This window comes from Anabrus simplex, chromosome 1 (assembly GCF_040414725.1).
Source record: "Anabrus simplex isolate iqAnaSimp1 chromosome 1, ASM4041472v1, whole genome shotgun sequence".
Taxonomy (NCBI): Eukaryota; Metazoa; Arthropoda; class Insecta; order Orthoptera; family Tettigoniidae; genus Anabrus; species Anabrus simplex.
In genome coordinates this window covers 1587293942-1587438120 of record NC_090265.1, presented here as the reverse complement: position 1 = coordinate 1587438120, position 144179 = coordinate 1587293942, and positions in this window count along the sequence as shown.

The following is a 144179-nucleotide window of genomic DNA, read 5'->3' as shown; positions in this document are numbered from 1 at the left end:
CTGCTTCTCAGTCCATGTACTGAACATGAATTTTCCATAACTAACACGTAGTTTCGCCTACCTAATTGCTTCAGGACCACATGGATGCACCCTTGCTCTAAGCATTGGCACATCCTTGTTTATATCATCACTCATCACTGTGATAAGAAGGATGTCACATTTTCAAACCCTGTCCAGGCAGAAGTTTGGTACATCTTAACTTCTGGATGGTCCCACTGCTATGAATTTCCACAACGTGATCTCTGACATGCAGGCAAATGCTCCAGTCAACATAAAAAACGTAGAGCATGAATTCGGATACATTGCAGAAAGTAATCACAAAATCAGCTGAGAAAACATTGGTTTTAAGAAAAAGTTAAGACAAGACTGGTTTGTTGACAACAACAAAGAAATTTCATGTGTCGTCATACTAAACAAGAAGTCTATCTATCTCTTTTTCCAGATTCATCTTCAGATGCAAAGAAAGCACACTTTCTTGAACTCAAGCGTAAATGTCAGAGGCAAATAAGAGAGATAGAGAACAACTGGTGGGAGCATGAAATCATAAAACATGTAAAACAGAGTATTAGTAGTGATGAAGTGAATGCTTTGGCATTTGCAGATGATGTGGTGATTTAGGGAAGGGGAGAAAAGGAAGTACAAAGGAGACTGGACATTCGGAATGAAAATCTAAAGGAGTTTGGAATGGCAATTAGGAAAATGAAAACTGTAGTTATACACAGTGGAAAAGATAAAAAGAGAAGCCAAGTGAAAATAGATGGAGAATGATTAGAGAATGTAGAACAGTTTACATATCTGGGTAGCATTATTAATGAAATGGCGTATGGCTTTTAGTGCCGGGAGTGTCCGAGGACAAGTTTGGCTCACCAGATGCAGGTCTTTTGATTTGATGCTCATAGGCGACCTGCATGTCATGATGAGGATGAAATGATGATGAAGACGACACATACATCCAGCCCCCATGCAGGCGAAATTAACAAATTAAGGTTAAAATTCCCAACCCTGCCGGGAATCGAACCTGGGACCCCTGTGGCCAAAGGCCAACATGCTAACCATTTAGCCATGGAGCCGGACAGCATTATTAATGGAAGTAATGAAATCAACCCTGAAATTAATACCAGGCTAAGTAAAGGTACAACATTTTATCATCAAGTCTGAGAGCTTTTATGGGATGACAAAGTATCCAAGAAAACAAAATTAGCATTATATAAACTGTATTTCATACCAATTGTAACATACGGATTAGAAACGCTGGTAACTAATAAGAGACAAGAAAGTAAGATCCAAGCAGCAGAAATGAAATTTTTAAGAACATCAGTTAAAAAGACAAAAAAAGAAAGAATCCAAAATATTAAAATCAGAGAAGAGCTAAATATAGAACTGTTAGTACAGAAGATACAGAAAGCAAGACTGACATGGTTCGGACATGTAAAAAGAATGGGAAAGGAATGGGTAGCAAGAAGGGAATTGGAAAGAGAAGTAAGGGAAAGAAACCAGTTGGAAGACTGAGAAGAAGGTGGATGGATCAGATTTGGAAGGACATTAGAGAAGTTTTATTGGATGTGGCAGAAGTAATAGCGCAGGAGGAGGCTTGTTAACCACACCTGGGCGACTGGAGTGGGACATTGATGATGATGATGATGATGATGATGATGATGATGATGATATTATGGTATAAGAAACACAAATATTAAACTGCTGTATACTCGACATATTCCCCTGTGGGTGGGGGCCATAGAATAACACCCATGGTATCCCCTGTCTGTAGTAAGAGGCAACTAAAAGGGGCCCCAGAGGCTCTTAACTTGGGAGCATGGTTTGGCGATCATGAGGTCGTTAGCCAAGTCCTGGCATTGCTTCCACTTGCTTGTGCCAGGCTCCTCACTTTCATCTATCCTATCTGACCTCCCTTGGTCAAGTCTTTTTCTTTTCTACCCCGATGGCATTAAAGCATTTAGGGACTAGTGAGTCTTTTATTTTCACACCCTTCATGGCCCTTGTCTTCTTTGGCCGTTACCTTCATTGTTTGAAGTATTGGACCCCTTCTATTTCTTCCTTCTTATTAATGTTAATAGAGGATGGTTGCCTAGTTGTACTTCCTCTTAAAACAATAATCACCACCACCTGCACTTGACATAGATCATTACAAGGACAGCAGTATTCTTGTCGGAACACAATATTAAGCAAAAGAAATGTCTTGGTTAAAAGCAATGCTATCATATGAAATACTTCATCAAATGAAAAAAGGCACTGTGGCATTCTAACAATGGCAAGTTCCTGAGTTGGACTGACCCAGCCACAGACGACAGGGGTGGGGGATGACACCGCTCTGGTGTTTTCCGTTAAGTGCGCACACTTCTCCTATCAGTGCCTCATAGCAGGGATCAAATTGCTGGAATACTATGATAAACCAGTGTATCACATACTAGTAGTTATCAGAACACGTATGAACCAGACAAATGGTATTCTATCATCTATCAGAGAGGAGTAGCATCAGAAGAGACAAAGCACATCACAACAAACAGTAATCAATGTACTCGAATTGTTATTATTGATCAATTTTATAGGCTAACGATATTGCAGGTCCTCACATTTAATTTTCTTCCAACTTTAATATAAGGTTATCCAATATAAAGGGAGCCCTTCCTCCTTCCATGACTCCCTCTTGTCTTAACGTGCCTTACATTTTTTTTCTCATTTTGATAATCATCTACACAATTTTCCTCGTTGATATGGGCTGTTGATCACATGGTTTTTCACTTTAAGACAGTCACGACATAAACCACTACCATTACGAGTTAACACGATTGAGCTATATTTCCATGTTAGCCTTGATATGGACTAAGCAACAAAAGTCTAAATTCATGAATATCTCTTATGAATCTATATATATAAAATAACTTGTCCTGACTGACTGATTGACTGACTGACTCATCATCGCCGAGCCAAAACTACTGGACATAAAGAATGAAATTTTGGGGATACATTCATATTAAGATTAGGTGCTCGCTAAGAGAGGATTTTTGGATATTCCATCGCTAAGGAGGTGAAATTTTAAAATGAGTGTATCTGTATCTCAAAACTTTAAAAGTTTACAGATGTACAAATTGGTATTTAGAATATTCTTTAAAAATAAGGAAACACGCATTTTTTTGTTTTCAGAAAATCCCAGTAGGAGGGCTGACAAAGGGTGAAAAGGGGGTTTAATGGCTTTAATCAGGATACCGGTACTTATATCTCATAAACTGAAGATATTACAGACCTGAAAATTGGTACTTTTGATCTCTTTTAAAAATTAAGAAACATGTATTTTTTTGTTTTTGGAAAATCCAATTATGGGAGGGTGAAAAGGGGGGTTAATTTTTAAAATGAGTGTATCTATATCTCAAAACTTTGAAAGTTTATAGATGTAAACCTTAGTATTTAGAATCTTCATTAAAAATAAATGTGTATTATTTTTTGTTTTGGAAAATCCCAATAGGAAGGATGGAAAAGGGTGAAAATGTGTTGAATGCCTTTAATGAGGCTACTTATATTTCAGAACCTGAAGATATTCCAGACCTGAAAATTGGTATTTGGGATCTACTTTAAAAATAAAGAAACAGATATTTTCTCATTTTTGTAAAATCCAAATAATGGGGTGTGAAAAGGGGGGTGAATATTTAAAATGAGTCTATCTACATCTTAAAACTTTAAAAGTTTACAGATGTAAAAATTGGTATTTAGAATCTCCTTTAAAAATAAAGAAACATGTATTTTTTGTTTCCGGAAAATCCGAATAGGAGGGGTGAAACAGGGGTTGAATGCCTTTAATGAGGATACTTAAATCTCAGAAATTGAAGATATTACAGACCTGAAAATTGGTATTTGGGATCTCCTTTAAAAATAAAGAAACTTTTTTTTTTTTTTTCTTTTGGAAAATCCAAATAGTGGGGTGGATTATTAAAATGAGTGTATCTATATCTCAAAACTTTAAAAATTTGCACATGTAAAAATTGATATTTAGAATCTCCTTTAAAATAAAGGAACACATAAAGGGTGAATAATGGGTTGATGGCCTTTAATGAGGATACATATTTCTCATAAACTGAAGATATTACACAACTGAAAATTTGTATATGGAATCACCTTTAAAAATAAAGAAACAAATACTTTTTTGTTTTTGGAAAATCCAATTAATGGCGGTTAAACAGGAGTGACAAATTGGGGTGAATTTTTTGAAAGACTATATGTACAGAATATCTGAGAAACATAGAACGTTACAGACGTAAAAAGTGGTATTTGGATTCTCCTGTAAAGAAACATAGGTGATTTGTTTTGGAAACTCCTCTTAAGGGGAACTAAAAAGGGGGTGAAATTTTAAAATGAGAATTTATACAGTATATCTCAAAAAACTTAACATGTTACAGAAGTGAAAAAAATGGTATTTTTATCTCTATTAAAAATAAAGAAATGTGTATTTTTCGTTTTCGGAAATACCACTTGAGTGGAGAAGGGGACGGGGGGTAAAAGTGACTGAAAATGGCGTTGAATTATTTTAATTAGGCTACTGTTGTCTCAAAAATGAAGATGTTACAGACGTGAAATTTGATATTTGGAATCTGCTTTAAAAGTAAAGAAACGCGTATTCTCGGAAAATCCAATGAATGGGGGGGGGGGGGGGGGGAAGGTGAAAGAATTTAAAATTAATTGACTTCATTGTATGAAAATACTTACATATAATAAAAACTAAAGATGTTAGGGCCTAAAGACGTGAAAATTGGTATTTGGATCTCCTTTAAAAACAAAGAAAAACCCGTTTTGGGGGTGGGAATCATCTTGGGGGGCGGGAGTGAAAAGGAGTTGAATTCCTTTCATAAGGACACATAAATCAAAAACTGAAGAAGTTAGAGTCATGATAACTGATATTTAGAAGATCCTTTACTAATAAAGAAACAAGTATTTTTTGCCGGAAAATTCATTTAGTGGAGGGGGAGGGGGGAGGAGTGTGAAAGTGAAGAAAAGTAATTATTTTTATCCCAAAACTGAAGGTAATAGACGTGAATATTGGTGTTTGGAATCTCCTTTAAACATAAAGAAACACACCTTCTTTTAGGGTTTTTTTTGGGGGGAGGGGATAAACTTAACGGCGGTGGGGTGTAAAAGGAGGTGAGACCAATTGATTTTACTGTTCATAATATATTTATAAGAAGCCTCCGTTGCTCAGGTGGCAGCGCGCCGGCCTCTCACAGCTGGGTTCCGTGGTTCAAATCCCAGTCTCTCCATGTGACATTCGTGCTGGACAAAACGGAGGCGGGACAGGTTTTTCTCCGGATACACCGGTTTTCCCTGTCATCATTCATTCCAGCAACACTGTCCAATATAGTTTCATTTCATTTGTCATTCATTAATCATTGCCCTAGAGGAGTGCGACAGGTTTCGGCAGCCGGCACAATTCCTATTGTCGTCGCTAGATGGGGGCTTTATTCATTCCATTCCTGACCCTGTCGAATGACTGGAAACAGGCTGTAGATTTTTCATGTACTTATTCTGATCATAAACCGATCATTTTTAATCTTTCCTGGGTTCGTTTTCAAGAGCCATCTTTTCCTTCGGAGAACGTTCTTAGATTAACAGTAGATTCTCCTGGCATATAAATAAAAATTTAAACACATTTGAAATAAACGATAGGTATGAGATTGACCTCCAATTGTTCACCTCTATAATAAGGTCAATAATGCACGGAAGTATGTCATTCGTATTGCCAGAAATCCCGCACACTTGCCTACGCGCGACAATGGTGCTGGTCACATTCTCAACAATGACAATGGCAGCAGATGTAATTTACCACCAAGTAGCGGTCTTGCATCTTGCTGTGGGGTCAAGAACATATAATAATAATAATAATAATAATAATAATAATAATAATAATAATAATAATAATAATAATAATAATGTTCTGGACCATCGTCAAATGTGCGGACCGGGCTGAAAACGGGTCCTGGACGGGTAATGACTAAGAATGCAGTCCGACCGCGGGTTCAGTACCGCCAAGGCACCCAAGACGACACCACCCTGGATCTCCTGAAGGATTTGATCTATATTAAAAATGCTTATAGGAAAAGATAGCAAAGATTTAGGGACCCAACTGACCGGGTGGAATACCTGGACTTAGCCCGGGAAGTACGAAATCGATTGCTGGAAAGAAAGATTGAAAAATGGAAGGAAACTTGCCGTAATCTATTAGAAAACGAGTCAGATCGCGAATTTCGGCGGATTATATATAAAAAAATAAGCATTCAATCTTAAATTTCACTATAATACCGTAGCGAAGCACGGGTATCTTGCTAGTTAATGAATAAAGGACTCTTCTCTCCCAGTCACGGATGACCACTAACTGGGGAGAGAGTATTCATTTATTGTAATCGTAATTAATACATACAGTTAGTTCTTTTTACAATACATAATATTAAAGTTTTTTTGCTAGTTGCTTTACGTTACACCAACACAGATATGTCTTATGGCGATGATGGTATAGGAAAGGCCCAGTAGTTGGAAGGAAGTGACCGTGGCCTTAAGGTACAGCTCCAACATTTGCCTGGTGTGAAAGTGGGAAACCACGGAAAACCATCTTCAAGGCTGCCAACAATGGGATTCGAACCCACTATCTCCCGGATGCAAGCTCACAGCCGCATGCCTCTAACCGCAAGGCCAACTTGCCCGATATATTAAAGATAATCCAACTAAGAAAAATGCACTTCCCATAAATAGTACTTGTACATATCTTTAATGAATTATTATAGAAACTTAGCATTTGAGATACTTCGTAATTTTAACTACGTCATAGAATCTAGAATACCTCCACATACATATCCTTACTACTAGCTACATGCATCTTCTCTGATTTTATCCTCTTTAAATTTCTTATCCCACATTGCTCTTATAATAATATACAGGCATAGTTTTTCTGTTTTCCCTGGTGTCTTTCATTCTCTGTTTAATAACTTAAGAATAGCATGAAGTTGAAGTTCATTTTCAATTTTACCCATCTCCTTCCCATCTGTATATTTATCTGCTGTCTTTCTTGTTTCCTAAGTACAATCTTTTAGTAGGTGCATCAATTTTCTTAATGTTTTTATCTTATAGTTTTACTATTATATACTCCCATTAGCCAGCAAATTATTCCTCTCATTTCCTTTTTTTTTGTTAACATTTCAGTCCTTACTGACACCCCCCCTGTGGGTGGGGGCGGTAGAATAACACAAACAGTATCCCTTGCCTGTCGTAAGAGGCGAGGCGACTGAAAGAGGCCTCAGGGGCTCTGAACTTTGGAGCGTGGGTTGGCGACCACGGGGCTCTCAGCTGAGTCCTGGCATTGCTTCACTTACTTGTGCCAGACTTCTCACTTTCATCTATCCTATCCGACCTCCCTTGTCAACTCTTGTTTTGTTTTTTTCAGACCCCAAAAGTATTACGTATGAAGGCCTAGGGAATCTTTCATTTTCATGCCCTTCGTGGCCCTTTTCTTCCTTTGACCGATACCTTCATTTTTCGAAGTGTCGGACCCCTTCCATTTTTTCTCTCTGATTAGTGTTATGTAGAGGATGGTTGCCTAGTTGTACTTCCTCTTAAACAATAATCACCACCACCACCACCACCACCACCACCACCACCACCACCACCTTACTGACATATTTTTACTTATTTTACAAAATTCAATAAGTGTTCTTTTGCTGTAACATTCATTATTGTTTGTTTCTCAATGTCTTTTACTCTTTGGGCCACCTTATTACACAATCCCATATCATCCCTTGATAAATTTATTTCCCAATGCTATCCCATTCCTAATAGAGGATGGTTGCCTAGTTGTACTTCCTCTTAAAACAATGGTCACCACCACCACCACCACCACCACCACCACCCCATTCCTATGCCATCCTTCTTCATCCAATCCACCCAGTAACACTCATTTTGATGTTTTCTTTTGGTGCTGGTATGCTATCCTTAGAATTTTGCCCTCCTGTTCCCTTGTTTAGCCTCAATCAATATTTAATTATGTGTTTAACAATATCTACCCATATACTCAACCCTTCATATATCATTCTCACTCCATTGTTCGTAGTACAGCTTGGCAATTCCATTATATGTTGGAAAATTTACTACTCCCCTAATTTCTGCTCCATACAATAACTACCGAATTAAATACATTCGATGTTCAGCATCTTTCTATCCAATATTTTTTGTACTAGGTGCTGCCTGGCCAAGGCAGTAAAGGTGTGCTCGGTTCACCCAGAACAACATGGATTCAATTCCCCATCAGGAAGCTGAAAAATTTAAGAAACAAGATTCCCATATCCAGAGCTGCACATGGCCATGAGGTTCACTCAGCCTATACCAAAAATGAGTACCAGGTTAATTCTTGGAGGCAAAGTCGTAGTCGTAGAGCTAACCACTCTACCACACCAAGTGCCAAAGTTACGTATAGTGGAAGCCTTTAACTTTCACCCCTTCCAGGACCTTCATGGCCTGTACGGAGATGAGTTCGCTTTTTTTTAATACTACTACTCTCTTCATTTTTGCTCTTTTTATTTGTACTGTCCATCTGCCATTGCCGCTTATGATCGTCCCTAGGTGTTCAATTTTCTTAACAACTTCTAATTTTGTCTTACCCATCCACCACTATTCACTCTTTGAGAGTTTGTCACCCTTTTTTTTTACACACCATAACTCTGTTCTTCTGAGGATTAATTTTTAGATTCCACACTTTACAATAATTTTCTATTCCATTAATACTATTTTGCATTTTTACAAGTGTTAATGTGAGTAGAAGGATATCATCTGTGAAGCTCAGACTAGAATATCTTGGTTCTTGAGAGGTGAAGAGGTTTCTTTCTCAAAGCCTTCTGATTGGAAAAAATTTTTAATAAATAATAATAATGGTGATAATTTGCAACCCCATTTGAGACCCAGTTTTGAAAATATCTCTTCCAGTACTACCCCATATTTCACTATGATAGAACATTTAAATTCCTCATTATGTATTTTCAATTACTCTTATCATCTTTTATCTGTACTGTCCATCTGCCATTGCTGCTTATGATCATCCTTACATATTCAATTTTCTTAATAACTTCTAATTTTGCCTTTCTCATCCACCACTGAATCAACTTATATACCACAGCCCGTTTACTCACCGAATAAAAAGCTTTCTCTAAATCAATTACTGTGATATACAATTTGCCTCTGTTTGTCTTCATGTATTTATCCATTATTGTTTTAACAACCATTATGTTGACATGATATGGGCTTTTGGGCATATGCCGTGTCAAGAAAACAAGGCGCACTCTTCACGTTTCACAGAGATTTTTGCTCCACATCTTCAGAAGTAAAACTTGACTGTTCACGGGGAAGACTTCTACAAAAATGAGGTTTTGAATTTAAGATTGTTTTACCGTTGGAGCTGTACTATGATCATCTGATGAGAGTAAGCATGGCATGCGCCAATCTCACGTCTCCCTGTGAACTAAGGTGCTGCTGTGAAGTTTCAAATTAGAAGTGCAATTGTGCTTTAGTTACATATTGACTGCAACTACTGTATAATGAAGAGTTTAATAATGAGCACACATCTCTTTCAGAGAACTCACACTGTTGATCATGACTAATGTTTGTAGCTTAGTGTAGTATGTGTTACTCGTGCCGTAGCTACAAGCTCGTGAGATGCAGATAGTAGTGGTACGTTTGTTCGTCACCAGGTAGCTCGCTGTATGCTGGCAGAGCAATCCAAGCGGGAGCTGACGACAACATTAAGCTCCTATTAAGATGTTTATCACACTGTGAGAAGTAACAGAAAGGACATTAGATGAATCAGGGATGAATATCGTAGAAGAAATAAATAAAAACGAATAAAATAAAATGCAATAAAAGATACCAGAATAGAATAGAATAGAACAGAGCTGAAGAATGAAAAGAAAGTATAACATACTTTCATAACGTGTATATACCGGTTCTGCCCCCCACCTTACACAGTCTCAAATCATTCTCATCATCTGGCTTTCTCCACACACCATCTACTATCTGCACACTTTTTAGTGATAGATTTACACCCTAGTGCTGAAGCGGTCGACCTCGGCAATCTTCGAGATTCGTACTGGCAATCTTTGAAACACAAACTATGAATCGCTTAAGTTTTGCTGTGCAACGTCTGGCGTACACTTTACGTACTAGTACTGTTGTTATTTACACAGCAAAGCCAAACTATAGAATTCACTCTAGGAATAAGATTCGCATCGAGAAATGTTATACAATGTTATATAATGTGTGTGTGACACAGTTGTTGGCTTAAAATAACAAAGGTTTAGAAAATTCATATTGATCGATCATATTATCAATTCAATTCAGATTTCATTTCCATTCAGTTGGCAGTACTAACGGAACCGGAAGTGCTCCCTTCTTACTCCTCAAACCAGTATACAAATCTATCACTAAAAAGTGCGCAGATAGTACATGGACTTCATATCCTAATGCAATCCAACTCTCAACAAAGGTAATAATGTCCAGTTTGCAGTTTGGCCAATAATTGTTTCACCTCTTTGTTTCCTATCTTGTTCAAAAATCCCTCTATATTCTCACATCCTAGTCTCCACTCTAGTTTTTATTTTTACTCTCTGTCAGATCAGTAGCCTTACTTCTTGTTGCCCTCACTTTCTCTACTTCTAAAGTACTGTCTTCTGGTGAACGAATTTCTTTGTTCATATTGTCATCATGTGACACCCTTTTTGGATCAGTAGTCCTTTAAACTTAAACTTTTACCTCTAGCCACTATTTCGCTCCTCCTCTTTTCTGTCCCTCTGTTCACTTCCTTTCGTCAACCTTGCCGTGCACTGAATCTCTCTATCATCTATTGTTCCACAAGTTGCTGTATGAGTACTACCCTTACTCTCATCTGTCGTACGCACCTTACTTTGCTGTTGCTACTGCTGATCCATTTCCTTTAGCCATACCGGTGTCCACGGTGTCCACGGTGTCCACGGTCACCACCAGTTACCATCAACTATCAAGCACTGTCCTAGTACGTACACCTCGAATCCTGAATTCCTTGCTCTTCCTAAATGTAAACGCAGAATTCTCTGCTCCATGATGGTATCTTTGTCATTGTACCTTCTCACCCATATTTTTTCCCCTTTTAAATTCCTGGTGTTCCCTAAAACTTTACTTGCAATCAAAGTTGAAAATATCTTGACTTCAATTGGCCTCTTTCCCTTCACTCTCCACACTCCGTGAACATCATCTATGTCTATTTCATTTTCACCCTCAGGTACAGTGTAGATAAAAGTTTTCTTACCTTTGGCTTCCTGGTTGACCATATTTTCTTGCCATTTTACATGTCTGAACTCCTCCTCTGAACCCTTACTCTGGCCTTCAGTATCTCTAATTCACCAATATTCTGCACAACCTTCTCTGTTATTATTCTCAGTTCCTTTTTTACACACTCTTTTATCTCCTTTGTTTCGTTATATTGTTCCAGGTTAAGATCTCTAGTTTGTTCTGGCTGACAAACCTCTTTGACTATTTCTTTGATCTTCTTCATCTCTCCCCAGCCAACTGATTCCACTGGTCTGGAACAAGGATTCATCTCGACACCTCCTATTACAAGTAGTATTGCCACCACTGCTGCCGACATCAAAGATGCCTGCAAGTCAGTTACTCTTTGCACAAGCAACAAGCCTTCACACATCTGTGTCATCTAACTATGGTCACCCGATACTGTTATTAATTATTTAAAGGTCCGCCTTGTCAATACAATTCAAAATCTAGTATATTTACTAATACATCAATTATAACATAAATACCTATGTACAGTTCAACCTGAAGAGAAAAAACTACGTGTAACTCAGAATTACTTAGAAATCAGACTTACACAATACATCACATATTTACTGAAAAACCAGTGGAATAGACCTACATGTGTAAATCCTTGAAAATAATAAATACATTAAGACAGAAAATATTATTTTGAACTTGGTCCAGCCTTAAAGAAATCAGATAGTTTGGCTTGTTTCACTTTTCTTGCATTAAGAGTATAAACTTCCTTTTGCAAACTTAATAATGAATTCAAAGAATTTTCAATACAACTTTTCGCACTGATGTAACGCTTACACACACCGATCACACTTAACACTTCACTCAGTTCCGGTGTTTCAAGATTCAAGTCATTATCTCCATCTCCATCACTGTCACTATCACTTGTAGCTGGTCCATCACCACTGCATTGTTGGCATACATCAGCAATACTTTCTTCATCTGGTAGTTCTCCACATTCAGCCAGATTATCATCGAAATGCACAAAAGTATTGAAATCTACACCTTTCGGTAGTGTTAGCTCATTGCCAGACAAAACTTCGTCCCCACAATCATCGTTAGAGGCAGCCTCTTCTAGTAAGACACCAGCTTTGCGGAAACAGTTGTTGATTGTGGAGGATGACACCTGCTTCCAGGCAGCCGAAATAAAGTCCATGGCTTGTAGCAAATTAATGGAGAGAGGTTAATTTCTTGCATCACTCAGTGTTATTAAATGTTGAACAGCATTTTTCTATAATGCACTTTGAAATTTGCAATGATGCCCAAATCAAGCGGTTGTAGTTAGGAGGGAAGAATTCCACCTGGAATGTGCTGCACATCTATCCATAAGAAGGATTTTCTTCTGTTTCCTTTTCATTTTAATGTCCAGTTTTTTCAACCATTGTTCCATTAGAAGCATTGTCATCCAAGAATTTCTGTTGGATTCATATTCCGTAGGTTTCCTTTTTGCACCCTTAGAACACCTCAGATTCTTTGATTTTCCTATCACAAGTGGACGAAGTTTTGTCAGATCCATCTGCATTGGTGGCAAAAAGTACTGTTACACAAATTTTACTTTTCTTCCCTCCATGGCATGAGTCACCTTTTTCAGCTAATGTTTTATTAGGAAGGAGATTGTAGAATAGGCCGGTCTCATCACAATTGTAGATGTTTGGAGGCTGATAATCGTTTACGAAACCCGGCAGAACCTTTTCTTCCCAGTGTTGCACCAGACGTCGTCCACAGCTTTTCAGTCACCGCAGATTGTTCTCCCTGTGATTCTATGACGATCTTTAAATCCTTGCAACCATCCTGATGAAGACTTGAAATCAGCAGTGATACTTATCATTTTAGCTAAATCTATATCGCCTTTGCCTTCAGCATGTCGCCACTAATTGTTAGAGCTGCAGCCCGCTTTTGCTGGAACCATGTGAAAATTGCTTTCTCCAAATCTACGTACCTTCCTTCTTGCTGACGGCTGCGCTTTGCTGATTCTGAACCCACTTTTAAGAACTTGTCCAAAATAGCGTTTCTTTTACTGATGACTGTACATAACATGGTATAAGCAATCCCTAAGTCTGGAGCAATTTAAGTTCTTGTTTTGTGTGGATTGGCATCCACTTCTCGTATAAATTTTACTTTTTCATCTAGGCTGTAACTTTTCCTTTGTCTGTTCTCCATGGCTAATCAACAGCAAGTAAATGACAAAACTACTGTTCAACAGTAAACACCAGATACCGGCACTGTGTACATTTTACTCTTCCGTTGTTCCCAGAAATAAATTCTCATATTCAAAAACAAATTTACTGTATTTTCTTTCGTTTCCGCACCGAAACTGCCCACTTTGCTTGTAATGTATCTTAATCTTTGGCGGCATTGCGAAGGTAAAAAATGACGAAGATAGAGGAGGAGCGAGATAGAGAGCGAAAGGGATTTGTTCGGTTGGCCAGCAAGTAAGGGTCAACAATGTCACTCGGCGAAGCTCTTTGTGTTCTGTTTCAGCACCAAAACCTGACCGCTCTACTTCCATCTACGCCGACAAAGAGGAAACTTTGTAAATACAGTAGTTTCTTTTAAAAAAGCACGTGCTCATTACCATTACGCAAAACTCAGTTATATTTCACTGACACTTGATACGTATAACAGCGAATTACGTATAAACGGATTACGTATAAATAAGTTTTAATTAACACGCTTCTAAATTACATTTTGCCAGGACCTAAAGGAAATTATGTACAAATATGAATTACGCTGAACAGAATTACGTTTAAAGCTGTTTCAACTGTAAATAAGTACATGTTTCGAGAATTTATTAATATTCTCTTCTTCAGCTTACAGATTAAAATCACATGCATGTAAAAGATCTTATTTTAAATGTTTTATGTCCTAACATAAAACTGGTAAAAAAATCTATACAATAAAAATGTATTAAAAGTTTAAACATGGTCAGAAGCATCTGTTAAGTAGTATTTATTGATAGGACCATTAATAACATAGATATTTGCGAATTATATTTTAGACCTTCCCCTAAAAAATTATGAAATAATTGTTAACACATTTGTAATGGAAAGTTGGCAAGATTATTCTCAAATACAAGAGCCTATTAGGGTCTGCACCGAAGCATCCACTTTTTTTTTTTTTTTTTTTTTTTTTTTTTTTTTTTTTTGGTGCCTTGGTCGTCATTGTTATATGTTAATCTCTCTGACTATTATTTTTGCAAGACTTGAAAGCAGGTAAATGTCCTTCCAACAGGTTGCTAATAAGTAAGTAAATAAGTAAGGCTATTGATGGTGTTATCTTCCCAACGCTGGACTGTAATACAGCATTTCTTCCATACTAGGTGGAACGGTTATACCGCAGTTATTTGGTCTCTGAAGAATTTATGTGTCATTTCCTATTCAAAGGATAACTGCTGTTGGTTCACCCTCAGTGTGACAGATTTGGTAACGGCAGCCTGATCATTGATCAGACAGTCACATACGGTAGCAGGATGCACCTGACCTGACAAATTATTATTATTTACAATTTCTTTACATCGCACCGGCACAGATAGGTCTTATGGTGATGATGAGATAGGAAATGGCTAGGAGTGGGAAAGAGGCAACCATGGCCTTAAGTAAGGTGCAGCCCTGGCATTCGCCTGGTGTGAAAATAGGAAACCACAGAAAACCATCCTCAGGGGTGCCAAAAATGGGGTTCAAACCCACTATCTCCTGAATTCAAGATGATAGCTATGGGACCCAAATTGCATAGTCACTTGTTCAGTGGTATTATTATTATTTTTTTTTTTTTATAAGTACACAGCTGTGTGACCCTAACTGCATGGAGAACTCGCTCAGTATTATTATTATGATTCTCGGAGAAAGTGTAGCTTAATGTAGGTGTTCGAAGTGGCCATCATCACCATCCAAATACTCTTGATGGCACCGAACTGCTCCACGAACTATGTTCTATAATGTGTCCAGTGTGATAGCTTTACATGACATTTCAATTAGTTCTCATAGCAAATCTGGCGTAGGGTCTGACTCCATGGCTAAATGATACAATTCCCAAGCCAGCTAAAGATCCAAAACTTCTGGATAGTTATAGGCCAATAGCTTTACAAATGGCCTTTGTAAGCTATATTAAAGGATGGTTAACTGGCGCCTTGTGTGGGCTCTTGTCTAACTACCAGTGTGATTTTCGCTCTCATCGGTCTGCCACTGATCATCTGGTTAGACTGAAGAGCACCATTCAGGAGGCCTTTCTCTGGAAGGAACACCTAGTCGCCGTGTTTTTTGAACTTGGAGAAAGCTTATGATGCTACCTGGTGCATGGGCGCCCGCAAGGGGGGGCAAGGGCCCCTTGCCCCCCCCTGGAATTCTAAAAATGTTGATGTTCAATTGTTTAATATCATACCAGATTATTTCATAAACTGAACTTACTGACAGTCATCTAGCATCTGTTTTAACTGGAAATTTCTGTAAACAATTTAATGTTGCTGACGTTATATTGGTTTTATATTCAAGAAAATTGTTAATGTGGCCCCCCCTGGAAAAGATCCTGCGGGCGCCCATGACCTGGCGATATGGGATTCTCTCCACACTACACCAGTGGGGATTTTGGGGAAATTTGCCAATGTTTATTGAGAACTTCATGTCTCTCCATCTCTTTCAAGTCCAAGTAGGGAAAGCAGTTTCTCAATATTACGTTCAAGAATATGGAGTAACTGAGTGTCACGCAGTTCGCAATTACCATCAACGACATAGTTGCTGCTGCTGGATCCGCGGTCATTCCATTGCTGTATGTAGACGATTTAGCTCTACATTACAGCTCCGGAAGGGTGGCATTTACTGAGAGACAGCCACAGCAAGCTATTAAGCGAGTTGACACATGGGCCCTGCTACATGGTTTTCGATTTTCAGCAGCAAAAACCTCAGTTGTACCCTTCTGTTGATGTCGGCTTGTGCATTCTGAACCAGAGCTCCGCTTGTGAAACAGTGTCTTACCAGTAGTAGACACCTACAGATTCCCGGGTCTCCATTTTGATAAGAGACTAACATGGCAGCCCCACATCTTTCAGATGAAGGTTGCCTGCATGAAGAGACTTAACATGCTTAAGTTTCTCAGCAGCACATTTTGGGTGGCTGACCGTGCGGTGCTGCTATGCTTCTACATGACAATGATCCTTTCCCGAATGGACTATGGTAGGGTGGCTTATCTCTCAGCATCAAAATATACACTGAGCCTTTAAGACAGTGGTCACCATAGTGGAGTTAGGCTGGCAACAGGAGCTTTTCGTACTAGACCCATTCTCAGCCTACTCACTGAAGCGAGAGTTCCATCTTTACGAATAAGGAGGCAGCAGTTACTCCTCACGTACGTTGCCAAAATTCATGAAATGCACCTACATCCAAGCTATCAATGCATTTTTAGTACCCTGTACCACCAGAGGTACCAAGACCACCCAAATGCCACACGGCCGTTCGGGTTTCGAATTGATAGCTTGTGATATAGATGTTGATTCCCAGAGGGAACCTGGTATTATATTGGTATTGATAGCTTGTGTTGTGAGTTAAATATAGATATCGGTAGTACCTCCATGGTTAGTTCTGCGATCAAATATACGTCTAGATCTACTGTGTGGACCTAAGGTGAACACGGATTCCCCACAAGTAATTGGAAGTTCTGGCATTGCTTCCACTTACTTGTGCCAGACTTCTCATTTTCATCTATCCTATCCGACCTCCCTTGGTCAACTCTTGTTCTTTTCCGACCCCGATGGTATTAGAGCACTTGAGGCCTAGGGAGACTTTAATTTTCATGCCCTTCATGGCCCTTGTCTTCCTTTGGCCGATATCTTCATTTTTTGATGTCAGATCCCTTCCATTGTTTCTCTCTGATTATTGTTATATAGAGGATGGTTACCAAGTTGGACCTCCTCTTAAAAAAATTATCACCAGCACCACCACATCCATTTATCGGAGTTATATCCAGGATCTTGTTCACCAGTATCCGGCCGTGAGACATATCTTCACGGATGGTTCTAAAATTGGAGAAAATGTTGTTTGCTCTTTCATCACCCATGTGATATAAGAATGAAGATCTCACTTCCTAGTGTATTTAGTGTGTGTACTGTGGAGCTTCATGCCATCTTAGAAGCTCTGCAGTTTGCACTAGGTGACTTTACAAAGGAAATTTAATATATCCTCCTGTTCAATACATACACATCTCCATCATTAGATGGAGTAATAATAGTCAAACATGATTCAACTCATTTGAGCCACCTTCAGTGAAAAAAAGAGGGTTAAAGTTATTAACATAATAGATACTAAAAATGTGTTAAAAACATAACAAAGGAAAGAATGAAGAACAAAAGAGACATGACAGAAATAAAAAAACAATTCAATATATACACAATTTCCATCATTAGATGGAGTAATAATCAACTCATCGGAGACATCTTCAGTGAAAAAAGTTAATGTCTTTACATAATTGAAGCTAAAAAATGTATTAAAACATAATGAAAAAAAGAATGAAAACAAATTAGATAAGACGGAAATGAACAATAAGTGATTATGGCGAGTGGTTAACCTCTTAGTCCAAAAATTTGCAGTGTGTTATAATTAAAAAACAGGACAAAATAACTGTGTTAAAAATTCAAAATGACAGTCTGTGTCTGTAGAATCCCCATCACAAATAGTTAAGAGGGGAGCAAAAAACATGTGAATCTAAGTTCGAGAGGAAACACGTGCCAGGTGAAATGTATGTAACACATAATGGAAAACTACCAATGAAGTTCAAATTTTAGAATAGTAGTACTCTCGAAAGGCCTGATCTTCTCAATTTTAGCGGTCCCGTTCTCGATTGTGTCTAATCACGGCACGCTAAACAAGGTGTGTCTCATAAAAATTCATACTATAGTCAATGATAAATAGGGTTCATAATCCACACTGAACTGGGAAAATCTTGGTCCAGCACTTCAGTGGACCTACATGTACATAATTCTCCAATGTGTGATGTGCCGGCAAACCACAGACTTGAAAACTTCGTACAAAAATTGCTTTCGAGACTCATTCCACCATGTCAGAAAGATATTTCCACCAGAGGAGATAGATTTTAATATTTTTATCAAGTTTTTAACTAACATATAACCATAATCTCAACATTAGAATGTGTGATATCAACAATTGCATCAAGTTTACATAAGACTATAATGCCTCTAAATCATTGTAAATATTGCTGCCTATTTTAACCACTTACTCTTACTTTTAAGTGTGAACATTTGTCACATACTATGTATCATTGCATGTATGCTGTCACGTACTTACATATTTTGTTTTTGTCATCTTTCTCAGTCTCTAATATAGGCTGATGATGACTCCAAAAAAAAAGTCTAAACCAGTACCACAAATAAACCAAGTTGTAAAATAACACTCTTGTATAATATATATTGTATTGAAAAGGTGGAACCCTTGAATTCACTTTTACTATTGTGCCCAGTGTTGGCTAGGTGTGTTCGCCTTATTTTAAATAGTCAGGAGGGCAGCAAAAAATTTGAGAAGTTATGTTAGAGAAGATAACAGATGCTTGGTAAACTGTATGTGACACATAGTGGAAACCGTCATTGAAGTTCAAATCTTTCACGTTCAATAATAGTAACACTTACCAAATCTATATATATATAATAGCTTGTCCTGACTGACTGACTGATTCATCATCGCCGAGCCAAAACTACTGGACATAAAGAAATGAAATTTTGAGGATATATTCATATTAAGATGTAGGTGCTCGCTAAGAGAGGGTTTTTGGATATTCCGTCGCTAAGAGGGTGAAAAGGGGGGTGAAATTTTAAAATGAGTGTATCTATATCTCAAAACCTTAAAAGTTTATAGATGTAAAAATTTGTATTTAGAATCTTCATTAAAAATAAGGAAACACGTATTTTTTTGTTTTCAGAAAATCCCAATAGGAGGGATGAAAAAGGGTGAAAAATTGGTTGAATGCCTTTAATCACAATTCCGGTTCTTATATCTCAGAAACTGAAGACATTACAGACCTGAAAATTGGTGCTTTTGATCTCTTTTAAAAATAAAGAAACACGTATTTTTTTGTTTTTGGAAAAACCAATCAATGGGAGGGTGAAAAGGGGGTGGAATTTTTAAAATGATTGCATCTATATCTCAAAACTTTTAAAGTTTACAGATGTAAAAATTGGTATTTAGAATCTTCATTAAAAATTAAGAAACACGTATTTTATTGTTTTCGGAAAATCCCAACAGGAAGGGTGAAAAGGGGTGAAAAAGGGGTTGAATGCCTTTAATGAGGATACTTATATCTCAGAAACTGAAAATATTACAGACCTGAAAATTGGTGTTTGGGATCTCCTTCAAAAATAAAGAAACGCGTATTTTTTTGTTTTTGGAAAATCCAATTAATGGGGGTGAAAAGGGGGTGAATTTTTAAAATGAGTGTATCTATATCTCAAAACATTTAAAGTTTATAGATGTAAAAATTGGTATTTAGAATCTCGAAAAATAAAGAAACACGTATTTTTTGTTTTCGGAAAATCCCAATAGGAAGGGTGGAAAAGGGTGAAAAAAGGGTTCAATGCCTTTAATGAGGCTACTTATATTTCAGAACCTGAGGATATTACAGACCTGAAAATTGGTGTTTGGGATCTCCTTTAAGAATAAAGAAACACGTATTTTTTGTTTTTAGAAAGTCCAATTAATGGGGTGGGATGAAAAGGGGTGAATTTTTAAAATGAGTGTATCTATATCTCAAAACTTTTAAATATTATAGATGTAAAAAAATTGGTATTTAGAATCTCCTTTAAAAATAAAGAAACACGTATTTTTTGTTTTCAGAAAATCCTAATAGGAAGGGTGGAAAAGGGTGAAAATGGGTTGAATGCTTTTAATGAGGCTACTTATATTTCAGAACCTGAAGATATTACAGACCTGAAAATTGGCATTTGGGATCTACTTTAAAAATAAAGAAACGGGTATTTTTTCGTTTTTGGAAAATCCAAATAACGGGGGGTGAAAAGGCGGGTGAATTTTTAAAATGAGTGTGTCTACATCTTAAAACTTTAAAAGTTTACACATGTAAACAACTGGTATTTAGAATCTCCTTTAAAAATAAAGGAACGCGTATTGTTTTTTGTTTTCCGTAAATCGCAATAGGAGGGGTGTAAAAGTGTGAATAATGGGTTGAATGCCTTTAATGAGGATACATACATCTCAGAAACTGAAGAATTACAGAACTGAAAATTTGTATATGGGATTTCCTTTAAAAATAAAGAAACACGTACTTTTTGTTTTTGGAAAATACAATTAATGGCGGTTAAACAGGAGTGACAAATATGGGTGAATGTTTTGAAAGACTATATCTACAGAATATCTGAGAAACGTAAAATGTTACAGACGTAAAAAGTGTGTATTTGGAATCTCCTGTAAATGTAAAGAAACATAGGTGATTTGTTTTTGGAAACTCCATTTAAGAGGAACTAAAACGGGGTGAAATTTTAAAATGAGAATTTCTACAGTATCTCAAAAAACTCAATACGTTACAGAAGTAAAAAAATGGGACTTTTTAATCCCTATTAAAAATAAAGAAACGTGTATTTTTAGTTTTCGGAAATAACACTTGGGTGGAGGGGGGGGGGGTTAAAAGTGACTGAAAATGGTGTTGAATTCTTTTAATTAGGCTACTGATATCTCAAAAATGAAGATGTTATAGACGTGAAATCTGCTTTAAAAGTAAAGAAACACGTATTCTCGGAAAATCCGATGAAGGGAGGGTGGTGAAAGAATTGAAAAATTAATTGACTTAATTGTATGAGAGTACATACATCTAATAAAAACTAAAGTTGTTACAGACGTGACCATTGGTATTTGGATCTCCTTTAAAAACAAAGATAACGCGTTTTGTGGTGAACCCATCTTGGGGTTGAATTCCTTTCATGAGGACACATAAATAAAAAACTGAAGAAATTAGAGTCGTGATAACTGGTATTTAGAATATCCTTTACTATTAAAGAAACAGTATATTTTACCGGATAATTCACTTGGGGGGAGGGGGAGGAATGTGAAAGAAAGTGAATTATTTTTATGGGGATACTTATATCTCAAAACTGAATTTAATAGACGTGAACATTGGTGTTTGGAATCTCCTTTAAACATAAAGAAACACGCCTTCTTTTAGGCTTTTTTTTGGGGGGGGATAAACTTAACGGTGGTGGGGTGTAAAAGGAGGTGAGACCAATTGATTTTACTGTTCATAATGTACTTATGAGGAGCCTCCGTTGCTCAGGCGGCAGCGCGCCGGCCTCTCACATCTGGGTTCCGTGGTTCAAACCCCGGTCACTCCATGTGACATTCGTGCTGGACAAAGCGGAGGCGGGACAGGTTTTTCTCCCTTTACTCCGATTTTTCCTGTCATCATTCATTCCAGTATCACTGTCCAATATTTCATTTCATTTGTCATTCATCGATCATTGCCTCAGAGGTGTGCTTCGGCAGCCGGCACAATTCCCATTGTCGCCGCTAGATGGGGCTTTATTCATTCCGTTCCTGACCCTGTCGAATGACTGGAAACAGGCTGTAGATTTTCGATGTACTTATTCTGATCATAAATCGATCATTTTTAATCTTTCCTGGGTTCATTTTCAACAGCCATCTTTTCCTTCGGAGAACGTTCTAAGATTACAGTAGATTCTCCTGGCCTATAAATAAAAATGTAAACACATTTGAAATAAACGATAGGACTGCGATTGACCGTCAAATGGTTCACCTCTATAATAAGGTCAATAATGCACGGAAGTCAGTCATTCGTACCGTCAGAAAACCCGCACACTTGCCTACCCGCGACAATGGTGCTGGTCACATTGTCAACAATGACAATGGCAGCAGATGTAATTTACCGCCAAGTAGCGGTCTTGCATCTTGCTGTGGGGTCCAGAACATCTAATAATAATAATAATAATAATAATAATAATAATAATAATAATAATAATAATAATAATGTTCTGGACCGTCCTCCGCTGGAAACGGGTCATGGACGGGTAATTACTAAGAATGCAGTCCGACGGCGGGTTCAGTACCGCCAAGGCACCCAAGACGACACCACGCCGGATCTCCTGAAGGATTTGATCCATATTAAAAGTGCTTATAGGAAAAGATGGCAAAGATTTAGGGACCCAGCTGACCGGGTGGAATACCTGGACCTACCCCGGGAAGTACGAAATCGATTGCTGGAAAGAAAGATTGAAAAATGGGAGGAAACTTGCCGTAATCTATTAGAAAACGAGTGAGATCGCGTATTTTGGGGGATTCTCGCAGAAAACGAGTCGGATCGCGAATTTCGGCGGATTATATATCTAAAGCAATAAGCATTCAATTATAAATTTCAGTGTAATACCGTAGCGAAGCACGGGTATCTTGCTAGTTTCTAATATCTTTAAAAAACACAAAATTAAAATAGCATTTAGAACCTCCCACAGCAACTCCAGACTCATTTTCAATCCACACACTGACAACAATAACAATAATAATAGATATTTGAACCCTGGAGTTTACAAATTAAATGCCAATCCTGTAATTCCAGCTATGCTGGTCAAACAGGCCGCAATTTAGTCATAAGATACATCGAACATCCCAACACTCTCATATAATAATTTTTCAGCTATGAGTGAGCATCATAAAGGATCCAGTCATGAATAGACATCAATAGATAAAGATCTTAAGATCTTGTATTATGAGCAAAAAGGCACCTTGCTCAATGTTCTCGAGAGAATCCACATCGATATAGATCAGTTTATGAACCCCTCTCAGAATTTAAATTAAATCAATGAAAAAAGAACATTCTACTTGAAACATCCATTCCATATATTTGTCAGAACTCTATAATAAAAACAAACCCTGCCTCCATCTCTCCAAATTACTACCACTCCCCCCTCCCCCTGCTCAGCACCCCCTCCCCTTTCCCCTTCACTCCTCCCATCCTCGCAAACACAGCTGAGCGAACAATAGACACGATCGTAAGAATGGGACCATTAACTTTGAGAAAGTCAGGCCGTTTTGAGAGGACTACTACTTAATAAGTAAGTTTAAAAGTTTCTTCACACTTATTTTTTACTTATCAGCATAAGTTTCTCATACAACCTCATTTTTTCCAGTACAGGTTTGAACTTCATTGACGGTTTCCACTATGTGTCACATACAGTTTACTAGGCATCTGTTATCTTCTCTAACATAGCTTCTGAATTTTTTCGCTGCCTTCCTGACTATTTAAAATAAGGCAAACACACATAGCCAACATCTCACCTGGCACGTGTTTCCTCTCAAACTTAGATTCTCAAGTTTTTCGCTCCCCTCTTAAGTATTTGTGATGGTGACTCTACAGAGACAGACTGTCATTCTGAATTTTTAACACAGTGATTTCATCCTGTTTTTTAATTATAACACACTGCAAATTTTTAGACTAAGAGGTCCACAACCTCACCATAATCACTTATTGTTCGTTTCCGTCTTATCTCACTTGTTTTCATTCTTTCCTTCATTAGGTTTTAACACATTTTTTGTCCGACTCGTTGGCTGAATGGTCTGCGTACTGGCCTTCGGTTCACAGGGTCCCGGGTTCGATTCCCGGCCGGGTTGGGGATTTTAACCTTAATTGGTTGATTCCAATGGCACAGGGGCTGGGTGTATGTGTTATCTTCATCATCATTTCATCTTCATCACGACGCACAGGTCGCCTACGGGTGTCAAATAGAAAGACCTGCACCTGGCGAGCCGAACCCATCCTGGGATATCCCAGCACTAAAAGCCATACGACATTTCAACACATTTTTTTAGCATCAATTATGTGAAAACGTTACCGTTTTTCACTGAAGATGTCTCAAACGAGTTGATTATTACTCCATCTTAATGATGGAAATTGTGTATATATTGAATTGTTTTTTATTTCCGTCATGTCTCTTTTGTTTTTCATTCTTTTGTTCATTACATTTTTAACACATTTTTAGCATCTATTATGTAAATAACTTTAACCCCACTTTTTTAACTGAAGATTGCTCAAGCGAGTTGAATCATGTTTGACTATTATTACTCCATCTAAAGATTTTCACTAAAGATAGCATTAATATAGATGGTGTAATTACATAAAACTCAGAAAACTAGATACTAAAATTAGATATGTACAGTAAAGCTTAGGAAGATATATCCTGGTCTATTCAGTGTCTTCAGCTACAAAATGCAAATGCCCAGTATATCGTAAAAAATACTCTCTGTTTATGCACTTTATATTCACTTCAAGTCTGTTTCGTAGCAGTGACAACTTCTTGGTTCATACTAATTATAAGTCATCATCATCATTTTCTTCTCTTCCCAAACTGCAGTCTTTACAAGTGAAGACAGTATGTTCCCAGCAGATACAGTGTGAGCATGTTGCGCAAGTACTCTTCATTTTCCGGTTCTTGGTCCTGTCACAAAACTTACATCTCCCAGGTTATTGGGGCCTTTCTCCAGATCATTTCTGAACCAGCTGTGGTCAAAGTAAGTCTGAAGTCTCTGCTTCATTTCCCAGGGAATACAGTCTAGATAGAGGTGGTGCTATAAATACTCATTGCACAGTTTAGTTGAAAGGGTTTTCAGAAATATACGTCTACTCACATCACACTTCGCTTCCAGAATGATCAAGTTGTTAATCCCTCCTACATTTGGAAGTGTGTAGAACAAGACTAGAGGCCATTGGCGACTTACGCGTGTAACTACTGTAATTTATTGTAATACAGAACAGATAAACGTTGACTCAACTAAGTGAAAATAACAAGGATAATGGGCGCCACCTGCAAAACAATTGCAGGAATATTTAATTGTGTAGAGCAACGAGCCACTCTCTCTCTCAAGGCGACGGTCATCAGGCTGACGAGGCTCCAGACTTGCTTTGTAACCTTACCTGTTTGCTATATAACCCCTGAAATTAAATTTGGGTAACATACCAGGTTCAGCCTTACTCCACTGACAAAAGACTCACTTAAAGTTTGATTCTATGACTTTACTCCCAGAATAAGAACGAATATGTGACAAACACCAACAAAAATAAACACTTATGCAACCCACTTAGTGCTTGCTGTTTACATAGAGCTAATATACACAATACTATCCAACAAAATCATCTCTTCCCGAGATTTACTCGTTTGCCGTCTTACAAAGGCAAATTACACATCATTAAAATCTTCAATAAACATAGAACATCGAATAATAACTAATATGTGACAAACACCAACAAAATCAACACTAATGCAACCCACTTAGTGCTGGCCGTTTACATAGAACTAATATACACAATAGGCCTACCACCCAACAAAATCATCTCTTCACGAGATTTACTCGTTTGCCGTCTTACAAAGGCAAATTACACTTCATTAAAATCTTCAATAAACATAGAACATCGAATAATAACTAATATGTGACAAACACCAACAAAATCAACACTAATGCAACCCACTTAGTGCTGGCCGTTTACATAGAACTAATATACACAATAGGCCTACCACCCAACAAAATCATCTCTTCACGAGATTTACTCGTTTGCCGTCTTACAAAGGCAAATTACACATCATTAAAATCTTCAATAAACATAGAACATCATTATACTTTTAACATACCTCCAGGTAAGAGTCCCTTCGCACTCCACTGTTACCGTGAATTCTAATCTGGTAGAGAAAAGTACGACGACTATTTCTCTACATAGGGATGCAACCTTCTTAAGACGAGCATCCCTAACCTTATTTACACTTCTTCGTCGACGTCTTGAAGTCTTTCCAATTGCTGGCTGGACAGAAAGTGTTACATCTCCAGAGGCAATCAAATAGCAAAATTCTTCATCAACTGAAGCTGCATACTCGGGTGACAAGTTCCAAACAAACACTTTCTTTTACAGAAAGTCCACTGCAAAGCCGGTAAGTCGTTGAGATTATACCATGTTCACTCCGTAACTGCGCAAACTGCGCAAATATGTCGCTCCCGCAGACCAGTACAAATGAGAAACACACAGTATCAGCATCAGAGTCAGAAACACAATGAGAATCAGAATCAGAATCAGAGTGACTCGCCGCACACGCGTACCCACTTATATATCCTTGCTACACGTGGTAATCGCGTCCTGAAAAGTTTAGTGGTAGCAACGCTCACACCGGCACTTCTTCCCGCGTCACTCTGTCAACACAAACCTCGCTCAAAACAAAGCCCTCGCATTGGCTATCGAGTATATGATGTGATATAGACCGTCCACTCATGTATGTCCACATTGATTCACTCCAGTTCTTCAACCGATACAACCTGCCGTACCCCGTGTTTTCAAGCCACCTGTTGCAACACATCCAACTGACTTCAACCGTCCTTCCCGATATAGTAGCAGTTTTCCCAGTTGCACAATCCTTACGGCCAGGCCATATTTACAGACTCTTACCCAAACGGAAATTTATACAAAATATAATGATGAACATATGCAATATTCCCTAACTATACATTCTTCTTATAATATTACGTTTTTACATGGTAAATAAACAAAATTACATGATTTTAACCTAACAAACTATATACGAAAATTTCCTAACCTAAAAACTCGGGGATCGTACATACGTACGGTTACAATACCTCCCCTTGATTTGTGAAGATTATATACAATACATCTGAGCAAATCACAGTCTTTTCAGTACAGCAGCCTACACAGCCTGTCAAAGTCACCCAGGATTTAAAGAAAATTCACACATTCTTCTTAACATACACAAAACATCTGAACTTACAATACTTCACCTTACATACCTCTTAAGATTGTGAATATTGTGTGTACCAATCATGTCACCTTTGTTATTCAACAGGTGATAAGCACATTTGCCAACTTTCTTACCTACTGTGTAAGGTCCCTGATACAATTGAAAAAACTTATGAATTTCTTTGTTGTCTGCAGATGAAATGTGTGGAACCTTTTGTAACACTTCCTCCCCTACTTCAAAACTATCTCCATGATGCCTCCCCTGCTGCATCATTCTCCTATCAGCTGACTTCCTTAAATTCTGCCTCGCTAAATCAATCACCTTTGAAGATACCACTTCTGCTGAGGGTAGATCTACCATGGTTGCCAATCTCACACAAAAACTCTCTTCCCATTCTTTCACACACAACTTACACAGACTTACATTCGGAACACATATACATTTCACAATCCAAACATCCCTCCTGTACTGAAAACACACCACAATCGCACCTCTTTCATCAATACTCTTCCACACTTCAATGAAATCATTCGTACGATCTTCAGCATCAGATATTCCACTCAACATACGTTTGAATCGACCTCCTGTTCTCTCATACACATTGTCACTCTCAGTTTCTTTGAACTTTCTCCAAATACCAAAAAGCTTTCCAAGACAATTACTCCTCATAAATCTTCAAACCCTGAATCCCCATAATATTCACAACCACTCTTATGATTATCATTATGCACAAAATGTGACCTAACCTCCACTTCACAAAGAATTTCACCCACAGCATCGACAGTTTTCCTCCACTCATCCTTATCGGACATACCAGCTTCAACCACCTCAATCTCATTCACACAACCCTTCTCACACTTTCCTTCACTCACACTCTCTCTCTTCCTGAAATCACTACTATCACTGAACTCGAGATCCCGACCATTACTACTAAATTCTCCCACTTCCATATCTTTCATCGCTGTTCCCACTCGCACATCATTCATGCCATCAACACTGTTGCTCTTGACCCTCTTAACGGAAGTTTCATTAATCTCAAAATCATCACTACTCAGACACATTATCGACGTAACATTAATCTCCTCAATTACACCATCCTCTACAACATGATATGTCTTCTTCAAAGACTCCTCCTCCACAAAATAATCTTCATCACCTTTACAACTAACTTCCTTTTCAATTTCTGCAACTTCCCAAAGAGCATCAATTACCACAGTGTTATCACCATCAATTTTAGCACATAGTAGGTCCTCCGACAAATCCTCCTCCTTTTCTTCACACCCCTTACCCCCAAAATCCCTCAAATCATCACCTTCCCTCCCTACATTATCAATTCCTTTCTCCACACTACTACCCCAATCATTAGCTGCCGTGCAATGCTTATCAATTAAATTACTTACCTCCTCCCCTACATTACTAATTTTATCACTTAATTCCTTCCCCTGATTACTAATTTGACTACTTAAATTATTCCCTTGATCAATCAATTTGGCCAACTGCTCCAATACTAACTTCATAAACTCATTATTACCCCCCATGCTACTTTGATTTTGATCACTACCTTCCCCTTCACCCCCCATTACAATTCCATACACTTTTTCCATAGACATATTATCACTCTGAAAACTACTTTCATCAAACTTTGTGTGCTTGTGCCACAACTGCTCTCCTCATCATTAACTGACATACTTCCTTTATGCACTTTTCTCCTTCTCAGATTCATTACACTACTATTACTCTTACTATTATTCATATTCCACTGATAAAACATAGAACTCAAAACATGACAACACCGATACATAACTCCTAACACAAGCTCACTAAAACACTGGACCAAATGTGCCTACCAAGGTCATATAGCAAGTCTGGATATCATTCTGCCTCACGTTGGCGGCGCCAATTGTAACTACTGTAATTTATTGTAATACAGAACAGATAAACGTTGACTCAACTAAGTGAAAATAACAAGGATAATGGGCGCCACCTGCAAAACAATTGCAGGAATATTTAATTGTGTAGAGCAACGAGCCACTCTCTCTCTCAAGGCGACGGTCATCAGGCTGACGAGGCTCCAGACTTGCTTTGTAACCTTACCTGTTTGCTATATAACCCCTGAAATTAAATTTGGGTAACATACCAGGTTCAGCCTTACTCCACTGACAAAAGACTCACTTAAAGTTTGATTCTATGACTTTACTCCCAGAATAAGAACGAATATGTGACAAACACCAACAAAAATAAACACTTATGCAACCCACTTAGTGCTTGCTGTTTACATAGAGCTAATATACACAATACTATCCAACAAAATCATCTCTTCCCGAGATTTACTCGTTTGCCGTCTTACAAAGGCAAATTACACATCATTAAAATCTTCAATAAACATAGAACATCGAATAATAACTAATATGTGACAAACACCAACAAAATCAACACTAATGCAACCCACTTAGTGCTGGCCGTTTACATAGAACTAATATACACAATAGGCCTACCACCCAACAAAATCATCTCTTCACGAGATTTACTCGTTTGCCGTCTTACAAAGGCAAATTACACTTCATTAAAATCTTCAATAAACATAGAACATCGAATAATAACTAATATGTGACAAACACCAACAAAATCAACACTAATGCAACCCACTTAGTGCTGGCCGTTTACATAGAACTAATATACACAATAGGCCTACCACCCAACAAAATCATCTCTTCACGAGATTTACTCGTTTGCCGTCTTACAAAGGCAAATTACACTTCATTAAAATCTTCAATAAACATAGAACATCGAATAATAACTAATATGTGACAAACACCAACAAAATCAACACTAATGCAACCCACTTAGTGCTGGCCGTTTACATAGAACTAATATACACAATAGGCCTACCACCCAACAAAATCATCTCTTCACGAGATTTACTCGTTTGCCGTCTTACAAAGGCAAATTACACATCATTAAAATCTTCAATAAACATAGAACATCATTATACTTTTAACATACCTCCAGGTAAGAGCCCCTTCGCACTCCACTGTTACCGTGAATTCTAATCTGGTAGAGAAAAGTACGACGACTATTTCTCTACATAGGGATGCAACCTTCTTAAGACGAGCATCCCTAACCTTATTTACACTTCTTCGTCGACGTCTTGAAGTCTTTCCAATTGCTGGCTGGACAGAAAGTGTTACATCTCCAGAGGCAATCAAATAGCAAAATTCTTCATCAACTGAAGCTGCATACTCGGGTGACAAGTTCCAAACAAACACTTTCTTTTACAGAAAGTCCACTGCAAAGCCGGTAAGTCGTTGAGATTATACCATGTTCACTCCGTAACTGCGCAAACTGCGCAAATATGTCGCTCCCGCAGACCAGTACAAATGAGAAACACACAGTATCAGCATCAGAGTCAGAAACACAATGAGAATCAGAATCAGAATCAGAATCAGAGTGACTCGCCGCACACGCGTACCCACTTATATATCCTTGCTACACGTGGTAATCGCGTCCTGAAAAGTTTAGTGGTAGCAACGCTCACACCGGCACTTCTTCCCGCGTCACTCTGTCAACACAAACCTCGCTCAAAACAAAGCCCTCGCATTGGCTATCGAGTATATGATGTGACATAGACCGTCCACTCATGTATGTCCACATTGATTCACTCCAATTCTTCAACCGATACAACCTGCCGTACCCCGTGTTTTCAAGCCACCTGTTGCAACACATCCAACTGACTTCAACCGTCCTTCCCGATATAGTAGCAGTTTTCCCAGTTGCACAATCCTTACGGCCAGGCCATATTTACAGACTCTTACCCAAACGGAAATTTATACAAAATATAATGATGAACATATGCAATATTCCTTAACTATACATTCTTCTTATAATATTACGTTTTTACATGGTAAATAAACAAAATTACATGATTTTAACCTAACAAACTATATACGAAAATTTCCTAACCTAAAAACTCGGGGATCGTACATACGTACGGTTACACGCGTTGAACAGAATATGCACATATGTATAAAGAGGGGAGGAATTTCTCTCTTTATTTTTATTTTTAGAGTTCCTACCATCGTTAACCTATAGTTAGCTAGCATACTATAGGCTAATGGTACAGATATATACCATTTATCCACAGTTATGTTTCAACCAGATTCAGAAATTGGCTGAATAAGCATTTCAACCACATCCTTGCCACTATCGCTCACTTTATAGTGACCTTCTTGTTGTTTTCTGGCATATATTTCCATATTCTGCATGTAGAATGCTGTGGAGTGTGTTAGGGTGAATATTTACAGGCCATATTTTGCAGGCTTATTAGCAACGTATTGTCGGAAGGGAATTTACCACGGAATGCTTCGAACATTTCATCGATTGTTACATGTTCACTCAAAGGAAAGTTTGTTTTGAAATGGGCAATGAAATCCTTGAATATTTCCCTGATTGCTGCAAGTCTATCGATACTCTGTCTTTACGGTCAAACCATAAAACTCAGAGTAAGAAACGAAATCTATTTATGCTCATAATGGTGCAGAAAAGCTCAACCCCACTTGTGTTTTGCATCCATAAATCTCTTAAGTTCTGATGCGATGATTTCAGTACCCCAGCTTAATAAAGAAAACCAATCACAGCTTTGACTTCAATGATATTTGTACTTGAAGCATCTCGTGGACTACTGTAGTTTCCATGTTGCTTTTTAATCCAAATATTCATATAATTTACAATTTTATCCAGCATACTGTCAGGAAAAATTATTTCCATGCTTCTACAGGAGATGCAACATCTCGAGCCATACCTTTCAGGCCAGGGATGTGTGTCATGATGTTGTGTCTCCTCACTGGGCCCCGATAAGTGCTGCAGTGTATGTTTCAGTTAGATTACAAGACTATTTCAGCATACTGAGGTGGGCGAGTAGGGAGTTCAAGTCTGACACAGTTATCCTCGGTTCAATCTTCTTCTTCAGTATCAGCCAAAACTTCTGTGTCTGTGTCGTGTTCACTCTCTTCCGTGTCATTATTGGCATTGTCTTCTGTGGTAGTGCTGATTTGAACATCACGGGCTGCGGGATTCTGATGACCTCTGAGTTGGTCAGGTGATTGCGGCTATCAGTCACGCTGCTGGGAGTAAAATGCCTCGCCGAGGCTGTCCAAAAGTTAATTTCTCCATTCGAAAGATTTTGATGTATTTGTACTTTAATTGAAGATTAGTTAATAAATGTGTTGCATTGGAACTTTAATATACAATATCTTCCTCCTCTTCTGAAGATAACATTTATTCTCATCTTCATTATTTTCATGAAAAAGTCTCTTTCTGGCAGCACATTGGTCTCTCAGTATTGCTTCATTCTGTCTATATTCCTTTTGAACTCTATCAAGCAAGTTATTTATTCTCTTCGGGATCCATTTCAGGGTACAACCATATGTAATATAAGAATGGAAAAGTCACTGAAAGTTTAAAGCACACAATCCAGCTGACTGTCACAAGGGAGCACACTACTACACTCATGTGTTGGAAAGCACCGCACAGTAACTAAAATATCCCCAAAGCCGGCAGACAGCAAACTGAAGGTTAAGTGTTGTAATAGACCGGAAGGAAAAGGCCCAAACTAAGATAAGGTGGAAGAGGAAACTGGTCAGATAATTACTCGCTGGACTGAAACAAAGGGAACAAATCTGCGGTTGAAAATCTGCAGCGCGTGTACTGGAGGGTTAACAAAACCCTGGCTGAATATTTGGAAAAAGTAGACTATGTTAGTGACAGAATACTCAGAGTACGACTGAGGACAGAAGAAGTGAAAGACTTTATCCACGTTTATGCACCCCAAACTGGAAACAGTGGGGAAAAGATAGAGGAATTCTTGGAGACACTTTAGGAAGTAATCACCGATGTGGAAGTGATAATCATAGAAGACCTCATTGCGCATGTTGGAAATGACAGAGTTGGCAAAGAAGAAGTGATTGGTCCTTTTGAATATGGAAAAAGAAACAGCGAGGGAGATAAGTTAAACTGACTGATTTTTGTGAGAGAAATGGAATGATTGGGGGGTAACACTTGTTTTAGAAAGAAGAATACTAGAAAGACTCGGATTTAAAAAAAGGACAAAAATAGTTATTGATTTTCTTTTGGTTGAGGAAACAAATCATGAACAGTTAATGGATGTAACAGCTCTACCAGATGAGGCATTTGATGCAGACCACAGAGCAAAATTATGAGAGTAAAAGAAATAAAAAGATGAAAATAAAAGTATGGAAATTAAAAGATAAAGGAAATCACGAGAAATTTCAGGAGGAAAAAAAAAACAGCACATCCCCATATCAGAAATGGAAAGTGTAGAAGAAGAATGGACCAAATTTAAAAACACATTTGTAAGCTGTGCAGAGAAGATTTATGGCAGAACTTTGTCCTAGTGAAGGAAAAGGAGACACCTTGGTGGAATGGAAAGGTGAAGGAGATTGTTAAACAAAAGAAGAAAGTGTGGCAAGAAAGTAATAGAGATAGGAAAGAAGGAAGTAAATTGTGGTAGAACTTTGGTGAAAGTGAAGGAAAAGGAGACACCTTGATGGAATGGAAAGATGAAGGAGATTGTTAAACAAAAGAAGAAAGTATAGCAAGAATGGAATAGAGATAGGAAAGAAGGAATTAAGATTAAGTATCGGGAAATTAAAAGTAGAGGTAAACGAGGTAAAAAAATATTGGGAGAGATTCACACAAGAGTTGGAGAAGGATGTAAATGCTGGAAAAAGGATGTTGTATAGATTGATAAAAAAAAAAAAAGAGAAAAAAACAAATGTACACAAAACAAGTGAAAGAAGAGAGTGGAAATGTAATAACAGACCCAGAGGAGATAAAGAATAGGTGGAAAGATTATTTCAATAAACTCCTGACATACGTACAGTACATACATACATACATACATACATACATTATCATTATAGACCGTTATGCCTTTCAGCATTCAGTCTGCAAGCCTCTGTGAATTTACTAAATGTCGCCACAATCCTCTATTTGAAACTAGTGCTGTGGTCTCATTTAGTTCTATACTTCTTATCTTTAAATCATTAAAAACTAAGTCTAACCATCGTTGTCTTGGTCTCCCTCTACTTCTCTTACCCTCCATAACAGAGTCCATTATTCTCCTAGGTAAACTATCCTCCTCAATTCACCTCACATGACCCCACCACCGAAGCCGGTTGTCATGTTTACACTATGAGTGTTTGGCTGTTGTTATGGTGATCTTTGGAAAAAAAAACAAAAAAACAAGTATGGCGGACGGACTGTAATGTGTGAAATTGTATTTTCGTAATATAGTGTTTATTTTATAGCAGTTGTGAGTGTTTATTATGTGATCAACTGGTTATACCTATACCGGGTATAGGTCCCTAACAAATTGTGGCGACCCTGCCAGGATACGTATTAATTTACACGACTTGAAGATTGTGTTGAAATGGAGAAGTTAACGAAAGCTCGGAGGCCGGTTAGAGCAACTTTTACGAAAACGTACAATTTGCTCTTGCAAAATTTAAGTCAAGAAATACAAGACGGCATTCATGAAGATACGTTGCAATCCTTGATAAATAAATTGGAAAGGTTAGGAAAGGAACTGGCACCGTTGGACGAAAAAGTGTTAGATTTGTTGCTGGAAAGAGAAGGAGACGACGAGTATGACCGTGAGTACGAATCTATAGACAGTTTTAGAGACAAATTAGATGATGCAAGACAAAAATATGCCCTGTGGTTACAAGCTAATAATGCCAATGTGTTGGAAGTAGTGTCAGGTAGATCAACTGTATCAGCTGAGAGTAAAAACAAAAGGCAATTGAAATTACCAAAGATAGAACTCGTGAAATTCGATGGAGAGGTTAGGAATTGGTTGGAATTTTGGGGACAATTTTGGCGCATCCATGAGGACTCTGAAATTGAGGATGAAGATAAATTTCAATACCTAATCCAGTCCACGAAGGTTGATAGCCGAGCTAGAGATTTAGTTACCAGTTTCCCCCCCACTGCTGAAAATTACTCTAAGGCTGTAGAATCCCTTAAGGGTAGGTTTGGAAGAGAAGATTTATTGACAGAATTCTATGTCAGGGAGCTCATAAGTCTTGTAGTAAAAAATGTTTCTCAGACAAGGGAGAAGCCTATGCTTGCTAGCTTATACGACAAGTTAGAAGCACAGCTGAGAGCTTTAGAATCAATAGGCGTTACTCGAGATAAGTACGGCTCGATGCTCTTTCCGTTAGTAGAATCTTGCTTGCCTGAGGAAGTATTACGTTTCTGGATGAGGAGTTCATCAACGACTAAAACGGATCAGGATAATGGACATGCTGACAAACTGACCGCGTTACTTGGTTTTCTGAAGGGTGAAGTAGAGCGTGAAGAGAGAATTACATTTGCTCAAGCTGGTTTTGGACTATCTAATAAATCGAGGAGTGCTAAGATTAAAGAACGGGAGCGGGAGGAGCAAGGTTTAGCTACTGCTAGTGTACTTTTCGCTGGAAAAGGAAACAGTTTGGAGTGTGTCTTCTGTAATAAATCGCATGACAGCAAAGGGTGTCATCTGGCTCAAGAATTGAACTTAAGGGATAAACATAAAAGGTTGTCAGAGAATAAAGCTTGTTTTTCATGTCTGAAGGTGGGACATAGGGCTGCTAATTGCATTACGAAACTAAAATGTCTCGTGTGCAGTGATAAACATGAGGCTATTATGTGTCCCAAATTAGATGTAAATAAAGGGGGTTATAAGGGTGATGAGAAGAACCAAGAATGGGGTTCAAAGTTGTCAGGTGGCCCAACTGTAACCCTTAACACCCAAACCAGTAATGTTTCTGAAGTACTGTTACAAACTCTTGTAGTTAGGTTAAATCATCAAGGGAAAGAAAGAACTGTACGGGCATTGCTGGATACAGGCTCGCAGAGATCCTATCTATTGGAGAAAACTGCCGTGGAAATGGGGTATATTCCATCAAAGACTGAAAAAATTGAACACAAGCTTTTTGGGGGTGCTTCAATCGGTGCAAAAGATCATAACCTGTATGAGATAGCTATTGTCAACCTACGTCATTCAATTTCTCAAAACATTAAGGTGCTGGGACAAAAGGTAATTTGTGGTACAATCCCACGTTTAAAAGGGGATCCTTGGATGGATGAGATCAGAGAAAAGAAAATTTGGCTCTCTGATTATGGTCCAGAGCCATCGGAGATTGAGTTACTCATTGGTGCAGACATCGTGGGAAGTTTATTGACCAGGGAAACAGTCAAGTTGAGGTCTGGTTTGGTTGCTGTTAGGACCACATTTGGTTGGACAGTGATGGGACAGCTCTGGAAGACAACTGAGAACTCTAACACAGTGTCTATGGTGAACTCTCTGTTTGTGAGAACGGCTTCTTTGGGTGAACTATGGAACTTGGAAAGCATAGGAATTTGTGATCTGACCGAGACGTTGTCGAAGAAGGAGATTGAAATGGCAACATTGAAACATTTCCAAGAAAATGTTAAGATAGATGAGGAAGGACGATATGAAGTCGCGCTTCCATGGAAAGAAGATCAGCAGCTATTGTCAGACAACAAGGATGTTGCATTAAAAAGACTGGTTTCTACAACACACCGCTTAATCAAGGAAGAAAATTTCGAGAAGTACCAGCAGGTGCTCCATGACTGGCAAGATGAAGGGATAATTGAAGAAGTTGGCCAAGAAAGCTCTCAGGATGCTGAGTACTTTATACCACACAGAGGAGTTTTTAAGGAAGGATCGACTACAGCAGTGAGGCCGGTGTTTGATGCTTCATGTAAATCGAAAGGAGGACTTTCACTCAACGACTGTCTGGAGAAGGGACCTAATCTATTAGAAGTAATTCCATCTATTTTGAACCGGTTACGTTTAAACAGGATTGGCGTGGTCTCAGACATAAAGAAGGCCTTTCTTCAAATCGCAGTCGCTGAAAGGGATCGAAACTTTTTGAAATTCCTGTGGTGGGAGAATTTTGCTGAGGGAACTCTTAAAATATACCGCCACAAACGGGTTGTTTTTGGAGTTAACTGCAGTCCGTTTCTACTTGAAGCGGTATAGGATCTTCATTTAAAGAACAATTCGTGCTTCTGTGAAACCGCAGATAAACTGAGAACATCTCTGTATGTGGACAACTGCGTCACTTCCGTGAACACAGAAGAAGAACTTAAACAATTTGTGGATAAGTCGAGGGAGCTACTGTTGCAAGGAAAATTTGACCTAAGAGGGTGGGAGTACACCAGGTTGACTCTGGAGGATGAAGTACCTAAAGTGACACCTGTTTTGGGTTTGTTGTGGGACCCCGTAGCTGATCTTTTGTCATGTAAAATGGTGAAGTTGAATGACTCTGATGTTCTCACAAGGAGGACAGTTTTGTCAATGACTCAAAGTATTTTTGACCCAATTGGTTTTACGTGTCCGGTTTCCATTGTACCTAAGGTTTTACTACAGGAAAGTTGGAGAGAGAAAGTAAGTTGGGATAGTCCGTTAAGTGAAGACACCCAAATCAAATTCAATAAGTGGTTGAAGGAGTTGTCCTCTGTTGCTGAAATTAAAGTGCCTAGAAGATTTTCTAGTTGTGAGGACAAATCGTCATGGAGTATGCATGTATTTTGTGATGCCAGTCAAGTGGCTTATGCAGCCGTTATTTTTTTAAGATCTTTCAATGGAAAAGAGTTTGAAGTGCGACTGGTCGCAGCAAAATCAAGGGTAGCCCCCTTAAAGAAAATAACGATACCGAGACTGGAGTTATTAGCCTGCACTATAGGCTCACGTCTCGCTTTTTCTGTGAAAGAAAGTTTGAAACTGACGGACATCCCGGAGTACTATTGGAGTGACTCTTCTTCTGTACTATGTTGGATAAGAAGAGAGGAAGCTTGGGGAGTGTTCGTCACTAACAGAGTGAAATAAATTAGATTATTATCTAATCCTAAGTGTTGGTTTCATCTAACAGGCACAGACTGTTGTAACCAAGGTTGAAATTACAGAACACAACTTTTATTTCTTCACTTTATGATATTTACACAAATAACTGAAATTTATTTTGAAGCAAAAAGGAATATTGAATCTTGAGAAAAGTCTGTCTTTATACAATATGTACAGGTTTACAGTCTTTATATACACTTCTATCTTGAAAAGATAGTCTTTGTGAATTGACACGTTGATAGTCGAGAACTATCTGGCACACTAACATGAATGTCTTTGAGAGTCCTTGTTTGTTGAAGTGCCTGAATTCCTAAAAAGCAAGTTCAATTGATTGAAGAAATTCCACCTAGCGAAACTAAGGGAGCTTGCATAAATTAGGGAATGAAAATGGCTTGTAAAAGAATTACGGAACATAGGCAGCGGAAACAGGTAAGGGAGCGGTGACCAGAGGTGAAACCTCGTGCTGCCAGAGATTCAGTCCACCTGGTCGAAGCACATTTTCAAGAGGAGTAGCCTCCGTGCTCGACGTAGGGTGTATTCTGGAGCTGGACACCGGGGGAAGTGGGCCATTGAGCAGGCAGGGAGCTCCTATTTATAGTACACTCGATGGTCAGGCACGCGCACTGAGGGCTGCGCGTCGAAGCTAGCAGAATGATACACAGGCGCGCGTGCAGCTGGCTTGGCGGAGCGAGACGGGAGCGCCGGACATACAACACCCTCCCCTCCTAAATACGCCGGTACGGCGTGAAACGGCGGCGGCGCTGGCGGCGACTGCGATGCTGGGGCGGAGCTGCTGATTTCTCTGTTGTATTGTCCGGAGCTGGAACTGGGCGGAGTGGCGCTGTCTCGTCCTGAAAGGAACCCATTGTGATTAAATGATCTAAGGCTCGTTCAGCAATAGATTTATCAGGTTTAGCAATAGCATCAATAGCTGGACAGGGGCGGTAGCGCAGACGTATCTGATCTTGATGGCGGCAGATACGTTTCTCCGTAGTCTGTATCTCGTAGAGACGATGACCCAAAGATCTGCAGATGACTCCAGGTATCCAGAGTGGGTTGGATTTGAATGTCCTGGTGTAGACCTTGTCGTTGAGGGAGAACTTCGTTGGTGAGGTCTTATGCTGGGCCGGAAGAGGCTGTAACAGAGAAAGTAAAGTTCTGTGAGGTCGTCCATGGAGCTTCTGTGCAGGAGTGATATTATCAGCGCCGGGTAGAGTTCTGTAGTTGTTTAAGAGTTGGAGCAAGGCTTGGTCTTTAGTTAAGCCTGAAGAGACAGCTTTCTTCATACTTCTTTTAAATGTTTGTACGAAGCGTTCAGCTTCACCATTAGATTGAGGGTGAAAAGGTGGTGCTAGGATATGACGAATGCCATTATGTGTACAAAAGGTCTGAAAAGCAGTAGCTGTAAATTGAGGTCCGTTGTCCGAAATGAGTACTTGCGGTAAACCTTCTGTAGTAAAGATTTTCTGGAGAGCACGAATGGTAGCTTCGGTTGTAGTAGTCGAATGCATATCCACTACATATGGAAAGTTTGACAGTGAATCGATGACTATTAACCACATGGAATTGAGGAAAGGACCTGCGAAATCGATGTGAACTCGTTCCCATGGAGTAGTAGCAGGAGGCCATGAAGCAAGATCAGAAGACGGGGCGTTCTGATTCGTTTGACATTGCTCACAATGACGTATTAGCTTTTCGATGGCGGCATCAATACCGGGCCAGTAGCAGTGTTGACGGGCGAGTTGCTTTGTTCTGGAGATACCCCAATGGCTTTGGTGTAATAACTCGAGAACTTGTTTCTGTAGGCTAAGTGGGATAACCACTCGGAAGATGGTGCCTGCTTCTAGTAGTACAACTCCGGCACGAGTCGTAAGACGATGCTGCATACGATGATAAGGTGCCAGGTGGGCAGGAAGTGTGCTCGGAAGAGGCCAACCGTTGCGGATGTAAGTACGTACAGTAGCAAGTGTACTGTCCTTATCCGTAGCTTTAGCTATGCAGGTAGCATCAATAGGAAAACTGGATACAGTATCTTCAAGTTCTATGTCCAACTGAAGACATTCAGATTCTTGAGAATCGAAGGCAGTATCAGGACCAACGGGTAAGCGGGAGAGGGCATCAGCATTACAATGCTGGGATGTGGCTCGATATACAATCTGATAGGAATAATCAGAAAGGAACATGGACCATCGTTGAAGCTTTCTGAGGGAATTCTCTGGGATCTTATTACCAGGATGGAATAAGTGTACGAGAGGCTTATGATCGGTAATGATCAGGAAATGGTTGCCATAGAGATATTCATTGAAACGGCGAATACCAAAGATGATGGCTAAAGCTTCTTTCTCTATCTGTGAGTATCGACGTTGATGGTCATTGAGTGTTTTCGAAGCGAAGGCGATGGGGCGTTCTTGTCCATGACGATCCTTCTGGGAGAGAACGGCACCGACACCGTAGTCTGAAGCGTCAGTAGCTAGCGTGATGATCTTGTCGGGCTGAAAATGAGTGAGTTGTGTAGCTTGAATTAAGGCGTTGTTGATTGTTTTCCATGCCTGTTGGCATTGCGGAGTCCACTGAAACTTAACACCTTTTTTACGTAGAGCGTTTAATGGAGCTGCCACTGTAGCGAAGCGTGGAATGAACTTATTATAATAGTTCGCTTTGCCTATGAAGGACTGAAGCTGCTTGAGGTTCTGAGGTGCTGGCATGTTTACTATCGCGGAGACATTCTGCATACTAGGACGAATTCCATTCTTATCAAGTATATGTCCGAGGTAGTGAACTTGAGGCTGAAAGAAGGTACATTTAGCGAGATTCGCTCGTAGGCCATTGTCTTTCAATTTCTGGAGAAGAAGGCGGAGATTGGTTAGATGTTCCTGATGATCTTTTCCAGTAACAATAATATCATCCAGGTAGTTAGCACAACCGGGAATTGAGGCGGTGAGTTGAGCCAAATAGCGCTGAAAAATAGCCGCTGAGGATGAAACACCGAATGGGAGCCGCTGGAGCTGGAGCAGTCCTAGAGGAGTGTTGAGTGTGAGGAATTTCTTAGATTCTTCGTCTAAAAGTAGCTGGAGATATGCTTCTTTAAGATCAACTCGAGAGAAGAATTGTCCACCAGAGAGACGACGGAATAAGTCTTCTGGACGTGGAATAGGAAAGATATCGGTTTCGAGTTGTGCGTTGACTGTAGCTCGAAAATCGCCACAAAGTCGAACATTACCATCAGGTTTCTTGATTACCACGAGTGGAGTAGCCCATTGACTAGAAGTAACTGGTACTACAATTCCAGTTTGTATCCATCGTTCTAATTCTTTCGTGACCTGGTCTTGAAGTGCTAGGGGTACTGGACGTGCTTTGAGGAAGCGAGGCTTAGCTCCGGATTTCAGCTGTATGTGAGCTGTATAGTCATTTGCTGTTCCGAGCTGAGAGTCGAAGACTTCAGGAAACTGCGCTAGGAGAGCGGTAACGTCAGAAGTAGGATGCAATGTAGATACGACGTTAATGTTGTCATGTATCTGGAAACCAAATAAGTTAAATAGATCCATGCCCATAATGTTTGATGCAGTGTAGTTGTTAACTACGAGAAGAGGAATGGCCTTCTGAATTCCTTTATAACTAGCCTGAAGCTTAATTTGACCTTTGATGTCAATTTTCTTCTTGTTAAATGTCACGAGCTGGATGTCAGCTGGAGAGCATGAAGGTGAACCTAAGTCGTGGTAGGTAGTCAGGTTAATAATAGAGACAGGTGATCCAGTGTCTAATTGAAAATCGACAGACTGATCAGAGAATGAGAGAGGAATGAAGATTTTGTGAGAATCCTTTGTAGGAAGAATAAGATTGATCTGATCAACTTCCATGTCTTGGCGGGGCTGTATATGCTTCCGGCGCGCTGCAGTAGTCTTAGCAGGGCGGAGGGAACTTTGACAGACAGTCTGAATGTGTCCAAGTTTATTACATCGTTCACAAGTAGCTTTGAAAAAACGACAGTCACGACGTTCATGATGCTTGAAACAACCTCGGCAGGAAGGCAGGAGTTTCGAGGTGCTTTTAGAATTGGGCTTCCGTGTAGCATTACGAGAGGGAACCTGGCGAGAATGCTTGGTGGAGAGCGCCTTATCCGTACGGTTCACTGTAGCAGAGGACTTGCGGGCCTGAGGCGAGACTTGTGCAACTTCGTGTGGAGAAGCTATGGCTGCGGCAGTCTTGGTAGTAAGCTCATAAACCGTAGCAATACGCTGGACGTCTTCTAAAGAAGGGTTACTCTGCTTGACAGCGTCAAAACGTATTTTGTCTTCAGGAGTATGTAAAATTATCATGTCCCGAATGAGAGAATCAGTGTAGGATGAACCACAACCGTCCTTGGAGCAGATGAACTGGCAGGGTTTAGCTAGACCACGCAATTCAGTTATCCATTCAGTATGTGTCTGATGGGGTTGCTTTCTGCTCTGAAAAAATTTATAGCGAGCAGCCACTATGTGAGGAGCTTTGGCATAGTGTTCCGTGAGACGGGCCAAGAGCTGCGTGAAGGGTACCTCAGATAAGTGTTCTTCTGGACTTAATTTACGTAGTAATTCACACGTAGCATTGCCAACCGAACTAAGAAATAGTGCGCGGCGGCGTTGATCATCTGTGACAGAATGGCAGATGAAATGCTGTTGTAAACGGGCTAAATAAACTGACCATTCTTCCTTAGCCGGATCAAAAGCAGAGAACGGAGGAATAGCTGATGGCTGTGTAGAGACAGAAATAGCTTGAATAGCCTGAAGTAATGCTGCCTGTTGTTGTTGCATAAACTGTTGTTGTTGTTGCTGTAAGGCTTGGAAGACCGTAGCGAGTTGTTCCGCAGTAGCCATTGCGATATGCGTGCAAGAAAGAGTAAGGTAAGCTGTGTGTCAGAACTGGTTGGAGTGTCGTTGTTGTTTAGCACGTCGCCGTAGAGTTGATGACTGGGGCTGATGACGTGTAGTTTGTTGCTTGTACCTCGTCACTATAGAGTTGGCAACTGGGGCCGATGAATTGTAGTTTGTAGCTTTTTTACCTCGTCGCCATAGAGTTGTGTTGTAACCAAGGTTGAAATTACAGAACACAACTTTTATTTCTTCACTTTATGATATTTACACAAATAACTGAAATTTATTTTGAAGCAAAAAGGAATATTGAATCTTGAGAAAAGTCTGTCTTTATACAATATGTACAGGTTTACAGTCTTTATATACACTTCTATCTTGAAAAGATAGTCTTTGTGAATTGACACGTTGATAGTCGAGAACTATCTGGCACACTAACATGAATGTCTTTGAGAGTCCTTGTTTGTTGAAGTGCCTGAATTCCTAAAAAGCAAGTTCAATTGATTGAAGAAATTCCACCTAGCGAAACTAAGGGAGCTTGCATAAATTAGGGAATGAAAATGGCTTGTAAAAGAATTACGGAACATAGGCAGCGGAAACAGGTAAGGGAGCGGTGACCAGAGGTGAAACCTCGTGCTGCCAGAGATTCAGTCCACCTGGTCGAAGCACATTTTCAAGAGGAGTAGCCTCCGTGCTCGACGTAGGGTGTATTCTGGAGCTGGACACCGGGGGAAGTGGGCCATTGAGCAGGCAGGGAGCTCCTATTTATAGTACACTCGATGGTCAGGCACGCGCACTGAGGGCTGCGCGTCGAAGCTAGCAGAATGATACACAGGCGCGCGTGCAGCTGGCTTGGCGGAGCGAGACGGGAGCGCCGGACATACAACACAGACAACCCAGCAGACCTACCTTCGAGAGGTTGCTCTGCTTCGCAGCTGATTTCTTCTCGTTGGTGGGAGGGACCTGCTTGGTTAAAGTTGGAAGAGAACAGTTGGCCATCACGTGTTGTAGAAATTAATGAAGAGGAGGTCAGTGCAGAAAGAAAAAAAGGCCTTGTTATGACTACTATGCTTGTCTCCCAGGGAAAGCAGTGGTATTTAAGATTCTTTTCTCAGTATTCAAGAATCGTCAGAATGGTGGCCTGGATGCTGTGGTTCATCAACAATGCGAGAAAGGACGTAGAGCAGAATGTTGCTTCTGAATTGGATTGTTTGGAAATTTCAATGGCGGAGAGACGACTGTTGAAAATTGTTCAAGAAGAGAACTTTACTGAAAGGGACAACCAACAAACATTGTGCCTTTTCAAAGACCAGCTGGGCCTCGTCAGGGTTAAGACAAAAATCACCAACAGGAAGGATGAATACGATTTCCGTACACCTGTTTTATTGCCATCAAATCACCCTCTGACTGAGGTGATAATCAGAGAACACCATTTGAGAGCTTCTCATGTTGGTGTTCAGATTCTACTCGCCATAATGCGGGAGCACTACTGGATACCAAAGGGAAGAAGAACAATTCGCAAAGTCATCAGGAAATGTATACAATGTAGAAGATTCTAAATGAAAAAATCAGTTCCTGAAACGCCAGCCCTTCCAGAAGATCGTGTAAGAGATGCAGGTGTATTTGAAGTGGTAGGAGTCGATCTTGCTGGACCACTATTTCTAAAATCCAAAGACAAGGCTTGGATTGTGATATTTACATGTGCAGTTGTTAGAGCAGTCCATTTTGAACTAGTAATGACTTTGTCGACTACAGGGTTTTTACTTGCCCTTAGGCGCTTCATAGCCCGACGAGGCAGGCCTCGTGTGATTTATAGTGACAATGGGACAAATTTTGCTGGGGCTAACAAATTGTTCGGCAACATTGATTGGAAAAAAATAGGTGCGGAAACATCGGTTACTAGAATCGAGTGGAAGTTTAGTCTTCCTTCAGCTCCTTGGTGGGGTGGATTCTGGGAGCGCATTGTGCAAATGGTCAAGAAACTATTAAGGCGTGTTTTAGGCAAGGCTATCTTGACATATGAGGAACTGTTGACTGTTATTGCTGATTGTGAATCCGTAATTAACTCCAGACCCCTCACCTACATTTCAGAAAGTCGTGATGAATTGGTGCCTCTAACTCCGTCAATGTTTCTTCAGGACATTCCCATGGTTGGTACTCCAGATTTAGACAAACTAGATCAGGTCAGTCTCTCAAGAAGATTTCAGTACCTTCAACAGCTGAGGAATGAACTGAGGAGAAGATTCCGACTGGAATATCTGGGTAGCCTTCTGTGCTGTCCATCGGGCAAGGAGCCTGATCGGCATTGGAAGGTAGGAGATGTGGTCATCATTGGTAGTGATGACAAGAGAAGAATCGACTGGCCCCTGGGGAGAGTGACAGCTATATTTCCAGGTAAAGACAAAGTGATCAGGGTAGTTCGAGTGAAGACATCCTCAGGAGAACTCATCCGTCCTACGAGGCACCTTTATCCATTGGAGGTTGAAGGTGGGAGTGAGGAGATGGCCTTACCCAGTGATACGGTTCCTGAGACATTAAGTCTCGGCAGCCGCAACTTCACCAGGAGTGGAAGAAGAGTTAAAATACCTTCTCGCCTCTGTCTGTAAACATTGTGTTTTGACTGGTTTCAAAAGGTGGGAGTATGTCATGTTTACACTATGAGTGTTTGGCTGTTGTTATAGTGATCTTTGGAAAAAAAAAAAAAAAAAACAAGTATGGCGGACGGACTGTAATGTGTGAAATTGTATTTTCGTAATATAGTGTTTATTTTATAGCAGTTGTGAGTGTTTATTATGTGATCAACTGGTTATACCTATACCGGGTAGGCATAGGTCCCTAACACCGGTTTATGTGTACAGCTTCATCCACCAAGTTCATTCCTAACTTAGGCTTTATCTCCTCATTCTGAATACCCTCCTGTCATTGTTCCCACCTGTTTGTACCAGCAATCAATCTCGCTACTTTCATGTCCGTTCCTTCTAACTTATGAGTAAGACATCCTGAGTCCACACAGCCTTTGCTTCCGTAAAGCAAAGTTGGTCTGAAAACAGACCAATGTAAAGATAGCTTTGTCTGAGAGCTGACTTCCTTCTTACAGAATACTGTTGATCGCAACTGTGAGCTCACTGCATTAGCTTTACTGCACCTTGATTCAATCTCAATATATTACCATCCTGGGTGTCCGGCTTCATGGCTAAATGGTTACTGTCTGGGCCTTTGGTCACAGGGGTCCTGGGTTCAATTCCCGGCAGGGTCTGGAATTTTAACCATCATTGGTTAATTTCGCAGGCATGGGGACCAGGTGCATGTGTCATCTTCATCATCATTTCATTCTCATCATGACACGCAGCTCACCTACGGGAGTCAAATCAAAACCTGCACCTGGCAAGCCAAACATGTCCTTGGACACTCCTGGCACTAAAAGCCATATGCCATTTCATTTTTACCATCCTGGGAGAACACACAAACTAAATACTTGAAATTATCTACCTGTTCTAGCTTTGTATCACCAATCTGACATTCAATTCTGTTGAATTTCTTACCTACTGACATCAGTTTAGTCTTTGAAAGGCTCATTTTCATGCCATACTCATTGCACCTATTTTCAAGTTCCAGGCTTTCGGCACAATCTGCCATTAAGACCAAGTCGTCAGCATAGGCTAGACTGCTTACTACATTTTCACATAACTGAATTCCTCCATGCCACTTTATACTTTTCAGCAGATGATCCACATAAGCTACAAACAGCAAAGGTGAAAGATTACCCCCTGTAAATACCCTGAACCAAGAACTCATTCTACCATCAATTCTCACTGCAGCCCAATTGTCAACATAAATGCCTTTGATTTATTTTAATAATCTACCTTTAATTCCATAGTCCCCCAGTATGGCAAACATCTTTTACCTTGCTACCCTGTCATATGCTTTCTCTAGATCTACGAAACATAAACACAGCTGTCTATTCCTCTCGAGTACTTTTCAATTACCTGGTGCATACTGAAAATCTGATCCTGACAGCCCTTCTGTGGTCTGAAACCACACTGGTTTTCATCCAACTTCTTCTCAACCACTGATCGCACCCTCCTTTCCAAGATGCCAGTGAATACTTTGCCTGGTACACTAATCAGTGAGATACCTCGATAGTTGTTGCAATCCTTAAGCCGGTCCCATGGTGTAGGGGTAGCGTGCCTGCCTCTTACCTGGAGGCCCCGGGTTCGATTTCCGGCCAGGTTAGGGATTTTTACCTGGACCTGAGGGCTGGTTCAAGGTCCACTCAGCCTACGTGATTAGAATTGAGGAGCTATCTGACGGTGAGATAGCGGCCCCGGTCTAGAAAGCCAAGAATAACAGCTGAGAGGATTTGTTGTGCTGACCACATGACACCTCATAATCTTCTGGCCTTCGGGCTGAGCAGCGGTTGCTTGGTAGGCCAAGGCCCTTCATGGGCTGTAGTGCCATAGGGTTTGGTTTGGTTTTTTGTTGCAATCCTTCTGGTTCCTTCCTTATAGATAGGTGCAATTACTGCTGTGGTCCAATCTGAAGGTACCTTACCAACATTCCATGCTAATCTTACTACTCTATGAGGCCATTTCATCCCTGCCTTCCCACTATACTTCACCGTTTCAGGTCAAATTTCACCTATTCCTTCTGCTTTATGACAATGGAATTTATTTACCATCGTTTCCACTTCCTCAAGTGTAATTTCACCAACATCATTTTCCTCTTCTCTGTGAGCTTGGTTGTTTGCAACACCATCAAGAAGATTTCCTTTTATGCTGAGAAGATGTTCAAAATATTCCCTCCACCTCTCCAGTGATTCCCTGGGATCTGTTATGAGTTCACCTGAATCACCCAAAACACTGTTCATTTCCTTTTTCCCTCCCTTCTTAAGATTCTTTTTTACTGTTCAGAAGGGTTTTCCTGCTGCTTGACCTAGCCTTTCCAGGTTATTACCAAAATCTTCTCATGACTTTTTTTTTATTCAACAACTATTTGTTTCGCTCTGTTTCTTTAATCTACGTACAATTCCCTGCCTGCATCGGCCTTTATTTGGAGCCATTTCTGATAAGCCTTCTTGTTACGTTTACAAGCTTCTCTCACTTCATCATTCCACCAAGACGTTCACTTTTTCCCATCTTTACACACAGTTGTTCGTAGGCATTCCCTTGCCGTTTCTATTACAGCTTCCCTGTATGCCACCCATTCTCTTTCTATATCCTGAACCTGCTTACTGTCTACTGTTCGAAACTTCTCACTAATCATATCCATGTATTTTTATCTAATTTCCTCCTCCTGGAGATTTTGTACTCTTATATTTTGCAGACAGATTTCACTTTCTCTATCCTAGGCCTAGAGATACTTAGTTCACTACAGATCAGATAGTGGTCTGTATCATCGAAAAATCCCCGGAAAACTCGTACATTCCTAACAGACTTCCTGAATTCGAAGTCGGTTAAGATATAGTCTATTATGGATCTGGTACCCCTAGCCTCCCATGTGTAGCAGTGAATAGCTTTATGCTTGAAGAATGTATTCGTAACTGCTAAACCCATACTAGCGCAGAAGTCCAGCAAATAAGTGGGAAATACATTCTTCCAGAATGTAAAGAACTTGATGTAGAACAGAGAAGTTCCTATGAAATGTAAAGGGAATGTACAAGATGTACTATATCCCTATATTAATGTATGCATCAGAGACCTGGACATTGCCAGCAAAAGATGAGAGTAAAATTCAGGCCAGCGAGATGAGGTTCCTGAGGAGTCTGGTAGGGAAGACAAGGAGAGGAGATCAGAAAAGAAATAGAATAGAAAAACTAAGTGATAGGATGCAGAAGAATAAATTGAGATGGTTTTGAACATGTTATGAGAGTGGAAGAGGGAAGGATACCAAAACAAGTGTTGGAGGCTAAGATAGAGGGATAGAGGCCTAGAGGGAGACCACAGCAAGATGGATAGACCTGTCAAGAACCGTATAAGAATGGAAGACTGGAATGGAATACAATTACTGAACAGGGATGGTGGAACGAAAGGCAACAGTGGAGAAGAACAATCAACACCCCGACCTAGCAGGAGCTGGACAAGGGGCAATTAAAATGATGATGTTGATCAATACAATAATAATATTGTACATTCAGTAATTTAGCAAAGTAATGTGTCAAGATATTTTTACAACAAAAACAGTCTGAAGTACCCAAGCGCTGGTTACTTCGAAGGGCAAATTAGCCAAATTTTCCAAACGCGCTGTGTTGGCTGATGTCATGCTGGAGTCTGTTGACGACCACATTTCTGCCATTACTACTGGAATTCTGGCTACTGTCGAGCAAACAATTCATTCCTCGTCCGGCATACCTCAACGGAAATAGATCCCATGGTGGGCCGACGGGCTTTTAAGTATTATTGTCAGAATCCTATGATGGCCAATCATATCACATTCAAGCATCTGCGCACGAAGGCCCGTTTTTTAAACAAGAAAGCTACATGGGAAAAGTATATGTCTTCCATACGGCACATACTCCATCATCACAAGTGTGGACAAAACTCTGCCGTATTGTCGGAGTACAGAATGTGACTGCACTCACTCCCCGGAATCTCCATTAATGGAGGTTAGGTACGAACCCTTCAGTCATTGCAGACCACATCGTGTCACATTTCGCAGATACGATTCTGCACACCATCTCTCTTTCACCTCTAGTGCTTCGCATCCCTACAACGTGCCTTTCATGGAGTGTGAGTTGCAGAGTGCACTTGCGCTATGCAGATACACGATACTGGACCGGACAAAATCCACAAGCAAATGCTTAAGCACTTAGGGACAGATGTCTCAAGGATATCCTCACCCTATTCAACAGAATATGGAGTGAGGTAGTGTTTCCATCTCAATGGGGTGAGGGAATTGTGATACCAATTCCCAAGCCAGGGAAAGATCCAACATTTCTGGATAGTTATAGGCCAATCTGCCTTACGAATGGCCTCTGTAAGCTATTTGAAAGGATGGTTAACCGGCGACTTGTGTGGGCCATGGAAAAGGAGGGTCTCTTGTCTAACTACCAGTGTGGGTTTCTCTCTCATCGGTCTGCCACTGATCATCTTGTCAGACTGGAGAGCGCCATTCAGGAGGCCTTTCTCCGGAAGGAACACCTAGTTGCTGTGTTTTTTGACCTGGAGAAAGCTTACGATACTACCTGGCGATATGGAATTCTCTCCACTCTACACCAGTGGGGATTTCGGGGAAATTTGCCAACATTTATTGAAAACTTCATGTCCCTCCAGCTCTTTCGAGTCCGAGTAGGGAATGCATTTTCTCAACATTGCGTTCAGGAAAATGGAGTACCGCAGGGATCTGTACTGAGTGCCACGCTGTTCACAATCGCCATCAACGGCATAGTTGACGCTGCTGGGCCCGCAGTCGTTCCATCGATGTATGTAGATGACTTAGCTCTACATTACAGCTCCGGAAGGGTGGCGCTTGCTGAGAGACAGCTACAGCAAGCTATTAATCGAGTCGACAGATGAGCTCTGCAATTGTTTTTCGATTTTCAGCAGTGAACACCTCAGTTGTACACTTCTGTCGATGTCGGTTTGTACATCGTGAACCAGAGCTCCACTTGTGAAACAGTGTCTTACCAGTGGTAGACACCTGAAGATTCCTGGGTCTCTATTTTGATAAGAGACTAACGTGGCACCCTCACATCCGTCAGTTGAAGGTTGCCTGCATGAAGAGACTTAACATGCTTAAGTTTTTCAGCAGCACTTCGTGGGGGGCTGACCGTGCGGTGCTGCTACGATTTTTCACGGCGACGGTCCTCTCACGAATTGACTATGGAAGTGTGGCTTATGACTCAGCGTCAAAATCTACGCTGAGCCTTTTAGACAGTATTCACCATAGTGGAGTTAGGCTGGCAATGGGAGCTTTCCGTACCTGCCCCAATCCCAGCCTTCTCGCTGAAGCGGGAGTTCCACCTTTACGGATAAGGAGGCAGCAGTTACTGCTCACGCACGCTACCAAAATTCGTGAAATGCCGCTACATCCAGGCTATCAGTGCATCTTTAGTACCCAATAACACCAGAGGTACCAAAACCGGCCGAAAGCCACACAGCCGGTTGGGTTTCGAAGTGATAGCTTGTGTCGTGACCTGAATATCGATATCGGTAGTTGTTTTGAACAAACTTTCAGCGAGGTACCTCCGTGGTTAGTTCCGCGATCGGATATACGTCTAGATCTAATTCGTGGACCCAAGGTGAACACGGATTCCTCCGTTTATCAGAGGTATTTCCAGGACTTCGTTCACCAATATCCGTCCGCGAAACATTTCTTCACGGATGGTTATAAAATCGGAGATAATGTTGGTTGCTCTTTCGTCACCGATGAGCACGAAGATCTCGCTGTCTAGTGTATGTAGCGTGTATACTGCGGAGTTTTACGCCACCTTAGAGGCTCTGCAGTTTGCACTGCGTGACGAAAGAACTAATGTGTACCGACTCGTTAAGCTCTCTGCAGTCTATTGAAACCTGTTTCTCGCAACCCCCACTGGTACAGCAGATACATGACCTTCTAGCCAGGTTAAGGGATGCTGGCACCAGAATCACTTTCGCGTGGCTTCCAAGCCACGTTGGGATTGCGGGAAACGAACTTGCGGATGAAGCTGCAAAGGAAGCTGTACTTTTACCTCCAAGACCAGTCAATGTACCTGCTAAGGATATTTGTTCTCAGCTACGTCGAACAATCTTCGCGTCCTGGGAATCGGAGTGGCTAGATATCCGAACTCCCAACAAGCTGAGAGCAATTAAGAAGACAACTACCGTGTGGCGGTCCTCTTTCCGACCTTCACGGAGAGAGGCCATAGTACTATGCAGGCTGAGGATAGGTCATTTACGATCCACGCACTCCTATCTCCTAAAGAGGGAAGACCCCCCAGTGTGTTCTTGTGGTGCCGACTTCACCGTGGCCCACATCCTCACAGAGTGCGCCGATCTCTCTGGCCTAAGACGGAGCCTCGGCCTGCAGGAAACACTCGAACGCATACTAGCCGATGATGTGACTACTGCTGATCTCGTCATCCGCTTTATGTGCGACAGTGTACTTATCAAGGGTATATAAATTACAAGTGTACTGTTACTCAGGGAACGCATGTTCCCTTTTGATACGTTAGTAATCTTTTCGGCCTAATTCTATAATTGCTTTTTTAAAATTTTGTACTGCGTTTCAAAATTCCTTTGTTGAATAAATAATTTTGTTTTATATTTTAAATTTATTTTCCACTTATTTGTTCAGAGAGGATGATTACCTCGTTGTACTTCCTCTTAAAACAAACATCACCACCACCACCACCACCACCACCACCACCATCTGACTGTACCCCAGTATATTCCAGCTCCGATGAGGTGTTACATGTACTAGAAATTTGGCCACACCTCATTGCGATGTCAAGCTTGGACGACCTGTAAAATGAGTGGGAAAATCGAGCATGTTTGTGTCGATTTCACACCATCACCTGTTTGCATCAACTGCACAGGTGTGCATGCTCCAATATCCAAAGGCTGTCCCATATTCAGACAGGATCAGAAGATCCAGACGCCCGGTAAAAGTTTAAATCCATCCATGTTCCGGAGTTCTCCGTCTCTTTCGCTGGAAAGTTTGCACAATTACGGATTTTTGCACCAGTTACCAGTATTCAGGAAACATTTTTTGCTAGTTGTTTTACGTCGCACCGACACAGATAGGTCTTACGCCGACGATGGGACAGGAAAGGGCTAGGAGTGGGAAGGAAGCGGCCGTGGCCTTAATTAAGGTACAGTCCCAGTCAGCATTCCCTGGTGTGAAAATGGGAAACCACGGAAAACCATTTTCAGGGCTGCCGACAGTGGGGTTCGAACCTACTATCTCCCGAATACTGGATACTGGCCGCACTTAAGCGACTGCAGCTATCGAGCTCGGTTTCAGGAAACATAGAAAAGTCCTAACCGCCAATAAGAATTAGTAATTAAAGGAACTGAAAATTCCAGGAAGGTATTCATACCTCCTGCGAAAACAAGTGCTTTATTGCCGACGTTGCCTGGGAAAGGCCCTTCTCAGCCACGTTATGCTGAGATTTCCTCCTCCACCAGGACGAGGGGGGGGGGGAGACTTTCCCAACCAGGGTTGGAACAACAAGGAAGAGGAGGGGAAGCTTGAGCGCTCCCCTAAGAATTTGTAGGAAAAGTCTTCTCCAACCCAATCAGGGGATGGGGGGATCACTGCATCCTAAAAGACGACCGGCAAACCATCTGCCGGCTTTTCTCCAGAGAGTCCTAAAACGGTGGGCAAGAGCGAGAAGATCCAACGCCCTCTTCCTCCATCCCTTTCTGGGGAACCTAATTCTCCCATGAAGAATGCCCACCGTTCCCAATTAGATGGCTCACCATCCATGAAATGTTCAGTCGCCGTGTCTGCCTCTTCAGAGGAGAACATGAAGACTAAACCATTCATCATCGTGGATGATGATGACAATAACAATGACACCGACAATAACGGTGAAAAGTGGAAGGTAACTGGACGAAAACAGGGATAAGCAATTGTCCTACTTTTGTTGGACCACTCGTCCACACAATGGCACTATTGTAGTGCAGTAGCTATCACTGTTGCCTAACTGAGTTGTGTCTACTAATATCCGTTCCTGCGGCCTCCAAAGTCTGTCTACAGGAATCTGGTTTGAGACCTGGACGCGACACGACTATGAGCGAATATCGTCTTTATTCCAAAGACCGAGTAGCTGTGGATGGTGGGATGACTGGGCGGTATTTGTACCATAGTTCCCCCTGTGGGTGGGGGCGGTATCCCCTGCCTGTCATAATAGGCTACTAAAAGGGGCCCAAGGGGCTCTGAACTTGGGAGCGAGTATTGGTGACCACGGGGCCCCTAGCTGAGTCCTGGCATTGCTTCCACTTACTTACGTCAGGCTCCTCTCTTTCATCTGTCCTATCCGACCTCCCTTGGTCAACTCTTGTTCTTTTCGACCCCGACGCTATTAGGTTTGCGAATCCTAGGGAGTGTTTCATTTTCACGCCTTTCGTGGCCCTTGTCTTCCTTTGGCCGATACTATCATTTTTCGACGTGTCGGATCCCTTCCAGTTTTTCCTTCTGAATAGTGTTATATAGAGGATGGTTGCCTAGTTGTACTTCCTCTTAAACCAATAATCACCACACCGAGCTCGATAGCTGCAGTCGCTTAAGTGCGGCCAGTATCCAGTATTCGGGACATAGTAGGTTCGAACCCCACTGTCGGCAGCCCTGAAAATGGTTTTCCGTGGTTTCCCATTTTCACACCAGGCAAACGCTGGGGTTGTACCTTAATTAAGGCCACGGCCTCTTCCTTCCCACTCCTAGCCCTTCCTTGTCCCACCGTCGCCATAAGACCTATCTGTGTCGGTGCGACGTAAAGCAAATAGCAAAAAAAAAAAATCACCACCACCACCGTACCCTAGTCCACTCCAACATTTTCAGCGAAAATGTGTCGCACTACCTCAGCTGGACGCAGGCGCAGTTCACGCTCCATTACCAGCAAAGGCAACGGTGTGCAACGTGTACTTTCCACCAAATGATGATCTTAACATACATGAATTCTTAACATCTGACCGCTCAATTATCTCCTTCATCTTGCCGGTTTAAGATCTGATCGCTCAATTATCTCCTCTTCCCATCTTGCCGGTAGACGAAAACGCTTGATGCACTTTCTGGGCTATTCGTCTTCCTGCGCGATGGGGGAGGGTTCCTGAGCAACTAATCACCAGTTCAATCTATGTGTGCTCAGTACAGGGGAACTTCAGCAGCGCAGATGGCACATTCACTTGGATGCCACTTTATGCAGTCGTACGCTAGTTCCCCTATTACGGTGGCAATTACTCGATGACCTCTGTGATAATGACTACGTCCCGATACTAATCATGCTCTCGAATCAAGGATAGTCCAAAGTACCGAAGCGCTGGTTACTTCGTCGGGCAAATTTGCCAGTTTCCAAAACGCGCACTGATGGCCGATGAGGTGCTGGGATCTGTTACGACCATATTTGTTCCATTACAACTGGAATTATGGCAGCTGCTTGTGAAACAATGCCTTTCTTCAGCGGTATTCCTCGCCGGAAACAGGTCCCGGGCTTTTAAGCATTATCATCGGAATCCTACGATGGCCAACCATATTGTGTTCATGTGCCTCCGCGCTAAGGTCCGTTTCTTGATGCGAGAGAGTAAGGAAGCTACTCGGGTAAAGTATGTGTCTTATATGGCGGCACATACTCCGTCATCATAAGTGTGGACAAAACTCCGCCGTATTGTCGAAGTTACGAACATGCCTCAGCCCCCGGAATCTCAATTAAGGGAGATATAGTTACGATTCCTTCGGTTATTGCAGATAACATCGCGTTACATTTCACAAATACGTCCGGCTCTGCGAAATAAGGCCCTGTTTTTCTGCCTATTAAGCGCGAGGCAGAGGCTCGTCACCTCTCCTTTGTCTCTCGTGCTTCGCTTTCCTATAACATGCCTTTCAGGGATTCGGAACTGTGATGTGCTGGGACACACTCCTGGGTCCGACAAAAATCAAATGCTTATATTTTTAGTAACCGATATCTCAGCGATACGCTCACACTACTGAATAGAATATGGATTCCCAAGCCCGGTAAAGCTTCTGGAGAAGTATAGGCCAAAATACCTTACAAATAGCTTCTGTAAGCTATCTGAAGGGATGATGAATCGGCCACGTATGTGGGCTTTGGAAGAGAAAGCTCTCCTGACTAACTACCAGTGTGGTTATTGCTCTTACCGGTCTCCCGCCCATCATCTAGTTAGATTGGTGTGCGACGTTCAGGAGACCTTTCTTCGGAAGGAACACTTCGTCGCCGTGTTTTTTGACGTGGAGAAAACTTACGACACTATCTGGCGTTATGGGATTATCCCCAATCTACATCAGTAGCGATTTCGGAGAAATCTGCCGACTTTTATTGAGAATTTCGTCACCCTCTGGCTCTTTCGAGTCCGAGTAGGGAATGCATTTTCTCAGTATTACGTCCAAGAAAATAGAGTATCATGGGGATCTATTGTGATTGTCACGCTGTTCACAATCGCCATCAACGGCATAGTTGCCACTACGGGGTCCACATTCGTTCCCCCGCTGTATATAGATGATTTAGCTCCACATTTCAGCTTCGGAAGGATGGCAACTACTGAGAGACGGCCACAGCAAACTATTAACCGAGTCATCAGATGGTCCCTATAACCTTAGTTGTACACTCCTATTGATGTCGACCTGTGCATCCTGAATCTAAGCTCCGTTTGCAAAACAGTGTCCTACCAGTGGTAGACATTTGCAAATTTCTCGATCTCCACTTTGATAAAAGAAAAGTGTCAGCCCCACACCCATCAGTTGTTGGTTGCCTGCATGAAGACACTTAAGTGGAACTTCGTGAGGGGCTGATCGTGCGATGCCGCTACGTTTTTACACGGTTACTGTCCTTTCCTAATTAGACTATGGTAGTGCTGCCTACGGTTGAATATCTAATCTATGTTGTACCTTTTAGACAGTAGCAGAGTGGATAGTAGATCGTACAGTTAGGCTAGCATTTGGAGCCTTTCCATACTATACCGATTCCCAACCTACTCACTGAATCGGGAGTTGCATCTTTGCGAAGAAGGCGGCAGCAGATACTCCCCAAGTACGCTGCCAAAATTCGTGAAATGCCGCAACATCCAAGCTTTCAATATCTCTTTAGTACCCAACACGAAAGCCGGTCGAATGCTACATGACCGGTTGGGATTCTAATTGATGGCTTGTGTCGTGAGTTGGATGTGACTATCGGTGGTTGCCTAGCGAGGTACCTCTGTGTATATTTCGTGGCCGGATATACGTCTACATCTACTCATGGATCTAAGGTGAACACAGATCCGTCTTTTCATCGGAGGTATTTCCAGGACTTCGTTCACCAGTATCCAGACATATCTTCATGGGCGGTTCCAAGACTGGAGAAAATATTGCATGCTGTTTCGTCTCCGATGATGTTAGAACGAAGATATCGCTTTCTAGCGTCGGTAGCATGTGTACTGTAGAGTTTTTCGCCATCCTAGAAACTCTGAAAGTTGTGCTGAGTGACGAAAAAGACCACTTTCTTGTTTGTACCGCCTCGTTACGTTTTCTGCAGTCCATTGAACTTGTGTTTCGCAACACCCACTGGTGGAGTAGATTCAGATTCATAAACTTCTAGCCAGGTTGTGTGTTGCTAGCACAAGAATCACTTTCGCGTGGCTCCAAAGCCACATGAGAATTGGGGGAAATTATATTTCGGATCAATCTGTACGTAAAACGACACATTTTACCACCTGCACGTATGAATGTACCTGCTCAGCTACGCCGAACCATTTTGGCGTCCTGGGAATCGGAGTGGATAGATATCCGAACTCCCAACAAGCTGAGAGCAATTAACAAGACAACTGTCGTGTGGCGGTCCTTTTCCGGCCTTTAGGGGGAGAGACCTTAGTTTTGTGCAGGCTGCCGAGAGAAACTTGAAAGCTCTTCAGTCTGTCGAACACACTAGTTCAAATATAACATATAACACTATAACATACCTATAAAATACATACTATTAAACAACAAATTTATAACATCCTCAGATTCTACTAAATCACTTTAATTCATGCGCATATACGTACATTTTTGTTGCATAAAGCATTCAGTGATTATGGATTGGTGATGCTATGAACAAATAATGATTGTATTAGTCCTCTACTGCCGCTTTAATATATTAATATATTGTGGAAAATTATCTTCAACAACTGAGTCTGGAATGGTGCCAATAATTGTTTATTTCCGGTCTTGTTATTTCTAACTAAATAAGGAGATGGGATGAGGAGAAAGTTTGCAGGCAATATACAGTATCTGTTTCGCGGAGAGGGGAGGGAAAGTAGGTGGGGCGATGGGAATACGTGCGCATTGTTTCTGTATAATTGAGAGGGGAGGGGGATGCTGCTTCTTCATCTCGTGTGCTTATGTGTATTAGGCAGTAAATGTATTTTAATTATTTTGATGAAATAATGTGTGGAACTGAATTAAATGTAACATGCAAGACCTTATTTTTCGTGATTAAATAATAACCTAAAAGAAGCCTGTCTCGATTCAATCAGTCAATCAATCAATCAATCAATCAATCAATCAATCAATCGATCACCACTGACCTGCATTTAGGTCAGTCGACCAGTTGGCAGATTCCCTATTGTTGTTTACCTGGTCTTTTCTTAAAAATTGCAACGAATTTGGAAATTTATTGAACATCTCCCTTGGCAAATTATTCCAATCGGTGAAGGCGCTGCATGAATTCAGAGAATTTACTACAGATGAGAATATCCTAACCCACATTCCAGACATTTTAAGTCAGAGTAGCCTCCTTTGGGATCCATTAAGCACTGAATAAAAAAATTAGTCAGAAATTAATTTAGTAGGGCGAAAAGAGGTGAAAGTTTTAATTCGTGTGTTCATTGAAGTTAGTTTAATGTTAGGAGATTTAATTATATTATCGACGTGTAAAATTTCAAGATCTGTGCCGATGTCCGTGAAATGGTGCGAGTTGTCTTATATGTGTTCTCTGAAGGCTGAATCTAATTGCATTTTTAGTTCTTTAGATCTGGTGTGAAAATTACGTTTTATTTGGCCTATGTATTTGGTGTTGCATTTTGGTTCTTGATATTTGAGTTCATAAACTACTGACTTGGAGAAAGGTTGATTTTTGTTTAGATTGCATTTGCCGATGTGTCTTTGCAGTGTGCTGTTCGTTCTAAAGAATATCCTACTTTTAGACTTTTTTAAGTGTTAGCTACCGTGTATATGTTCTTTTTTATGTGGTTCAGAATTATGCATTTTTATCTTTCATGTGTGATTTTATGGCATTTCCCTTTGTTTATTTAATAGTATATCTACAGTGTTACGAGGGTGGTTGTTTTCTTTCACGATTTGCTTTTTTTTATTTGAATATTGAAATCTGTTGTGCTCACTGGTATGGAAGTTGCTCTGTGTATTGAGTTCGGCTAATTGGTGTGCGTATGGGTAGTTGGATTCGTTGTCATTTGTGTGTGGTGGCTGAGGATAGACCATGGAATACCTACATACACTTACCTCTTAAGAGGGAAGATCTCTCATTGTGTTCTTCTGGTGCCGGATTTACCGTGGCCCCAATCCTCACAGAGTGCGCACATCTCTCTGGTCTACGACGGAACCTTGGGTTGCAAGAGACACTCCTCAAACTCATACTAGTCGATGACGAGAAGTGTTCTGTTATACTCAGGAAAGTAAGGTTCACTTTTGATGCATTTGTGTCCTTTTCTGCATACTAAAATAATTTTTTGTTTTATTTTTTAATTCATTGTCCAATTCCTCCTTTGAATACATAGCTTTATTTTAATTCTTATTTCCACTTAATTTGTTGTACTTCCACTAAAAACAAAAATAATCACCATCGTCACCTTGCCACCGAGAATACCATGTTTTGAATAACTCCCGACACTGTGCAGTATTCCAGGTTCAATCAGGCATTAAATTACCAGTAATTTGGTCTTCTGGAGCCAGGAAACCTCAATTTCCGCAGCCTGTGTATACGGGGAGCTAACCGACTAGGAGTAGGCTATATACCTCCACCAATGTGTGCTTATTGCACAAGGCAGGATGAGCATGTCTGAACTTATCACCTACCGAGCTCGATAGCTGCAGTCGTTTAAGTGCGGCCAGTATCCAGTATTCGGGAGATAGTAGGTTCGAACCCCACTGCCGGCAGCAATGAAAATGGTTTTCCATGATTTCCCATTTTCACACCAGGCAAATGCTGGGGCTGTACCTTAATTGAGGCCACGGCCGCTTCCTTCCCATTCCTAGCCCTTTCCTATCCCATCGTCGCCATAAGACCTATCTGTGTCGGTGCGACGTAAAGCAAAAAAAATACTTATCACCGACTGTAAAGTCCTCTACAGTATATATTTCCGGACCTCATTCGAAAGCTCAGCAAGAGGAGGAAAACTGAGAAACTACGGCGTTGCAAGGACGATCGAAGAAGATACCTCCACCCCACAAAAGGAAGACCAGCAGAACAGCTATTCGCCTTCGACTGTAAAAGAAACGCTGGAGAAGAGTGAGATGGCCTGTAGACACCCTGCTCGCTCTCTTTCTGAAGGCCCATCCCGGTTTTGTGAATTCTCGATCAACGAACGGAATGTTCGACATCGAAAGCTCTCTCTACTCAGGGGAGCATGGAGACTGAATCTAGTATCTCCACAGATGGTAATAATGACATCGGCGATACATAACAGCGAGTTGGTTGACGAACAAATGTCTTAAATGTTTCCCTAGTTGATCCACGGAATGGCACCATGCATGGTGATCGGTGGAAAACGATAAATAAAAATGTAAACAGCGTCTGAGATAGATTCACAGCAATTGTTGAGGAATGTGAAAACAGATTTGCACCTTTAATGGTGGTAAGGAATGGTAAAGACCCACTTTATTATAACAGAGAAATAAATAGGCTAAGAATGAGGTGCAGATTGGAAAGAGAGTTAGAAATGACTGTGGAAGTTAGGAGAAAATGAAGGATCTTACTAGGAAATTGAATCTAGCAAAGAAGTCAGCTAAGGATAACATGATGGCAAGCATAATTGGCAATCATACAAATTTTAATGAAAAATGGAAGAGTATGTATAGGTACTTTAAGACAGAAACAGGTTCCAAGGAGGACATTCCAGGAATCATTAATTAACAAGGTGAGTGTGTATGTGAGGATCTTCAAAAGGCAGAAGTATTCAATCAACAGTATATAAAGATTGTTGGTTACAAAGATAATGTCCAGATAGAGGAGGTGACTAATGCAAAAGAAGTATTAAATTTTACCTATGATAACAATGACATTTAAAATAAGATACAAAAGTTGAAAACTAGGAAAGCGGCTGGAAGTGATAAGATTTCTGGGACTATACTAAAGACAATGGGATGGGATATAATACCATATCTGAAGTACTTATTTATTATTGTTTGCATGAAGGAGCTATACCAAATGAATGAAAAGTTGCTATTAGTGGCCCCTGTGTTTAAAGGAAAGGGTGATAGACATAAAGCTGAAAATTATAGGCCAGTAAGTTTGACACGCATTGCATGTAATCTTTGGGAAAGCATTCTTTCTGATTATATTAGACATGTTTGTGAAATGAATAACTAATTCGATAGAAGGCAGTTCGGGTTTAGGAAAGATAATTCCATTGAAGCTCAACTTGTAGAATTCCGGCAAGATATAGCAGATATCTTGGATTCAGGAGGTCAAATGGACTGTATCATGATTGAACTGTCCAAGGCATTTGATAGGGTGGATCATGGGACACTACTGGCAAAAATGAGTGCAGTTGGACTAGACAAAAGTTACTGAATGGGTTGCTATATTTCTAGAAAATAGATCTCGGAGAATTAGAGTAGGCGAAGCTTTATCTGACCTTGTAATAATTAACAGGGGAATTCCTCACGGCAGTGTTATTGGACCTTTATGCTTTCTTATGTGCCTTTGCTGACGGGACCTAGTGTTTAAAGTGCACTGTGTCTTGTGGTATAGGCTAGAGCAATTTTGTTACTTTCATTGATCTGTCTCTGTTTTATACTTGGCTTTGACAGTATGAAAGTGACTGAGGTATGAGCGATGCTAGTAATGCCATTCCTTTTTTCAGTCAGTCCCTGGTATGAATGGTGTGAAACTGTTGCTCATAAGGTCGGTTGGTGCATGCATTTCAGTGGGCTTGGCAGATTGATATGTAAAAGCATCTTCTGGCTCAGTGAGGAAAGCAACGGGAAACTACCTCACTCCTCATTTCCCTAGTACGCCTCTTCAGTGATGCCTATGCATCTATGACAGCTGATGGCGGAGCTGTTGAGGATCCAACTAGCCTTTGGGCTGATGACTAATACATACATACATACATACATACATACATACATACATACATACATACACATATATATGCTTTCTTATATATAAATGATATGAATAAAGAAGTGGAATCAGAGATAAGGCTCTTTGCGGATGATGTTATTCTGTATAGAATAATAAATAAGTTATTAGATTGTGAGCAACTGCAAAATGGCCTCGAAAATGTTGTGAGACGGACAGCATGCAATGGTATAAACGGGATTAAAAGTCAGGTTGTGAGTTTCACAAATAGGAAAAGTCCTCTCAGTTTTAATTACTGCGTTGATGGGGTGAAATTTCCTGATGGGGATCACTGTAAGTACCTAGGTGTTAATGTAAGGAAAGATCTTCATTGGGGTAATCACATAAACATGATTGTAAATAAAGGGTACAGATCTCTGCACATGGTTATGAGGGTATTTAGGGGTTGTAGTAAAGATGTAAAGGAGAGGGCATACAACTCTCTGGTAAGACCCCAAATAGAGTATGGTTCCAGTGTATGGGACCCTCACCAGGATTACTTGATTCAAGAACTGGAAAAAATCCAAAGAAAAACAGCTCGATTTGTTCTGGGTGATTTCCGACAAAAAAGAAGACGAGCTGCTCGACTAAGTGGCATGTTCCAAGCTATCAGTGAGCAATTAAGAAGACAACTACCGTGTGACGGTCCTCTTTCCGACCTTCACGGAGAGAGGCCATAGTACTATGCAGGCTGATGTTAGGTCATTTACGATCCACGCACTCCTATCTCCTAAAGAGGGAAGACCCCCCAGTGTGTTCTTGTGGTGCCGACTTCACCGTGGCCCACATCCTCACAGAGTGCGCCGATCTCTCTGGCCTAAGACGGAGCCTCGGCCTGCAGGAAACACTCGAACGCATACTAGCCGATGACGTGACTACTGCTGATCTCGTCATCCGCTTTATGTGCGACAGTGTAGGCCTACTTATCAAGGGTATATAAATTACAAGTGTACTGTTACTCAGGGAACGTACGTTCCCTTTTGATACGTTAGTAATCCTTTCGGCCTAATTCTATAATTGTTTTTTGTTTTATTTTGTACTGCGTTTCCAAATTACTTTGTTGAATAAATAATTTCGGTTTTTTTTTCAAGATATATATTTTAAAATTCTCTTCCACTTATTTGTTCAGAGAGGATGATTACCTCGTTGTACTTCCTCTTAAAACAAAAATCACCACCACCACCACAAGCTGTCAGTGGAGAGATGGCGTGGAATGACATTAGTAGACGAATATGTTTGAGTGGTGTCTTTAAAAGTAGGAAAGATCACAATATGAAGATAAAGTTGGAATTCAAGAGGGCAAATTGGAGCAAATAATCGTTTATAGGAAGGGGAGGTAGGGATTAGAATAACTTACCAAGGGAGATGGTCAATGAATTTCCATTTTCTTTGAAATCATTCAGTAAAAGGCTAGGAAAACGACAGATAGGGAATCTGACACCTGGGCGACTGCCCTAAATGCAGATCAGTATTGATTGATTGATGGTGATTTATCCTTAGCGGGACCGCTCCACGATCAGTTGGCCGAGCTCTGCAGTTCTCGTTTTACACATAGAGTTAGGTCTTTCACATCTCATTGTCTCGATTGAATGCTGGCCGGAGTGCCCGATGGGAGTAGTTCAGCACGAGTTTCACCCTATAAACGTACTCACATGTTCCTGTTCTTATGTGTTAATGGTGTTCATTAGGTGACAGTGTATTAAGTATCAATTAGGCGTACAGAATCGGCTCTTGTTTTTTAATAGATATTCCCTGACGATCAACTTTCAAGTCGAAGTTCGATTCGATTTCGTGAAACGGGAAGAATTCGTGATAAAAGGCGTACACAGCCACGTACAGTAAGCAATTCACAGAAGAAAATCTTGATAGCATTTTACATGCTGTAGCAAGTTCCCCTACAAAACCACTTCGGAGACGGCAATTTCCTATTCCTCTGTTCGAATGGCTGTAAAGTTCAACCCTTATAAAATTTACTGTAGTGCAAGAACATAAACAGGGTAACCTTACATCCAGAAGAAGATTTTTGTAAATGGATTTTGAACCGTGCGCATGACGGTGAAATAGACTCTAATCTAATTTTCTTTACGGAAGAATCTTGGTTCTACCTAAATGTGTATGTTAATTTACACAACGACAAAAACTGGAGTTCAGAAACGCCTCAATTATTTCATGAAAAAACCCCTGCATGATCAAAAGATAGAAATGTATTGCCCCATTAGCGACAAGAAAATAATAGGCCCTATTTTTTTTTTGAAGGAGCCGTTAACAAAAGATACATACAACAAGAAATGCCTTTCACGGGGGTCCAAAATTAAACTTTATAAAACACTGATTAAACCAGAAGCACTATACGCTGCAGAAACACTAAACATGGATTTCAAAGGCTAGATGGGGAAACTCGAGCTAAAGGGAGGACAATTTTACGAAAGGTCGTAGGACCAAAATTTCAGGATTATAAAATAATATACATAAAAAATGAAACACACTACAAGAAAATTGAAAACTCTCAGATTCTATGCGAAAAAGGATGCATTTTACGGTCATCTTCTCAGAATGAACTCTAATACAGTAACCAAACAAATCTGACTTCTTCCGAATCAGCCAAACAAAACCCAACTGGTTTAAAGAAACTGAAACCTAGTAAAATTAAAGTTAACAGCTAAAGTAATAACTAAAGACGAAAATATAAGGTTCCAAGACAAATCTACGTTAAAAGCCAGACCTATTATCTCGGAAGACGAGAGGAAACGAAGATAAGAAAGAATGAAGAAATACTGGACCCTAAGAAAAGAACAACGCACAGAGAAATGGTTCATTCAACGTACCGCACAGAGGGTGAAACGAAAGAAGAAGAAGTGATAGGTAGGTGCAGAATATTTTCCAACCCTTTCTCCGTGAATTAGCTGTAAGGTAACGTAGTGTCGTAACTTCCGAACAGGACTCTGCAGCGGCACATACAGCATACAGCACACAACATAAGGCTCCCTTGGTCCCACGATTTAACACGCTGTGAATTTATCTCTGGGGGACATTAAAGAAAACATTTTTACAAGACAATTTCATACACTTTAGATGAACTGAAAAATAACAGTCGTGAAGTCACTTTTCCCATTTCTCAGAAGGAACTGGAGAAGGTAATTTTTAATTTCATAAGCGGATGCCATAAATTTATGGAAAGTGAAGGGAGGCAATTCCAGTATTTTCTTGCTTGAAAAGGGTGAGTAATTTACCTTTTACATTATTATTATTATTATTATTATTATTATTATTATTATTATTATTATTATTATTATTATTATTATTATTATTATTCGTTTCGGCCAACTAAGGGCTACGTCATTTCAACTGTTTCCCTTGAGCTTTAATGTTGGTCCAGTATTCCTTCATTCGTACACGGCGTTGCTCCTTTCGCTCTTTCGTCCATGCCTTTCCAGTTTTCATCTTCGGCTTTGGTAGGAAACTCTGATGTTCTTGGAGATTTTTCTTAAATGGGACACGCTCCTGGATATCTTCAAATGAGATCCCAATCTCCTGCAGATCTTTCTGTACCTCACTGAACCATGCCCCTTTTGCCTTTTTCTCTTGGAGGAAAGTGAAAATGCGGTTGGTTAACCGTGTTGAATTCATTCGGGCCATGTGTCCATAAAAATTAATCCTCCTTTTTCGCATCACATCGGTTATTTTCTCCACATGCGAGTACAACTCCTGGTTGTGCCGTCTGCTAAACTCGCCGTTGTCTTTAACTGGACCTAAGATTTTTCTCAAAATCTTTCTTTCCTTAGGCTCCTATTTCTCCATCATGCTTTTTTTGTTCATGGTGAGACATTCCGCTGCATATAGAGCCTCTGGCCGAATGACTGTGCAAATAGTGTTTGATTTTTGCATTCAGAGATATAGAGCTTTTGTTATAGACATTTTTGTTCAGATGGTAAGCCATTTCCATTTTATTCACGCGTGAAGAAAAGGCTCTTTTTCGGACAAGTTAGGTTCTATCCATTCACCAAGATACTTAAATTTTTCAACTCGCTTGACTTTTCCGTGAGTCCCTTCTAGCTCACTTGGCGCCAGTTTGATGTTTGTAATGAATTTCGTTTTCTCAATGGAGATTTGGAGGCCGCCTTTGCAGCTTGTGTTTGAAGCTGGTTGATCTGCTTCGTGGCCACATCCAAGGAATCAGCGAAAACCGCGAGATCGTCTGCAAATGCTAGACAGTCAATTGAAAGGTTCTTGTTCTTGTGGCCTAGTCTGACTCCGCTTTCGACTCCTTCATAACTCATTTCTCTACGCCATTCACGGATCACTTTCTCAAGAACGCAGTTGAACAACAGAGGTGAGAGACCATTTCCTTGCCTAAATCCTGTCCGTATTTCAAAGGCATCTGAAGTCTCTCCTCTAAACTTCACTTTTGAGATGGTGTTCGTGAGAGTCTGTTGGATGATCACTCTTGTTTTACCGTCCAAGCCAAATTCCTTGAAAATCTGAAGTAGGGTAGTTCTATCAATTGAATCATAGGCCTTCTCCAAGCCAAATTCCTTGAAAATCTGAAGTAGGGTAGTTCTATCAATTGAATCATAGGCCTTCTTAAAGTCGATGAATGTTACTACAAAAGGCTTGCTCCTTAGTTTAAGATATGAAAGGACAGATTTCAGATTCATAATCTGCTCCACACATGACCGTCCTTTCCTGAAACCTCCTTGGTAATCACCCAGCTCTGGATCTAGCTGTTCTTCTGCCATGATCTGAAGAGCTTTCGAGAGAATTTTGTAGGTTATAAGTAGGAGGGAGATGCCGCGATAGTTGTTAACATCCGACTTGTCGCCTTTCTTTTGAAGTGGGTGGATTAAGGCAGATGTCCAGTCACTTGGAAGTCTTTCAGTATTCCAGATTTCATGTATGATGTCCGTTAATTTCTCCACTGCATTGTCACTAGCAAACTTCCACAATTCAGCTATTATCGAATCTTCACCCGTCGTTTTATTATTCTTCAAGAATTAGATAATCTGTCTGGCTTCCTCTTTCGCAGGTGGAGCTGAATCTCGGTGGACTGTTGTTTTATCTTCAAATGTGAATATGGACATTGGGGACTCACAGTTAAGAAGGGATTCGAACTATTTTGCAAGGATCCGGCAGTTTTCCTTGTCGTTATGGGCTAGGTTTCCATTGGAATCTCTGAACTGTAGGCTCGGTGGGTCGTATTTCCTCAAGTTGCTTTTAAATGTTTTATAAACTTCGCGTGTATTATTGTTCTTGAAATCCTGCTCAATTTGAGCCAGCTGGTGTTTATCAAAAGCACGTTTAACGCTGCGGATGGTTTTTGCTGCACTTGCTGCACACTTTCTCTCATTCAAGAAGTTTGTCCAGTTGACTTGGTTCTTTAGCGAGTTCCATTTCTGCCAGGCGAACTGTCTTTGCCTTATCGCTGCATCGCATTCACTGTTCCACCAAGCATGCTTCCTGGGCTTAGTAAGCTGAACCGTCTCTTTAGCTGTTTTGACCAGGGCCTCGCGCAGTTGTTCCCAGTTCTCTGCATCCACCGATTGTAGTTCCTGAGTGAACTCATGGTTAGATCCTAGTTTTTCTCTTTCAAATCTTTCAATCCTTTTGACTCAAACTCTCATTGTGTTTCTCGGAAGCAGTTTGATTTTTATCTTGGATAGATAGTGATCTGAGTCCAGTTTTGCTTGTCTTAGAACTTTAACATTCTGAATTTCTTTTTGAACCTTCCGTGCGATCGCGACATGATCAATCTGGAATTCACCAAGGTGGTGATTTGGAGATTTCCAGGTCTTCTGTTTCTTGGGTAGGTGTTTAAAAGCAGTAGACTTCATTACGAGGTTAAATGCCTTACACAGCTCTATTAGCCTTTCTCCATTACGATTTGTTGTCTAGTGAGCAGGATAGTTTCCAACGATGTTTCGGAACTTTCTCTCTTTGCCTACCTGGGCATTGAAATCTCCAAGCACGATTATGGTATGTTTGTCTGGAATCTTGCATAAAATCTCGTCAAGTTCTTCCCAGAATCTATCAGTTCCCTCTGGGTCTCTTTTGTTCGCTTGGTTGATCAGCGCATGAACGTTCGCAATAGTATACATTTTGTTTGTGCTTCGAAAGGACAGAGTCGAGACTCTGCTATTCACAGCGGTGAAATTTGTTATTGAGTCCAGAATCATTTTGTTCACTACAAATCCTGTGCCAAGGTCGGGGACAGTTTGTATGACACGTTTACCAGGTTTACCCTTGAAGATCCTATAACCTTCAGATTCAAAGGCCTGCTCATCTGTAAATCTCGTTTCCTGAATTGCTGCAATCAAACTTTGCTGTTCCGATAGGATATCTGTGAGCTGTTTCAGTTTTCCTACCTTCTGGAGAGAATTGGCATTAAAGGTAGCAAAGAAATTCTTGCCTCTATGTTTGATCTTTCGTGGAGTTTCCGATACCTCCGAGCATATCAGTGCAGGCTCCCCAGAATCCGAAGGCCCGCTAACGTCGTACAAGACGACGGTGGATTGGTTACCACCTGGGGTAGTAGCTTTAGCTGAAATTTCCTCCATGCTTTTTTCACAGTTGAAAAACTGTAGACTGGTGTCGGTGATATTTTCAACCGACGAAGGTACTACCAAGGTTGTGAGGCTTGGAGCCCCCAGCACTGATCGGTTCACCGACCCAGTTTCCCGCTGGGATTGGTTATCCAACCTTCCACTGGGTTGCTCGGCTTAACAGGGGCACCTCTTGTAGGTTACGTGCTAGAGTTGGAGTGAAAGAGGCTAGTTGTATTTTCTTGCTGAATCCAATAGTTTATTGTTGCAGATAGTCGCAACGATGCATTTCACTCCCATTTTCCAGGGCCGTGAATACCCCTCATAGGTTGACTCCTAGGACCCCTACGTGACAATCGCAGCTGCGGACTTTCCGGCTTCCGTACACCGCGATAACCAGCTACAACCGACCGGCCGTTACGCGGGGAGCGGTCCAGTGAAGGAAAAATCATCCTGTAGTATCATTTATTGAGGCCACCGTAGTCTGTCTACAGGAACCAGCGAAGGAAAAATCACTCTGGAGTGTCGTTCATTGGAGCCACAGTAATCTGTCTACGGGAACCTCGTCTGAGACTTGGACGCGAAAAGACTATGAAAAGACATTTCAGCTGGGAACTGCGCATTTTACTCTAGTCTACTACGACGTCTACAGTGAAAGATTACTGCAAGGTACTGGATCATCCTGTGTTCAATACAGGTGAACCTACATACTCCAGTACCACGCATGGAAAATTCGCACATGGATGTCACTTTGTACAGCCGTTCGCTAGTCCCCTTGTTACAATGAAATGTAAATGATAGTCTGCAGATGATCATACCCGTTCCGTTACATATGCTGCAGAGTTAACATCACCTTCTTCATCCCGCATATCTCGCCAGAAAGAGATCAAGTGGTGTGCCGAAGAGATCGCAACAGCTTTATCGTCGTCGGGCATTTAAGCATTATCGTCGGCATTGTTTCACTAAAGGACGTCACATTTAAGCGTCTGCAATATAATATTTTATTCGAGAGATAAAAAGCATGTAACACAGTAGTCTACGCCATTGAAGTGTGAATAGCATTCCGTCGTATCGTCGGAGTTTCAACAACATCAATAGTATCTGGAGTCTTCACTAATGGAGATATGGTTACTAATCTGGTCACACTTTGCCGACATGCCTAGCTCAGGGAAGCATAACCCTCTTATAGTATTATTATTTGTTCATTTTGTTTCGGCCAAGTTTGAACCACGCCATTTCAATTGTCTCCTCATTCGGGCTTTAACATTTGCTCAGTATTTCAGCATGCGTTCTCCTTGTTCTTTCTTTCTCTCCTGTGTCATGCTCTTCCTTTTCTTAGCTTAGATTTTCTTGGAAAACCTGGTATGCTTGAAGTTTTGTCTTTAGTGGGATACGCTCCTGTATCTCATTTCATGGAATCTCCAGTTGTAGAGATATCTTTGATTTTATTCTGCTGAAAGTAATTAACGATTAGTAGTTAATGATTAGTAATTAGTGCTCAGTTTCATTTTAATTTCTTCATCCTGGAAAAATGAATTGTCCGCTACCCCTTCTAGGGCTCTCCATTTGCATATAATGTGGGGAAAAAGTTTAGAGCCTGCTGGATCATCCTGCACTCAATAAGGTGAACGATTGTTACAGACACATGCCTACATAATTATGGCATACAGATACTGAGATTAAAAGCTAATATTCCTAGATTCTTAAATAGTTGTCTGCATGACGCTCTTTAATGTGTATGAGTCATTATATGTAAAAAAATATATTCCTCTGATTTTAAAAGCATATTCTCACCCTACAGTATCATCCCAGACAGCTATGTAATATGCCATGATTAAATAAAAAGGGCTATGATTTAGCTACTAACTTTTTGGATTTCATGATTGTCACCTGAGCTAAACATGACATGTTAAATAAAACATAATTCAGCTTCACTACTGACAGCGAATATGGTTAGAACATCATAAGATTTCATCAACAATCATTTCTAGTACTCTTATTTGGTATATTTGACTACAGTAAATGTATTGTTTAATAATTTGTCTAGCATGAATTTATTCTGCACAGTTTTGAAGTTTTTATCAAGTTTGATTTTATACCATTTACACAGAAACGTTGATAAAGTTCTCTAAGACTACTGGCACTAGGAAGGAATGATCAGCAATGATCGGGGATTATAATTGTGAATACTACAATAGGTGCCTTTTATCATTTGTGTAATACATGAACTTGTTTTCGAAGCGCTCCAGACACAGGAAGCTACTTTTAGTGGGATGCCAGTCCTTTCTCTTCATATTAATTGTTAATTCTTTATCCAGTGAAAGAAACATCGGAAAATGTTTACGATGAGTTACGGTTAGGTCATAGGTACACGCTGCATTAATTTACGTACATTAGTTACCATTTTAAATATATATGGAATAGAAGTTAATTATATTTGGAATAAGGAGCAAATCCTCACATGTAGAATGATACATTTGTTGTTGTATTCGCTCATTGCAGCGGCCATACGTGATCGCCGACGAGCTTTTTAATCATTATCGTCGGAATCCTACGATGGCCAATCATATCACATTTAAGCGTCTGCGCGCCAAGGCCCGTTTTTTAAATCGAGAAAGTAAAAAACGTTACAAGAGAAAAGTATGTGTCTTCCATGGCGGCACATATTCCGTCTTTACAAGTGTGGACAAAACATTGCCGTATTGTCGGAGTACAGAATGTGACTGCCCTCACTCCCCGGAATCTCCATTAATGGAGGTTAGGTACGAACCCTTCAGTCATTGCAGACCACATCGCGTCACATTTTGCAGATACGTCCAGCTCCGGGAAATACTACTCTGCATTTCTTCCAATTAACACGAAGCAGAGGCACACCACATCTCTTTTGCCCTTAGTGTTTCGCATCCCAACAACATGCTTTTCACGGAGTGAGAGTTGCGGAGTGCACTCGCGCTATGCAGAGACACGGCTCCTGGACCGGACAAAATCCACAATCAAATATTGAAGCATTTGAGTGACAGATGTCTCAAGAATATCCTCACCCTATGCAACAGATTATGAAGTGAGGGTGTGTTTCCATCTCATTGCGAGAGGGAATTTTGATACCATTCCCCAAGCCAGGTAAATATCCAAAACTTCTGAATAGTTATAGGCCAATATGCCTTACAAATGTCCTTTGTAAGCTATTTGAAAGAACGGTTAACCGGCATCTTGTGTGACCATGGAAAAGGAAGGACTCTTGTCTAACTACCAGTGTGGTTTTCGCTCTCATCGGTCTGCCACTGATCATCTGGTCAGACTGGAGAACGCCATTCTGGAGGCCTTTCTCCGGAAGGAACACCTAGTCGCCGTGTTTTTTGACCTGGAGAAAGCTTACGACACTGCCTGGCGATATGGGATTCTCTCCACACTACACCAGTGAGGATTTAGGGGAAATTTGCCAACGTTTATTGAGAACTTCATGTCCCTCCGCCTCTTTCGACTCCGAGTAGTGAATGCTTTTTCTCAATATTACGTTCAGGAAAGCGGAGTACCTCAGGGATCGGTACTGTGTCACGCTGTTCGCAATCGCCATCAACGGCATATTTTCCGCTGCTTGGCCCATAGTCGTTCCATCACTGTATGTATACGACTTACCTCTACAGTACAGCTCCGGAAGGGTGGCGCGTTTACGGGGAGACAGCTACTGCAAGCTATTAACCGAGTCGACAGATTGGCACTGCAACATGGTTTTCGATTTTCAGCGGCAAAAATCTAAATTGTACACTTCTGTCGACGTCGGCTTTTGCATCCTGAACCAGGGTTCCACTCCCGAAACAGTGTCTTACCAGTGGTAGACACCTGCAGATTCCTGGGTTTCCATTTCGATAAGATACTAACGTGGCAGCTCCACATCCGTCAGTTGAAGGTTGCGTGCATGAAGAGACTTAACATGCTTAAGTTTCTCAACGGCACTTCGTGGATGGCTGATCGTGCGGTGCTGCTACGTCTTTATACGGCAACGGTCCTCTCCTGATTTGACTATGAAAGTTCGGCTTATGGCTCAGCATAAAAATCTACACTGAACCGTTTAGACCGTATTCAGCATAGTGAAGTTAGGCTGGCAGCGGGAGCTTTCTGTACTAGCTCCAGTCCCAGCCTACTCGCTGAAGCGGGAGTTCCATCTTTACGGATAAGGAGGCAGCAGTTACTCCTCACGTACTCTGCCAAAATTCGTGAAATGCAGCTACATCCAAACTATCAATGCATCCTTAGTACCCAATACCACCAGAGGAACCAAGACCGGCCGAATGCCACACGACTGGTCGGGTTTCGAATTGATAGCTGGTGTCGTGATTTAAATATAGATATCGGTGGTTGTCTTGAACAAACTCTTAGGGAGGTACCTCCGTGGTTAGTTCCGTAACCTAGATCTACTTCGTGAACCCAAGGTGAACACGCATTCCTCCGTTTATTGGAGGTATTTCCAGAACTTAGTTCACCGGTATCCGGCCGAGAGACATATTTTCACGGATGTTTATAAAATCGGAGATAATGTTGGTTGCTCTTTCGTCACCGATGATATGAGCGCGAAGATCTTCTCTTCCCAGTGTATGTAGCTTGTATACTGCGGATATTTACGCCATCTTAGAAGCTCTGCAGTTTGCACTAGGTGACGAAAGAAGACACATTCTTATGTGTACCGATTTGTTAACCTCTCTGCAGTCTATTGAAACCTGTTTCTCGCAACACCAACTGGTGCAGCAGATTCATGACCATCTAGCCAGGGTAAGCGATGCTGGCACCAGAATCTCTTTCGCGTGGCTTCCAAGCCACGTTGGAGTTGTGGGAAACGAACTTGCGAATCAAGTTGCAAAGAAAGAGGTACTTTTACCTCCAAGACCTATCAATGTTCTTGCTAAAGGTATTTGTTCTCAGCTACGTCGAACCATCTTGGCGTACTGGGAATCGGAGTGTCTAGCTATCCGAACTCCCAACAAGCTGAGAACAATTACGAAGACAACCACCGTGTGGCGGTCCTCTTTCCGGCCTTCACGGAGAGAGGCTATAGTATTGTATAGGACGAGGATAGATCATTTACCATCCACGCACTCTTATCTCCTAAAGAAGGAAGACCCCCAGTGTGTTCTTGTGGTGCCGACTTCACCGTGGCCCACATCCTCACAGAGTGCGCCCATCTCTCTGGCCTAAGACAGAGCCTCGGCCTGCAGGAAACACTCGAGCGCGTACTAGCCGGTGACACCACTACTGCTGATCTTGTCATCCACTTCATGTACGACAACAGATCAAGGGTATTTAAATCACAAGTGTACTGCTACTCAGGGAACAAACGTTCCCTTTGGTTCGTTAGTAATTTTTCGGCCTAATTCAATAAGTTTTCGTCGTCTAGGCCTACTGAGGACCTCGGGGCTCGTATCTAATCCTCGGTAAAGTTGTTGCTTTCTTCTTCTTCTTCCGATATTCCTTCATTCGCTGACTATGAGCCAGCTTTCTCTCCTCTGTCCACTTAGTTCCTATAATCTTCTTACTTGTAAGGGACGTTGGAAAAACACCGTGTCGGATGGCTTGACGGAACAGTATTCGGTCATGAGTTTGTCCCAGTGGGTTACCTAGTTGTTCCATATCCGACGTGATCCATTTGTTCTTAGAAGCCTTGCCTCTTCCTGTTACTGTGAATATCCTGTTGGTGGGTCTTTCGGAATCCAGACGGGCCAATGTGTCTATAAAAGGTCAGGCGCCTTTTCCTTATACACGTGACGATGTCCTGCTGGTGTTCATCCAGTTCATCATTATGGCGGATTCTGTAAATGCCTCCTTCCTCTCTGATTGGTCCTAATATCCTCCTCAGGATCTTCCTCTCTTTTAACTCCAGCTTTCTGAGTGGACCCTTCCTGGCCATTACAAGGCACTCAGAAGCATACAGAACAGATCGTTTGACGACCGAGTTGTAGTGTCTGAGTTTGAGGTTCTTGGAGAGGCACTTAGATGAATAGATACTACAACACGAGTGATAAGCCCTGTCAAACTTGGTACATCTGGCATCTATGGCTAGGTTGTCGTTCTGATTCGCAGAGATCCTTTCCTCCAAGTACTTAACTGCAGGTACTTCTCGTATAGTAGCGTCTGTGAGAGGAATTGTAGGAGGGGCCTCCTTGATATTGGTCATAAATTCATCTTCTGGATGCTGATCTTCAGACCATTCTTAACCGCTACACTATAAAGACTCTGTAAGTTGTAGGTAGCCTCCTCTATAAAAAATAAATTATTTTATTTTCGATTTCTTTTCCACTAATTTGTTTAGAGAGGATGATTGCCTAGTTGTACTTCCTCTTAAAATCACCACCACCACGATCTATTCGTGCAGTTATACGCAGAACACGAGGTAGGCATCTTTGCTTGTTGACAGCTAACAGCTGACGAATGCCTTAAGGAAAAATGGCGGACGTGTTGTAACTTTCCTCAGCTAGGAGAGCTGTATGGGTCTATCCAACCAGTCTATGCAATGTAATATAGGTCGGTGGACAGATTTCACATTTCACCTCGCTTCGCACGCACCGGTCGCTCCACCAAGCAGTTCCCTGTAGCTGTATACACGTCTGTTGACTATCACAACATACGACTACTGTTCATTTGGTTGGACTCCAAACGAAACCGATAACTTGGACAATCAACTCACATGGCTGCTCCACGCAGTGAACTACTCAACATATGTTACTAGGCAAGACAAGTACACAACACAACTCAGCACCAACCACTAAATATTGACAACTACCCTAACACTGTTCACATTGCACCATGACGACGCTGTCTAAACACTCACTGATCTTGTTCGTGGCGAACCAGAATAGGAAAATTTAAGCTTTGCTTTTTAAAAAATCCATGGAAACACCAGACGGAAATTACAAAAGAAGGAGAGGCCGTCACATGTCCGAAGGCCGGCTTGAAGCTGCCCGGCCTGACTTGTATATTCCTTCCAGGAAATATCGAACGGGCTGACTGTCGCACGACCACGTAACGTGTTTACTCCAACCCCATCCCTACTCCCATCCCTACCCCCACCCTCGCCCATCCTTTGTGAACTGATGATCCGATCAGTTATCTTCTTCAGCTGTTCTTTTGTAAGGCGCCAGTCGTCTATATGCATCACCTTCATCTTGTATCTTGAGCTCCGTTGTATGAGAGAGATGACGTCAATTATTATCTTCAAAACACGGCAAGTGCTTTCCCACAACTTCAAAAGCTTGCGAGACAAGCCTCTCTTCCTTATGGGATTATACAACACTAGCTCATGATACCCGGTAGCGTCCACTCGTTGGTCATACCGTGCCTTCACTTGGTCGCTTCCTGTACACAATCTCTTGCGGACAGCGGTGCGTATATTCTCTAGTATCCTTGCTAGATCCAGGCAGTACTGGTCAGTAGGGATAAGATGGTTCTCATGTCGGCCAAACACTAAATCCACCGAGAGGCGCAGTTCTCGTGCAAACAATGACCTTTCTGATGTAGATTCCATGACCTTGTGCACTGCAGACCGGTATGCCAGTCCCTCTGCTAATCCATCCAGACGTCACGGTTGCGATTTCCCTCGAACCCCACGGTGGTTCTTCGGTAGGAAACTTCGTGTTCCCCCTCCTTCTTGGAGCAGAACTTGCATTCTTCCGGACAAGGTCTTCGGGACAGAGCGTAGACTAGTAGAATATGCTTTAACTCGCTTTCTCTCTCTACCTTCTGCCTTCTTCTGCCCATTAATCTTCACCCCAAGAATTTTCTGGTCTTCTTCCATCTTCTTCATCACCATCTAGCCTTCTTTCATCTTCTCCCGGCCTTCTTCCATCTTCTTCTATAACATAATCTGGCTTTCTTCTATCTTCTTCTCGCCTTTTTGCCTTCTTCTTCTAGCCTACTTCCACCTTTCCATGATCTTCTGACCTTTATCCATATTCTTCTAGTTTTCTTCCAACTTCATCGTCGTTGGCTTCTGACCTTTTCCCATCATCATCATCATCATCATCGTTTCAAAGAGGGTATTTAACGACCTTCCATTTCGTGTGGCTTCTAGTCTCAGTTGGCATTCAGGAATTACCACGACAGTAAACCTAAGGATTTACTTACTATGCACAGATATTCTGGAATGCTCCCGACGGTGGTTGAAATCTGCGGTATCTAATCCGCTGATTCATGCCGATTACACTCATGGGGTCTAATCCGTCTTCTAACACCTTTTTCATTGCGAATAAAACTCTGTCAGTTATATTGGACTAATTTAATCTGGAATAAGCGAAGTAGTTCACACACATACTGCACCTGTCCAGAGGTCCAGGGCATCATTTAATTTTCTGAGTTCACAAATACAATGACTGAATGGAATATGTTAGATGAGACCTTTGGAAACAACTCCTGGCATCAAAGTCCATCCTCCCTACTTTCACATTTACCTCGGCTAAGCTCGAGGGCAAAATAGGTCGATGGTTTGTTCGCTATAAAAATGGGCACTAAAAATTAGGTATCTAGAAAGTAGGGGAATCTAAATATGAGAGGAAAACGACTTTCACTAACAAATGAGAAGAATGGTGTTCCTTAATTTAAAAATATAAGCTTTAATAAACTGAGAAAAACATATACGAAATCATATACGAGAAGTATGCCATATGATTTTACGTAAGATAAATATGCATTAGCTTTCTGAGTCGTGATTTAAATGTCTCTTCAGTCTCTATCGGATTTGCATTTTTGCACTTCCTAATAATAACTTTATCGAAGAGGCGTCCCCCTTCCAACTAACAAATGATCATTGACACTTATTATATCACTGCACACTGAATGATTTAAGCAAACACACATAACGAAAGGCACATCTCTTAGAATGAATATAATTATTCACTATTCATGTTTTGTAGTATCATGGTGGTTGAGGCGTTTAATAAAACTATATCAAGCACACTTCCAAGACACGTGAAATTCGTATCACAGCATTAGCATATTAATTCCTATCTGAATATTTTTATGAATTAATATACTGTCGCATAACGCTAGTTTCTCCAGGATATTCTTAAATACTATCTTACAAAGCAGATTCCAAACAACGTTGTTTCTTGCATGACAATACATTAAACGAACAATACAAGCACACAATATAAGACATGAACAATAGCAATTACCTGCAAAAGAAATACAAAGAAACCACATTTTACATACAAGACTGCATGGGGAAGGTACCATCCTTCCAGGGTCAATGACAATGATCATGGTCATCACTGGTACATGAAATCGAACCCATGCTCTTCAGATATAGGAGGTGCATTTTATTGAAATTCTGTACATCGATTTTATTTAATAAAGAAAGAAAATGGGAGGAATTCTTTCATTTTGCAAAATATTGATCCTACAACGCCGATATTAATCTATGATCCTGCATGTGAATATCGTGGTGAGACAAAATGAACACCTCGCCCAATGTTACAAGCGCTGGCCAGGCAAGGAATCCCTTCGAGCCTCTCCCTCTCTCAGACAAAGGGGGCCATAAATACGTCAAGTAGCTGTCAGCTATGGCTACTCTTACTTTCATCTCCCGCACTCTATGCGCCAATCTCTATTCTCTTCCTTGATAATCGGGCTTTTATCAACCTCGATATCATTATTCACGGTGCGGCATATTACTTCGCACTAACTTTATCTCCTTATCCACGGTACGGCATATTACTTCGCATTGACATAATCTTTTAGAAATTCACACTTCTATATTCGATCTAGCCTTACGCACATTGACATACGAGATGAGCTTTTACCCTCACACCGGCATCTCAAAGACATGCATATTTATTTAGAAGACTATCCATCGGCTATTTAAATTAATCGTAACACTCGCGTATTAAATCAATCATGGTTCGCACCCTGTTGTCGTGTCTTCACATCATCTGGTCGCCGGTCTTAAAACTACAAACTGGGAGGTCACCTATATTACGTGTGAAGCATTAAAGAAGTAACTTTAAGACCTTTTTGACGACTCATAGCAATCTGTGAATTGGTGATAACTGAAAATAATCAAATTAATACTAACCCCCTTCATTACAATGCTTTACATTTAGTCAACTCTAGGATCTTATAAATACTTCATGCATTAACTTCCCGGGGTCACAATGAACATGGTTATTCAACCATTGAAGACAAATTCCCTATAAAATATGATAATATTGAGAAAAACTCCAATCCCTTCGAAACAGCTTATGACAGTTACCTATCCTCTAATTTATTAACATGCATAAAATTGATCTATTTACATTTATAGGAGTGCGATATGAAAATCAGGCTAAGAATTTTGGAAATGTACTTATCGCTTCAGCTCTGTGGTCAGTTGTCATCGGGCGGGTACATCCATGGTGCTTAGGCTGTCATCACAGCGGCTTCACTGATAGAGAATCCTGGGTTCGTCTGCTTCCGAGTCTCGTTCATGCTGTCTGGAATGTCAACTGCCGTCGGATGATCTAGAAGTTCTCTGGTACACTGGGAGTGGACACAAGGCAAACAGCTCGTAGACTCCTCCTGGATCTGACGATCTCACTCGTTCATATATGCAAAGGAGGAAATTGTTATTATTGTTACTGCTAATTTTATGCAACATACCATAACTTGCTGCGACTAGGAACTAGCCTAGTGACGATATTAGTCCTGTAGCTCGTTACCTATTTCCTCTCATTTGCCTATCACAATTAATTATAATCAGCTAGGTATCGGAATGACCACAAGACACCTCGTATTCTGCAGGTCTTCGGATTGAGCAGCGGTCGCTTGGTAGGCCAAGGCCCTTCAAGGGCTGTAGTGCCATGAGGTTTGGTTTGGTTTTTAGGTATGGGAATATCACACGTTCATCCGAACATTATCTCTGAATACACAAACGTTTCTGATGAGTCTAACACTTTGCGTATTTTTGATACTACATTTGCCTGCTTCACGGCAGTTACTATTCGTAGGACATATTACTCACTGGGTTTATGGTATTTAGTAGACGCTGCCCGCTCTGTCAATAGCACGCACATAAGCCGCTATTTCTTCTAGCAATTTTTCACTTAACTTTCTTTGTCTGACCCATGCACTAATTACACTACATACATATCAATTCGTACATAAGATAAAATCTCCAAATTACGACATGGTTCAGTATAAATGAATAGCATTCGCTTCACTAGATTTTACGTTGTTTCACTCGTGACAGTAAAGTTTCACAATGAATGAATAAATTCGTAACTTCGTCTACTTGGGCAAGTAATTGATACCGTATTTGTACATCACTGGGTAACAAAGTACATATGAACCGCACAAGATGAGAATACACCGCATAAGTAATCCACTGCATACCCGCACAAGATGTAGAATATATTGAGTAAATGACTTCAAATAGCTCTTTCTTTTATAGAGGAGCTGGCTTGGCACTAGTGGAGGTGGAAAGCTACGCCTACTTTCTAGACTCGGTCCGCTAATACTTGCTTCTCAACGTCGATTGAGATATCAAATGGAAGCTCAAATATTCTTCTTTTCACCGATCAAATTTCATCCCGATGGCATCGTAGGGTCGCTCGCAATCTCTAAGGCGTTACTTGATAATTTTCAGCTTTTAGACGCCATGCCGTGGGGATTGCTGTATTTCTCTCTCACGGCCAAGACCCAAACATCTGTTTGCAATTAATTGCACCCGTATAAAGTGCTTCATTATTGATACGTTAATTATGGAAGACATATTTTGATACCAACAATCAGTATAAAATCTCCTGATTCGTATGAATCCTCACTGATAAATATCCATCACGTAGGTCTGAATTTTACTTATTATTAACACAACTGAAAACTGTAGGTTGGCATCACTGGATTTGTAGGGAAAATCACAGAGAGTTACTATTTCACGCGTTGACATGCCGTGATAAGTCCCTCCTCTTGGCCTGAATCTAATATCACGCTTAGCGTGGGTTATCTCATCTCACTCGGCGGAGTGAGAATTACCCGCATGTACGAGCTCCTCTCCTTGCACGCAACTAGACCCCAGCTCTTCCAGCCAGCAGAGGGCAACTCGTGTCCCGGTCTGGGCAAAGCATGCTGATTATGGCACTATTTATCATAGAATGTCGCGGAAAACGGCATATTGTATTAGCAAGATATTATGACGTGCTCATTGTGATGTAGTGAACGGTTTCAATAAACATACTCACACTTACTCTAGATAATGGATGACAACATTTCTCTAATTAGTGGTTCTTCAAGAAAGTCACTTGTACTCACAATGGGTCTCCGACTGGCTGGTATCTACCTCGAACGGGCGCTCTTTCCGTAATCTTGATTGACAGGATCCACCTTTCAAGCCAAGTGAACAGTAGTCGTGTGTCGTAATGGTCAACAGACGTGTATTTGATCCCAACTACAGGGGATGGAGTGTCTAGTGTGTACGACGTGAAGTGAAAGATGAGACTTGTCAATCAAGATTACGGAATAATCACCCGTTTCAGGAAAATATCAGCCAACCTCAGACCTGCTGTACGCACAAGGGAATTTTGTTATTAGCCACTAATTAGTGAAGTATTGTCATTAATTGTCACATATAATTGTGTGTTTGTGTGTGTGTCTGTGTATGCGTGCGTCCGTATGTGTGTGAACTAGCTGCGGCATCCTCAATTAAATCAGTTCAACAAAACAGTCAATATTTTATTCGTAACAATTGACTTTATTTACAAACATATATTGAAATTTTCTGGATATTACTGTTCGTTCAACATGGGTAATGGAGTGAAAGGGACATTCTGAAATGCGTTCTCCTCCCTTTTTGTAAGGAATTGTTACTTTCGCACATAAAATGTGATGCATTCGGGAATTGTAAGCTATCGTCTTAATTCTCGCTACGCAAGATCTTTCAAGTTTCCATTTTGATTGACCCTGTCGTTAAGTTACTGTTCCAATGTAAATGTATTTTTAAAGTGTTAATTAGCATCTCATATGGTAAATATCTTCCAGGAAGAAGACATAAATGGCAAGTTCGACCGAAATACGCTGGTAGACAAGCCCAGACCTTGACGCCGGTTCAGAACACCAACGGTTATCAAGTGCAGCAGGCTGCGCCCTTCAAAACGACACTAACAACATCCAGCATACTAATGCCCATAAGTGATACCACTCCCACGACATCATTGTCTACACATACCTTTATCCTTCCTCCTCCGGGATTTCCTCCCCGACCACCTCAACAACAACAGCCGCCGTTGCTGCAAGCTGGTAGCAAGCAACCAGTCACATACTGCATAGTGGATGGAAGAACAGCAACTTCGTGTCAGACGCAACCATCTGGACCGTGTGTGTTTCCACTTCACACACAGCAACCCCTTTGTAGCTATTCCAACGCCAGTTTTTCACCGATAGTTGTAGCGAATGATACGCAGCAGCATCGGCATTGCTATCAACAAACTCGACAGTATTCACCTCAGAAGTTCCACCAGATTACTCCTCCACCAGGGTTTGGGCACAAGGTGCTCATCGTTCCTCGAGTTGGCGAGGTTAATGGTATGGATGAAAGGATGCATGACCTCACCAAAGCGGATGTAAACACTCATTACTACGACGGCCTTCGTCACTTCTTACCAATTACAAGGCATTCTGTGACATGTTCTAAATCCATTCCTCAACATAAATCATCTATCAGCAGTAAATTGAATAATGACTTGATCATTCAGGTTCCATCGACTTATACTCAATCACCTGGCAGTAGTCCCTCGTTCATGGTGTCATCGGGTGGAAATACCTTAAAGAGTAACAAATCGCCCCCTTGCAGAGAAAAGTTATCACCCATGAGACCAGTTAGTTTATCAGTAGTTCCAACCAATCCTCTGTCACAAGTTTCACCCTTGAACGTTACAGATGTTGAAGGAGACATCGACAATCGCATAGATGAGCAAGAAAAGAGAAATGGACGAACGAAAAACGATAGAAGGCAGGATAGAAATAGTGATCTCTTATCTGTTTCATCAACTAGTTTCGATTATACTATAGAGCCTGAACAAATGGTATCTGCAATTTGTGGAACTTCACCGGACAAGGAAATGGAAGAAATCACTGACCGACAAGCACAACCTTCTGTTGAAATTAATGACGTTGCTAATCTTGAACGAGCAGCAATATCCAAGGCATGTAGATCCATTATCCGTCCTAATATCCAGAAGTTTACCAAATGTAACTGTGAAAATGCAGATAAACACTATATATCAACGGATAACGTCAATGAAGGATCTACTGATCATTCAAATCAGTCTCCTACTGTCGATAAAGTTAGTTCTAAAATATGCACAGTAAATAACAAGGATGTTCCGCAAATTAATGTGTGCCCGGAAAACCATGTAAAGAATTCTTCCAGACCACTAATCAAGGAACTTTGTACTTTAGCAGAAAAACTTTGTAGTAAGCAGCTTTCAGTTATAAGAGATACCTCAGCATCGGAACCAAAAGAGTGTGGGCGAATTAATGTAGCTTGTCAAGTAGATTTATTGGAGGCTAGTATATTAGGCATTTCATTCAAGGAATCACTACTCAGACACTGTCGCGAACTGTCCGAAATCCTTCAGACACTTCCACCATCTCCACATCTGGACTGTATAGCCGATTTTTGTTCTGTAATGATTAATACTGATAATGATTTATACATTCGTTCAAATGGTAACTCCCGCAACAATTGCAGTGAAGATGGACTACGGAAGTTAATATTAGAATTTTTACATATTGCTCTTAGTTGGATCCACATAAATTTCCCTGTTGGAGGACAATATATTATTGAGGTATTGAGTTCAGAACTGTGTGAAAGATTTCATGTATGGAAGTCCAGATCAAATAATTTACTGAGATGTATGCTTAAAGGTCACTTGTACTTGATCAACTTATGCTTGTCGGAGGATTTAAACAATTGGTCCTCTGCCAACAAACAAGATTCTTGTCATTTACGTGTTAATCCAGATCAGTCGACTGGAAGTGAGAGTGGTGGATCGTTTTGTAATTGTCGCGGAACATGCACGTCCTCTGCTACGATCGTGAGTACTTCAGGACAAAACTGTTCTTTACCTTGTACTTCAGATAATCACGTCGACAGCACAGTTGATCAAGATAAGCTAAAAAGTTACATGCACAACGTACAACGGAATCTTAGACACTGGCGACAAAGGAGATTTTCGGAGAACCAAAACGAATCCACCGATCTTCAAGAGACGAGCAAACAAAACGGAATTTGCATTAAACCGTTAGACATTAGCATGAAAATGTTTAACTCCACATTACTGACCAATGGAGTTGACTGTACATCATATTGTGACACTATATTTCCGGCTGATGAACAAGGAATACCATTTTCAAAGAACACACGTGGAAGCCATCAAGGAAACAATCGTGGGCGTCAGAAACCTATCATTAACGGTGAGAAGAAGAATATGCCTGAGGTAAACACGACACAGAATTCTCAGTGGCCGACAAATCGAACAGATCTCACGACTGACGGCCAGATTCGAACATCAATGGAAAGCGAGTCTTCAGAGCAATGGATTTCTGAAACTGGCCGAAATAAACCAGTTCCTTTGAACCAGGTTGATAAAAGCTGCTCTACTGAAAATCAACATTTACTTCCTGGTTTTCACTGTGGAGTAACTCCTGCTCCACAAACACAGCCCCCGCCATTAATGTCCATCCAGAGTTATTCCGAAATGAGGAACCATGTAATTCCTTCTAATGCAAGGCAATTTCAGCAACAGAACTTCATGCCCAATGGAGTTCTGCATAATATGCACACAGATATGAGTGTAGACCCTTCGATTTCACCTGTTCAACCTAAGCCATCCCGCTCTAAATATAGCTATCAGAATTCTAGGAATCAACTGGCAAATAAAAAGAAACACCAAATGAATGCAGCCATATCCATCTGTACTCAGTCGCACAGTAACCCAGTTAGTAGATTGTATTTGAACCAAGACGATGACCCATGTAGTTCAGATGATTCACTTGATCGTGTGTACATGAAACCGGGTAGTTACGTAGTACCAAAGAAGAGATTCTCCTCAAATAAGTTAAGAGGTTCAATACCATTTCGTATAAACAGTGCCAGTGTTACCAGAACGCAGTCACCTAGTGACATGCCTGCAATATCTGTTGTCCGCCCTCCTTCACGAAGACTCATGAACTGCTCCTCGTGGAATGCAGAATCACACCTTTCTCCACCAGACCTTTTGAAGTCATCCGACAGCCAAGAGCGTGGATCTTCAGAATCCACCATCAGTGTGCCAGACCGGTGCTCAGTGAACCAACAAGAAACAGAAAATCAGGAACATTCATCGAATGAGGAGATGAGAGAAGATGGCGAAATAAATGGAAGAAGTGAACGCAACAATGTTACACAACAGAACGACACGGAAGATTGTCAACATGAAGTAAATACTGTGATCAAAGCGAAAGAAAGAGGCTGTGGAGATGGTCCAGAAGATGAAGAATGTGGTCCAGCTCCAAATATGGGAAGGCGAAAGTGCAATGCTGAGAAAACAGACCACTGGCTGATGAGAATATTAGGCTTTCAAGTAGAAGGTGATAAGGGAAAAGACAATAATAACGAAGTGGTACTCACTCGTTCGAATTCAAGCACAGAGACTGATGAATCTTCTCCTCAAGAATCTACAGATATTGACGTTGAGGTATCTTCCCCTGAGGTTCAAAGACCTGTTTCACAAGAGACGGTAGTTATTGACGAAAACAGGTGTGTAAACTACTCAGATACTGTTAATGGTTTGCTTGAGGGAAGTTCTGTCATTACAGAGCAAGAAGAGAAAGAAATAATTCCCAGAGAGGATCACAAATCGGGCGAGGTAGTGGAGATTCCAAGAACTCGCAAGATATCGGGAGGAGGTAAAAATAAGAAAAACAACAAGCTGTGCCAGGAGGCATCTCGAGGCATCACCGCTCCTAGGAAGAGAAAACTTCAAGAACGATCTCCAAACAACGACACAGAGACTTCTTGTGAAACCAAGACCAAAGATGACATCCGCAACAAGGGACAATGGAGCATATGGTATAGCTCACGCAGGCGGCGAGGACTGAGCCAGTTGGCAGTGACTAAACTGGAGGAGATACTGAACTGCATCTGGAACATGAATGAGGCCGAGTTCATCAAATATCCTGTCAACCCTAAAACTGTAAGTCAATCGTCTACTGGGATGGTAAGGAAAAATATCTATTTTCTAAATATACTATACGAACATATAATCTGTAGATATAATAATTCAATATAATGTAAACTAAGTTTCACTTCCAGATAACTCATTACTGCTGCATATTGAAACGAGTTCGTTGGAGTACAGTTTTTAAAGTTTCTTGTTGATTCAAAGTAATACCCATCATCACTTCTTCGCTCCAGGATTAAATGTGTCTAGGGAATGAACAAAGTTCTCTTGGGACAAAATATTCATTTGACTGGACAAGTATGACAGCCTCCTCCTCTTCACTGTTCCTCTGTGGTATCTCTGGTCAAATCTTATTCTCTTCCAACACTGATATGATTAGGTTACAAGTCTTAGAGCGGGTTCTTGCTTTTCATTGTTCGAAGTATTCTCTACCTTGATATTTACTCTAAGAATGTTCTTGCATCGTGGTCGTTAACGTATCATATGTTGCAATATTTTCTTATGACAAATCGTCAACCATGTAGTCCTTCAGCTGAATCAGAAATTTGATCTGTACTTAATATGAGTACTGGAAAGGGAAAAACCTGAGGGGGTCTTCAAGTGCGAAAGGAAATGAACAGTGGGATTGCAATGCGGTGATGCAGACTAACAACATCAGCAATACACGAATGCAGAGGAAAACAATTCTCATAGCCTCACCATTTCTAACACGAACCTTCTAAGGCAACAACAGTGGAAGGGTGAGTAACCAACTCCAATGGAAGTTTGCAAAGTGAACAGACTGGCGTTTTGAGGGAATTTTGTTTTATTCTTAGTTCTGTCACCGGAAAACGTGTGAAAGTTTAGCGCCAAGAAGTGCAACTGGCTGTAAAATACCCGCCAAAATCAAATAAATATGGCAAGATTTTTCAGCCCAGACTCGAAAACCGCTTGGACGTTCCCCAGAGGTGACGTGGAAGGGTCCGCCAGCTCCTTGTGTGAAATGTGTGGAGGCTGCCGGTTGTTGATTCAAAGTAATATCCATCATCATCATCATCATTTCTTCGCTCCAGGATAAAATGTGTCTCAACCAAATAAACGGGTCCGTTTAAAGAAACAAGTCCGAATGAGAATTAGTATCCTGAATATCGGATAAATGACTGGGAGAGGGAGGGCGAATGTGGACTTAATGATAAGAAGAAGGGTTGGAATAATATGCGTTCAGGAAACTCGGAATAATATGTGTTCAGGAAACTCGACGGAAGGTCAATAAAGCAAGAAAGTTAGGAATGATTCAAGTTGCTGTACTGTGGAGCAAACCATGTTGGTATAAATGGTGTAGGAATTATCCTGTCCAAAGATATGATAACCTGTATGGTTACTGTAAATAGAAAAAGTGACCGAATAATGGATGTGGAGATGTGTCTTAGGGGAGTGTGTAACATCGTAACTGATCCACAAATTGGCTGCAAGGAGGGAAAGTAAGATCCATTCTGGAGTAACTTCGAACAGGATCTTACTGGTGTTCCGCCTGGTGAATGAACAGCGACCTGAATGGACGTTATGCACCAGTTAGGAAGGAGAATGTTTGAAGAGGGTGTAAGAAGGCTGGATATTTGATATAAGGAACGAGGAGGGTGACGGTAGGTTAATTTTGCGTTGGTATCAGCTCAAGTGATATGAACACTTTCTCCCAGAAAACTGAGACAAACCTCAAGATATATACCTGTGGAAGAAGAGAAAACTGAACAGATTTCCTCCTATGCTATAGGCAACATCTTAAGGAAGTTAAGAACTCTTAAAGTCGCAATGAACACTGCAACAAGAGTCTTACTGTTAGATTATGGACATATCAATGTGAAGAAAAAACAGCAAGGGAAATGTTGTCAGGAATCAGATGGTGAAGACTTGAAGAAGTCTCAGAAATGAATTCAAGGAGAAAGTGCTCCAAGAAACACGGCTGATGGAAGGTGTTCAGAAATGGTGGGTAGTAAATGCAGGAAAAATCAGGAAGGTAGGCGTCGAATGTTTCGACAGAATTTCTAGGAAAGAACTACGATAGCTAGTGGTATGAAGAAGTTGTGGTATTCTTGTTGTGGCGTAGAAATGCCTTGGTAAAGTGAGAACAATTGTGGAAAAATTCCAGAAGAATTGCGTCAAAGAATAACAATTACTAGTTAAAAAAAGAAAATGCATATGACAAGTGTGCTCCATCAGAAAGTATATGCTAAAAATAAGTGTGTGTCTTATGAGAACAAAGCGTACTATAGGCAGACAGGCAAATGAAGCTGCTAAAGGAAAGCAAAGGAAGCTACTGGGAAAGTAGTCTATTACGAACTAGAAACCTTTGAAGGGAAAGTGAAACTTTTCAAAATAGCTAAGACGTGAGGTACGGTAAAATAATCTCAACCATATAAAAACAAATGAAGGCAGAACTAGGAATAGTAATTCAGGATGAAGAGAATATTAATAGAAAATGGGATAAACATTCTGGAGCAGTTACTTAATGATACAAATGCAAGGCTTGTTTTTGAGGATGGAATTCTGAATCAGAGTGTAAAACCTAGCATCTACAGGGAAGAAGTTGTGTCACAATGAAGAAAATTAAATAGAAAACATGACTGGCACCAGTGAAATTCTTGTGGCGTAGAAATGCCTTGGTAAAGTGAGAACAGTTGTGGAAAAATTCCAGAAGAATTGCGTCAAAGAATAACAATTACTAGTTAAAAAAAGAAAATGCATATGACAAGTGTGCTCCATCAGAAAGTATACAAGAGATGTATAAGGTACAAGGAAGTACCTCAAATGTATATGTCCATTGTCACATGTATGAACGATCTGAAACACGGATAAGAGGCAGAATAGGACTAACGGAGAAGATACCAGTTCATATTTGTCATCATCATGGATTCCCACTAATATCCTATACCTTTGACCTTGTCAGGAATATTTTCTCTTAAATCTTAAGTGAATGAGCTCCTTGGTGCATGGTTTTTCTCATATGATATCGTACTTTGTAGCACCAGTAGAGAACAGCTTAAACGCAAACTGTAATGCTGTAGAAAAGCCGGAATAAATCTCAGTGCCTGTACCTCGGAGTAACAGGCATTGAAACATTTTGAGATGGCTGGAGAGAAGCTCCAGGCAGTGAATAGTTTCAAGTAAAAAAGATGCGGTATAGCGATGGCAATTTGAATTTAGAGATAATTCGCAGAATGTAGGCTGCTTGGTTGAGCTGTAAAAGGATGTCCGGTGTTCTCTCTGACAGAAGAACAAATGCCTAACTAAAGGTAAAGACCTAAGTTTACTGTGAGACCTCCAATGATATATGAAGTACACTGACTTAGCAAATGTCATGGGATAGTCACCTAATAGCGTGTGGGCTCTCCTCTGGCCCTGCGAACTGCAGTGAGATGCCGTGGAAGTGAGTCGACAAGTCCCTGGTAGTCCTCTGAACGCCGCTGACACCAAATCGTTTGCAGAGCGGCCGCCAGTGCTGGTCTGTTCGTGGGTGCAGGATCCATGGCACGGAGCCTGCGTTCCAGGACATCCCAGATATGCTCGATAGGGTTCATATTGGGGATCCTGGGTGGCCATGGCAGTCGTTGAACCTCCGCTGCATGTTCCTGAAACCATTTCCGAGCGACGTGGGAGCGGTGTGGCGGCGCGTTATCATCTTGAAACACCGCAGAACAGTCTGGGCGCTGGAAGGCCAAAAATGGGTGGAGATGGTCTCCGAGCAGCTCAACATACCGCGTACCATTCAAAGTCTCTTCCAGAACTAGGGGGCCCATTCCATACCAGGAAAATGCACCCCAGACCATAACAGACACCAGTGCCCTGGACCACACCTTCGAGGCAGGCGGGATCCATCGCTTCATGTGGTCTGCGCCATACACGGTGCCTCCCATCGGCATGGTGCAGTTGAAATCGTGATTCGTCCGACCATATCACGTTACGCCATTGTTCCAGTGTCCATCCCTGGTAACTGGCGACAAATGCGCGTCGTTGTGCCCGATGACTTTGGGTTAACAGTGGCACCCTTGTGCGGCGCCGGCTCCCATACCCCATAGAACCCATCTTCCTACGGATTGTCCACTGGGAGACGTGTCTAGCACGGCCTGTGTTGAATTGAGCTGTGATTTGTTACACGGTTGCCCGTCTGTCACTACTGACAATCCGTCTCAGATGTCGCCGGTCACGGTCATCGAGGGTGGCTGGACGGCCGGTCGTTCGTCTGTTGTGGACGGTGACACCCGCATTCAACCATTCACGATACACCCTGGACACGGTTGATCGTGTGAAGCCGAATTCCCGCACCACTTCCGAAATCGCACTTCCCATCCATACCCCGTCCGAACGGTGTCAGCTCACGACGACGTTCCATGTTACACCAGCCACATGCACAGCCATTGCTCACAAGGTCTCCTATACTACCGCTGGTACAGGGGGCGTGTGGTGCGCAGACAAGACACCTGCGCATCAGTGTTCCGCTATCCCATGACATTTGCGCAGTCAGTGTAGATGTATGGGCAAAAGCGAAGTCGCAAAGTCAGGGGCTGGAAGTCTCCGAATTGAATATATGTACTACGCTGGGCGTGTGATGTTTCGAGCATGCACCGATCAAGAACTACTTCATAAGTGGTAGTGTTAAAGTGACTGGAAGAACTAAAGAAAGACCAGTAACCACTGCTCTCGTATGATCACTTATAATGCACGGGAATGCGATCATGTGAAGGTGGATGGTAGAAGAGTGAGAGGAAGATCAAGAATAAAACGGATGTACTGTGTACATGAAGATCTGAGCGAGGAACAGTTAACAGGGAATATTGTTTGGCATAGGGTCAAACTAAAAACGATTTGCCAGAAACGGCGACCCCGCACGAACAGTAGGAAGAGAAAGATTAGGAGAACAAACAAGTGCACGGATACAAAATATATCAAAATTAAGAAGATAGGATTTACTTTTAGTGCAGGGAATAACCGAAGATATGTTCGGTTCGCCTGGTACGCCCACGGGCGACCTGCAAGTTTGAATGAGGAAAATGTAGGACAAAGAGAAGCCAGGTAAACACAAGGAAAGAGAAATATATAAAAGAGAAAAATCGGGTTATGCAAGAACGAGGCAAGCATAGTGGTGAAAAAGGAACCCGGCAGTTTTAATAAATAAATATGTACGTACATGTAATATGCACACACACACACACACTACACTGTCTGATCCGAATGAGTATTGCAGCAGAGAATATGTACTGTATATGTATGTGTGTGTACAGGGCACACTGATCATAATTTGAGGGTCACAGCACACCGACAACTTGCTGTAACCATGAGAACGAGTCCCTTATCGAAGTTCGTCTGACAACTCAAATAGTGTATTTCAGTCGCGTACTGACCACGGATATGTCTGCAATTCCACGAAGACGACATCAAACATTTATTGTGCAATTAAATGACTTTGAGCGTAAACGTAAAGTGGGGCAGCGGGGTGCCGACTGGGCGTTCTGCAGTTTTTAATCTGGCGTGGCTTTTGACAGTGGTCGACAAGACGGTACGCAGAGGCTTCCCACTGCACATGTTCCGAACCAGTGCAACGTCAAAGCACTGATGAGTGCCTGGGTAAAATAATCGTTCGGACCGTCCTAACTGACAGGATAGCGAACACCATACAATCACATCTACCTTGAACCCCTTCCCATGTGCCAGCATGAATTGGTTGGAGGTAGGCCTATGCTCCTGAATTCTTTTCGCACGTTTGCTCCTGTCCTTCTCATCCTCGAGAATGCCTCTGGTCGTGTAGGAGAGAGTGACTTGTAGAGACAAATGACAGTGGTATAATTAAGCAGATAGAGTCGTATTGTGTGCCCTGTATGTTTTGAATGTCCCACGTACTCCATATTTTAATCAGTACTGCATGCCATCACCTTATTCTTATGTGCCAACTTTGGGACAGACACGTGAATGTATGCTGGGTGTTCTTCAATGTATATACAGGTTGAGTCAGAAATGTGGACACACGTTTGATCGTATCGTGCGATGACAGTTTTATGGCTTCTAAAAATGAGGCGTTGCCGTTGGGAAGGCATTTCTTCAAATTATAGAAAAATGCAAAACACCAGTCAGAGGAATTGCATTGCCTCGAACTGCTCGCCGTTCACTTACAAGATTAATCGGCAATGCTTTTAAAAACCGCTCATTGTTTCACGATACATATCCACTGGAATAGCACTAAGTTCTTCCTCAATTGTTGTTTTGAGCATATCAATGCTTCCTGGGTTTCGAGCGTTAACTTTATCTTTCAAATAACCTTAAAACCGATAGTCACTGGCTGTAATATTAGGGGAACGGGTTGACTAATCGGTCGGTCCTCTCCTTCTAAACTACTTGTTTGGCAAATCATGATTCAAATTTCCTCTCGCCGCAGTAGCATACAGAGTAAAGAGATGCATCGTCCTCTTGCAATAAGCAATGTTCGTGTTCGTCACTTTCTATCAGTGCCAACACAAGTTCATGAAGGATTTCACAATACTGGTACGTTAAGAGTTTACACCAAGATTCTTATTTCTATCGAACTTTCCATCCAGCCATTGCCCACACTGTGACTGATTCGCCATTTCAACCAGTCTCTTCAATAACTCGAAGATTTTCTCTAACATAACAGTTACAGTTGTGTCGATTTACACTTTCAATCACCGTGATTACAGCTTCATCAGAAATGTCCAATTTTTGAAACAAATATTCGTCGTTTTCACATCCCTTTAAGCAAAATGCCGCACTTCCACCATCCTGTCGGAATCATCCTCATTCAGTTTGTGGGAAAAAATCGGTTTGAAGAAAGGTACATCGCATGTCTGAATGCCTGAGGCACACTGGACTCATTAAATTCATGTGAACCCTGGCGGGTCGATGTCCATGGGATTTTAGGAAACAGACCCACAGTCCTTGCTGCATCGGTGATACTGCGAGGATTTCCAGATTTTTTTCCTTTCTAGGTGTTCCCCCTTATCAGCAATCTTTTCTTCACTCTCCCACAGCCAAGAGCAGCATTCCTACGCTGAAATCACGTCTTAACAGTTTCACGGACTTACCATCATGCTGGAATGCAACCACCTACACTACAACAGTAACTTGCTGCCTTATACTCGGCACCATCTTGGCTAATGATCTAAGTTAAAGCACGCGACTCTTCTATGAATTAGGAGATAGGAAGTTTCAAGTTGTATAAAGGGTTTAGCGGTTTGCGTGCAGATATTTATTTTAGCAATGAAGAACGATGTGACGATATGTATATGTGTGTGTGCTTGTGTGTACAGGACACACTGATCTAATCTGAGGGTCACAGCACACCGAAAACTTGCGGTAACCATGAGACCGAGTCCCTTATCGAAGTTCGTCTGACAACACAAAGAGTGTGATGTGATGAACCACTATATATCAAATGTTTACTAATCCCCGGAAGTTATTTCCGTGAACAAAGGGGTACAGTGTTTTCAGAATAGGTAATATGCCTTGTTCTTTGCGAATGAATAGCCTCCCTTCGATAACAGGCAAGTTATGCGGCATTATTGTCAAAGTGTTTTTGTGTACTTTTAAGAGCAATGCACTACGATAACAGCTGAAGGCTACTGGTACAATGCCTCGAGATGTTACGTAACATTGCCAAATTGATTTTATGTTTAAGAGCAGCTGAACTAAGATAATAGCTGAATGATACTGCTACTAGTTCATTCCATGTTACGTAATATTCTCGCCAGACTGGTTTTGTGGTTGTTAGTACTTTGTTTGCGTCGCAGGGACTTAAGACACCCTTGGTCATCGGTTTCGGGCACTGGAGATGTATCGAATGGTCGGTGTTAAAACGGGTTATTTTACTCTTACGTTCTTTAAGGGACTGAGACATATGTAATCATCAGCCGCATGCTCTAGTAAGTGTGGAAATTATGAAAACCTGTTGGGTGCGGGATCTGTACGATCTTGTGATATAATTTTCGAACGTAAGTTTGGGATAGGCGCTCCGAGACTTGAAATATGGTACGATGCCCGTTTTGCATTACATAAAGGTAGAAGGAACAAAGCAAAATCATGTTGACGTGTGCGTAAACAAAGTTCCTTTTGTCAACGAAAGAATGCATGGGACAGTATGTCCAAATGAGTAGTATCGGAATTGAATTATTGAAGCACATTGAACATTTCATTTCAAACGAATAATGGACATGTTATGAAACTAAATAAGTTAAACGTATCTATGTTTCGTGCTTCCTGTCGGTCTGAGTGGCTCAGACTGTTAAGGGACTGGTTTCCAGGTCCCAACTTAGCAGGCTCGATCCTGGCTCAGTTCGGTTGTATTTGAAAGTGTTCCGATACGTCTGCTTCCTATTGGTAGATTTAGTGGCACTTTAAAGAATATCTGCGGGCAAAATTCCGGCACCGCGTCTCCAATGGAACGTAAACACTATTATTATTATTATTATTATTATTATTATTATTATTATTATTATTATTATTATTATTATTATTATTATTACTGTATTATTATTATTATTATTATTATTATTATTATTATTATTATTATTATTATTATTACACTGACAGAAAAATATCCTAACACCGTGAAATAAGGAATGTAGAATACGGAAATTTTGGCAATATATTTTTTCCAGTATCATATTTAATTGATGAAAGGTACGAGACTACAGGTTAAATCCGCGCGAGGAAAGCCATCAAATGTGCCTTGCTGGTCCATTAATAACCAGTCTAATCGCCTGAATGTTGAATGCAGACATGCAAAAGTGCATGCATTATGTCGTACAAGTGCGGGATGTCAGTTTATGGCATGGAGTTCCATGCCTGTTGCTCTTGGTAGGTCAATACAGCGACGGTTAATGCCGGTTGTGGATGACGCTAGAGTTGTCGTGCATTGATGCCCCGTACGTGTTCGATTAGGGACAGATCGGAGATCGAGAAGGCCAAGGCAGCATGTCGACAGTCTGTAGAGCACGTTGCGTTACAACAGTGGCATGGGGGGCGTGTATTATCATGTCGGAAAACACCCCCGGGAATGCTGTTCATGAATAGCATCACAACAGGTGGAATCACCAGACGGACGTACACATCTTCAGTCAGGGTGCGTGTGATAACCACGAGAGTGCTCCTGAAAATTGCTCCCCAGTTCAGAACTGCCGGTGTAGGACCAGTGTGTCGACGCCGCAGACAGGTGGAAAACTGGCACTCAGCTGGCCTCATTCTAACCAACACACGGCCATCACTGGCACCAAGGCAGAACCGGCTTTCATTGGAAACCACAACGGACCTCCACTCCATCCTCCAAAGAGCTCTCACTTGACACTACTGAAGTCGCAGACGGCGGTGGTTTGGGATAAGTGGAATGCAGGCCGCAGGGAGTCTGGCTCGGAGTTGTCCTTCAAGTAACCGATTTCGAACAGTTCGTTGCGTCACTATGGTGCTAACTGCCGCTCGAATTGCTGCTGCAGACGCAGTCCGCTGCATCACACCCATACGCCAAATACCGTGGTCCTCCATCTCGGTGGTGCCACGCGGACTTCCTGAGCCTGGTCTCCTTGCGAACGCACCTTCTGGTGACTACTGCTGCCAGACGCATGCACAGTGGAGACATCCCTACCAAGTCGTTCTGCAATAGCGCGGAAGGAAAATCCACCTTCACGTAGCCCTGTTATACGGCCTCGTTCAATCGCAGTGAGCTGTTGCTACTGGCCTCTTCGTCGTCGTAAAGGCATTCTTGACTCACTCACAGTCACCGTGTCCAATATCACAGGAAACTAACGCTCTCGCACAGCACAGCCCGTATTTAAAACAAACCTGATATGCAACGCCATGAGGCCACTACTAGCGCCACGCTAATGCATTTTGCGGGAAATATGAATCAACGTCATCTTTTAGATGTTCAAATACGCCTACCAACGTTCGTTTATGTAGCACAACCATTTCTTGGTGTTTTTATATTTTTCTGCCAGTGTATTATTACTATTATTAAAATACAAGTTAGCCGCCATACTCAAACTTTGTAACCCTTAGTCCTTCAGAATACAGTAAAGAAAATAGTGAACATGTCAACAAGTCCGAATTATTATTCTTATAACTCTTATAACTCTGCACGTGTCTCCGAAATTGCTGGAACATGTGCTTGAATGTCCAAAGTGAATGTTCTGTTCCTTCATTGGAAATGCCTTCTGTTAGCTTGACGACAAGCTTCCATGCGCGGTGACACCACTGAAATCCTCACCCGCTTCCACACCTCCACATCAGCTCTCACACTTGCGACGACATCCCCGATACGTTGTCGTAGAGTTGCTTCATTGGACACTTGGTACCAAAGTCAAGTGGACGTAAATAGAGGAAACTTGATGGCCTGCTGATGGGTCCATACCGACAATCCACCGATTCCGATATGGCAATCCAGAAATCGACGAACGTCCATTCTGACGTGAAGTGGTGCAACATCATGCATGAATCACATCTGGTGACATCTATAGTGGAACATCGTTGAGAAGCTCTGGAAGAGAAGACTGAAGGAAATGGAGGTACCTAGATCCAGTTAGTCGTGCAGGCAGATCCAATAGTCCAAGAAGCTGATCTCCCAAAATCACAGCCCAAAACTTTATACAAAACCTGTGCTGAAAATTACCATGGTGAATGGCATGAGAGTTTTCTTCTATCCATGCATGGGCATTGTGAAAATTAATGATACACTCCCGAGTGAAAGATGCCTAATCTACAGGATGGGTGGGGTATAAACAGGCAGTCGCGAACATACGGTGCTCCAAGCTATCACGAGCTAAAAGACAGGAAAACATATAGTAAAATATGCGTGGTTTGGGAGGAAACGAGATGAAACGTTCGTCACACGTGGTAACATGGGGCGCAGTAGTTAACTACAGATTACTATGCGTAAGACCAGAACCAGGGAAAGCTCTTGGGGATGAGTCAGCAGTAACCTCGTATTGTGGTTACCTCGAGAGGATGAAGTGTGACAAACATGTTTTGTGTATATCATCAAACATACATATCAACAAATCTGAGAAACATAAACAAGGTTACAAGTGACAGACATGCAGGTATCAACCTGACGCCTGGCTGACGGTCGCTTTCATGGTACCTAATGAGTTATCAAATTATATATAATTCACAGATGTCGAACGAATCTAAGAGGATTCCGTCACAACTAGATCTTACATTTTACTATGATGGTGCTAATAACAAATCGCGTGTTAAGACGATGCTGGTAGAATACACTTTGGATAAGAAATAAGGCTCCAGTAAAAGAAGAAGGTAACAGTAGCCACACAATTAAGCATGTTATAGCCGAACAAGGTTCACATTAGTGACACAGCGATAAGACTGGCATGGCCGTAGGATCAATATCAATCAATCAATACTGATCTGTATTTAGGGCAGTCGCCCAGGTGGCAGATTCCTTATCTGTTGTTTTCCTAGCCTTTTCCTAAATGATTTCAAAGAAATTGGAAATTTATTGAACGTCTCCCTTGGTAAGTTATTCCAATCCCTAACTCCCCTTCCTATAAATGAATATTTGCCCCAGTTTGTCGTCATGAATTCCAACTTTATCTTCATATTGAGATCTTTCCTACTTTTATAAACGCCACTCAAATTTATTCGTCTACTAATGTCATTCCACGCCGTCTCTCCGCTGACAGCTCGGAACATACCACTTAGTCGAGCAGTTCTTCTTCTTAATCTCAATTCCTCCCAACCCAAACTTTGCAATATTTTTGTAACGCTACTCTTTTCTCGGAAATCACCCAGAACAAATCGAGCTGCTTTTCTTTGGATTTTTTCCAGTTCTTGAATCAGGTAATCCTGGTGAGGGTCCCATACACTGGAACCATACTCTAGTTGGGGGTTTACCAGAGACTTATATGCCCTCTCCTTTACATCCTTGCTACAACCCTTAAACACCCTCATAATCATGTGCAGAGATCTCTACCCTTTATTTACAATCCCATTTATGTGATTACCCCAATGAAGATCTTCAGGGCTGTCGATAGTGGGATTCGAACCTACTATCTCCCGGATGCAAGCTCACAGCCTTAGAGGCGCGCGGCTATGAGCTTGCATCCGGGAGATAGTAGGGTCGAATCCCACTATCGGCAGCCCTGAAGATGGTTTTCCGTGGTTTCCCATTTTCACACCAGGCAAATGCTGGGGCTGTACCTTAATTAAGGCAACCGCCGCTTCCTTCCAACTCCTAGGCCTTTCCTATCCCATCGTCGGCATAAGACCTATCTGTGTCGGTGCGACGTAAAGCCACTAGCAAAAAAAAAAAAGTAGATCTTTCCTTATATTAACACCCAGATACTTACAATGATCCCCAAAAGGAACTTTCACCCCATCAACGCAATAATTAAAACTGAGAGGACTTTTCGTATTTGTGAAACTCGCCACCTGACTTTTAATCCCGTTTATCAACATGCCATTGCCTGCTGTCCATCTCACATTATTTTCGAGGTCACGCTGCAGTTGCTCACAATCTTGTAACTTATTTATCACTCTATAAAGAAAAACATCATCTGCAAAAAGCCTTACCCCCGATTCCACTCCTTTACTCATATCATTTATATATATATATAATAAAACATAAAGGTCCTATAATACTGCCTTGAGGAATTTCCCTCTTAATTATTACAGGGTGAGACAAAGCTTCACCTACTCTAATTCTCTGAGATCTATTTTCTAGGAATATAGCAACCCATTCAGTCACGGTTTGTCTAGTCCAATTGCACTCATTTTTGCCAGTAGTCTCCCATGATCCACCCTCTCAAATGTTTTAGACAGGTCAATCGCGATACAGTCCATTTGACCTCCAGAATCCAAGATATCAGCTATATCTTGCTGGAATCCTACAAGTTGAGCTTCGGTAGAATAACCTTTCCTAAAACCGAACTGCGTTCTGTCGAACCAGTTATTAATTTCACAAACATGTCTAATATAATCAGAAAGAATGCCTTCCCAAAGCTTACAAACAATGCACGTCAAACTTATTGGCCTCTAATTTTTAGCTTTATGCCTATCACCCTTTCCTTTATATACGGGGCTTACTATAGCAACTCTCCATTCATCTGGTATAGCTCATCCGACCAAACAATAATCAAATGAGTACTTCAGATATGGCACTATATCCCAACCCATTGTCTTTAGTATATCCCCAGAAATCTGATCAATTCCAACCGCTTTTCTAGTTTTCAACTTTTGTATGTTATTGTAAATGTCATTGTTATCATATGTAAATGTTAATACTTCTTTGGCCTTAGTCTCCTCCTCTATCTCGACATTATCCTTGTAACCAATTATCTTTACATACAGCTGATTGAATACTTCTGCCTTTTGAAGATCCTCACATACACACTCCCCTTGTTCATTAATTATTCCTGGAATGTCCTTCTTGGAACCTGTTTCTGCCTTAAAATACCGATACATACCCTTTCACTTTTCACTAAAATTTGTATGACTGCCGATTATGCTTGCCATCATGTTATCCTTAGCTGCCTTCTTTGCTAGATTCAATTTTCTAGTAACTTCCTTCAATTTCTCCTTACTTCCACAGACATTTCTAACTCTATTTCTTTCCAGTCTGCACCTTCTTCTTAGTCTGTTTATTTCCCTATTATAATAAGGTGGGTCTTTACCATTCCTTACCACCATTAAAGGTACAAACCTGTTTTCGCATTCCTCAACAATTTCTTTAAACCCATCCCAGCGTCTGTTTACATTTTTATTTACCGTTTTCCAGCAATCACAGTTATTTTAGAAACTGCCTCATGCCTGCTTTATCAGCCATATGGTGCTGCCTAATAGTCCTACTTTTAAGACCTTTCTTTCTATCACATTTATTTTTAAATACGACAAAAACAGCTTCATGATCACTAATACCATCTATTACTACAGTTTCCCTATAGAGCTCATCTGGTTTTATCAGAACCACATCCAGGATATTTTTCCCTCTGGTTGGTTTCATCACTTTCTGAATCAGCTGTCCTTCCCATATTAACTTATTTGCCATTTGTTGGTCATGCTTCCTGTCGTTCGCAGTTCCTTCCCAACTGACATCTGGCAAATTCAGCTCTCCCGCTACAATCACATTTCTTTCCATGTCGTTTCCCACATAGCCGACTATCCTATCAAATAATTTCGAATCCGCATCAGTGCTATCATTTCCCGGTCTGTACACTCCAAATATATCAAGTTGCCTATTATCTTTAGAAATGAGCCTTACACCTAGAATTTCATGTGTCCCATCTTTCACTTTTTCGTAGCTTACAAATTCTTCTTTCACCAGAATGAATACTCCCCCTCCCACCATTCCTATCCTATCTCTACGATACACACTCCAGTGCCGTGAGAAAATTTCTGCATCCATTATATCATTTCTCGGCCATGATTCAACTCCTATTACAATATCTGGTAAATATATATATTAAATTACTTAATTCTATTCCTTTCTTTACAATACTTCTACAGGTCAACACTAACAATTTTATGTCATCCCTACTTGATTTCCAGTTCACTGTTCCCCTATCACGCCTCCCTAGACCACCCCGTTTCCCTCAATGTACCTCCCCATTACCCTTCCAAACAAATTTCCTAACTTATACGTACCACTGCGGTTTAAGTGAAGGCCATCTGAGCGCAGATCCCTATCTCCTACCCACCCATTAGGATCTAGAAATTTCACTCCAGTTTCCCCACATACCCACTCCATAGTCTCATTTAAATCCCCAATCACCCTCCAGTCAGTATTCCGCTAATAACAATCTCCGCTTTCTTAAACTTCACCCGTGCTGCATGTACCAGATCCCACACATCTCCAACTATGTTGGTACTTAGACTATATCAGCTTGCCTTACGCTGTTGGTACCAACGTGAAGCACTACCACCTTCTCCTTCCCCTCCCCCCTCGCTTCTACTTTCCTCAACATCTGCCTCAACCTAATTCCTGGATAACATTCTACCCTGGTTCCCTTTCCTCCACACACTTTCTCCACGTGTCTAACGATAGAATCCCCTATGACCAGAGCCTCAACCCTACCCACCTCATTTGATCTCCTCCTCTCCTGGTCAGCCCTATCTTTCCTGATAGCTGCAGAATCTACTTCCTCCTCCCTTTTCTCCTTCCCATGACACTGTTCCACCTGTCTTTTCCTATCCTCTACTCCACATTTCCCTTTCCTACCTTTTCCCTTCCTCCTACTTCCACACATCTCAGCAACAGTTCCCTGTCCCTCATCTTCCCTCTGTTGTTCTACCTGGAGTGACTCGTACTGATTTCGCACATCCTGAATATAGCCCTTAACCTGCAGTCTCCTTCCCCTTAGAACATTAGACCACCTGTCTTCTACAACTCCCCCTTTCCTTCCCCTCCCTCTTGTACACCTACTGTAACCTGTACATTGTTTGAGGGAGTCATATCTTCCTTCCTGTCTTCTGTGAAAATCCTAATTATCTCCCTCAAACTCTCCAACTCGTCCCTCATACCCCTCAATGCCTCGCCACACCCACAGTTCGTACACTCGCGCTCCTTAGCCATTCTTTACGGAAAAAATGAAAATAAAAATAAAATAACTTATTTGCAAAAAAATAAATGAACGGAGGGATATATTGTCTGGGATAGTACTCAAAGATCACACAACAATAAGGTAATTAATATACGACTACACTACAATACTACTTAGTCGTACTCTATTTTTTATCCTACAACCCCTAACAGGATAAAAACCGCTGTTAATTACTGAATATCGAAAATAATACACAAGAACTACACAATTCCAAACTGCAATTAAGCCTATCCTAATTACAACAGAATTTTAGTAAGTGTTTCTACGGATACCTCTACTACACCAGTACTACGCCAATATTTTACAATAATATAATAAGCACACTAAATTATAATAGGATATTACTCGTATACTACTGTACAGTACACTACAGTAATTCTTAAACTATTTTCAGACGTATCCTAATTACGATACCGGTACCGTATGTCAGTACTAAGCACAAACAGAAATGACATTTGCAAGAACTACTGTACTCAAAGATTACCAACATAGGAAAATTCTTAGACAAATTATTATTAGTACTACGCTCTAATAGATACACACGTAAGATAACACACGAATATAGCAGGCAAGATACGGCACTATCTAAATGCACTGCATCATACTACAATGTATCTACACTACAATTTTCAGCTGAAGTTTGGTTATATGAACTTTTACCGCTGGTGGATTAGTATTATTTTCCCTACTACGCGGGACTGAGAATAAAAGTGTCCTTAAATGCTGAGAATAAGAGGTTGTCTAGTCGTAATAGTAACACTCTATTGTAGACAAGAATGAACTAACATACAGTAGGGGCTCGGTAATTCCAGGTGGACGGTAACGAGACTATCTCGAATATAAAAGCACGGATTTCCGAAATTACACGAAAAAGCCTGTGCACACGAAAGTCTTAGTTATGTTAAACATTACAGCCAACAGTTTAGAAAAGAAAAACACACAGATTGCTTTACACTAAAGAGTTTTTAAAATGTCTTTTGTAAATTTAAAAAACGCACTAGTCAACCTACTTGAGTTAGTGCCTATTTCAGTAGTGACGGATACAGACACACACACACATTTTATTGATTTTTAAAATGTGATGATATTGACGATGATACGATGATTGCTGTTGTAAGGTTATCGGCGCTTAAAAACGTAAAGAATCTTCTGTTTCAACTCATAGTGAATAAAAACAGAATATAAACTGTTCGCACACACATAATGAACCCGAACCACGTGCAGGGTAAGATTGAGGAACTGTCAATCTGTGTTCAAGGTCAGTGTCTAGCGCTTCAACAAGCACTTCTTCCGTGTGTTGTATTCAGCTTTCGCCACGTACGAGGTACTCACGCACTGAAACTCTCGGTTAATAATTTTTGTTACCGATTCTTCAATTTTTCTGTTCGGATTTATTGGAATATCGAACTATCGAGACTCAAAATACTACATCGAGTCTGTACTGTACTCCCAAGTCAATACGCTACAGAAATGTAGTGCTATGGTGTAAGATCTGGCATACCAAAGTGAAACTCGTAGCAATTGTTCAAAGTGACCACCCTGGGCTTCTATGCAGGCTTCTCTTCTCCGAATCCAGTTGCGACACATTCGAACCAAGACACCAGAATTGTTCCGAATATCCTCTACTGCTTGAAGTTCTCGGAAGTCATCCGAAGTGATTACTTCAGTTCGATATACTTTGTTTTTCATGTCTACCCAGACATAAAAATTCATTAGATTAAGGCCTGGAGATCTGGCGGGCCAATTGACGATTCCACGACGTCTTATCCACCGCTGATGAAATGTCTGATCCAAAATGTCACGCACTAAGCGGCTTACATGAGGTGGTGCCCCGACGTGAATAAACCACATGGTTCTGCGTAGTCGAAGCGACGCGTCTTTGAAAGCTCCAGTACCCTACCTATGAGGACCTCCAGGTAAGCTGGATGGGGGACGAAGACGAAGAATACACCCACGGTATCTCCTGCCTGTCGTAAGAGGCGACCAAGCGATGATGGAATTAGAACTATGAGATTACTTGCGATTAGTACCATTATGTGAGGAACACTATGGATCTGTTCGTTGCCTGTGATTAGTATCATCATTTTCATTCCACCAAGGCAGGGGAGCGGGCGCGCGGCATTACGGACTGGCGTCCATGCGGGAGGGACTGCCGTGCGCCGTGCTGAATTGCGTTGGTTCCCTTATATTTAGAACGGGTCTGCGTTACCTATGGGTAGTACCAGTATGTGAGGAGCAACATGGGTCTGCGTTGCCTGTGAGTAGTGCCTTTATGTGAAGAACACCATGGGTCAGTGTTACTTGTGGATGGTACAATAATGTGTGATGACACCGTGGGTCTACATTGCCAATGATTAGTCCACTATGTGAGATACACCATGCGTATACGTGACCTGTGATCAGTTCCACTATGTGAGGAAAACCACTGGAATACTGGCGCCCGTGATTAGTCCCACTAAGTGAAGAACACCAAGGGTCTGCGTTGCTTGTGAGTAGTATCCTTAGTAGTATCCTTAGGTGAGGAACACCACGGGTCTATGTTACCTGTGAGTGGTGCCATTATGTGTGTCATACCACAGGCCTGCGGTATCCTTGATTTGTACCACCATGCGAGGAACACTGTGAGTGTATGTTATCTGTGATTAGTACCACTATAGGAGTAACATCATGATTCTGCTATACGAGTGATTAGTACAATTATGAGGACCTAGATTTTTGACCGCTTTGGGTAACAAGCATCATCTCAGAATATGAGGCATTGCGAATTGGATCCATTGATGGTTTTCTTTAACTCATGGTCATTTCTTCATCACCATTCATTTTATATTTTACTCAGTGGATACATTTTGAAGTTTTAATTGTCGTTTAATTTCGTTGCACCTCGTGTCATTAGGGGCCGATGACCTAGCTGTTAGGTCCCTTTAAACAACAAATATCATCGGTATCAAATCTACCGACACGAGGCTGAAGTATCTGAGGCCCTTTGTATGCCACCGGACTGAGCCACGATCGAACTTGCCAAGTTGGGATCAGAAGGCCAACACCTCAACCGTGTGAGCCACTCAACACGGCGCGGCAATTTGATAGTAGCTCTTTATTCTTGTAGCAATTTTCAAAAGCATTGATGCAGCTACGGTCTTTGAAATTGGTGCCATGAATAACAATTTTACTGAATCTATGGACAGTGGGTTTTTTTCAGTGTCCACCGTTTTTTCATTGACTTGAAAATATTATGAAAATAGCATAGGCAACTCGCATCGTCTGTTGTCAGATAAAAACTGACACATTAACAGAACTGAAGTGATGCACCCACTGTTCATTGACTCGTTAACTATTTCCCTTCATTTTTGACAGCTTGAATCACTGAGTAATGTCACTGACGTCTTATAAATCACACACAACTGCACACTTGATCGCATGTGTACGCTGGTACGGATATTCCACGTCACATACTGTACATATACGAGTACAAAGTAGCACTTGGCGGCAACGAGAGAAGGTACACGAGTGGACACCTCGGCACGGATTACGTATACTTCTCACAGCGTACCCTAGATCGGTTTTCGAGTACAGGAACTGGTCTGGCACGTGCTTCAACCACCCCTACTTGCCTAGCGGCTAAACGAAAGCACAAGGACATGAGTTGGCCTGCGATAAGAAACAGGTTCAACAACCCCTATACTCTGTTGGTGTAACTCCACTATACGAGGACAGTATGACATAACTGGCGTTTCCTACTACGACTGTTCAAAACACATTAGGTCCTGAAATATTTGGGGAAACGAATAGGATAAAGTAAAAAGTAAATATGTTCTGAGATGTATTTTTCTTTACCGACCAGCAAAATATCTGCACGTATAGTATACCCCTAACATCCTGAATAGCATTTGCATTACCGTCTGGAATGAAGAGTAATTGAATACTTGCATTTAAAACACGCAGGTGTTCAATGTAAGTAAAATGCCATTCGATATAAACTGGTCGCTATAAAAGGGACCAGGATAATCAAAACGAGAAGAGGAACCAACCATTTAACTCGTAACTCCATCCAGATTTAATAGGGGTAAATAACATAATATCTGCAAAACCAAATGCCTCGCAAGGAACCCCCATGAACGGCTTAAATCACGGTTGTGTTTCGCAATCCACGTTTTCTTTCACCTGGAACAGAGCTTTATCAGAAATGTTCAATTTGTGAAATACGAGGACTGGGGCAAAAGACATGGCTACTATTTTTTTCTTGTAGATATGTGAACGAATCACAAACGTATATGTGTCGTGTGAAAGTTCTGCAGGCATAGTGTGTATGCAGAACAACAGATGGCTCTGTGATAGCTGGTAGTAGCGCAGCGAGGGCTGTGAAGTCAGTCAGTTGGTGAGTGTCGTGCGAGATGGAAGTAACCCGTATTGAGCAGCGCGCTTACATCAAAATAGACGTTCTCCGAGGGAGAAATGCGATGGAATGTCACAGTGAATTAGTGAAAACCCTTGGGAATAATGCCCTACCACACCGTACAGTAGCATGGTGGGTAGGAAAGTTTCAGCAAGGACGTGTGTCAACCAGTGATGAGCAACATTCGGGACGACCTGTCAGTGTGCGGACCGACGTAGCACGTGCCATTATCGAGCAGCTCCTGGATGAAGACAGATGATGGACGCTACTGGAGTTAGAGAGGGCAAGTGGCATCGAGAAACGCACCGTCCACAGGATGTTGCGTAATGAGCTACAACTGCGCAAAATCACTTCGCGGTGGGTACCGCATGCACTGACGGAAGTTCAAAGATGAGTACGCTATGCAATATGCTCTGACCAGCTTGCACGCTGGCAACAGGACGGCGATCAATTCTTGTCACGAATAATCGCCATCGATGAATTTTAAACCAGGGCATACGAACCAGAACTGAAACGTCAGTCTGCGGAGCGGCGACATGCTGGATCACCAAGGAGGCAGAAGGTCTGTCAGAATCCTTAGCCAGTCAAATTGATGGTGATCGTCGCGTATGACGTCAGGGTGTCATTGTTTGCCACTTTGTTCCACATGGCAGAACAGTAACCGCACAGTACTACAGGGACTTCCTGGTGCGACAGGTACGACGTGGCGTTCGGGAGAAACGTCCGGATCTTGTGGACAGTGCAATAATCCTGTACGACAATGCAAAACTACATAAAGCAGAGTGTGTAGGGCAGCTACTGCGACGTTGTAGATGGGAAGAATTGGAGCACCCACCGTACTCTCCCGACATTTCGCCCCGTGACTTTGATCTCATTCGAAAGATTAAGGAACCACTACGTGGTGGGCGGTTTGCAACACGAGAGGACATTGATAATGCTGTGCGCCAACAGGTGACCCGATTCACACATGGAGCGGCAAATGCTGAGGCAGATGGTATTTAGCGCCTCTCACATCGTTGGCAGCGTGTGGTGTCAGTAGCAGGGGACTACTTTGAAGGTCTTTAGGCCCAGGTTTGTCATGCCAACTTTATGTGTACTGTGTTGTCATTCTTTTGCACCGGGAAGGCCATATTGCCCTGTATACTACCGTAATAAATTAGTGTGTTACGATATTTCAGTGCTATTCATTGTCCACACATGTAGTTAACACCTTGTCCTTTCGTCTGTATATGTCACATTTTCCAACCGGACTGGTATCTTCAAGAAAAAAAAATAGTTGGCATGACTTTTGCCCCAACCCTGGTATATATTCGCCGTTTCCACATTCCCTTAGGCAAAATGCTCACACTTCCACTTCCATGAAACGTGAAATCGGATATCGAAGTTTTGTACGAATACAGTACTCCCTTCGCTCACACTGTCGTTCGATAATATTCGAATTGAGATCAAACAGAACGAACTTGGAGGCTCCCGCGTGATATATTATGGCTTTAAATTTGCATTGCCTTTATTTACCCCAGTGTCTCTGGATGAAAATTATCTCTAGGGTTGTCAACGTTTCTGTATTATACGGCAACTCCCGTATTCTTCTGAATTTTGAAGCGATAACTCGTCTCCAGTTTTTATTTAACTCAGGAACTCATATCACCCGTGTTTCAGGAAATGAGACCAGATTGACAATTAAATCTGCTGCGCATTTTGAAAAGCTTGTTTCTAAGTAGTCATTGAACAATCAATATTGTGATGTAATATCGATAGCATAACTTCATCGATGCCTAGCGACACGAACTATAACAGGATTTCCGTTTCGTCCGTCCGTGCGTCTTCTTGTTTTGTTTGTGATTTGGTTTTGTTCACATGCAGCTGTTGTTGCATGTAGTTTTCAGATCTTACAAAAATATTCCTCTGGATTCTGGTGTGCCAAAAGAAACATACTTTCGTAGTACGAAGGCAGAGTTTATTGCAAGAAATGTGTTAGTGCCAAGTGACCTTTCAAATGTACTTCATGATTCAGTAAAGTTTAGCTCCCTTTTCCCTGAGCCTAAAGGCGAATCAAATTACCGTAACAGAAAAATATTTCCTATGGTATCCGGCTCCATGGCTAAATGGTTAGCGTTCTGGCCTTTGGCCACAGGGGTCCCGGGTGCGATTCCCGGTAGGGTCGGGAATTTTAACCATCATTGGTTAATTTCGCTGGCACGAGGGCTGGGTGTATGTGTCGTCTTCATCATCATCATTTCAACTTCATCACGACGCGCAGGTCGTCTACGGGTGTCAAATCAAAAGACCCGCACCTGGCGAGCCGAACACGTCCTCGGACACTCCCGACACTAAAGCCATATGCCATTTCATTTCATTTTCATTTCCTATGGTAGTCAGGTAATTTTTTGGCAATAAAAATACATTACCAGCATTAGACTTTATAGGAGAAGCTGACGAAGCAGCTAGTGGTGTTTATACTTTGATATAAAAATGACATCTCAAATTTAATTCTTTAGAGGTAAATAACTTATATCCATTCATATTGTGCAGAAAGGTCAAGTATAAATTATAAAAATAAGAACTTTTGATGAAGTTATGTTATGATAATTATAAAACATTTAAAGCAAACTGTACAAACTATGTAATTCATAATGTCACTAAATATGCTCCTGATTTATTAAACATAGACAAAGAAATGGTAGTTGTTAATGTTTATGGACACTTTCCAGTGTCGTCACAAAGAAAGAAATAATTGTAGACCTTTCAAAAAATTTCCATACTGAATGGTTTAAAACTTCGAGTTATGTGCCGGTTAGGTGGCTTTCCCTCACATCAGCTCTTTATATGCTGTTAAAGAACTCGGAGTAAGTAAAAGCTATTTTCAAAGCACAAATGAAATAACCTAAAAGTCTTGAAAATGTATCTCTGTGAGGAGCACCCTGGTAAAATGTCGATACTTCAAGCATATCTCCAAAAATTTCGTCTTATGTTAGTAATGTAGTAATTCAGCACGATCGAAGTATGCATGAAAAAACTGCATAGAAAAGAGTTAGCTATTTTTGAAATCAGTACACATGAAAAATAAGTTTGACTCTGTTGTTCAAAAAACCAAAACAATTTTGTTGAGTTTTATGAATCCATTCAATTTCATTTCTGACAATATTAAAATCCAGTCCTACCCACTATTGCCCTTAAAGAATAATATTAATTGTACAGATTTTCAAATTATTCGTATTCAGACTCAGCTCGACATAACATGTTTTATGAATTTTGTTTTTTGAAAGATGTACTAAGTACAAACGTTTTCATTGTTGATATTGCTGTGGAAAATTGAGTATCCGTGATGACTGAAGCAAAACTCAGGAGATGAATACAATTTTTGACTTTATTCTCAGTGCATTATTAATCAATTCTCACGTAGAACGGACTTTTGATGAACAATGAATGATCGGATGATAGAAAACATTGCAATGTAGAACTATTGAAAGTTTAGTCACAAATAGGCTAAGCGTTAATTTTGACTACTCTTGTCAAGACGTTGTCGAATATATAAAGGAAACGTGTGTCTGCTTCCAAAAATGTAAAAAGAAATCTTTGTAGTTGGTAATTGTTATGTAGTTTTTGTTTTATATTTTAAGATATTTTTGTTTTTCATATTAGCCATTATCTTGCAACGAAGTCTCCGTTGTTTTCATGAAGGGAAGTTGTCAACGCTAGTTGGTTCCTACTCTCAGTTTAATTGTATTGTTTCCCTCTATTACCACATGTGATTATTGATGACATTTTTCTATACCGTGTGTGTGTGTGTGTGTGAATATACCGCACATCAAACACAGGATGTTTGGAAGATGGCAGGCTAGTGTGGGCAGAGGGAGCAACAAAAACGTTCCTTTCTGCACCTAACTGGGTGGTACCTCAGAAATTACCGGTATATCTTCAAATCTCGATACTACTCCATTATATTGACAGTTTCAACTTTGTCCTCTGACAGTGATGATTCTGATGTTCTTTTTCTTCCTGTCTTTCTTGGTATTACCTCACCCTCTTCTAACTATTCCCTCCCCACGCCGTTGTTTGATGTAATTTATTCCATTTTCATGTGGTAACGTAAGACTCACAGGCAGAGAAACAGTAAAATACCACTTATGAACTAGCTGTTATAACTGATCATCAAGAGGCTCTGGTCTTTTCTAAATGTTAATGTCTCAGGCGTTCCTTTCCATCTCGTGGTCGATATCCGACGTAGCCTCACGACTTTCAAGAGCGTTCATTAAAGGTGCGAGGTGAGTGCTGCAAATTAGTACTAGATGTCCTCTATGTATACTGATGGTATAACGTTTTCGAGATCTAAGGTGCTTATAAACTGAACAATTTAAGTCCACCATGATAAGTTTCGGCGTGTAAATAAATAAGTCTGCTTCAAAAGAATGATCTTGTAAAATCTCTTATTCAGTGAAAGCCTTGCCAGTTTAGACTTTCCATGCTGATTCATTTAATTGAAAAACCTATTCTCTCAAACGAGGGATCTTCCTTAATTTTCTGTATGTAGGAATTTATTTTATATTTATTGTGTGTTGTTTTCTCGTTTTGCAGGTGGAAGACTATCATCAAATCGTAAAACATCCCATGTTTTTACAAACAATCGCCTATAAACTACGCACACGTATATATGAGACTATCGAGCAGTTCGTTCATGATTTCCGTCGAATATTCTACAATTCTAGACTTTACAATCCCGTGAGTTACAGATACAACTATTAGGGACGATCCGACAATCACAAGACAAGCCTGAATATCAATTTATTTTGGTCAGTATCAAGAGAATATACTTCTTAGGACTACATATTAAATGTAAGTCTCTTAATATTTGGTAGAATCGTTCAATTTGGTTCTTTATTTATAGTGAAACTAGCTTTTAGCCACGGCTCCGCCCACATAGACTGGTTCTGCGAATCCAAATGATTGTGTCCCTTTAGTTACATAAAAAAAATTACTAAGTAGAACAAAAAGGTGTACCAGTTTTAGCTGTTGCAGTGAAATGAGTTTGAATAATTTTGGGTAAACCGTGACTGTCAAAGGTTAGATGAAACTTTATGGGAGATACAGTAATACTTCCAATGCTGATTAATGTTAAATATACGCAGATGTTTCTGCTTGTGTTCATTTGTCACTCAGTGATGAAGTAGGAATGGTGTTATTTGCAGTGAATTAATAATAGCGTGTGTCCTCGCCTTCACTTGCATGGAAATAAAGCTCCCCGCACACGAAGGCGAACGCGATCTTTCTAACACTCGAAGTTAAAAGCAGTAGCACACATCACAGAACGGGCGGTTCGCGAAGGCAAGCGAATTGCGCGGTCAGGGTAGGCGGGCAGGCGAACAGATCGCACATGTCGCGTATTCGCACTGTTGGTAGGCGAGCAGCGGAAGTTTGATGCAGTTATAAGCCACCCGTATTGCAAGTATTTACCTCTTTGTGTCATTGTTTTAGCAGCATGGATCCAGAAACTCCAGAACGTCTTATAGAAGCGGCGAAAATGAATGAGGTGCTTTATAATATGAGTCTGGACGGCTACAAGAACAATAAAGTAACTAACAAGAACAGGGATAAAAATAGGCTCCATTTTAGAAACGACAGGTAAGACATAATTTACTGTGTTTAATTTCAGTAACGATATTTATTGACAAGTAATTTACTTAACCTACTAACACATATAGAACACCGTGTTTGTTTACAAATTCACATGTGTGCATTAAATTCACAAACATTACCGAACTCCCACACGTCGTGTTTAACTGAGTGAAAAAAAGGTACAGCCACATGAAGTTGGATGACACTGAGGTGAATTTGAGTTAAGACTATTGAAACGAAAATATTTAGAAGGTCGAATTTTGAAATGTTCTCGAGGGGATTAGAACTTCAAATAGTTTAGAGCCATAGAAGAAGTTTTCATCGTGTAGAAGAAAATAATGTTCGTACTCCATCTGAACTGAAAAATGAACAAATCGTTCACGGATCTGAGATGCGAAAGCTGGTCTTGAGTATGCAAGCTTTGGTTCTGAAAGGCTCCTATTTTCAAAGTAGCTAGTTCTAGATTCTTTGCCTTAAAATAATTATGGAGAACGCATGCAGTTTCGACAATGAGTGTTGAGTATCTACCTTAATTTCTAAAGGCCGTAAAATAACTCTCCACTTCTGTTCTAAAATATAAAATGCATTCTCGACTTCTGCTCTAAAATGCCAAATGCACTCTCCACTGTGCGTCTAGCATGGCATGATTTCTTGTTGTACTTAAGTTTAAGTTCGTCATCACTGGGTTGTCTGTATGGAAATGGCCACATCAAGTATGGGCAGAGCGGGAATGCTCCGTCCCCAACCAAGACGCATGGTGTCGACTCATTCTGTCCCTGCAGCGGACTACTTTCTGGGACATTCAGCGTGCCACGATTCAGTCTTTGTTCCATTGAGGAAGCTTAAAAATATCGCCATCATTATTTTCCCATATACTCCAACATCAACACAAGTATAGTAAATTTATAGTCGTGAAAGGAATTACCAGGAGCGCTATCGAGTATGTGTGCAAATAATTAATATATGTCGAGCCACTTTTATTAGACCGTTTTATTCGCACATGCATTCCATCAGTACTTCCAATGCAATTCGAAAACTGCCATTTCTCGTAGAAACATTTCACATGTTCTTCCACATGTCTTGCATTGAATGTGAAGGATACGTACGTTGAAAACTTCTCCAGTTTAGAAACGTCTTCAGCATCACAGACTTCAATCACTATTCCACTGACTGTAGAATAACCCACATGATAACTATTTCTAATAGGACTTGAAGTGATCTCCGGTTACCAAGAATCTAGAATATGGAGTAGAATTTAATAATATCATAATTGTAAAGTATAAAATGTGTAATAAGTAATTTACTTATTTTTCAGGTGAAGTAACAATGGAAAGACATACGAGTCAGTTATGGTAAAAACCTTCGATCACTGAAAACAATAAGTGGACAGGCGTCAAAGCAGCTAAATCACCATAGATCCTGGCCATGTGCAAATCAGATGTCCTTTCGGAGACCCTGTTTTCGACAGATTCGAATGTTGTTTCTATTGATCCCAAAGACAGGGAAGATGAAGTGAATGTGATACCTACAAAAGGAAGCAACCTGTCAGTGGCAGCACAGGATCATAATGACATTTCCGAAAACTCACCAGAGGTTGGACCTCAAAATCTGCACCCTTCAAGCGTAAATCACCATAAGAGAAGGAGAGATCTCACAATTGCATCCTGTCCTACCAACACAGATAAAATTATTTCCTACACAGTCCACAAGAACAGGACGAAATTAATTTGATCAGATTTGCCAAGACCTCAGTGAAGAGCTTTCATTAAGGCTAAGCTAGCTCAAAACATAACAGAACAAGAACTGGCCCATTTACAGGAAACGGAAGAAACATTTTCTAGAAGAAAAATTCATTCTCCTGCATATTCCTCATCTAATTACTCTAGATCCTTCAGCTGCACCGCAAACAGGGTGAATCCTTTACTTCGATGGTGAAGGGCAGTTACATTTATCCAGTCAAACTCCCCACTTTTGTGTTTCTGATAATGATGTACTTTTGGGCCAAAATTCAGCTCTTGCCATAGCCCCGCCTTCCTTATCGTGCAATGACCACTATATTCCACTGGATTCGAGCAACGATAGTATTTGCTCCTTGGTTACTTTATAAGAGATATAGCAGCAACAGCGCTATGGATAACAAAGTTGAATTGACATGCAGAATCACGAGCATTCTAAGAGAGGAAATTGTATAAAGTACTTGTACTTTTTGTGTACCTTATGGTAACTTACTGATATAGTTACAACACAGACAAAAGTGATTAACTGTCTCAATAAAATAATATCTTAGAATATAAAATAATGTTATTTTCTCAATTTACTGTTCAGAAAAAAAGTTACATCTGTGCATTACATTATTAAAAAAACTATCTAATGTACTCGTGTTTCACTACGGAATTCTACAGTGTATACGGATTTATAGATAAATTACTGTACACGCTGTAAGCAAGATTTTATTTAATTGCATGTATGTTAGAGTTACCCGAGAAACGCCACGGGTAGGCGCCCATACGTTGTTACACATGGAAAGTCCGGGTTGGAAAGTTTTGATCATAATCGCAAGTCCCCTTTCTTACTGCCAGAAACAGTCAAGTTTGAGTTTTGATTATAGTGCCACCTCCCCCCCCCCTCCCTGCCTACTGCTTTTCGCAATCAAGTTAGGAAATTTTCACTATAATGGCCTATTTACCTAATGCCAGTCAAAATAGAGAAATCGTTACCCAAGGTACACCACGGGGAGCTCCCCATACGTTGTTTCTCATGGGGAGTTGTGATATTAATGGCAGCCCTGCTTGCCTACTGCCAGGCACAATCGTGTTGGGGATCCTTCATTACATTGGCAGGCTCCCTTTCCTACTGGCAGTCACAGTTTGATACTAATAAATGGAACACTACTGGATGTAAGTTATCTATACAAAAATATAAAAATGAAAATAAACGTGAATTAATGAGGCACTTCCAGGTGCCCCACAAACTTTTAACTTGGTATGACAGGAGCTGACGCCCTCAGGTTCCCTCGAAAAGTCGAATATTCCCAAAATTCTCCGAGGGGCCAGGCTGGGTGAAGGTTTCCAATTTGGGACTCAACATCAGAATGCAAGTGTAAGGATTTCTTCACTCTCTCGGATATATTTATCGAAAACGATGACCGATAACTTTCATGGGCTTTAGAGTTTCCTAAAAGTCCAATAATAATAATAATAATGAACAAATAATAATAATAATAATAATAATAATAATAATAATAATAATAATAATAATAATAATAATAATAATAATAATCGCATGGCCTCAGCTACCATGTGCAGACAATTTCGACGTTCCGTTTTACTCTAGGCCTGCTAGATGGCAGAGTAAACCGAATACTTCCTGGGCGTCTATGGCTCAGTTTTAGTGAATTGTGTCTGGTAAGCATCAAATGTGGTCGCCAGAGATCTTTTACTTTCCGACATCGTACCGACATTTAGTATCGAATGGACTTTTTTCCAACCTTCAGAAATCCGACTACCTCTGCCGGGTTCGAGCTATCTTCGGATGCGGAGGTCATCCACTGATCCACAGAGGCAGCTTCCTGAGAATATGTTGAGGTAAATTTTCGAGATTTTGAGGATACTAATAAATGGAACTGGGTGCGAGGTGATCTGTACAAAAATGTAAAAAAGAAAGTAGACATGAATTATTGAGGCACTTCCAGGGATCGTACAAAATTTAAACTTGGTACCAGAGAAGCTAACGTCCTCAGGTTCCATAGAACAGTAGAAAATTTCCAAAATTGCCCGAGGGGGTCAAGCTGAGGGGTTTCAAATTTGGGGCTCAGCGTACGTACACAAGTACACAATTTCTGCACCCAGTGGGGTGTTTTTCTCCAAAGCGATCGCCTATACGCCCTATAGTTTTCGTGAGCGTATAAGTTTTCTGGAAGTCCCAATTAATTTTAACACCAAACCCCGAGAATATGTTGAGGGAAATTTTCGAGAAATGATCTGTACATGTACAAAAATATAAAAATGAAAATAGACATGAATTATTGAGGCACTTCCAGGCATCTTAAAAACTTTAAACTTCGTTCCAGAGAATATAACGCCCTCAGGTTCCGTACAAAAGTCGAATATTCCCAAAATTCCCCGAAGAGATCAGGCTGAATGGGATTTCATCATTGGGGCTCAACATAAGAAGGCAAGCGTAAACATCTATTTTACCCAGTCGGATATATTTTTCCAAAGCGATGGCCGATTATTTTCATGGGCTTAAGAGTTTCCTGAAAGTCCACATTAAAAATTTGAACATCAAACCCAAGAATATGTTGAGGGAAAGTTTCAAATATTAAGGATACTAATAAATGGAACGTCCGCCTCTGTGGTGTAGTGGTTAGCGTGATTAGCTGCCACCCCCGGAGGCCCGGGTTCGATTCCCGGCTCTGCCACGAAATTTGAAAAGTGGTACGAGGGCTGGAACGGGGTCCACTCAGCCTCGGGAGGTCAACTGAGTAGAGGTGGGTTCGATTCCCACCTCAGCCATCCTGGAAGTGGTTTTCCGTGGTTTCCCACTTCTCCTCCAGGCGAATGCCGGGATGGTACCTAACTTAAGGCCACGGCCGCTTCCTTCCCTCTTCCTTGCCTATCCCTTCCAATCTTCCCATCCCTCCACAAGGCCCCTGTTCAGCATAGCAGGTGAGGCCGCCTAGGTGAGGTACTGGCCATCCTCCCCAGTTGTATACCCCGACAGAGTCTGAAGCTCCAGAACACTGCCCTTGAAGCGGTAGAGGTGGGATCCCTCGCTGAGTCCGAGGGAAAAACCGACCCTGGAGGGTAAACAGATAAAGAAGAAGAAGACCCTGTAAAAGACTGTATGTATCGTTGCATTGGGTGTAATGATGGGTTGGACGAGGATGAGGAGATGGTGGTCTGTGGCCAGATAGCTACATCGTACATATTCCAAGATTCGTAGACCACAGGTAGCACAAAGTATGCCCCATTGGAACGTTAAGAACATGCGATGGCAGGTAAGTACGTAGCTGCGCAAACTCCCCTCCTTCGAAGCAATTCACAACACAAAGTTTATTCACTGCCTCGAGATGTATTCCAGCGACGAGTATGTGGATATGTTACTTATCTGTGGAGAAGCTAGACAGAATGAATACCAGGCACAACGTCTGTACCAAGAACGCTACTCGGATAGATGACAACCGACGGGCATGACATTTCAGAGTGTGGAAAGACGCCTGCGGGATATTGCAACCCTGGGAAGGACACGGCCTGTTCGATATCATTCCGTGACGTCTGCTGACAATGAAGAGGTCGTGTTTGTCGCTATCCGGCGTAACTCTTATACTAGCACACGGGCCACTACACAGGAGACGAACATCAACGGAGCGTCTGTTATGCGGATATTGCATACCCACCGGTTTCACCCGTAACCATCTGCACTTACACCAGGAACTCCATGGTCATGGTTTCGATACCCGGGTAGCGTTCTGTCAATGGATCCTACAGCATGTGGACACTGAGCCTGCTTTTCTACCGACTCTCTTACATACGGACGAAGCACGATTCCACAACAATGGAACCGTTAATTGCCATAATATGCATTACTGGAGTCTGGATAATCCCCAGTGGGTGCGACAGACAGTTTTTTCAGGTACAGTAGGGCGTGAATCATAGGTGATCATGCCATCGGTCCCTATTTCTTTGAGGACCAGCCAACTCTATCTGCGGTTTCTCCAAGATGAACTACCACCGTTTTTGGAACATGTGCCACTCCTTGCTTAACCGCGGCGGTGGTCGTCTGGAACCATCTCCATGCGATGTATCATGATAAATTGATCGTCCTATCTTACACCCCTGGATTTTTTTCTGTGCGGCCATGTAAAACAACTGGTGTATGCTTAGGAGCCGACCAGTCATTGTCACATTAAACAACTCATCACCGAGGCATGCCGATACGTTTCGCCAGAGATGTTGCGACGGGCCAGACGGTCCTTACAAAATCGCGCACAGCTCTGTATCGACCACGGAGGTCGTCAGTTCGAACAGGTGCTGTGTTAAACGACGTGGATAACTGAAATCCTGTTACATGTTTCCTGGCCACTATCAACCCAGCTCCATACCAACGGCCCTTTTCAGGGCCAAATAAACAAATGTCTGTCAAAAATACCGGCATTAAGTATACAACCTTGCCACATCCCAGGCAACTGGCTTAAAAAAACGCTTGCTTGGAACTTGAACCTTTTAACCCTCGAACACTGTCAACCATCATACATCCTACCGCGCGCTAACGATGTGATGTACTGCGACATTTGACGCACGGCGCCCACTTCCCAGCCTATATTGGCAACATTGTCGTCCAATCCAGCACCATAACCAATGCAACGATACATACGGTCTCTTACAGGGTCAAATAAACAAATCAGTCCTTGGAAGCTATCAAGTATGCAACCTTACCACATCCCAGGCAGCTGGCTGTAAAAAATATGTTAGGTGGGATTCGAACCTCCTACCTCGAGCCCTGTCCACTACCACATACCTCCCCCGCTTGCCAGGTGAGCTACTGCGACATGTGCCCTACGGCGCCCACTCCCAGCCTACCGTGCTCCCGGTCTGTGCGTCCACCACCTGTTTTAAATTACGTGTACTGCGTATCTGTAGGCCCTACTCGTTTTACGAGTTCAGTCGAGGTACCCATAATGAATTAATAGTGGCGCTCACGATTCCTTCTGTCTTCTAGCCCGTAAACAGACATCTCGTTTTATTAGGGCCTACTCCCGCTTTAAAGAGAGGGACCGATGTCTTTCAGAAGTGTAGTAAATGTGAAGGGATGCATAAAACTGGATCGCAAGGGGCTAGTCGCCACCCGGTATATATTCTTAATCTGCTTACCCTCCAGGGTTGATTATTCCCTCGGACTCAGCGAGGGATCCCACCTCTACCGCCTCAAGAGCAGTGTCCTGGAGCGCGAGGCATTGGGTCGGGGGATACAACTGGGGAGGATGACCAATACCTCGCCCAGGCGGCCTCACCTGCTATGCTGAACAGGGGTCTTTATGGGGGATGAGAAGATTGGAAGGGATAGACAAGGAAGAGGGAAGGAAGGCCGTGGCCTTAAGTTTGGTACCATCCCGGCATTTGCCTGGAGGAGGAGTGGGAAACCACGGAAAACCACTTCCAGGATGGCTGAGATGGGAATCGTACCCACCTCTACTCAGTTGACCTCCCGAGGCTGAGTGGACCCCGTTCCAACCCTCGTTCCACTTTTCAAATTTAGTGGCAGAGCTGGGAATCGAACCCGGGCCTCCGGGGGTGGCAGCTAATCACACTAACCACTACACAACAGAGGCGGACTATAGCCTATATATATATATATATATATCAATAATTAGACATTAATATTAATCTTTCTTTCTTTCTTAATCGCCGGCCTCGTGGTGTAGAGGTGGCATGCTTGCCTCTTACCCGGAGGTCCCGGGTTCGTTTACCGGCCAGGTCAGAGTTTTTACCTGGACCTGAGGGCTGGTTCGAGGTCCACTCAGCCTACATGATTAGAACTGGGGAGCTATCTGACTGTGCGATAGAGGCCCCGGTCTAGAAAGCCAAGAATAACGGCCGGGAAGATTCGTCGTGCTGGCTACACGACACCTCGTAATCTGCAGGCCTTCGGGCTGAGCAGTGGTCGCTTGGTACGCCAAGGCCCTACAAGGGCTGTAGTGCCATGGGGTTTGGTTCTTTCTTAATCTGTTTACCCTCCGGGATTGGCTTTTCCCTCGGACTCAGCGAGGGATCCCGCCTCTACCACCTCAAGGGCAGTGTCCTGGAGCGTGGGACATTGTGTCTGGGGATACAACTGGGGAGGATGACCAATACCTCGCCCAAGCGGCCTCACCTGCTATGCTGAACAGGGGCCTTTTGGGGATGGGAAGATTGGAAGGGGTAGATAAGAGGGAAGGAAGCGGCCATGGTCTTAAGTTAGGTACCACCCCGGCATTTAAGATACCTGGAGGAGAAGTGGGAAACCACGGGAAACCACTTCAAGGATGGCTGAGGTGGGAATCGAACCCACCTCTACTCATTTGACCTCCCGAGGCTGAGTGGACCATGTTCCAGCCCTCGTACCACTTTTCAAATTTTGTGACAGAGCCGGGAATCGAACCCGGGCCTGTGGGGGGTGGCAGCTAACCACACTCACCACTACACCACAGAGGCGGGCTATTTGACCTCCTGAATTTAAATATCTGCTATATTTTGCTGGAATCCTACACCTCACTTCACTGGAAAAACGTTTTCTAGACCCGAACAGCCTTCTATCAAACCAGTTAGTAATTTCACAAACGTGTGTAATATAATTACAAACAACAGATGACAAGTAAACTGGCCTGTAATTATCCGCTTTATGTTTATCACACTTCCCACTGCACACTGGGGCAGCTATTGCAACCCTCCATTTATTTGGTATAGCTCCTTTCTGCAAATAGTACTCAAATAAGTATATCAGATATTGCACTATATCTCAACCTTTCGCATATTACCAGAAATCTTATCATTCCCAGGTAAATTTCCACAATTCGGCAGTATCAGTCGCCTCCTCTACCCGGACATTTACATCCCCTGTGAGTGGGGGCGGTAGAATAACACCTACGGTATTCCCTGCCTGTCGTAAGAGGCGACTAAAAGGGGTCTCAGGGGCTCTGAACTTTGGAGCGTGGGTTGGCGACCACGGGGCCCTCAGCTGAGTCCTGGCATTGCTTCCACTTTCTTGTGCCAGGCTCCTCACTTTCATCTATCCTATCCGACCTCTCTTGGCCAACTCTTGTTCTTTTCTGACCCCGACGCTATTAGGTTTGCGAGGGCTAGGGAGTCTTTCATTTTCACGCCCTTCGTGGCCCTTTTCTTCCTTTGGCCGATATCTTAATTTTCGAAGTATCGGATCCCTTCTATTTTTTCCCTCTGATTAGTGTTGTATAGAGGATGGTTGCCTAGTTGTACTTCCTCTTAATACAAAAATCACCACCACCACCTCACTTTCATCTATGCTATCCGACCCCGACGGTATTACGTATGGAGGCCTAGGGAGTCTTTCATTTTCATGCCCTTCGTGGCCCTTGTCTTCCTTTGGCCGATACCTTCATTTTTCGAAGTGTCGGACTCCTTCCATTTTTTCTCTCTGATTAGTGTTATATAGAGGATGGTTGCCTAGTTGTACTTCCTTTTAAAACAATAATCACCACCACCACCACCACCAGTGGTCATGGAACAGTACGACTTCCCACAATTCCGGTGTCTTGGGGAGTCTCTGTCACGCCGCATTGCCATCGTCATCATGGTGAAACAGGGTTAGGTATTTCTAATTCAATTGCTCATCAAAGTAATTTAACATGTATACTTTTACTTGATTTCTTGATTTGCCTTCTTTGCATACTCCAAAAAGTACTTTCCACACGGTTTTATTAGAAATCGCCTCTGATTGGTTGAACTCCGCTTCACAGTAATGTAAACACGGACAGTCAGAGCGGTTATAGAACAGAGACACCTAACTTAACCTTGTTGAATAATTTCTGCGCCTGATTGCAGCACTGTGGTTCCATACCCATCTACTCGTTTCCGTAATTCCGCCCTCGCATGCGGCTCGCACGTAAACATCTCACACGTAAAATAACTTTCCGTGGCTGCTGCGAATCTACGTGACAAGGTTCAATATTTTAGAATCTTTAAAACTATATTTTCACAAACCGTGCACATACAAGTCTATGAAATGGGAAGGAATATTTTTAGCACAGCATATATATAGCGCGGGACTCAAATGAAGTGACCTGGGACTGAGTTGATAAATACCCCTCAGATTTCTGGGACTGAGTTAGTGTTCTTGAGGTTTGGGACCGAGTTGAAGATTGCCGATTTGTTCGCACTATTAGAAGAAAAAGAAAATGAAAATTAAATGGCGTATTGCTTTTAGTGCCGGGAGTGTCCGAGGACACGTTCGGCTCGCCAGGTGCAGGTCTTTCATTTGACCCCCGTAGGCGACCTGCGCGACGTGATGAGGATGAAATGATGATGAAGACGACAAATACACCCAGCCCCTGTACCAGCGAAATTAACCAATGATGGTTAAAATTTCCGACCCTGCCGGGAATCGAACCTGGGACCCCTGTGACCAAAGGCCAGCACGCTAACCATTTAGCCATGGAGCCAGACCCGTAGAAAAGGAATCACCATAAGAATCCTTCATTTCTAATTTTCATCAAGTTCTTCATTAGAGTCTCTTGATTGCCCTTTTTAATCCTAATTTGGCGTGTGGCCTCCGAAGAGGCCTGGTGCAGGTTTTTCGAGATGATGCAGCATAGGCGACTTGCGCGTCTGTGAGTATGGGGCCCTACCTATCATTATCATCATCATCATTATCCTGTGTTCTGCTCACAGGCAGGTTTCCACACGGCAGCCTTTCATGCTCTCCTGTCTTCTGCCATCCTCTTCAGATCCTTGTAACTTCCTCCTTCTTTGATATCGCCTATCATCTTGTACCTTATTCTTCCGCAAACAAATCCTTCCAGTGTTTCCGTTGACAAATACTCCCGTCTCGACAAGTGTTCCGTCGAGTTCTTCTTTCTTTCACTTATAACTTGGAGGAATCTTCTCTTCTCACTCAACCCTTTCTAGTACTTTTTCATTCCTCACTCTTTCCGTTCAGCTTATTCTCTCCATTCTCCTTCACATCCACATCTCAAACGCCTCTACCCTTTTCTCATCTTCTCTTCTCAATGTCCACGTCTCTGCCCCATTAAATGCCATCATTTCGAAACGGGTAACGTAAACTTATCACTAAAGTGGCTCCTGCGTACAATATTTTATTTCATACTATGGCGAATTTCTGTCCGCCTCTGTGGTGTAGTGGTTAGTGTGATTAGCTGCCACCCCCAGAGGCCCGGGTTCGATTCCCGGCTCTGCCACGAAATTTGACAAGTGGTACGAGGGCTGGAACGGGGTCCACTCAGCCTCAGGAGGTCAACTGAGTAGAGGGGGGTTCGATTCCCTCCTCAGCCATCCTGAAAGTGGTTTTCCGTGGTTTCCCACTTCTTCTACAGGCAAATGCCGGGATGGTACCTAACTTAAGGCCACGGCCACTTCCTTCCCTCTTCCTTGTCTATCCCTTCCACACTTCCCATCCCCACACAAGGCCCCTGTTCAGCATAGCGGGTGAGGCCGCCTGGGCGCGGTACTGGTCATCCTCCCCAGTTGTATCCCCGACCCATAGTCTGAATCTCCAGGACACTGCCCTTGAGGCGGTAGAGGTGGGATCCCTCGCTAAGTCCGAGGGAAAAAACGACCCTGGAGGGTCAGATTACGAACTATGGCAAATTTACTTATTATAAATATTTTTTACACGTCACTCAAATCGTCCATGTTTAACTCATGCAATGATGTTTTTATGTTTTGTCGTGATTATGGTATATGGGGCCCTACCTATGATGAATTCTAATGTGAAGACAGCACACACACATACACACACAGCCCTTGAGCCATCGGAATTAACCAATGGTTAACATCCTCGACCCGGCCGGGGATTGAACCCGGGACCCCCTGGACCAAAGGCCAGCACGCTAACCATTTAGCCATGGGGCCAGACTTGAGGCTCGACCCTTCAGAGAATAAAGCAAACTTCTATTTTTAGTATGTTCCAAAGTCGAGTTAATTTCGAATGTGTATACGTTTGTTGTCAAAGAACCACTATGAAGATTTGTAATTTTTAAATAATTCCAGATCGTTAAAGGCATCCATTGGAAGCTAAGTGAGCCGCGCCTTGCAGTAGAGCTGAAATTACTGCTTCACAAAAATGAATATTCCACTGCCATTACAACATGACTTAATATATCAAAACAGGTTTCAAATATCTCTCCTTTACAGAGAAAATTTCTCCCAAGGTCATTAATATAACCCCTCCTACAGTTCCGCCAATAGCTGTCATAGATAGCCTAGGCGTCACTGAAGAGGCATACTAGGGAAATGAGGAGTGAGGTACTTTCCCGTTGCTTTCCTTACTGAGCCAGAAGTTGCTATTACATATCAGTCTGCCAAGCCCACTGAAATGCATGAACCAACCAACCCTATGAGTGATATTTTCCCACCATTAATAACAGGGACTGGCTGCATAAGGAACGGTATTACTAGCATCGCTCATATCTCAGTCACTTTCATATTCTCCAAGCCAAGGATGAGACAGATCAATGAAAGTAACAAATTTATTCTAGTCCATACTAGAAGACACTGCGCTGTAAACACTACATCTCGCCATATCATCATATACTTTATATCTGCTACCATATGTTCTTGAGACTCAATTTCTGCTGAAATTAGATAGATAAACAATTAAGGTTAAGTTATAAGTAGGTTACCACCTTTCAATACCTATCAATTATAATAGTTTTATTAATTACATGATGTAACCCAGCTTAATCTCTAGGACATGTTTCGTTCCGATTATGGAACATCTTCAGATAAAAGATTTGACAAAATGGCAAGACAATTAAAACACATGTGATAGTTATGATGATACAATAGCTAAAAGATTTGACAAAATGGCACGAAAATTGAAACACATATGATAGTTGAAAATGAAAACGTACAGCCTGTTTTTCAGTCTTTGACCGGGTCAGGGATGTAATGAATGAATCAGATATAGGCTGTTATTACGACGGGGTCGCCACTCCCAAAGTGATTTACATTAATGAGTGATAGATGCTATCAAATGAGAATGGAGAGTGTGCTGGAATGAAATATAACAGGGAAAACCGGAGTACCCGAAAAAAAACCTGTCCCGCCTCCGCATTGTCCAGCACAAATCTCACATGGAGTGGCCGGGATTTGAACCACGGTATCCAGCGGTGAGAGGCCGACGCCATCTGAGCCACGGAGACTCCCCACATACGATAGTTATGATGATCAAATGAAATAATAATAATCGTATGGCCTCAGCTACCGTGTGCAGACATTTCAATTTGACGCCATCTGGCTGTCTGCTCGTCAATTTCGACGTTCCGTTTTACTCTAGGCCACCACTAGATGGCAGACCGAGTAAACCGAAACTCTCTTGGGCGTCTATGGCTGAGATTTAATGAATTTTGTCGGGTAAACACCAAATGTGTCACCAGAGATCTTTTACATGCCGACATCGTACGACATGGAGTGTCGAATGGACTTTTTTCCGCCCTTCAAAAATCCGACTACCTCTGCCGGGTTTGAACCCGCTATCTTGGGATCCGGAGGCCGACACTCTACCGCTGATCCACAGAGGCAGCTATCAAATAAAATGTTAATTCATGTTGGTTAAAATTTCAACAAGCCAGTGTCCAAGTGACGAAGTAAAATCGGCGATAAGGTTCTTCTTTATGTTGGAGACGTGTATATTTTCTTAACGTATAGTTATCGGGGAAACTCTTGATAAAACTATCGTAGTTGAAGTTGAGTTGCAGTTGGACTATTAAAATGAGTCTTATAGTCGATCGTGTCGTATTTGACGTCCTCACTTACGCCGTGTCGTAACTATACGTTAAGAAAATCTTGTATATATCTAATTTTATCTTCAAGATTAACAAATATACATGCGACAGTATAGTGGTGCCATTTTTCAACAGGAAAACGCTTGTCCACACACGGCGCGTGTGTTTATGAACTGTCTGCGTGATATTGAGGTACACCCGTGGCCCTGGCCAGCAAGCTCCCCAGATCTGTCCCCGAAAGAAAATGTGTGAGACCAGCTCGGACATCAACTCCGTCCTAATGCCAGTATCCAGGATATCAAGGACCAGTTACAACAGTTGTGGGCCAGCTGGCCTCAGGAGAGGATACGGCGGCTTTATGACATCCTTCTCAATCGAATCAGTGCATGCATCCAAGCCAAAGGGTGTGCTACGCCGTACTGATAAATGGGCTGTACTACCAAGTTTTTTATAAATTTGACTTGATTTTGTAATCACTGAAATAACATCACATATCCTCTCAACACGTTAAGCTCCATTTCAATCAAATCAATCACTACTGATCTGCATTTAGGGCAGTCGCCCAGGTGGCAGATTCCCTATCTGTTGTTTTCCTGACCTTTTCTTAAAAGATCGCAAAGAAATTGGAAAATTATTGAACATCTCCCTTGGTAAGTTATTCCAATACCTAACTCCCCTTCCTATAAACGAATATTTGTCCCAATTTGTCCTCTTGAATTCCAACTTTATCTTCATAATGTGATCTTTTCTACTTTTAAAGACACCACTCAAACTTATTCGTCTACTGATGTCCTCCCACGCCATCGCTCCGCTGACAGCTCGGAACATATCACTTAATCGAGCAGCTCGTCTCCTTTCTCCCAAGTCTTCCCAGCCCAAACTTTGCAACATTTTTGTAACGCTACTCTTTTGTCGGAAATCACCCAGAACAAATCGAGCTGCTTTTCTTTGGATTTTTTCCAGTTCTTGAATCAAGTAATCCTGGCGAGGCTCCCATACACTGGAACCATACTCTAGTTGGGGTCTTACCAGAGACTTATATGCCCTCACCTTTATATCCTTACTACAATCACTAAAAACCCTCATAACCATGTGCAGAGATATGTACCCTTTATTAACAATCATATTTACGTGATTACCCCACTGAAGGTCTTTTGTTATATTGACGCCTAGGTACTTACAATGATCCCCAAAAGGAACTTTCATCCCATCAACGCAGTAATTAAAACTGAAAGGACTTTTCCTATTTGTGAAACTCACGACCTGACTTCTAACCCCGTTTATCATCATACCATTGCCCACCGTCCATCTCACAACACTATTGAGGTCACCCTGCAGCCCCTCACAATCTTGTAACTTATTTATTACTCTGTACAGAATAACATCATCTGCAAAACAGCCTTATCTCTGATTCCACTTCTTTACACATATCATTGACATATATAAGAAAACATAAAGGTCCAATAATACTGCCTTGAGGAATTCCCCTCTTAATTATTAAAGGGTCAAATAAAGCTTCGCCTACTCTAATTCTCTGAGTCCTATTTTCTAGAAATATAGCCACCCATTCAGTCACTCTTTTTGCTAGTCTAATAGCACTCATTTTTGCCAGTAGTCTCCCATGATCTACACTATCAAATGCCTGAGATAGGTCAATTGCAATACAGTCCCTTTGGCCTCCTGAATCCAGGATCTGAATCCTGAATCTTGCTGAAATCCTACAAGCTGAGCTTCAGTGGAATAATCTTTCCTAAATGCCTGAGATAGGTCAATTGCAATACAGTCCCTTTGGCCTCCTGAATCCAGGATCTGAATCCTGAATCTTGCTGAAATCCTACAAGCTGAGCTTCAGTGGAATAATCTTTCCTAAACCCAAACTGCCTCCTGTCAAACCAGTTATTAATTTCGCAAACATGTCTAATATAATCATAAATAATGCTTTCTTAAAGTTTACATGCAATGCATATCAAACTGACTGGCCTGTAATTTTCAGCTTTATGTCTATCACCCTTTCCTTTATGCACAGGGGCTACTATAGCAACTCTCCATTAATTTGGTATAGCTCCTTCAACCAAACAATAATCAAATAAGTATTTCAGATATGGTACTATATCCCAACCCTTTGCCTTTAGTATATCCCCAGAAATCTTATCAATTCCAGCTGCTTTTCTAGTTTTCAACTTTTGTATCTTACTGTAAATGTCATTTTTATCATAGGTAAATTTTAATACTTCTTTAGTATTACTCACCTCCCCTATCTGGACATTATCCTTGTAACCAAGGATCCTCCTCCCCTTCTCAGAAAGGCTAAGTTTCAAACCGTACTCATTGCACCTATTTTCAAGTTCCAAGATATTAGACCGCAGGCTTTCGGCACAATCTGCCTTTAAGATCAAGTCGTCAGCATAGGCCAAACTGCTTATTACATTTTCACCTGAGTCGCTCCCTGCCACTTAATACCTTTCAGCAGATGATCCATGTAAATTACGAACAACAAAGGTGAAAGATTACAGAACTGCAACCCATTTATTGTCGCAGGCTATACTACCTATCTGATTCACCAGGTAACTGGTTGCGGTAAATTTGTTAAAACATAAAACAAATAGATCCAACCCCACCATCGGCTGTCCCCAGAATGATTTTATGTGGTTTCCGATTTTCTCTTCCAGGCAAATACCGGGGCAGTTCCTATTCCACAGTTCATCGTTCATACCTATCCAGTGTACTACGTGAAGGTGACCATATTAGTTATGATCTCAGCCCATACTCGTAATCTTTAGGAGAAGCAATCCGCCAACAAATACCATGCTGTATAGTACACCATTTTCACTGAAAACAAGTACAGTACTAGCCTATTATCCACTATTTCATTCCGACAGGCCTGGGGCTATTTGGTGCTGCCACCTACCGTGGGTATTTGTAAACGCAGTATTTCACTTAGCGCCATGTCAAAATGTTGTAATGAGTAGGCAGTATAAGTAGCCATCGGATGCTTATCGAGCAGGCGGTGAGATAAGTAAATATACTCGTAGGAAGCAGGAAGTCAAGTAAGGATGACATAAAATTACTTGAAGTATTGAAAAGAAACTGAATAGATATTATATACAGTTTTTACCAGACGTTGTAATATGAGTTGAAGGAATCATGGCTCAGAAGTGATATTATGGATGCCTAAATGTCCTCACGGAAATGGAGTGTTAATCGTAGAAACAAGTTAGGAACGATAGGAGGGAGAGTATTTTTACTGGTGAAAGAAGAACTGTAAGCTACGAAAAAATTAACGATGTAACACATGAAATTCTAAGCGTAAGACTTACATCTCTATAAAGATAATAGACAACTTGATGTTTTTAGGGTGATGCGGAATTATTTGATAATAATTTATAATTTCGTGTGGCTATTTTTTCCCTCTGATTGGCGTTAATAGAGGATGGTTGTCCGGTTGTATTTCTTCTTAAAACAATAATCACCACCACCACTACCACCACCTTACATTGCTTGCTAGCACTTAATGAAATCTAAAAGAACAGTTGCTTATTACAATCAAACACTCGCGTCACTTACTTAAGGAATCTTCGCAAAAACTCATTGCATGTGTCCCCTTCACCGTAGGGCATATTTTCATGGGGATATTTGGGGTGTATTATCCAGCGCTCATTACCTCCCGCGTGTTTGGGAACACCTTGTATACGAAGAGCGTATAACCCGAGCGGTGGATATACAGAGTGACCCAAAAGTCCGTTAACATTTGACGAGGCAATACTAAACGGAATATTGGAAGTAGAGAGGTAATAATCGACACACGTGATTGGCATGATATGGGGTTTTATTGACACCAAACTAAAGTAAATAAAGCATCACAAACACTGCCTTTTCTGGTAAAGTCAACATGCCACGATTGCAGGCGCATCTGATGCCCTCTCCCACGACAGCTACTTTTATACCGTACACGGGTCCCATGCGACATCACTGACGTGTTTCTGACCAGCTTCATCTCTTGGCCTGTTTGTGCACTCGTTGTTGGTGTCAATAAAAACCTCGTGTCATGGCAAACACGTGTAGCAAGACCATCTACAATAACATCAGACCTTAATACAAAAACAACATGGCCGACGCCATAGGTTCAATGTAATTGGTAATGTAATTGGTCCTGCGTGTGGCCATCTACTGGTCATTTTGTGTACTTTATTTTGGTGTCAATGAAACTCCATGCCATGCCAATCATGTGTGTCAATTATTACTTCTCTACCTCCAATATTCCGTGAAGTATTGCCTCGTCAAATGTTAACGGACTTTTGGGTCTCCTGTAAATACAGTGTGTTCCCAAACATGAGGCATTATGGGGAGGTGGATAGTACACCCCGAAACAACACAAAAAGTCCCTACCCTACGATCGTTTACGAGTTATAGACTTTCCAGCTCTGTACGGGAAGTATTCATACACGGTCACACTACGAACAGGGCTTCGGTGACAACTCTTTTTCACATCTCCACGCTATTTTTTCGGCTGGGTGGCGCTCTTCTCTGCTCAGTCGGCCCAAGAATAAGCAAACGGGCAGACGCCTAGTTGGCTGTCGCCTATCCCCCACCATGTACACCTGTCTCATCAAAAGCGTGGACACGTCCTTCTCCGACTGGTTCATTTGTAATGAAGTTGATGGACACGGCCACTCAATCTGGGAAGTTGCCCGGCTTCAGGACAGTTCTTCTGGCCAGACCTCACCGGACGTCCTCGCCTTCTTCCGGGAACAAGCCCAAGTGGAGAACTTCATCGCAGATGGCGCCATCATCGCTGGTCGTCGGCACGAGGTGATTCCAACTCCTGATTATTTCATCCGTGACCTACGATCCCTTATAGGCCCTCCTCTCACAGTTGAACCCCGTTTATCTCGCCAGACGTCGTCACCAACCCCAACCTCCATTACGTTTACCAACACCACACCCACCTTCACTACTTCTGCCTCCACTCCCTTGACTGCTTCGCCAGTACTTACCACTACTAGCCACTCTTCTCCTATCATGTCTACTCCCCCCACCTCCTTTCCTGCCTCTCTCCCGAGTCCATTGCATCCCTCTGTCGACGTTTCGGCTACCACCTCTGCGGCTTCAGCTACACGGCGTAGATCCACGCCCGACGCGGCAGCACCGCCTCTCCACCCATCTTTGAGCTGCGTAGTCCGTGGCAACGACCCGGCCATCCCGGAACAGGATATCCAGACCGAACTTCAACAGGCTGGTGTTGCGACCCGTCGAGCCTTTCGGATCTTCAACGACGAAGGCCCCACGTTCATGGTCCGTCTTCAGCTCTCATCTCCAGCCGACGTTGACCAGCTGATCACCACCGGCGTCCGTCTCCGCGGAAGAACTTATCGCGTGGAACCTTCCCGCTCCCCGCCCCGCCATGTCCGTTCTTCTTCGCCCCACACTTCTCCTCGTCCAACACCGGTCCCGCCACCCACCCTACCCCCGCCGCCCCTCAACGTCCCCGCTCCCCCACCCATACTTTTTCTACCACCCCTCCCGATCTTGGACCTTCTCCGTTTACTCGCCACTTCCGTCACCAACATGACCATCACCCTGTACCACCTTCTCTCACAACACTCCCCTCCTCCTGCCTCCAACTACTTCCCGCACCCCCTTATTTCTCCAGCTCAGTATGTGTAATGTAACTCTCTGTCACGCTATGTAACATTGTCTTTTGCGAAATGCGCGCCCGAGATGCTTTGCTCCAATAATAAATAGAGTTCTCAACCCTTTCCCTCAGCTGTTCGCGGCGGTTTGCTTGTGCGGGGTGCCTTGCGGGTCTCCCCTGGGGTCCGACTTGTTGACCCGGTCTCCTTACGCCAGTTTACTACACAATTTCTTTTATGGTATGTACGACACATACCCACTGCATTTCCATTTTTTCTCTGTTTTTCTTCCTCTCTATGGCCGAAGAGCTCCTTAGTTGAGCTGATGGCCCGCCCTTCCTCGTCTGAGGAACGGGAATGAAATAACCGCTTTGATGATGATGACGGGAAGTATTGTTACCACGTCGAGTAGCTGTCGCCATGTTGGTGTACCAGCGGGGATACTGCATTCTAATACACTAAGTCCTCAAAAGGTCCACCATGCACCTGAACTCGTCGCCTCATTGATTGTCGGACAATTTCGAACACTCAGGGGATTGCACGTATCCGATGGCAACCTTGTTCCAAACGCTGGCAAAGTACAGCAATGTTCATAACGGCATGCCTGACTCCAAATTTCATTCTAAATACGAACTCTCTCCCAATTCTAGCTAATAGCTAAAAGAGAAGTACCAAGCGAGTTGACCGTGCAGTTAGGGTTGCGCTCTGCAAGCTTGCATTCGGAAGATGGTGGGTTCGAATCCCACCGTCGGCAGCCCCGAAGATTGTTTTCCGTCTTCACTCCAGCCAAATGCTGGACCTTAATTAAGGCCACGGCCGATACCTTCCCAATCCAGCTCTTTGTTATCCTTCCGTCGCCGAAAGTCTTCGATGCGATAGTGCGACGTTCAACTAGTAGAAAAACTGGACGAGTTGGCCGTGTGGTTGGGGACGCGCAGCTGTGAACTCGCATCCGGAAAATAGTGGGTTCGAACCCCACTGTCGGCAGTCCCGAAGATGATTTTCCGTGGTTTCCCATTTTCACACTAGGCAAATGCTGGGACTGTACCTTAATTAAGGCCACGGCCGCTTCCCTCCCACTCCTAGGCCTTTCCTCTCCCATCTTCGCCATAAGACATTTCTCTGTCGGTGCGACGTAAAACAAATAAACAAAAAAAAGACAGGCGTAGCTTGTAAACGATCGACCGTAGAGCACATATGCCCATAGGGACTTGTGTTGTTTTGGGGTGTACCACCCATTTCCCGATTGCTTTTGGAAACGCCCTGTACACATGGCTCGCATGGCTGGACTGAGTTGATATACTTATTTACAATTAGAAGCAAAGGGATCGAGGCGATGTGCGATCTTATCGGTGCCGCCAGAAATGGTGCTAAGTTGAAGTACAGTAGAATAGATTAACCTCTATTAAGAAATTGAATATTATTTACGCAAATAAACCCAGTAAGAAGTATTAATTTGTCTGGATCCTGCCAGCCATTGTCCTAATATGGACACTGTGGGAATTTTCTGCAATAATCTTTGAAGAAAAATATTGGTACTACGCTTATTCGTCGCAAATACTTACTTTGGAATTCGAACTAATCTTGTTGATAAAAGTGATCAGATAGGATAAACGGCCCCTGTAAGTATAAACTGAACGGGATCGAGCTGTAGTGTGTTTGACTAGTAGAGAGAGAGAGATGTCCTCCCTGTTAAGGCAGTTCAGGAGTAGGAAGTGAGATTGAATGACCTTCAAGACACTTTTAGCTACAGGAAATGTAAAAAGAAATGCGAGTTCTATCTGCCTTTGATCCTGAACTTTTAAAACCCCTTCTTGCAAAACAATGCTAACCATGTCAAATGCATGTGCAACTTAGCAGCAATCGAGCCGTATTCACATTTTACTAAATTAAAAGTGCTACTGACACAGTGAGAGATGGGTGATGGAGTATTAAATTATTATTATTATTATTATTATTATTATTATTATTATTATTATTATTATTATTATTATTATTATTATTATTATTATTATTATTATTATTATTATGTTCCAAGTGTTTTGATTGTGTTGACCTTTCTTAAAAAGCTTGTCTTGTTATTGTCCGATCATTCCTGTTATTTGCAAATGAAGGAGCTTATTAGAGCTTGGCAATGTATTTGCTTTACTGGAAGCCGTGACTAAGTTCTAAACACTTTTTATGCTTTAGCCCTTATAAATTTGCTGTAGAAATTACAGAGATGCTTTTAGGAATTTCGATTTTTACGAAAACGCATCTAAAAGTTAAAATGAAGTACCTTTCGTAGTGTCTTGTTTTGAAATGCGAAATGTGTAGCATGAGAGGATTTGAAAGACAGATTGCAGAGATTATTTTCATTAAACTGAAAGTAGCTTTGACAAAGATGGTTTGTTGGCACAGGATACCAGTGTATACTCCGAGATGACGAACGTGCTCGCAGAGAAGTTTGACTTTTTGTTGGAAGACATCTTTTCTGGCTGGAATTTCAGCCACATCACCGGCAATCCTAATGAAACTGCGAACATCCCTTCTCTTCAATACCGTCCTTATACAAGTCGCGGCCACGCGAGACGACGGCATAAGTCCAAGGCGTCACCCACTACATCATCGAACAAAGACAATGTGCCCAGGATAAGTAAAACACAGTAAACTATAACATAATGTTAGTGTGCGTTTCTTCCTGTAGTTGTTCCAGGAGACAGGAAAACAGTTAATTGCAATGTATTCACCATATCGTTAAAGCAGTATGATTTCGATCAAATTGTGCAATGATACGTCAATAGAAATCATACATTTACCTGTGCAACTTTTAAGAACAGTATTTCATCCGCAATACTAAAATTTAATATTTACCTTTCTTATAAGGAAAAGAGTTCACATCGTCTTAAGGCGAAGAAAATGCATTGGTATGAGTGTAGTAGATTTTATTTGCCATGCACTGTATTCGTCCTGGCGTAGCGGTAATGATTTTTCTATATTCTTTAACACTATCAAATTTTCTTAAATATTGCTGAATGAATGACTGAAGTGTTGTTGTAAGGTCCACTGATAGGGTTGAAATGGACTACATAAATAAGTAAAATTTGTTTGTTATGTTGTCAAATCTCTCAGTGTAATTTAAATTGATATGAATTAGCATGAACTAGTCATTATTAGTGTTAATGCATATTGTAAACGTGATATGAAACTAAGAACAACTTTATTGGAGTATCAACTGAGTTAATAAGACGCTGCTTATGAGTTGTGGTTGATTGCTGTTTGCACGAATTATACATGTTTACAATTAGTTAAGTGTGAAAAGCCAGTTTTAAAGAGAAGTTCTGCTGTGCTTTATTTATTCGTATACATTTAGTGTCCGTTTAACTCCAGTAAACTTGCTCTTCGTACTGTAGTATATTAGACGAAACTTATTGTGCAGATATAATAGATGTATGGTGGATAATTTTGTGATATAAGAAAGAAGCTTCATAATGAGCGGCTTATGAGCTTCATCTTTAACTCACTGAGTTTTTAAAGAATTACGTGGATAGTGTGTATACATAGGATTGTGAAAAGTACGTAAAACTGGTTTTCTATTCATATACATATGCCCGTATAATATATACAAATATATTATTTGAAGAAGGGTGTGATCTTAAGAATATACATGTATTGCTAAATATTTTCACTGGTGTAAGGGTATAAGAATTCAAAAGAGAAATGTGTAAATTATCTTCATTATGTATTATTTTGTTCAATTCTTGTTTTGTTTGTTTGTTTCTTTCTTTCTTTCCTTTTTTCATGTTATCAAAATGCTATAATATTATTTTTGTTTTATTTTCTTGTCAATGCTTGTACCCTTGTCTTTAAAGAATAATTAAAGTTTATAGTCAAATGATCAGATATTTGATTAATTACTCGAAAGAATGACTCTTCCGTGTTCACAAACCACTCCCAATTGCCCTAAGAATTCCAGTACCTTATGACCAAGACATTCCCCAGTGTGTGGCTCTACCAACAGTCTACTTATCACTAGGATCCATATTTTTTTAAATGCATATGCGCATTTGCAAATAGATAGTTTGTGAGTTTATTGGATTATTGCATTTTCTAAACATAACAGGATATTTCAGAGTATACATTTCAAATTAAGTATAATTTAGAACATCTCGAACAAAATTGGTTTCACTTTCGTGTTGGACATCCCTTGTAAGCAACTTTCTGAGTAGTACATAACGCTGCCTGGCTATTTCAAGAAAGGGGTGGGATGGGATATTCCTTTCCCCATCTGGGCTACCAGTAGCCCGGGGTTAGTTCTGTTAGGAGTTTCTTCAGTTAATGTGTTACTTTATTCTTAGTCTACATATCCTTTACTCAAAATGCCCCAAGAGAAGAGCAGCAGAAAGTAATTATAAAATCCGTGGGTGTCAGGCAATAGTAATTAATCAACTGACGACGTTGTCGTCTATTGTCAATTATGCCTGAAGGAAGTGAAATGTGAAAAGAAATTTCAACTTGAACAACATGCAAAAACGACTGCACGTGTTACGGCAAAGGAGGGAAAGGACGATCAACACACTACAACTACTTCTTACGCATGTAGAACGGAATCCTCCACCAAACACATTTTCAGCCGATCTTTGTAAGGCTTATATTATGCAGCAATATTCCGCGGAATAAATTAAACAATCCAGTTCTACAATCATTCCCGAAGAAATAATGTGTAAACCAAAATATCCCAGGGCTAAGGAAGATTCAAACAATTAGTCCGTACCTGAGTGGAATCAGGATGTCTTTGCCAAATTAATGTTCGGAACCTTCGGTGCCAGTGTATACATTTTGTCCCATACTTCAGTTGATGTAGAAAGGTCTTTCTCGGCCTATAAACTCATTTTGACAGACAATAGACGTAATTTGTCTCCATAAAACATTGAAAAACTTGCAGTTATCTATTGTGTTGCTTCTTTCTGCATTAATAATACATGTATAAAGAGAGTGAATAAAATTGGCTTATTCTTCAGTTTTAATGCATATTTTCTACATTTTAGTACATAAGTGCATGTATATTTGAATCGTTTTTAGTGCATAAAAGCCCGTTCCTTATCTATCACCAATAAAACAGAGTCAAGAGTAGTATTCCCTTTTAGAATATATCAGTCTTCATTCTTCTTATAGACCCACGAAAACCTTTGAAATACTGTAAGTGTGCGCTGCCTGAGAGGTCTCCGTACTCTTTTCTTCATTTCTGTTCCTTTCTGTCGTATTGTATTCACCTTTAATTTTAATTCATCTTACTATCCATTCAGCCTCTCTGTCTTGGGTGGCTCCTGTGTAAATGAGTGTGTGCGCGTCTGTGTAGAAGTTGAAACCACCTCCTATCACAAGCTTCTGAGTCGTGGTGAGGTGATACAGTCACTAGTCGCTCACCTCCAGGAACCAGACTACATCCATAGTATTTAGTCTTACTTTCGCACATTGGACTCTGTCGAAATTTTTTAAATTATTTCCATAGTTACTGGTTGGGCCAATAGCAGGCCTTGATTCCTTCTGTACTGGGTGGAACCCTTAGAACTGGGTATTTTTAGAGTAGAGGAAGGAAAAAGAATCATTTTAGTCCATTTGAATTATTATTATTATTATTATTATTATTATTATTATTATTATTATTATTATTATTATTATTATTATTATTATTATTATTATTATTATTATTGTGTGTGTCCAACCCTTCTCCTGTTACTCTACGGAAGTGGGTATGAAGTAAGATGAATCTTCGTGGCGAATTTTTACGACCGGATACCCTTCCTGATGAGTTAATGAGATGAAATGAATGACGTAATATATATGATAGTAGGAAGGGGGTAGCAAAAACCTGTGCTGACACATAGCCTACTCCTGTCGAATAGCACCAATGGTCTGCTCAAATCTTAACGTTCCCATCCGACGGATGAATCACTATCAACAGCGTCATATGCCCTCACTCCATATGAACATTGTGGAAAGGTTTGGAATTGAATCCGGGCTTTTAGCACGCAATCTGGTGATTATAAATTGTATACCACCACGTCTCCTACTCACCCAGCCAACATTTTAATTGTGAATTTTATTTTTCTACTAACGGGACTCGAACCGGCAAACCACTGTGTCAGACCATATAGACTTGATGCATTAAAAATAATGGCCACCAGGTGGGCTGTTTTTATTATTATTATTATTATTATTATTATTATTATTATTATTATTATTATTATTTTTATAAGGCCTAACACAGAGATCATTGGTCGTAGAGAATATGAAGAATGACTACCTCCATAGGGAGACTCCAGAGTCGACAGTCAAAGTTTTCTGCCAAAATACATAACAATAATAATAATAATAATAATAATAATAATAATAATAATAATAATAATAGTAGTTTATTGCAGCCAAAGGCCATAGATAAACTCATATACAGAGGGGTCCAGAAAAATGTAGACACTCTTGATAGTTAATATCTTTGAAACATAATGACATATCGTTGCAATTGTTGCACGGTAGTGTAGTCCATTGTTTTCTCAACAGATGATGGTCACGTGAATGGCGCGACAATCTTGGCGCGCGTTCTCCAGCAGATGACAGTGCAGCAATAAATGAAGTAAGAATGTATTTTAAGCAACCCAAGGCCATATTGGAGTGGTACTGGAAGTACGAAAACATGATGGAGATACAACGGCAATGGCGTAAAATGTACGAAACTTAGCCACCAACACGTACAACAATTTATCGTATTCGGGATAAATTTGAAGCTGACGGTATTGTTCAGGATGTGCATAAGAAAAGGTCTGGCCGACCAAAAACATCAACAAGTCCAGCTTCCAGCGCTGCTGTGTTGCAACATTTTACTAGGACACCTCAAAAATCTGTGAATTAGAGTGCACGTGAAGGCGGGGTAAGCCGATCAACCGTACGACGAATCCTGAAGGTTGCATAGTGGAAAGTGTACATTCAAAGATCGCTGCACGCTATGAACGAAGACGACCCGGATCGAAGGATGGAGTACTGCGAGTGGTTTGAAGGGATGCTTCGCGAGGATGAACGGTTTGCAGGGATGGTTACCTGGTCTGACGAGGCGCAATCCAAACTGAACGGTATTGTAAACCGCCACAACTGCGTGAACTGGGCTCCTGAAAATCCTCACGTTCACGTGGGCAAACATGTTAATCTACCCGGTGTTAATGTGTGGTGTGTTCTGTCATCGCGCGGTTTGATTGGCCCATTCTTCTTTTAAGGTACCATAACTGGTGAGTTGTATCTTCATATGCTGTAAACATCGATTTTACCTGCCATCCGAGAGGTGTTTGGAAATGAAACATTTTACCTGCAACAAGATGGCGCTCCGCCTCACTACCATAGAGATGTCAGAGCTTACTTGGATGAACATCTACCTGGACGATGGAAAGGTCGAAGAGGAGCTGTTGAGTACCCACCACGGTCTCCAGACCTTACACCTCTTGACCTCCACCTATGGGGGACCTTGAAAAATGAAGTTTATCGACAGAAGCCAGCTACCCTGAACGAGGTACGAGAAACCATCGAGACGTCCTGTGCGGCTATCACACCGGCAACACTGATAGCCGTAGTTCGGTCAGCAGTTAAGCGGCATCGACGTTGTTTGGCTGATAATGGGGGTCACTTTGAACGCATGAAATAATCTCCCCTCCGTGCAAGAATTGTAACAATAAGTAATTTTGTTCCATTAATATTGACTATCAAAGAGTGTCTACATTTTTCTGGACCCCATTGTACATTAAAACAAAATGTGTGTTCTACCCGATCTCCCTTGATCAACTTTAGTACACTTCCGACCCCTCCGGTATTAAGTTTGCGGGCCTAGGATGTCTTATTTACAAGCCCTTCATGACCCTTTCCTTCTTTTGCCAATACCCTCGTTCTTGGAAGGGTTATAACTCTTCCAGTTTTACTTCCGATTAGTGTTAAGAAGAGAGGCTGTCTCCGTGCTCGGTTTAACCAAAAGGATGTAGGTTTGATTCCCCGTCGGGAAGTTCAAACATTTATAAACGTGTTTTCTACTTCTGGTGAGGCCTTCCGTGAGGGGAGGGGAGAAAGAGAGGAAAGGAAGGGAACAGGTGATGGAGTGCCCCCTCCCCACCGGGCCTAACAATAGGTTAGCCGTTCGGAGGTGGGGGGATGATCCAAGGGAGGCAATATACACAATGCCTTCAGCACTACCAGTTCACTCTCTTTTCCTCCTTTTCTGTGCTAGAGTATCCTTCAACACTGCCCTTCACTCCCTCCCCTCCTTTCAGTACTGGAGTGGGGCAGTGTTGATTGTTTATGACGGAACGCCATTTATGTGCATGCGTATACCTCCTTACGAACAATAGAAATCATTGTCATCTACTCTCCAAGGGTCTTCGTAGTATGTACGAAGATGGCTTTGCCTTGATTTCGCGTCAAAATGGGATGACTACCTAATTGTACCTCCCCTTAAAACAAAAATCCATCAACATCATCATAAAATATCTGTTGTTGAAAGTAATGCTTCGAAAAATGTAAGTTATGCGACGGGACAAATATCATCTAGACAGCGTCGGGGGAACAAAATAGTTATTTTCTGCTATTGGTTAATGTCTTACTATCACATGGAAGATTTTCGGTAGCAGAAGGGCAGGAAAGGGCAAAGACTGGGAAAGTAGCAGTCGTGGTCTTCATTACGAGACAACCCCAGCGTTTGTCTGATGTAAAAATGGGAAACCAAGAAAAAAACCCTCTTTAGACCGACAGTGGAATTTGGACCCATCATCTCCCGAATGCAAGCTCACAGCTACATTACTTGAACAGTGCAGCTAACTGCTTTGGTAACAAAAAAAAAAAAGGAAACAGATCAGAATGAAAATGTTTGGACTGTTGGCAATAAGAGATGTACAAATCCCTGAATTCCGGCAGTGGACTATTGTCCCATCGGGACCAGAACCTGAGCTGTACTTGGCTGTGAAGATGTTAGGTGACTGAACAGGTGTGTAGAGGACAAGTTATACTGCACAGGTACATCCAATCTTCTAAGCTTGTCATAAAAAGTACACACCTTAACATTAATATGAAATAAAATCATAAGATAGTACGACTCGTTGGCTGAATGGTCAGCGTACTGACCTTCGGTTCAGAGGGTCCCGGATTCGATTCCCGGTCGGGTCGGGGATTTTAATCGGTTCTGATTAATTCTTCTGGCTCGGGGACTGGGTGTATGTGTCCGTCCCAATACTCTCATCATCATATTCAGACAACATACCACACTACCAACCACAACAGAAACACGCAATAGCGATTACATCCCTCCATATAGGTGTGATGCAGTTCGCACCCGCGACCCCACAGGTGTGGGAAAAGCTGTAGCAAAAGAAGAGGAAGAAGAAGAAACTCATAATTTCCCATACAGTATGGCCCATCTACGAGGACACCCAATTAACAGTATTATTGGACAACATACAGCAGACATCCTTTACGATGGATGTGCCTAGTCTTTTAACCCAACTTTCCTGCCATGGCACAGAAATCTGTTAATCAATAGACTCACTCATCAATCTTTGAGAGTTCTGTCATTCATAGGCATGTCACATTGACGAAGACAAGTGTTCGATAGAATCCACATCGTTCCTTAGACTTTCGACACAACATGCTTGGCAGTAACTTGCCGAGGGTCTAAGAATCACTCAGCCGATGTGACTAAAGTGGTAGTGATTATTGTTTAATGGGGAAGTGTCAATAGGGAAAAGTTCTCTCTTAATACCAAAAGAAGTCGTCCTATCCTTCGAAGAATGGAAGTATCGCTGAGAGAAAGGAAGACTCACTAGGTTTTGCAAACTTAGAACCGTCAAGGTCGGAAGACATTTCGACCTTTACGGTAATAAGTTTGCGAACTCTTCGTTGCTCTCGTCTTTCTTTGGTCGATACCTTCATTTTTCAAAGTGTCAGATCCCTTCTGATTTTTTTCACTCTGAGGATGGATGCCTAATTGTACTTCCTCTTAAAACAATAATCATCACCACCACTACCACCGAAGGAGGACAAGAGTTCACCAAAGGAGGTCAGGAACGATGTAAGTGAGTAGCCTGACAAAGAAAGAGGTAACAATGCCATTCTCAGCTAGGAGCTCCATGGACGCCAACCTAGACCTCCAAGTCGAGATGTGTCTGTGGTTTAGAAGACACCCAAATACGCCTGTCGTATAAAGGGACTAAAAGCGTAAATACGTCTATAGGCCTACTATTGGTCAAATACTGCGGTGCCATCCCAGAAAGTCGACCGATACTTATTAGGGGAGTTTTGTCACGTTTATAATTTCAAACTAAACGACATATTCCAATGAAATAAATGATGATCGAGAGATGAAGGATGAGTGTATCCAGCGTGACCTTGAAGTAGAGCGGATGACATCTGCAGTGTATAGAAACCCGTTTCTCGCAACACCCACTGGTGCAACAGATTCATTACCTTTTAGCCAGGTTACATGATGTTGGTACCAGAATCACTTTCGCGTGGCTTCCGAGCCACGTTGGGATTGCGAAAAATGAACGTGCGGATCAAGCTGCAAAGGAAGCGGTACTTTTACTTCCAAGGCCTATGAATGTACCTGCTAAAGATATTTGTTCTCAGCTGCGTCGAACCATCTTGGCATCTTGGGAATCGGAGTGGCTAGCTATCCGAACTCCCAACAAGCTGAGAGCAATTAAGAAGATAACTACCGTGTGGCGGCCTTCATGGAGAGAGGCCATAGTATTGTGTAGGTCACGGACGATCTACGCACTCTCATTTACTAAAGAGAAACGAACCCCCCCTACCCGCCCCAACTGAGTTCTTGTGGTGCCAACTTCACCGTGGCCCACATTCTCACAGAGTGTGCCGATCTCTCTGGGCTAAAGACGGAGCCTCGGTCCGCAGGAGACACTCGAACGCATACTAGTCGATGACGTGACTAGTGCTGATCTCGTCATCCGCTTTAAGTGTGACAGTGAATTAATCAAGGGTATGTACATTTCAAGTGTTCTGTTACTCAGGGAACTTAACGTTCTATTTTGATTCGTTAGTGGCTTAGTCGGCTCGATAGAATAATTTTGTTTTATTTTGTAATTCATTTCAAAATTATTTTGTTGAATAAATAAGTTTGTTTATTTTAAATTTATTTACCACTGTATTTGTTCAGAGAGGACGATTACCTACTTGTACTTCCTCTTAAAACAAAAATCATCACCACCACCACCACGTCACCGAGTAGATACATAGGACGAGGGAATATGAGGTACGAGTGGGCGGGTCGCGCGGCAGTCGAGGCGGTGTTACCCGAGGAATGACAAGCGATAGAACGTTCACAGTGACGTCAAAAACATTGTAACGAACCAGGCTACAATCTCAATTGAGCTATTATCAGCTGTCAACAAGGTACATACATACATACATACATTATCATTATAGATTGTTATGCCTTTCAGCGCTCAGTCTGCAAGCCTCTGAGAATTTACTAAACGTCGCCAAAATCCTCGATTTGCAACTAGTGTTGTGGCCTCATTTAGTTCTATACCTCTTTAAATCGTTAGAAACCGAGTCTAACCATCGTCGTCTAGGTCTCCCTCTACTTCTCTTACCCTCCATAGCAGAGTCCATTATTCTCCTCCATTCGCCTCACATCACCCCACCACCGAAGCCGGTTTATGCGAACAGCTTCATCCATCGAGTTCATTCCTAAATTAGCCTTTATCTCCTCATTCCGAGTACCCTCCTACCATTGTTCCCACCTGTTTTTACCAGCAATCATTCTTGCTACTTTCATGTCTGTTACCTCTAACTTATGAATAATATATCCTGAGTCCACCCAGCTTTCGCTCCCGTACAGCAAAGTTGGTCTGAAAACAGACCGATGTAAAGAGAGTTTTGTCTGGGAGCTGACTTCCTTCTTACAGAATACTGCTGATCGCAACTGCGAGCTCACTGCGTTAGCTTTACTACACCTTGATTCAATCTCACTTACTATATTAGCATCCTGGGAGAACACACAACCTAAATACTTGAAATTATCGACCTGTTCTAGCTTTGTATCACCAATCTGACATTCAATTCTGTTGAATTTCTTACCTAGTGACATCAATTTAGTCTTCGAGAGGCTAATTTTCATACCATACTCATTGCACCTATTTTCAAGTTCCAAGATATTAGACTGCAGGCTTTCGGCACAGTCTGCCATTAAGACCAAGTCGTCAGCATAGGCTAAACTGCTTACTACTACCTAACTGAATCCCTCCCTGCCATTTTATACCTTTCAGCAGATGATCCATGTAAACTACGAACAGCAAAGGTGAAAGATTACAGCCTTGTCTAACTCCATTAAGTACCCTGAACCAAGAACTCATTCTACCATCGATTCTCACTGAAGCCCAATTGTCAACATAAATGCCTTTGATTGATTTTAATAATCTACCTTTAATTCCATAGTCACCCAGTATAGCGAACATCTTTTCCCTCGGTACCCTGTCATATGCTTTCTCTAGATCTACGAAACATAAACACAACTGCCTATTCCTCTCGTAGCATTTTTCAATTACCTGGCGCATACTGAAAATCTGATCCTGACAGCCTCCCTGTGGTCTGAAACCACACTGGTTTTCATCCAACTTCCTCTCAACGACTGATCGCACCCTCCCTTCCAAGATGCCAGTGAATACTTTACCTGGTATACTAATCAATGAGATACCTCGATAGTTGTTGCAATCCTTCCTGTTCCCTTGCTTATAGATAGGTGTAATTACTGCTTTTGTCCAATCTGAAGGTACCTTACCAACACTCCACGCTAATTTTACTACTCTATGAAGCCATTTCATCCCTGCCTTCCCACTATACTTCACCATTTCAGGTCTAATTTAATCTATTCCTGCTGCCTTATGACAATGGAGTTTATTTACTATCCTTTCCACTTCCTCAAGCATAATTTCACCAACATCATTTTCCTCCTCCCCATGAGCTCGGCTGTTTGCAACACCACCATGATGATTTCCTTTTACATTGAGAAGATGTTCAAAATATTCCCTCCACCTCTCCAGTGATTCCCTGGGATCTATTATGAGTTCACCTGAATTACTCAAAACACTGTTCATTTCCTTTTTCCCTCCCTTCCTAAGATTCTTTATTACTGTCCAGAAAGGTTTCCCTGCTGCTTGACCTAGCCTTTCCAGATTATTACCAAAATATTCCCATGACTTCTTTTCGGATTCAACAACTATTTGTTTCGTTCTGTTTCTTTCATCTACGTACAAATCCCTGTCTGCCTCGGCCCTTGTTTGGAGCCATTTCTAATAAGCCTTCTTTTTACGTTTACAGGCTGCTCTCACTTCATCATTCCACCAAGATGTTCGCCTTTTCCCATCTTTACACACAGTTGTTCCTAGGCATTCCCTTGCTGTTTCTACTACAGCATCCCTGTATGCCACCCATTCACTTTCTATATCCTGAACCTGCATACTGTCTATTGTTCGAAACTTCTCACTAATCATATTCATGTACTTCTGTCTAATTTCCTTGTCCTGGAGATTTTCTAACCTTATTCGTTTGCAGACAGATTTCACTTTCTCTACCCTAGGCCTAGAGATAGTTCACTAGAGATCAGATAGTGGTCTGTATCATCGAAAAATCCTCGAAAAACTCGTACATTTCTAACAGATTTCCTGAATTCAAAGTCTGTTAAGATATATATTTCGTATGGCATGAGGATACATTGTTACAATTTGGTTATTAAGAAATATGTACAATTACACGAAAAACAGTTTCATCTATACACACAGAACAAGTACGTAATAAACAAACTATATTTATACATTTTAGCTCATCAATATCTGCATTGCTGCTAAAGCTGAATGTCCAGTTTTGTTAGCCAACTCACACCTTCATCACTGGCCTCGTGGATATCCTTTATTGTC